This window comes from Podarcis muralis, chromosome 7 (assembly GCF_964188315.1).
Source record: "Podarcis muralis chromosome 7, rPodMur119.hap1.1, whole genome shotgun sequence".
In the NCBI taxonomy this organism is placed as follows: Eukaryota; Metazoa; Chordata; class Lepidosauria; order Squamata; family Lacertidae; genus Podarcis; species Podarcis muralis.
In genome coordinates this window covers 82511243-82652636 of record NC_135661.1, presented here as the reverse complement: position 1 = coordinate 82652636, position 141394 = coordinate 82511243, and the positions used below count along the sequence as shown (strand labels likewise).

Sequence of the window (141394 nt, the reverse complement as noted above, 5' to 3'; positions counted from 1 at the left end):
GATGCAAGCAATTCACTCAATTTATCTGCAATCTCCTTATCCTCCGTTAGCACACCTAAGGCACTATTGCCTTGTCATCCTACAATCGCCTGCCCAGCTGGTCTCCTGTTAGTAATGTATTTAAAGAACCGTTTGTTGTTAACCTTTATGTTTCAGCAACGTGCTCCTGAAATTGTTTTTAAGCATCTCTTAATGTCCACTTACATATCTTTTGCATTCCATTTTGGTCTCATTTGGACAAGGCTTCCATTTTCTAAGGAAGCCTTCTTACCTTGGCTGCCTTGCAGAATATTTTCTGGAGCAGAAAAGGCTAAGGAATAAACCCTACACAGATCCAGAGCGAAGCCCCTAAGATGGTTGGATGGTGCCTTGTACGCCTCCTTCCAGAAACTCCTGCAGCCCAGAGGCCACCAAATGTATTGCTATGCTTACCTTTGGACCACTTCAGTGAGGCCGAGAGAGGGTCTTGTCATGTGGGCAGCCCAGAGCCTCTATACACATTTGTTGTTGTTTAGTCGTTTAGTTGTGTCCGACTCTTCGTGACCCCATGGACCAGAGCACGCCAGGCACCTCTGTCCTCCACTGCCTCCCTCAGTTTGGTCAAGCTCATGCTGGTAGCTTCGAGAACACTATCCAACCATCTCGTCCTCTGTCGTCCCCTTCTCCTTGTGCCCTCCATCTTTCCCAACATCAGGGTCTTTTCCAGGGAGTCTTCTCTTCTCATGAGGTGGCCAAAGTCTTGGAGCCTCAGCTTCATGATCTGTCCTTCCAGTGAGCACTCAGGGCTGATTTCCTTAAGAAAGGATGCGTTTGATCTTCTTGCAGTCCATGGGACTCTCAAGAGTCTCCTCCAGCACCATAATTCAAAGCATCAATTCTTCGGCGATCAGCCTTCTTTATGGTCCAGCTCTCACTTCCATACATCACTACTGGGAAAACCATGGCTTTAACTATACGGACCTTTGTTGGCAAGGTGACGTCTCTACTTCTCAAGATGCTGTCTAGGCCTGTCATTGCCCTTCTCCCAAGAAGCAGGCGTCTTTTAATTTCGTGACTGCTGTCACCATCTGCAGTGATCATGGAGCCCAAGAAAGTAAAATCTCTCACTGCCTCCATTTCTTCCCCTTCTATTTGCCATAACCCAGGATTATGCCCCAGGGAGGTCACTTCAGTGTTGCCAACACAGCAGTTTGACTTCACCTCCGGAAGCACACTCCAGTCTTTCTCTCGAGACAGTTGGATGCCAACAGCAGCAGCTCTCATCATCTCTTGCCTTTGGCCATGTTTGCTAGGGCGGTTGGCAGTTGTAGTTCCTCAAGGTCTGGAGGGCCAAAGGTTTTGTCTTCTAGAAGCACATCTCCACTTTTTTGTTCCCAGGGAATTCTTGCCAAACTCTGCTCTTTTCAAGTTGGGTAATCATGGAGATGCTTAGTAGCAGTGTCTCTTTGTTTAGACTGGCAAGGCGCTGAGCTCAAAGAGCACTGTTTGATCTACTCTGGCCAATGCTTGCTATGGGGCTTTTGGGGGGGTCTTGCTGGCCATTTCCTTCCCTTGGCTGGAGCTGCATGGTGATGACGCACAAGCCGAACCCCTGCCTAACATCCCAAGTTAGGACCGACTGAGCTCAAGTCCAGATGGTCTTTTTCTTCAGTCTAAGCAACATACAGACGCAACTGCAGTTGAGAGTTAAGCGGACCCAACGCAACGCTGGCTCTTTGAAGAATCTGTTTTTTAACTCCTCTGTTGAAATTGGTTTCAGCCATCTGTTGTAGCTGCACCAATACCCCGGTGGCAGCTGGAAGCTGCTTTCTCTTAGCAAACTGAGGCTGGCTAATGGTATTTGGGGGACCGGGCTGGAAGCATATAGATGACAAAGGCAGGCAGCCGGGGAGAGAGCTGCTGAGTATATCCAGCAAGAGGGGAAGGACATACGACAGGTTGATGCCCTGGGACTCCCCATCAGGGAACTGCAGAGAAAGCAGCCAAGGAAGTCTGTTTGTGCCAGGAAGCCAGAGCAGCTCACATAGCACCCCCTGACCTCTTTGCTGCTCTGGCCCCTTTGTGGAGAATTCCACCTTGCCACCCTCACTCCCATCTGGACATTGATGCTGTAAAAGGTAAAGGTACCCCTGCCCGTACGGGCCAGTCGTGACCGACTCTAGGGTTGCGCGCTCATCTCGCTCAAGAGGCCGGGAGCCGGCGCCATCCGAAGACACTTCCAGGTCACGTGGCCAGCGTGACGAAGCTGCAACTGGCGAACCAGCACCAGTGCCGCACACGGAAACACCGTTTACCTTCCCGCTATAAAGCGGTACCTATTTATCTACTTGCACTTAGGGGTGCTTTCGAACTGCTAGGTGGGCAGGAGCTGGGACCGAACGACGGGAGCTCACCCCGTCGCGGGGATTCGAACCGCCGACCTTATGATCAGCAAGTCCTAGGAACTGAGGATTTACCCACAGCGCCACCCGCGTCCCCATTGATGCTATAGCCAGCCGTTATTTGTGTATTCCTGTAACTAAATGGATCCTTCCATCAGATGACACTGAGGACGTCTCCTGTGCCTTACCTACCCCAGTCTGTTCAGAGTACGATTTGTCATGTTTCTTTGCTCTCCTTGGAATTGTGGTCACAGCCTCCCAGAGAATTTCCTTTTCTTCCTCCTCCTCTCTCTCCCTGACCCTGCTTTTCGTGTGTTTCAGATCCTAACAACCTCTTCTGGCGTTTTTCTTTTTCTTTTTCTGTAAACACATTTACCAGCAGGGCCTGCCAAAAATTACCCTGTTCAGACATAAAAGGAAATACTGTGAGGGTTTAAGCCCTCTGGGGAGGGATTTTTTTGGGGGGGCGGAGGCAGAAACCTGCGTTTGCTCTGGACTTCTGTGCAAGCTTTATATTGCTGAGCTGATCTGGGCTGGGTGCCAAGTACAGCCAGCTACAGTAAGCGGATCTGTCCTCTTCCGCCCCCCTCCCCGCCTTGCAGCTCTCCTGCAAAACACCACTTCAATTGGGGGAACAAGCCTGGTCTGTCACAGGACTCCTTCTTTCGCAGAGAGGTGTCCTCAGTTGTTAGCTTTGCCCCGAGCTTAATAAGATCAAAAGATGAGTCGGGCACTTGTGATACTTTCTGGGAATAAATAAGTTGGAGTTGCTGTTTTTGGTTTTGTTTTAAAAAATCCTGCTTGAACGTTTATTAGTTGGCTTTCTAAATTGGTGTTGCATTTGTAGTGGAGATGGTTATACGGCTTTCCTGCAGCATTTTTACTTTTACGTGTTTGCACTTGTAGTGAACCAAGACTGCAAGTTTTAATTTGTCAACTGAAGCTTTATTGCAAATTTTAATAGGTGAGAAACCTAGTATGATTTCGAAGCTATTTTGGTTCTGGTGTGTTACTGTAAAAATGAATGAAAAAGAAGAAAATGAAATTTGCCTCCCCCCCCCCCCCCCAAGTCGTGAGCTTGTGATTATTCTGAGGGTGTGTGCCTAAATCATATAATTCCTCCATTAAAAGCAAAACAATGTATTAAAGTTTTGATGTTGAGGTGCATTTCATTGATCAGTTATAAAGCAGATTATTTAATCAGTGAAGGCTGCAGTTGTGTGTATGCTTACTTGTGAGAAAGCCCCGTTGAATTGAGTGGGACTTCTAAACAATAATGGTTGGATTTATTCAGCTGATGTTTTGAATAGGCAGAGTGGAGTGGGAGACAAAATCCTTTCTCTTCATAAAGGTCAAGGTACCCCTGACCGTTAGGTCCAGTCACAGACGACTCTGGGGTTGCGGCCCTCATCTCGCTCTATAGGCTGAGGGAGCCGCCGTTTGTCCGCAGACAGCTTCTGGGTCATGTGGCCAGCATGACTAAGCTGCTTCTGGCGAACCAGAGCAGCGCACGGTAATGCCATATACCTTCCCGCCGGAGTGGTACCTATTTATCTACTTGCACTTTTGACGTGCTTTCGAACTGCTAGGTGGGCAGGAGCAGGGACCGAGCAACGGGAGCTCACCCCGTCACGGGGATTCGAACCGCCAACCTTCTGATCGGCAAGCCCTAGGCTCTGTGGTTTAGACCACAGCGCCACCCGCTTCCCCTTTCCTCTTCATAACCCCCCCCCCCCTTATTGTTGAGCTTCTTTCTCTCTGGTTCCTTAACTATGCTACCTGTGAACAGGTTTCCCTCCCACATCATCCCTGTGTGAAGCATCTGACAAGGGAAAGAGTGAAAGTGAACTTCTGAGGTTCAAGAGGGAGGAACTCTGCCAAAGTCTCTTTGCTGTTCATGCTTGGGGTGGGTCAAAGAGCTGAGCCAGGAGAAAATGGGTGCTTTGGGATTAGGACCCGCTTGGCCAGCACCTGAGCTTCCGTCCATATCACAGAAGTGATATCAGGTGATGAAGTGGGACTTGCAGGAGCTGGTAGAGACAGCTCTTTGCTTAAACACCTTGCAGTAGTAATTCTGTGCAGTCCAAAGTAAATTATCCAGCTTCTGTAAAAAAAATAGGCAAGTGAGTTTAAGGGTGTGTGTGTGCCCCTAAAAAAAGGGAGAGTTCTGCCAAAGCTTCGTGTAGGCAAAGAGAAGGTTAAACACCCCTTTGCCCTGACACTGCCCATTTAAGGCCACGTGAGTCACTAGTCGGAGACTCTGCTGCTCCACCTTCAGCCCTTGCTCAGTTTTAATCTGTGGCCCATGTTAAAAGTAAAGAAGCCTTACGAGGGTATTGGGGTATGTGCACCTGGTTAGCCAGACCTTCAGAACTAAACATTGGAGTAGACTTTGCTAATGCTGCTCCTGCTTGTTGACAACCTGCGGTTTTGGTTTATGTGTGTATGGTCAGTTTATGAGAAAATAAAAGGCGTAGATGCACGATGTGGGGGGAAAAGGGCCCAGTGGATTAAAAAAAAATGGTGCTACATATTCAGGGTGTGCTTGCTTACAGGGCAGCCTCTTATCCCCCCCCCTTTTTTTTTTTTACATACTCAGTTCTCTGGTTGTAAAATGGGTCCGGGCAGCTTATTTCACAGGGTCGCTGTGCTACTTTGTGAGTAAAGAAGGACACTCAGTGTGCTTTAGATGCCGAAAGGACCTCTTTGGTATTAAAAATACACAGTAAATGCAATCCCATCCTCAACACTAGCCGGAATGATGCAGTTGCCTCCAGGGGGTTGGTTTTGAGAACCTAAAGGGCAGCAGGTTGTAAATTATTTAATTTAGTATTATGATTGCTATACTTGTAGGCAATTGCAGGTTGTTGTTTTTAAAGTGTCTTAATGTTCCATTCTGTAAAATGAGAATACAGTGGTGCCTCGCAAGACGAAATTAATTCGTTCTGCAAGTTTCTTCGTCTTGCGAATTTTTCGTCTTGCGAAGCACGGTTTCCCATAGGAATGCATTGAAAACAAAATTGCAAGACGTTTCCGTCTTGCGAAGCAAGCCCATAGGGAAATTCGTCTTGCGAAGCAACTCAAAAAGCCAAAAACCCTTTCATCTTGCGAGTTTTTCGTCTTGCTAGGCATTCGTCTTGCGAGGTACCACTGTAAATGAGAACCCTGATTTGGGAGATGGAACGTAAAGGAAACAAATGGCTTTAGTAGCATACTTTGTTACGACAACGTATACATCTGTGTGCACTGCTTTCATTTGGGAGTCTGAGCGGTGCATTGTGAGGGAGGGAGAGAGTTGTCACCATTTGGATTTCCCACTTCAGGCACCAAAATATCTTGAGCGAGCACTGAGTGTGAATAATATTTAGTGATTTGCTGGAACAAAGACTGCCTGTCTGTTCATACGCAATTTTTGAGCTTAATTTTTAAAACCGGAAATTTCACAATACATATTTTGCACAGTGTATTACACCCTATGTGCAAATTATTGGCAAGAAAACTCCTTCTCCTTACAGTAAACAAAGGGCTGGGAATGGGGAGACTCCCAGGATTAAAATTTATCTAAGTTTAGACCAAGCAACTCTGCTTTATACAAAATAACCATCACCCATAGACTTTCTTGGCTTAACAGAGCTATAAGAACAACATACATATATAACGTATAAATTGTATCTATGTAAATTATATCCAACAGCATAAAAGTGTCTTTACCACAAGTGTTTACTTTGTATCATTTTAATTTTGTTTTAAATGTATTTTTGTTGTTTTTAACTGTTTTTTATAATCTTAAGTGTACATTGCCTTGTGAAGGCGATTAATACATCAGTAATAATATAGAGCAGCTTTCCTCTGGCACACTGAAAGTCCATGTGGAATTTCTTGGGCAGGACTATTCATAAACAACAAATCATCTTTTGTGCTAAGGAAGTATTAGGAAAATCAGCAACAACCATGCATATTTATTTCATAAATTGAACACACCTGCTCTTATTTTTAGTCCAAAGTTTTAAGTTATTTTTAGTCTACTTTAGATTTATACCCCGCTTTCCTATAAAAACAAGAGCCAAAGCTACATATAACAGTGGAAGAGAACCAGGCTGCAATACTGCAGTTCAAAAGAGAAGCTGTACCTGCTGCAATTCCTTGGTCAACATAATTGTCACCTCCCCTTCTTTGACTCTGGCCATCCTATTTCAACCTCTGCACTAGCTGGAAAGGTCTGCCCAGTGTGTACCCTCTCTTCCATCATTCTGGAAAACCCTGGCTGATACCTGCATTCAGCTGAATGCCATTCAAACCCCAAACTGATAATGTTTTTCTGCTAATGGGCTGCTCTGCCAGTGGCTGAATTTCTCAGGAAAGTCTCTCTTAGCTGGAATGCCTGCCATTTGAGGTCCATTTCTCCTTCAGCAATTAGTAGCTTGACTTTATTAGTAGCTTAAGGGTTTGCTGATTAGGGGTGGGACACAACTTCCAGGGGAAGTGCAGGTAGGTACAGGAGCTTTCAATAAGGTCTGATAGTCCACATTTCTTGGCTCATTGATCCTTATTTTCAGAAGGCAGTAATCACTTTTATTTACCCTCTCTCCACTGATATCCTCAAAGAGCATTGTCATATTCTATAGTTCGTTCACTGCCACCATCAGAACTCAAAGAAATTTTAGACTAAACAAAAAGGCTGGAAAGTGCATTGCACATTAAATTCGCACACGGAATTGAATAATAAACTGCAACCTTAGGTTCTCACTTCGAGAAGCTGGCCAGGGGCTTGCTACAGAACTCCTTTTAGGATCTTTTTTTCAAAGCCCAGAACGAAATGTAATGCCAAATCAAAGACTTCTTTCTCTCCGCATATCTGAACGCCTGGCCCGCACAATAAAGCAATTAAAGTGGAAGTGTGCAGCAGCTGCCGCAGCTTGGAAATTTCTGGTCTTCCCCGATAATTACGTTAGTGGTGGAATTATCCTTTCTCCGAACTGAGCCTGGAGTGGGGGGTGGAGAGATCGCTCTGCTTCAGTAATCCAGACCGGATTACAATGTTGTAATTGGATCCCTGCGCAACGAACTCCGTTTTGTGATGCAAGCCACTTGTTTTGCTGCTCTCGGAGCGTTCCAAGTCGGTCTCTGTCTGTTCTGGTGTGTAAAAAGGACGCTTTGAGGGCAGCTATTAAGGGCTGCCAGAATTTCTTGCCTTAATAACAGGCCTCTTGCTATCTTCCTCCTTTGGAGGGACGATTGGGGCAATGGAGGTGAGGGGGGGGGGACTCCTTCCTAGGGTAGCACAAGCAATTTACCGTATTTTTTGCTCTATAAGACTCACCTTTTCCCTCCTAAAAAGTAAGGGGAAATATGTGTGCATCTTATGGAGCGAATACAGGCTGCGCAGCTATCCCAGAAGCCAGAACAGCAAGAGAGATTGCTGCTTTCACTGCGCAGCGATCCCTCTTGGCTTCTGAGATTCAGAATGTTGTTTTTTTCTTGTTTTCCTCCTCCAAAAACTAGGTGCGTCTTGTGGTCTGGTGTGTCTTATAGAGCAAAAAATACGGTAAATTGACAGTAAATGGGGCAGTGCATGTACATTGTGCTAAAGCAATCCCCCTAAAATTCTGCTGCAAGGTACCCCCAAATCCAGCCATAACAGGGCACAGTTTTTCAAAGCCCTTCCCCTAATTTCTCCTGCTTTGCAATAGCTTCTCCTAGCCAATTGGGAGGGGCAAGGAGCTCTTTGGGAAGGGGGAGCAAAGAAGTCTAGGCCCCCTGCAAGCCCCTCTGAATCAAAGAGACTGGTTCTGGCCCCTGCTATGTGGTTTGTGGATGAAGGCTGGGAGCAAAGTTCCCTCCTTCCAAAGTTGCTGCTACTGTTCCGTCGCACCTGATTTCTACCTTACCCTTATCCCTTGTAAGACCCTCTGTGTCGTCTTTTCCCAGCCCTGCCTTCATTTCCTCGCACTGGCAGGCTTCCTTCTCTCCAGACTTTGCCAGATTAAGTTTTTGCAAGGCATTTTGCGCTGGCGTAGACAAGGTGCTGAAGCTCTGGCATCTGTGGAGCTTAATTCCACAGCTCCTCTGGCTTTGGGAATGTCTGCAAATGTTGCTAATGCGCTTTTGAGCGTGAAACTAATTCTGGCACGACTGCCCTGGCTACCAATTAGTTTCCAGCGCAATTGAACGAGCTGCTTTTGACCTAGAAAGACGTAAGTAGCTCAGGACCTCAAGGCCCACCTCTCCCCACATGAATTAGCCAGACCCTGTGCTCATCACTGGAGGCCCTTCTCTCTGTGCCCACCTCTGAGGGAGGTGCAGACGGTGGAAACTTGAGAACAGGCCTTCTCAGTGGTGGCTCCCTGCGTGTGGAAGGCAGGAGACATGCCTGGTGCATCGTATTTATTTTTAGGCAGCAGGCGAAAACATTTATTTTCAGCTAGGTTCTATGTCCTTTATTTGAAGGGTTTTAGGTGTACTTGTGGCCTCTTAACTTAGTTGGGTGGGTTGTGTTAAAGGTAAAGGGACCCCTGACCATTGGGTCCAGTCGTGGCCTACTCTGGAGTTGCGGCGCTCATCTCGCTTTATTGACTGAGGGAGCCGGCATACAGCTTCCGGGTCATGTGGCCAGCATGACTAAGCTTCTTCTGGCACAGAAACACCATTTACCTTCCCACCGGAGCGGTACCTATTTATCTACTTGCACTTTGACGTGCTTTCGAACTGCTAGGTTGGCAGGAGCAGAGACCGAGCAACGGGAGCTCACCCCGTCTCGGGGATTCGAACCGCCGACTTTCTGATCAGCAAGTCCTAGGCTTTGTGGTTTAACCCACAGCGCCACCCGCATCCCTGGGTTGTGTTAGTTCTGCCTTTTTACATACTATGGTTGGTTTTTAGGGTTTGTTTTCAATTTTATTCTTTGTTTTAGTGTTGGTATTTTTTAAGCCGCTTTGGGTCACTTTTCACGAATAAAGGAACCAGAAATGTATCTGATAACAATAACAATATTTGCAAGAAGAGGCACTAGAAGATTGCTTTTTTAAAACAGAGACCCAAGATTTTCATGAAAGAGTTGTCCGTCTCAAAACACACATTGCACTAGGAAGGCCCCGGTTCAAATGTCACCTCAGCTGCTCTGTGTGACGTGTGTCATCATGGGTGTGCAGTCTTTTTGTTTCAAAGGACAAAATGTGCTAGTAGCCTGCCCTGAAATCATGAGAGAATCACAAAACAGTTCATTAATACAATTTACAGTAATGGAAAAGAATTTCCAGTCATTCTGTTTGGTCTACTATTGCAATAAAGTTTGCAACGCTTTCAGTCTCTCTCAAAACAATTGAGATTACATACCTTTTGTCATTCCCCAGATAGCTCCAGTAAATTGCCCGAGTACTGCTAAATCCTGTGCTGTTATGTGTCACTTTGGGGGGGGGGAGGTTTCAAGTTTTGGGCATGCTGAATCTTGATGGGCCATGGTCAAATCAAATAATAAAATTCCTGTGGAAATTGCTAATAAAAACATCTTGGGATCCTGTGTTAATTTTAACTCTCAGCGTGTCATTAATAGGATCTAGTATACATTTTATAGTTTTAATAACAGAACCACCACCAATGAGCAAAATTATCCTTTCCCTTCCATGTTTCCAGCATACACCTGAGCCCCTCCCATTTGTTTTTGACAATTAAAAATACTTTTCACACAGAGGGAAGCAATACAGTGGTACCTCTGGTTGCGAATGGGATCCGTTCTGGAGGCCCGTTCACAACATGAGCAGAACGCAACCCACAGCGGCACGTCTGCGCACGTGTGGGTTGCTATTTGCCGCTTCTGCGCATTCATGTGACGTCATTTTGTGCTTCTGTGCATGCGTGAGAGCCGAAACCCGGAAGTAACCGTTTCCGGTACTTCCGGGTCGCCGCGGGACCTTAAAGAACGTAACATGAAGCAAACGTAACATGAGGGATGACTGTAGTGAATTTATTCGCCAGTGGTCATAGGTAAGGCTTTAAATTAACTATCCATTTAGCTGAATTATTTTCTTTAATCTGTAATGAAGCCTGGTAGATTTGGGATCAAACTCTCTTGGTGGTTTTTACTTTTATAAAGGCAAGCTTCCCACTGGGCAAGCCCAATCCCGTGTGCACATGTAGGGTGATGCTCTGGATCCTGGCCTTTACCTCCACATGCAATTTGGGGGTGCAAATGCTGGTATCACTTTTCAGAGCTCCCATAAGCTGTTGTTGGCATCTGACTGTCTTGAAACAATGGAGTGCACCTCTAGGGGCAAAGTCTAACTGCTGTGTTAGCAGCACCGAAGTGACTTCTCTGGGCGCAAGCTGTGGAGGGCAGTGGTTGTGGAGGTCCTGAACTGCCCAGAAGACAAGACAACCCCCCACTCTTGGCCTCACTGATGTGGTCCAAAGGAAAGCAGAGCAATACATTCAGTACCAGCTTGGCTGCAGGAGTTGCCGGAAGGAGGCATACAAGGGACCATCCAGTTGTCTTAGGGACGCCACTCCAGATTTGTGTTGGGTTTACTCCTTAGCCTTTTTCTTCTCCCAAAGATATTCTGCAAGGCAGCAGAGGTTGAGGACCAGAGTTTTCCTTCTCCTAGATGGGCTCCCTTCCCAGGTGGACGAGCCCCATCTGCCCCTCACTTCCCTCCACAGCACGTGCAGAATCTGCCTTCTTGACCGTTGGACGCGCTATTGGTCTTGTCTGCTCAGTCTGCTGGATCCTAACTCACTGAGGGTTTGATACCCATTGGCTACTCTCACCTGGTTTAGCCCGCCAGTCAAAGCCATTCCTGAGGTGTGGCTGCTCTTCCATTCTGACAGCTTCTAGGAGCCACAAGTGAGAGCAAAGATCAGGGTGGGGACCAAAGGTGGACAAGCTGCCTCAGAAAGAGCATGATGTGTCTCCCTCCCCTAACACCCCTTACACCTCTTTCGTAAGCAAATGTGTGTAAAGGAGCTCTGAACACCTGAAATGCAGTGGCGATGCTTAAATGTGCTAGCTTTCAGCTTTGAAAGAATCCAGTGTCTGAGCTCAGACATCTGCATTCTGCTGCTTGAATCAATTTGACTATCTGGCACCTGAGGTACCCGATTCCCTGCTCCAGTGAACAAAGCTTTGTGGCTGCTGTCGGGATTCTGGCAAATCATCTCATTATGCAACATCTGCTAACACCAGCAAAAATGCTGGCTGCTTGGACAGGGCTGGAAAAATCCTAGAAACCAAATGCTGGCACCTAGGTTAAAAAAAAATACCCCCAATCTCTTTTCTCAGGTATCGCACACTTGAGAATAAAAGTTTGCATAAGGAGCCAAATCCTTATGACTAGTCCTGAAGCTGGTTTCATTGGCACACACAAAAACATCACTCCAGTTCCCCTCTCTCCCGCCTCAGTTTCCCCTATTACAGTGGTGCCTCGCAAGACGAAAATAATCCGTTCCGCGAGTCTCTTCGTCTAGCGGTTTTTTCGTCTTGCGAAGCAACCCTATTAGCAGATTAGCGGTTTAGCGGCTATTAAAGGCTTAGCGGCTAAAAGGCTATTAGCGGCTTAGCGGCTTAGAAAAAGGGGGGGGAGCGAAAAAAAATCGCAAGACGTTTTCGTCTTGCGAAGCAAGCCCATAGGGAAAATCGTCTTGCGAAGCAACTCAAAAACGGAAAACCCTTTCATCTAGCGGGTTTTTCGTCTTGCGAGGCATTCATCTTGCGGGGCACCTCTTCTGCAACTTTCTAATGCATGAAGAGATGGAGAATTGGTCCCTGTGCATGTTGCGGCTCTTACAAGCAAGAAAGTGTTCTTTATGATTATTTAATATTTATATATCCCACTCTTCTGCTAATAAGAGTGGTATTTGACAGAGCACTATATTATAATCTGGTTGCAAGGTTTTAGCTAGCACTCACCACTAATGACAGGTGACCTGTGAAATTGCAATACGGCTTTTGAAAATTTACTTGATGTGTATTTGTTTATCTGGTTGTTTGACTTTTAAAAATACCCTGTCCCACCCCAAAGGCTCCTTACAGTGTGTAGGCGGCATAAATCAAATGGACTGCTAACCATCAGTATGATCCTTTCTCTCTCTCTCTTTCAGCTCAGAATGTGACTGTGGAAGAAATTATCACCGCCTACAAGCAAGCCTGTCAGAAGTTAAACTGTAAACAGATACCCAAACTACTGAAGCAGATCCAGGTATGTGCCTTTCCTTAAGTGCGCAGCAGAAACGCTTATCAGATTCGTCTGTCAAAGGCAGAGATGGATTTTTATAAACACTGAAGAAAGCTGGCTATCACTGGAACTGAACAGTAATAAAAAAAGTCCTCTCTTGAAGTTGGGTGACATGTATTTCAAAGGCTGCAGCCCAGGCCCATGTAGCGCAGCAAACACTAAACAAGGACGAGGTTTGTGTGTGTCTTTCCATTGCTTCCAAGATGGCTGTACTAACCTAGAGAGGGAACTGGGCCAGAGCGCAGAGAGCTAAGTGAGCCTGCAAGGTTATGAACAACGGAAGGTGCTTCACACAGTAACTGAAACAAAAAAAATTCCTTCCAGTAGCACCTTAAAGACCAACTAAGTTAGTTCTTGGTATGAGCTTTCGTGTGCATGCACACTTCTTCAGATACACTGAAACAGAAGTTGCCAGATCCTTCTATATAGTGAGAAGGTGGGGAGGGGTATTACTCAGAGGAGGGTGGGGATGGGTGATTGGCAGATAGCTGTGATGAGCCTGTTGACGACTATTAACGACTGCAGTAGGTCTTACAGGAAAAAGCAAGGGGTGAGAAGGTGAAAAATGGCTTTGTCATGTATAGTGAGATAAGAATCCAATGTCTTTATTCAGGCCAGGTGTCTCCATGGTTTTAAGTTTGGTAATGATTTGCAATTCAGCAGCTTCTCTTTCCAGTCTACAGTAACTGAAGATGCTGAGCTTTGGGCCCTCCCTAAAAGCATACAGGGATAAATCTATCCATGCAGGCAACAGTGATCTAGAGCCCATTACTGCTCCAACGAGCAGCTTCCTAGCCTCTTTCCCATAGCGGCTGCTGTTTGGGTGGTTTTAGGAAGTGCTGCTCTCTCTGTTGCTGGAAGCAAGCAAAAGGAACAAGATCTTCCAATTCAGCAGCAGAGACCCACTCCAAAGGGCAGGGGTTCCCCAGACGGGGACATTATGACATGGGACATTATGGCCCATGTCATTGCACAATGGGCAACACCCATTGGCAGGACAAGACGAAGGCCCTCTCTTTTGCAGAACGTGAGAGCTGGGCAGGCTGAGGGAGGGAGAGGTCCCCCTTCAAGTATTTGGGTTCCCAGGAACCTTCAAAATGGTGCCATTTACACACCCAGGGTGTGAAAGAGGGAGGACAATTTTGCCCCTCATTTTGATTTGAAACCCTTCCTTCTCTGAAAACAACAGCTTGGGACAGAAAATCATCAACTGAGCTTTCAGCTCATGTTGAGATGATTGAAGAATTACCAGTAGCAACCAAAATGTCAATTATCATGAACCAGGGCAGGAAAATGAATCCACCTCTACTTGTTTTGCACGATTTGCGGTGTAATGCACACACTTGCATTGTATATTTGGGCCGATGAATGAAAACCTCTTTGTTATGAAGTGGCCAGCTATTATCAGTTTCTGGAATGACAGATTTGATTATGTGCATCCCTAGTCATTGTTTACATTGGTGTAATGAACTTTTCGCCCTTCTATTAGCTGGGAAATTTTATTATTAAATCTGTTATTAGAAGTGTGCGTGTAAATGTGTGTACATCTGTCTTGTTCATTTCTTTTTTTAAAAAAAGAAAATTGTGTTGTTGTTTAAAAAAGGCCAGTCTCCAGATTGGACCCAGGAGCAGCCCAAACCAGTCCTGGAGGAAGGAGCTACCCCTTATATATCGGGATATCTCCTCTCATCGGACCTGTTCCTAACTCTGGATCTGAACCAAATTGGGCTGGGCCTGGATCAGATTGGGAAATGAAAGACGCTCATATTACATAGAACTTTTGAAACACTGGGCTGTCCATGCTTCCCTTTAGGTCTTCTTCTTCATTATATCTTACCTTTAAGCCATTCCCTTCCGTGTGTAGTAATTTCTTGTTGCTTTATTGCAGGAATATAAAGACTTGACTCCCAGGATAGAGTGCCTGGATCTGAAAGGTACATATTTCCGTTCCCAAGTCTTCTGTTGACACAGTGCAGATCACGATTACCTTGCCGACTCTGGTTATTTCTCTGTGACTGTGATGCCTCAAACCTTCTATCTGGGAGTCTGTGCTTGGAAATGGTCCCCTTTGGAGATTAGGAGGGGTTGGGGAGAAGGAATGTTCAGTGTTGTAAATGTGGGATCATTTCGCCTAGGCCACAGGTGTTACAACATAATGTCATGTGCAGATATGATAAACTCAGAGGTCTTGTTTTGCTGGCAAACGCATGGAAATCTTGCGTTCTGAAGCCAGCTCACTATTTCAGAGGTTTGCCAGCATGCATCTACACCCTCCTCCAACCCTCCCCCCCCCCCAACAGCACCCCATTTTGTTCACATCCCAAATCCTTTCTCTAGTCCCAGATTTAACATTTGCAATAGCCCGCAAATGTTTGGAAACGAACCAGATTGTGTAACCATGTTTGGCACATGCAAACGGAACACACGGCTGACTCCAAACTAGAGGCGCACGTGGCCCTGATTTGGGGTTACGTGGGGTCATCCCCTCCCTCGCCTCTCCCACTCCCTCACCTGGTTTCATATTTCATAACCAGCGAGTCGCTCCTTCCAAACAAACGAGTGAGCATCCTGTCCGTACTGCGGATACAGGTTGCTGACTCCAGGCCATGTTTACGTACAGAGTTTGCCTGTGAAATTTCTGCTGCCGTTGAGAGGCTAGTCCTAGTGGGCAGGGCGGAGAAGATTGCGAAGGCCCCAAGGCATACAAGGGTGGGGACTTCATTGGAGTGGAAAAGCAAAGCGGTGGCTGAGCAGATGGTATGTGATTGGGCAGGAGGAGGGGAAAGAGCTGCCACTTTGGGCTTGCTGGCTCCTTAGCAGAAACGAAGCCCAGGCCTGCAGTCGTTCTTCATATTTGGAGTACAGCTCCAACAATGCTTCGTGGTGCAAAACATTCAGCTTAATGTCCTGGGTTCTTTTGGAGGAAAGGGTGGCATATATGTTTAAGAAATACTGTATTTTTTGCTCTATAAGACTCGCTTTTCCCCTCCTAAAAAGTAAGGGGAAATGTGTGTGCGTATTATGGAGCGAATGCAAGCTGTGCAGCTACCCCAGAAGCCAGAACAGCAAGAGGGATCGCTGCTTTCACTGCGCAGCGATCCCTCTTGCTGTTCTGGCTCCTGGGATTCAGAATATTTTTTTCTTGTTTTCTTCCTCCAAAAACTAGGTGCGTCTTGTAGTCTGGTGCGTCTTATAGAGCAAAAAATACAATAGCTCTGCCTTTCCTGTAATATTTAGAACGCCAGTTCTTAGCTCTCATGCAGCAGGTGTTTTTAGAATGTTCCTATTTAGATTTGCACCATTGTTTAGGGAATAGATGATGAAGTGTCATTAGAAAGTCTGGTTTAAACCAGCCTCCCCCCCTGGTTTAAATCATTTTTGTACCCCACCAAGTTGCAGCTTAATGCCTGGGTCTCTCTAGCTCGGTTGTTTTCCAGTTTTTAATCCAGTGTTTCTCAAACTTGGGTCCCCAGTTGTTGTTGGACTGCAGCTCCCATCATCCCTGACCAGTGGTCCTGCTAGCTAGGGATGATGGGAGTTGTAGTCCAAGAACAGCTGAGGACCCACATTTGAGAAATACGGATGTAATGCATCCTGTGCTTGACAGTGAACCCTTTTAAATGCTGGAGGCTTGCAGATTTACTTTGTCTCTTGTTTTCCAGGCGAGAAGTTAGACTACAAGGCTTGTGAGGCCCTGGAAGAGATTTTTAAGCGCCTCCAGTTCAAAATAGTGGATTTGGAGCAAACGAACCTAGATGAAGATGTAGGTTTGCATGTAACATATAAAGAACTGCCTTTCTTCTCCTCCGCCCCCCCCCCACCCCTTGTGAACAGTCAGCTGAGCTGAATCCTGCCATTCTTTAACATGGAGGAACTTACAGTTCGGGGCTGAGCGTTTAGATATAAGGAATGTGGCCTAGTGTTGTCTGTTCCCATCACCAACAGCTCTTTGGCATCTTCGGCAAAGCGTTTTCCCAGGCCTGTGGCTGGAGATTGAACCTGGGCCCTTGTGCACACAGAGCTTTGCTACCAGATCACAGGTCCCTCCAAATGGTGTGACTGGCTTGAGTCCTCAGACTGAATATCTTGACAAGCTGCTCTTCAAAAACTGCAGCAAATTGCTTCCTGAAAGTGGATTCCTAACATTGGCTAGTGATGGCTCTGTCTAGGCTTTGGGGGCCCTGTTCATAAGACACATTAGTGAGGCCCCTTAATTTGGAAGAGGCAAGGTGTTCAAATCTAAAATCCTGTTGAGCTGCTGGTGGCCACGTAGGGTGAGAGTGGTGGCAGGTTGAGGTGGCCTTACAAAGGTTCGTTCTCATCACTCCCTGGACCCTGTCTAAGGCCTGATCTGCACATTAAATCATAGAATTGTAGAATTGGAAGGTGTCCGAAGGGTCATCTAGTTCAGTGTTCCCCAACCTTGGGTCTCCAGCTGTTTTTGGACTACAACTCCCATCATCCCTCGCTAACAAGACCAGTGGTCAGGGATGATGGGAATTGCAGTCCGAAAACAGCTGGAGACCCAAGGTTGGGAAACACTGATCTAGTTCAACCCCCTGTAATGTAGGGAAAAGTGAATTGTGCTCCTTCAGAATATAGGTAGGAGGTTGCCATTCTTGAATAACCTCCCTCTTTTAAAAAGCTAGCAAAGCTCCAGGCAAGTGGAGAATTGGCACAGCTGGGAGATGGATGAGGTTAAAAATGTCCTCCCTTTTGTGCTTGTTTTCTTCTTGCATGAGGACTTAAATGTGACCACCCCCCACAATTCCACCTTGGGATTCTGCCATGTCTTCCCACTCCATCTGTGGACAAGGTTTATGGCCCACTTTGTTAAGATGTACATCCAGCATTAAAACAAAAATAAAAATGACCCCTTCATTTATTAGGCACTTGAAAGTGATGGATGACCAGCTCCAAATTCTCCCTCTCCCCCCCTGCCCGCTCCCTGTTAAAAAGTATAAATCTAGGGCTGTAGTCAGCTAACTTTTACTCAGAGTAGACCCGTTGGAATGAATGAGCCTAAGCTAGTCATGGCAAGTAATTCAGTAGGTCTACTCTGAGTGTCTCATCTTAAATTACACAGCCATCAGCGATGTGTTGTGGTTCCCTCTTCATGCAAATTACGGGAGTTGCATTTGAGTACATTGTGCCAGTACAGTCTGCTCCTCTCATAGGCTTGTTGATAAGCAAGTCCCAACGCGAAATAACAAATAGTTTGTGGTTGGAAGCATAGAGCAAGACAGGTCTTGTGTTGTCTCCTTGACTTAGTTTACTGGTTTTTCAGTGCTATGACTAGCCAGTTATTTCCCTGGGGGCAGCCTCCAGTCTCCTTCCCCCTCCCACTAGCCCTGAGCCCCACAGTATACAAATTAGACGAACAATACATTTCATTGCAGAACTTCAGAACCAGAAATGGCATTTGAGAAGTAGCGATGAACAAATAACAGCAGGCGCATTCATAAATCGAGGATCAAATTTGAAGAGTTTTGAATTTGATTCTTTGCAGACCTTTACTGCTTGCGGAGCTTCCATGTTCCTACTGCTCTGAAACTTGTGCAAAAGACCTGCTTGCTGTCTCCGGATAGTCTCGCCCTTCCTTCCTCTCCCATCAGTAATACTCAGTAGCTGAGGAAGGTGCCCTGAGGATCATCTAGTCCCACCTCCTGCAACGCAGGAAGATTCGGCTGCCCCATACGGGGATCGAACCTGCAACCTTGGCATTATCAGCACCACACTCTAACCAGCTGAGTGATGTGCTGTACTGTGTTAGGCTGCAGGACCGGGTCAGTGAGGCCTTGTGGCAAGGTGTGCTGCGATTCTGGAAGTCTGCTCCATTTGCACACAGCGAGACTTTCTTCCAAGTAGTCACATGCAGATTTGGGCTGTGAGCAAGTTGATACTTGGTTTGGATCTACCCCCTTGGAAAAGCGCACCTCGTTTCAAACCACAATGAGAACTTGTACATTGTGTAATGTTGTCTTAAGAGATTATCAGCATTGCTGCATGAACTTTGCCCATTTTGCGCCCTCTCTGGGTCGCACCCAGGACAGGCTGCTGCGGCCACACCCTTGCTAACAGTCCTGGTTTTTTCTCCTTTTGTTTTTGCCAGGGTGCCTCGGCGCTGTTTGATATGATTGAATACTATGAGTCAGCCACACACCTCAACATCTCATTTAACAAACACATCGGCACACGAGGTTGGCAGGCCGCCGCGCACATGATGAGGAAGGTTTGTATTCATGGTTAGAAAGCATTTCCCCTCTTCTTTCCCCGCCCCCGAAATTGCATCGCTTGCAGTAGTGTTGCAAAAAGAGGGCAAGCACTGAGCCCGGGTCCTCATTCATGCCCAAGCCCAGTTTCACCGTCAAGCTGCAGCTCCCATTGCCTGGAAATGCCATAAGTTAACATTTCTGGGGCAGTGTTATTGCTCCCCCCCCCCCCCCCAGCCAAGAAAAAAAGACTTTCCCTCCCTTAGAGTGAGCATTGACAGGTTCTCCACGATTCCATGGGCCCAGCTGTAGATTTCCCTGGTGGAAGAAATTTGTACTGTCTGGTGCCAGTGGCAGACATAGGGACTCCAGTAGGACAGACTATATTAATGTTCCAGCAAAATTACAATTTAAGCAGGCAGCAAATCCTATCATATACACACACCTTGATCTGAAGAGTAAAAGATTCCCTAACTATTTTTAAAAATCCATAGAAATGTGTTGTGACAGTTGTGCCACAGAACTCAGACTAAAAGTAAGGCAGAAATGGAGGGGGAGATATACGTGTCCTTAAGGCAAAGTGGGTTTGTGCTGATTCCTTGAGAGCGCTGGGTAAGCTATTGGAGCTGCGAGAGCTGACTGGGGTTTTTAAAAATCCTGATTTCAGCCCATGCCCTCCATGCGAAAAGGGAGGAGGGCCTTGAGATGAACAATTCCTATAATTTCCAATTTTATTCTTTCCTGCCTGCGCCCCACTCTGTGTGCTTTGCTTTACAAAAGCTTGAAAGAATCTGTTCCCATGTGCAATTGACTAAACCTTGGTGATCCTTTCGTCTGCCTCCCACCTTAGCATTATCTCACTGTTATCTCGATGGCATCCATTCAGGTGTTGAAACAGACTTTGCTGGCGACTTGATCTATACCTGCTGACCTTTGCCAGGCTTGAGGAGCTCAGGATGTTTTCCTGAATGGCTTTCGGAACACACTGTGATAAAGCTGGTTCCAGGGTCAAGCAAGGTTCATAGTGGGGAATCTCGTTTCCTGTTAAGTTATGCCAGTCCATTTACTTACGCCATGATCTGCAGTAATAAACCATAGAATAAGTTCAGATTGACACACACCCCTATTCACACCCGCGCTCTGTTAATTCAGGAACTCAGTGATAATCTCCTGCTTTAACGGGCTTACGGATCTTGCTGTTCCTAGCTGCAAATAGAATAGTTTCCCCAGTGTGGAGTGCTATGCAAAGCCTGCACAGCAGACAGGAATCTTACCACAAGTCTCTTTAAAGTTTTTTCTCTTTAAACAGCGACAGCAGCCTCTGTACCCCTCCACAAGGCACCCCATCCACAGCTTGTGGAGCTGGGCTGCCTGATGCCAAGCGCCGGGCCCGGTGGCAGCGTAAGGCAGCCCCAGGACTTCCTCCTGGGAGGAAGAGCTAACCCACCCACCCTGCGCGATCTGAAGACGGGGGGCTTGATCATCTGAGAAGCCCGCCCCTTCGCTCGTGCAGGGGGTGTGAGCTAACTCTTTGTCTGTTCAGGAGTGCGGGTGTGCGGTTGCTAGCTCCTAAACGGAGAAGTCTACCAGAGCCTCCAGCTTGTGCAAGCAGGCAGCCATGCGCCCCTCAACGCAGAAATAGAAACAAGCCGCCTGCCTGTGTGGGCAGCCGAGGGAGGAACAAGCTCCATTGACCTGGCCGACGTAGCTTGTTCTTCCGTCAGCGGTATGAGGGCCAGTGCGAGATGGCTGCTTCACCCGGCGTTATATCATGAGTGAAACCACAAGCTGCGTCCCTCGCCACGGGCTGCAGCCGGGTGCTGGTGCCATGAGAACTCAGGAGCAGCAGTGGTTTCACTTTCAGTACAGTGGTACCTCGGGTTACAGACGCTTCAGGTTACAGACTCCGCTAACCCAGAAATAGTACCTCGGGTTAAGAACTTTGCTTCAGGATGAGAACAGAAATCGCACGGCAGCGGCAGTGGGAGGCCCTATTAGCTAAAGTGGTGCTTCAAGTTAAGAACAATTTCAGGTTAAGAACAGACCTCCAGAACGAATTAAGTTTGTAACCAGAGGTATCACTGTATACTGATTGTTCTCTCCTGCTGCGCATGTCTGGTCCACTGCATGCTCTTCTGGCTGCTTCCAGCCCTTTGACTTGGCTGCGCGACAACCTGCTTTGAGGTGCTGGCTAAGAGCACCTCTGGCTCACGGGCGTTCTGAGCTGAAACGTTTGTTGATATCCAGGTACAGCACCGTTCATACCTTTCTATGACCTGACTCTCAACCTTTCCTTCCTTCCTCAGACAAACTGCCTCCAGTACTTGGACGCCCGCAACACCCCTCTGCTCGATCACTCGGCACCGTTTGTGGCGCGCGCCTTGCGCATCAGCAACAGCCTGACCGTGCTGCACCTGGAGAACGCCAGCCTGTCGGGGCGGCCCCTTATGTTGCTAGGTGAACAGCTTGAGTTGCCCTCTGTGTATACCCAGCCAAACGCCCTTCTCTCTTACTGACCCTCCGCTTCCATTGTCACTTTTCCTAATTCCCTGCTGAGAGCTCAGCTTCCTGCTAGCAGGCGTCTTTTCTGCGAGGGCTCCTTGCCTGCCAAAGGCATCCCTCTGCAGCACTGCGAATGTGCCAGAATTGATGGTCATAATGAGGGGCAGAGCAGTCCCCACTGATGCAGGCAGAAGCCCCCTTGTTGCCTTCCCTCACCCCTGGGCTCTTCAGTCTGCCTAGATCCTTGAAAGGCGCAGTGTGGAGGCTCGAAGGGCACCCTTGCCTTGCCAAAGCTCCCAGATCCGCATGCAGAGTCCATGATGGGGGGCAGGGGAGGTGTCGAAAAATATAGGGGAGGATTGAATAGGAACCACACATGCTCTGGTTTTGGTTCATCCTGACTCTTCCAAGTATGAAATCCAGGCTTTACCACTAACATTGGACTCCAGTTCCCAAAGGCGTCATTTTTTTAAGATTAGCCCAGGTGAGAGATACCAAGAGAAGCGGTATTAAACTTGGGAGAACGAAACGCCCACACCTGGCTTTTTGCATCCTGCTGAAGGCATTAATAATGAATAGGAGCCAGCCTAAAGAATGCTAGCAATAATGGATGAAGTTTGAAAGACAGTCGCCTTCAGTTACTTGCCGCCTAGTGACAAATGCCCAGCTGCGGCTGACCTTGTGCTTTCAGTTCCAGGTGTCTATAAGTGAAGAGCAGGGAGGGGTTGGTTCTTAAATTCCATTCTCTTCCTCCTCTTGGGTGGCCAGTCTTTACCAGCCAGTTGTGGTCTCTCCGCAGCCCCAGGCAGAAGGCAGGTGGATTGAATGAGAACTCATGGCTTTCAGACAGTTCTCTGTATTGGGCAGGACAGGCAGTTCCCCTCCTGAGATTTCGTAGGCTTCCAAGACACCGCTGCCATTTTCTCATACGTTACCTGCCCTTGAAGCGACCCTACCTTATCTCCTCTTTACTCACTTATTACAGACTTATTAGAACATCTGGTGGATTTTGCCTCTCCTTGCTCCATCCCCACTGGGCAGCCAGTTAGATTTGTCCACCTTGTCTTGTGGGCAGGAACGGGGAGTTCTCTCACTGAGGAAAACAGGAGAAAGACAGCAGACCTCAGTATTTAACTTGTTGGTTTCAAACAGTCGGCCAGTTGGCTGGTGGGCTAATTTGGGCCAAGGTCAGATTAAGGGGCAAGGCCCAACTCTCCTCCTTACTTGCTGCTGGCAGACTCATAACAGGCCGAAGCCCCGGGCTTGCCCTGTGAAGGGATGCATCAGTGGCACAGGGGGTCTGCGGCCTGGACTCAAAGCCGCTGCCAAGCTGGGCAGGCAGAAAGCTCGTTGTCACCTGGGAGACTCAGCAAGGCAGCCGTTGTTGTTTAGTCGTTTAGTCGTGTCCGACTCTTCGTGACCCCCTGGACCAGAGCACGCCAGGCACTCCTGTCTTCCACTGCCTCCCACAGTTTGGTCAGACTCATGCTGGTAGCTTCGAGAACACTGTCCAACAATCTCATCCTCTGTCATCCCCTTCTCCTTGTGCCCTCCATCTTTCCCAACATCAGGGTCTTTTCCAGGGAGTCTTCTCTTCTCATGAGGTGGCCAAAGTCTTGGAGCCTCAGCTTCAGGATCTGTCCTTCCAGTGAGCACTCAGGGCTGATTTCCTTCAGAATGGATAGGTTTGATCTTCTTGCAGTCCATGGGACTCTCAAGAGTCTCCTCCAGCACCATAATTAGAGCCCACTACTTTGAGGAAGTGGGTTTATTGCACTCGAGGAGCAAAGCAACTATAACCGTGTAGCCTCAATTTGCTGGTATATGATTGAATCCCACCTGAAAAGAGTGTCGTTCTGGAAGTGCTTTTGGCCTTTTGCAAGTCATTTCTTTGAAGGTGGGACTTTGAGTATTGGAGTATTGGAGCCTCAGTATTCAGGATCTGTCCTTCCAGTGAGCACTCAGGGCTGGTTTCCTTAGCAAAGCAGCCACTTCTCTTTAATTTTATTCTCCCCTTTGTCTGCTTTCCAGCAACGGCTCTTAAAATGAACATGAATTTGCGGGAGCTTTACCTGGCTGACAACAAGCTGAACAGCCTCCAGGACTCTGCTCAGCTGGGCAACCTCTTGAAGTTCAACTGCTTCATACAGATCCTGGACCTGAGGAACAACCACATCCTGGACTCAGGTGAGGGATCCCTGCTTCAGTCTCCAACCAAATTCTTTGAGAAACCGAGAGGAGGCCTCAGGCTGTGTCTCTGCAGTGTGCTGAAGAAGAAAGACAATAGTTGCGGTCTAGGCCAGGGCGGCTCAAATTCTCTTCCAAGAAATGGTCGGATTCTGTTGTTTGAACACATGCTGTTTGGCATCGTTAGATGTTGGAGAGATAAACTCTTATACAACCTTCCGTAGACACCTGAAGGCAGCCCTGTATCGGGAAGCTTATAATGTCTGGTGTGTTAATTAATATATTTTTATTTTAGCTGTGCCAAACTACTCACCAGCAAGAAGTTCTTCTAATTTGAAAGAACAGAGCCGTCGGCTACTTAAATGAGTTTGGTTGGCTCTGATCATCTGCCTGTCAACTGGTTAAATCCTTGAACACATTTAATTTGAAATAAAACATGACACGTTTAGCAGAACCTCATGTGGGTGTCTTTTGCACATAACGGAAGGCGGCGTTGGATATTTACCTCCAGATAAAAAGTTGCCGTCTTCAGTTTCCCCCTTCTTAAAAATCCCCCTCCTAACTAGAACCAAAAGAACCAATTGAACTTAACACGGGGAATTTGCCCAGCTGTTGCCGTCAGAGGATATAAATCTGATGAGCAAACCGATTTAGCGGTTCCCTGAATCGGACATGCAGAGAAAATGCAAATGTGTTCTTGTGGTGCTCTCTTCTGTCCTTTTAAACACAAATCCAACGAGTGCACAAAATTTTCCCGGCTGCCACCGTGACAGCCGAGTTGGCGGAGCGAGGGGGGAGAGAAAGGGGAGGGGGATTAGTTGAGACAAGGAAAGTGCCGCCTCCGAAAGCCTATGGTGGCTGGGTATTTGTGTCCGACTGAGCTGGTGTCGCGTCTAACGAGGGCTGCGAAAAAGGACTCCCATCCTCCCTCCCTCAACTGCTCGTCATTCGCTTCACAGGCCTGGCCTACATCTGCGAGGGGCTGAAGGAGCAGCGGAAAGGCCTCGTCACCCTGGTGCTGTGGAACAACCAGCTGACTCACACCGGCATGGCTTACATGGGGATGACGCTGGTGAGTCACAGGCAGCCTTGCTGCCCCGGGGCCTCGTTCTCTGGCTCGGGAGCCACAGGCCAGTCGGAGCTCCAGCCTGACCCTTTTCTGTGGGAGCTTTGTTGGGCAACATGCTGGCCCTCTCTGCCCAGCTGATCAGTTATCTGGGGTTTGCGCCCTGGGGCCTCCTGAGTGCAACATGGCAGCTCTGCCACTGAGCTTTATCCTCCCCCTCCCATGTTAGGGGTGGAAACATCTGGCCTGGTGCAGTCTGGGGGGGGGGGCAGGGAGTCACCAAAGCACACTGCGAGCTGGAAAGCCCAGAAGCAGCTGCGCTTGCTGCTTCTCTCTCTCTCCTACCCATCCAGCCCAACTTGAAAACAGAACCTCCTTTTTCTCCTTCCCGGTATTGAAAACAACAGACTGCTACCAAAAACCATTATAAATCTACGGCTGCTGCTGCCGCCATCTTTAGAATACAGGCGGTGACCATTCTAGGGGCGTCCAATTGACACACGGGTCCTTTTGCACCCAGAAAAAGGCAGGGTGAGAACGGGACCCCCTTGCGAAATGTTCGCTGCCTGTACTGCGTTCAGCTGTCCCATCTAGAAAAAAAGGGTAATGGAACGCAGGAAGTTGCCTTAGAATCATAGAATTGTAGAGTTGGAAGGGACCACCAGGGTCATCTAGTCCAGCCCCCTGCAATGCTGGAATCTTTTGCCCAACATGGTGCTCGAACCCACAGCCCTGAGGTTTAGAGTCTGAGCTCTACCGATGGAGCTATCCCAAGGAGGCTATCCCTTAGATTGAGTCAGGCCATGGGTTCTCCCTGCTGCCTGCGCTGACCAGCTGTGCCTCTCCAGGGTTTCAGGCAGGAAGTCCTTTCCAGGCTTACATGGAGATGCCAGGGATTGAATTTGGGACTGTCTGCATGCAAGGCTGGTGCTCTATCACAGAGCTGCAGCCTTCGCAGAATAGGTGCTGAACAGGACAACTAAAATGGCTTGGGGGCTCAAGGATTTTCCTCCAAAGAACAGCTAATGTTTGCTTTTAGCTGCAAGTGTGTGGAGAGAACGTTTTGTCCCTTTCTCAACACCTGGTGAATTGGATTCCCTGAAGTTAAGAGACAGAAAATATTTCATACAACTCTCTTGTATGTTGGACCTGCTTTGGGTTTCAGTGGGGCTGCCTTCTACCCTCCTCACAGCTGTGGATTTGGGAGTAGGGAGGAAGGATGAGGTCCCTGCTGGATAGAGGTTAAACTGCAGCCAGTTGCCAGTTCTCTTACAAAACACGGGGTTTATTTCCCACTTGGGTGGCCAGAATCCTGCACAGAGAGCCTTGCAAAATCTCGGGCCATGTGAGCACCGGCAGACCTGAGGACAGAGTGACTCAAAACCCAGATTGTGGAAAGCCCTTCCCACAGAGGTGTGTTTGGCCCCCAAACTTGTATGTGGGTTTTTAAAACTACTTATTTTGGGCTGTGCCTTCTAGAAATAAGGCCTTCATTGTTAGAACAGACGTTCATCTTAAAAGAGCTCTGTATGTATGCAGCAATTCTGTATGGTGGTTCTCATTTGTTGTCCGTGCTGCTGCCATTATCAATTAAAAAAACTGTTGTGTGAATTGTGTCTTTAGACCATAGGCCCAGTTCACGGGTGAGGCTAAGTGAAACCATGACCTTGTGTGAACAGGTGAGCATGTGGGTTTCTGGACAGGCAGTTGCAGCCTCTTCGGTCCTCTGTTTGATTCTGTTGCTGGGAGCTAAGCCGTTGTTTGTCTTAGCGTGTCTTTCAAAGCTCGACTCATTGTTCGTCTCACTCCAGACAGACCACAAGGTCCTTACCAAGGTGTGTTTCTAGATTTACAGTTCATGGTTTGCCTGAAGGAGACAAAGCATGAGCTCAGGTTCAGACAACATGCTAATCCTCAAACCGTGGCGTAGCTCGCAGTAGTCACAGGACCAGAGGAGGGACAAAGCAACTGCAGTCTCCTCTCCGGGAGCTCGCAGACTCACCGGACTGGGCTGATCCCTGGTTTGGGTCAGTGTTGTCTGCAAATTGAGCTGCCTTGAAGTGGACTAAGCCCCCAGAGGCAGTCAGTAAACAAGCAACAAACCAACATTCCCTGTTTGCATCTCCAGCCTCACACCCAGAGCCTGGAGACCCTGAATCTGGGACACAACCCCATCGGCAATGAAGGTGTCCGCAACTTGAAGAACGGGCTCATCAGCAACCGCTCGGTGCTGAGGTTGGGCTTGGCGTCGACCAAGCTGACGTGTGAGGGTAAGCCAGGCCACACAGCCTCCCCGGGTGCTCAGGCGGCTCTCTTGTCTTTTCCGAGGGCAGAGCAGCCGCCACAGGCTCGGCCCCTGCCTTCGCATGGACTCACTGGCTGTGTCTCTTGGTGCCCAGGCGCTGTGGCAGTGGCGGAATTCATCGCGGAGAGTCCCCGGCTACTTCGGCTGGACCTTCGGGAGAACGAAATCAAGACCGGAGGGTTGATGGCCTTGTCTTTAGCCCTGAAAGTCAATCACTCGCTGCTCAGGCTGGACCTCGACAGGGAGCCCAAAAAGGAATCGGTGAGTCTGTGCTGTGCTTCTGTTGCAGACGGAAGGAAGCGGCTGCGAAAGCCGAAACCCTCTTGAGATGGCCTAGTTTGATTTTCTGCTCATGTTAGGCACGGAGGGAGTGCTTGAACCACCAAGGATGCCCCTGGAGCCTTCAGTCCCCACCTAGCCCATAGAATTGTAGAGTTGGAAGGGATCCCAGGGGTCATCTAGTCCAACCCCTGCAATGTAAGAATCTCAACTGAAGCATCCATGACAGGTGGCCATCCAACCTCTGCTTTAAAACCTCCAAGGAAGGAGTCTTCCGAGGGAGTCCGTTCCACTCTCAAACAGCTTTTACTGTCAAAAAGTTTTTTCCTGATGTTTAGTGGGAATCTCCTTTCTTGTAACTTGAATCAATTGGTTCAAGTCCTCCCCTCTGGAGTGGGAGAAAACAGTCTTGCTCCCTCTTCCATGTGACGGCCCTTGAGATATTTGAAGATGGCTGTCATGTCTCCTCTCAGTCTCCTCTTTCCCACGCTACACATACCCAATTCCCACAACCGCTCCTCATAAGGAACTGTCTGCCCCATGCCACTCTTCCAGACCCTTGATCATCTTGGTTGCCCTCCTCTGCGCACATTCCAGCTTGTCAGCATCCTTCTTAAATGGCCAGAACTCGTCTTTTAGGCGGTTGTGGGTCAAGGCTCTCAGCCTTGCACGAAATGGGATGATTTTGTGTACACCACCCTGAGTCCCACTAAGACAGGTTGGGATAGAAACATCAAAGTAGAAGCAAGAAGGGTCTTTTGAAAAAGTGGGGAAGGGGTTTGGCTGGGAGCAGGAGATGGTATGAAGGTGGACCCAGGGTATTTTATAAAGGGCGGAAGCCACGGACCGTAGCATTTACTCAGCAGTGTACTCTGCATGGAAACAGAATGGCGTAGCCATGTGCTTTCCTGGTCCCTCACGACCAAACACATAAACACTTTTGACGTCTACAGGTGTTTAAATAGCTGCTTGGGAGCTTGTGGCAAATGCCTTTGTGTGGGCAGCTCTCTCCTGTTCCCAGCAATGTATATTTCCAGGCCCCTCAAGCTCAAACTTGGGAGCGGCATCCCTCGCCGACAACACACTGCTGTTGCCGCTGACCTGCCTTTATTTGAAATGCCGCGTTGTAAAAGCTTTCTGTAACACGATTCCGCCCGCCAGGGAGCAAAAGCCTTTGTCCAAGCCACTCGATACCCTCCGTCTCACGTTTCCGTCTCTATAGGTCGGTTCTGCTGGCGTAGCTTTGGCTCCGCACGTGGCGCGTGCCAGCACAGCCAGCCAGGTAACCCTGCTGCCTCCGATAAACCTTCCACTCCGGAAAAATAGAGGCCCAGTGCCTGGCACAGAGACAGGTGTGCTGTAGGCAGGTAGAAAAACTCCAGTTGTGTCAGGCATTTGGCTTCTCTTTGTCCCTTCCCACTTGTGGAAGGCCTTCCCCGTGTGGAAGAGCTGTGGCGCAGTGGCAGAGCGCATGATTTGCACACAGAGGAGTCCAGTTGCAGCCTCCAGCCTCTCCCATGTAGAGATGGGAGAGACTCCGCCTGGAACGCTGGCGAGAGCTGTTGCCAGTCAGTGCGGGCGATACTGATCTAGGTACACCAGTAGCCAGACCAGCTTCCTGTGGCCTGTCATGGTACTGTCAGGCAAGGGCTATCTGGAGTAAGTAATTGGCTCTTTAATGTCAAAAGTACACTTGCAAGTTAGGAAACTGCAGATCTGTCAGTCCGACGTCTCTCAGCTACTCCCAGGTATGCACTCGATGAGGCAGTTGTAGCCATAGAGAGGCCCACGAGAGATGCACCCCCACATTGAAACTTGCTGCAGGGAGAAAAGGGGCACATCAGCAAAATCAGGAAGAATTTTCTGGTAGTAAGCGCTTTCCGACTGTGGAACGGACTCTCCTTCATTGGTGGTTTTCATGCAGAGGTTGGATGGCCATCTGTTGTGGATGTTTTAGTTGAGATTCCTGCGTTGAGGAGGGTTGGACTACAGGACCTTCAGGATCCCTTCCAATTCTACAATGTATGATGTTTGATGAGCGTTTCTCCTCCCCCTGTATTGCCCATGAAGGTCCATACTTTGCAAGGCTTCTGCGTGTATAATTTGTCCGGAGCCACAGTGGTCTTTTGATCCCCTCCAGCATAAAAGCTCTCTGATTCCTTCCAACCCACGCAGCATCTGAGCTCAAGCAGGCAAGGCCGAACTCATCAAAACGCCCACCTTCAGGCTCTGTGCCAGCTTCCCTTACAACGGTGGTTGGGACCCTCAGACTCTTGGGCCCCAAGCCTTTCTGTCTGCCCCATGCCACTCTCCCTCTACCACACACAACCCTCCCAGCCTATCCCCTAGTGCCCCCATTTCCTTTCCTCCTGGGATGTTGTGCCTAAGCTGGAAAATGTCCTTGAGCTCTGACAATACTTGCTTGCATGGAAGATGGAGAGGAGGTGCATGAATATGTGGGGAAACTAACCTGGCATTGAAAGATAAAATTTACATTCCTTGCCTTGCCAACTTTGCCCCCCCCCCCCCAAAAAAAAGTTGTCCAGGAGGCTATGGGGGCCTTTTCAGCTCAGGCTGAAAAATGTTTTGCCTACCCCAGCTTTACAATAAATGGCGCCCCTGTGCCTTTCGGCTGCTGTGCCGCTCACCCACCCGCCTTTCTCCCTTTTGCAGGTGAAGAGCTTTATCGAGACGCAGAAGGCCCTCTTGACGGAGATCCAGAATGGCTGCAAGCGCAACTTTGTCCTTGCCAAAGAGAAGGAGGAGAAGGAGCAGCAGCTCCAGCAGTCCGCCTCCATGCCCGAAATCACCATCACGGAGCCCCTCGAGGAGGGGCCGGTGGAGGACGAGGGGCAGAACGGCGACATGGCGCCCACGCCGGAAGAGGGGGAGGAAATCAGGGAGGCGCCGCCCTCCCAGGAGAATGGGGAGGCCGACAAGAGAGCTGGTGGCGACGACGAGTCCTCAGACTCCGATTCGGACACAGACGAAGAAGAGGATGAGAAGCTGGTGATGAAGGCTCTCCCGCCGTCGCCTCAGAAGCTCAGCAGCCCTGATCACGCGGGCGACTTGCCCAAGCCACCTCCCCCCCCAAAGACCAGCGGTGTCCTTAGCCCCGAAAGCAGGGTGCTGCCCCCCTTGAACACTACGGAAGAAATAAAATGTGAATCTCGATTGGGAGTCACCAGTGCGCCTCCAGCCCAGGCCAGCTCTCCCGGAAACGAGAGGAGGATCGCGGTCTCCAGCCCTGGGCGAGGCCACAAAATATTTGTCGTTACGCGGGTGGAGAGCCTGCCGGAGAAGGCAGCGCCAGGGGGCGCCGATACGCGGCAAGAGGGGAGCCCTCTTCCTCCACAGGCTTCTCCGCCAAAGCCCAGCGACCCTCCAGCCCCGCAGGCTCAGCCGGCAAAGACTGAATGCTCAGACGGACAAGCGACTGAGGCTGTTCCCAAGAGGGCGGCTGGCTCAGAAACCTCTCCCTCCACACCAAGCCCTGTTTTGGGGGCAGAAAAGATGAACTCTGGGCCGTGTGAGAGCGCTGTTCACAGCTCTCTGCTGCCCAACGGACTAAGGATGGAGTTTGTTCATGCACTACCAGATGCTCCCTCAGGGCATGATGGGAAAATGGCCAGTTGCTCTGTAGAACATGGTAAGCACATAGAGAGAGAGAGCGCACACTTTGCATTCTGGGAGAGGCGTTTATATAGGGTATCAGACAGGCTCCACCCCACTCTTATTGTGTCAAGGAATGAAAACCGGGGGGGGGGGGAGCTGGGGGTGGGGCTCAGCCATATGGAGTCTTGCCTCCTAAAAGGCAGGTGACTACGGATTTCACAGGGATTTTGAACGCAGAAGCAAAGGCCAGGTTTAGACACTCCTTGGGAGCAGGGCGAGGACCTGGCTGACTCTCTGCCTTTCCACTCTGCGTTCCAGAGCTAAACTGTTCCAAGAACGAGAAGGAGCTGGAGGAGTTACTTTTGGAAGCAAGCCTAGAGATGGGGCAGGAGCCAATGTGACGCTTTAGGTAAGGGAGTTGCGTGTCAAAATGGGCAGAGGGAATATGCTGTCTGCTAAAAGAGGGGGCTCCAGGAAGGAAAACTGGGGGCGGGCAGGGCAGGAGCTCTTCCTCCCTGCATTGCTGCACCAGCAGAATGTCACCGAGAAAGCATTAATCCTGAACACACTTATGCAGGAATCAGGTCCCGCTGAGTTGAGTGAGATTTTCACTTGCTAAGTAAGTAAGCTTTGGCACAGATTTTCCCAAGGTTGGGTTTTTATGGACTACAACTCCCATCATCCCTAGCTGGCAGGACTAGTGGTCAGGGACGATGGGAATTGTAGTCCAAAAAAAGCTGCAGACCCAAGTTTGGGAAACACTGCTTTAGCAGAATCTGGTGACTGACCTGAGCATTTTGAAAATTCAAGCTTGGTGTGCCTATCTAGTCAAGCTTCTCAATCTCATGGAGTTAGAAACAAATCTGGGTGGTGTTCAGGTAAATATATTTACCTAAGATGTAGATATTATATATATTTACCCAAAACGTATATAATATAGCACAGCAAGAGGAGGAGGGAACTGTTTGTGAGGGCTGAGAATGGGGAGGGCTGGATATTTGAGCTATTGTTAAGAGTAGTGGTATTTCTAGACGGGGATAACCCGAAATACATGCTTATTATTCAATATCTTGCTGGATGGGGAAGCAGAAGCAGTCAGCGCGGTGCTAACATCCCGGGACAAATTGAAGGGAGAAAGTTAAGAATGGAAGGGGGCTGAAGAGAATTGTAATGAAATTTTCTTTAAGGGTTTCAAACCTCCCCCCCCCCCCTCCTTTCAAGGCAGCTACATTGAAAATTTAGCACTGTGCCATTTTCATGAGTTGGTAAGAAGCCGGTGATTTTATAATTAGATATGGGTCTATATCTGCTTGTGTTGCCCTCCCACTCTGGTCTCCCGGACATCTTTCTTGCTTCCCTCCCCACCTTCTCCTTTTCTCTCTCTTTCAGTTCTGGGCCATTCCGCATCCAATGGGGTCTCTTTGGGGAAGCGCCTGCCTAGCTTTACCTCCTCCCTTCACCACGTGATTCCGAAAACAACAGCACCACCGCCCCCCTGACTGCCACACAGAGGCAACGTGACAAGCGCCGCCCGTCCCGTTCCCCCGAACGGCATCCATTTCCAACTGTGACCATTTACCCCGCCGCCACCCTACCTTTTCTCATTCTCGAAGTCTTCCCTCTGATAAAAGATGTTCTGTTTGGAGGGGGGGGGGTCAGGATTCAGGAAACAGAAGAGCCGAGGAGACCTTGACCCAGGAGAAGAGGGCGAACTCTTGACATCTTTTGCTGCTTTGGTGTGTCTCCCTGGAACTCTTGCCGGGGGGGAACTCAACAATGTTTTTTTGTTTCGTTTTTTCCTTTTGCAAGGGGATGCCCCTTGCAAGTGATTTCACAAGACAGAGAGGCTGTTTTGCGGACTCGGATCGTTGGCGCCGCCTCTCTCCAGTCTAACTGGGAAACTTTCAAAGGAAAAGGGCGAACACTACAGATGAACAGGGCCCTGTGTGTTTTCTTTGTGTGTGTCGCGAGCGCCGCAGGTCCCAGTAGGTCCAGTTTTCCACAAATGCTTGGGAGAGGAGCAGGCCTCTCCTGGGTCCCGCTGGCTGAGAGCGCCGTAATGCTGTAGCTCCCTTGCCAAGCAAGACTATTGAGGCTGTTTAACCGGCAGCACAGACTACTATTTATTTTTATTTTCCAGTTTCTCTTTCCCCGCCCACCGCCCTCCCTTACTTGCGTCTCCTTGTTTGTTTGTCTTTTCTTCGGTGTCTGTTGAACAGAATGGGAACAGTTTTCCCTCCCGCCTTTTAACCTCCAACCACCTTAAAAAAAGGAAGAGGGTCTCTGCTTCCTCCCAATTTGCGGAGTGAACCAAATCGGGAAGCCACCAAGAAGCTGCTTTTCCCTGGTGAAGTTGTTTGAAGTAAGCTGAGAGAGAGAGAGAGAGAGAGAGAGAGAGAGAGAGCGCCCCACTGTGTGTGTGTGTGTGTGTGTGTGTGTGTGTGCGATGCCTTTTTGTGCATTGATGGGCAACCTTTGCCCACTGCCCACCAATAAGAGGACTGCCGTGGCTTCGACTGATCTGGGTTCTCCTGTCCTTCAGCAGAGAGAACAAGGCAAACTCCTTGCACCTCTCCTATCAAGATTTGTTCTTCTTCAAGCCATACCATGCCGGACTTTTGGACGATGGGGGTGATACTGTGTATGGCTTGACTGTTGAAGTAGCGAATATTTTAACTGACCGTAAAACTACATAAATGGCACGTTTATGAAGAGGGCAGGGTGGTTCTCTTCTCTCCCCCCCCCCCCCCGTTTTGTTCACCCCATGCGATAAAACTGACGTGAGAAACTTCTTAGGATGCTGCTGATTTTGGGGGTAGTTTTCATCTTTTATTGTTACTTTGTTCTTCAAAAAGTTGTAGGCTTTCCCACAGTTCCTGTGCGTACATCAGCTGTGGACAAGGACCCAGCTGCAGTGATAAGAGTGTTATCTTGCTATCACCAGGGCCTTTCGGGGTCCAAAATCACTACTTTTGCCGAAGGAGGTCGAATCCCTCACAGCAGCACCCCATATCCCACCCCCCGGAACTTCGATTTCCTTGAGAAAAGGGGGTAAACGCACCACCAGCTGAAACGCGAACTGCTCTCCCAAGTTTTGCTCCAGGGTTTGTGGGTCTCCTGGCCGGCCGTTCGGCGCCGAAAGGGGGGAGGAGGTGGGTTGCTGCAGAAAGCGTATTGCTAGAGGGTGGGTGGGGGTTGATTATTTTATTTCTCAGGGAAGGACTTTTTTGCAGCCAAAAAAATACCTGGGATTGCTGGGGGAAGCCGGTGGAGCCAACAGTGCAGTCCCTCCCCCTGCCCCCCTCCTCCGGTGGTGCGTTGAGACCCAGCGGAAGAGATCCCAAAGGCTATTACGGGAAGCTCCGCAAAGACCAGGTTCAAATGGCCTCAGAGATTAGCTCCGATAGGCAAGGTTTCTTCCAAAAGAGAAGCAGCTTGCCTGCCAAGATGGGAAACCAGGACTGATGCTTTCGTATGTCGCCAGTAGGACGAGAGGCGGGGCAACCAGCCGCCTTGCATGGGGAAGTCTGTGTTGTAGGACGACAGGTGTAAAAAACAAGCGGTCTAGGTGCAGCGGGAAGAATAGGCCCCCTCTTTGGGTCCTTAAATTCTTTTCTCACAAAATCCCACTGGGATCACTCGACTCTAACCCCGGTTTCTAGCAGGAAAGGAAGAAAAAGAAACACGCCTCTCTCCCCCTACGCGATGGACTACTTTCCTCCTGTTGACACGAAACGAAATCTCCGCAGGAGATTTGCGGTACTAACCACGAAACGGAAGCGAAAACGAAAAGGAATCTCTTTTTTGTATAGACTTAGCAGAGGAACCGTTTTCTCCGCTGCAACACCCTCTAAAAAATGTGGGGTGGGGGGAGGGTGGCAGCTGTTGGGTAGACATAGAACTTGATGCTTTTTACTTTATTATTATTTTTCTTAAGTGCAATAAAAATCTTATCAGGGAGCTTGAGAGGGCACTTTTGCTGCATGGAAATTCAGGCTGGAGAGGCAGGAGGGAGAAAAACAAAAACTTTGTGTGCCCACCCTCTGCTTGACCATGATTCTTTCTCTCTCTCTCTCTCTCTCTCACACACACACACAACCCGACACACAGACACACATGGAGTTTTTGCTGCGTTAACACTACATTTACAGAAAAGAAGATGGCGCCAGTTTGATTTTGTGTTCCTTTTCCTCCCTCCCCCATTTTTTTTTTTTTTTTTTTGGCTAAAAGTTTGTCCTTCCTTTCTGTTTCGTGTGTGTGTGGAGTTTTATTTTTGTTGAAACTGTCTTCTATTAAATGAAAAGCTGCATTCATCGCGTGGCTTCTCTCAGTCTCTTTGGGGGAAGGGGATCCAAAGCACAACCTGCGTTCTCGCCCCCTTGTCGCAGTCACATTTTGCCAGCCAAACGGACGCCAAATGAGCCGGTGTTGTGAATTGAAAAGTGTGCCGAGGCTGGCTTGGGTCTCTGCACAACATCCTCCTTATTTTGTATTGCCGTTGGGTGACAATGTGCTTTTACAGAGTGACGTAAGCAAAAAAAGAGTGAGGTCTGAACCCTCAAAATCTTCCAGCATAATTTATCAATGGGAGAGGAAGCAGAGGAAGGGAAAGGAATTGGGCATACTGAGATTTTATTTTGGTGTGGAACGAGAGGACTCTGCAGGTTAAACTGTGAGCTTCAGGGGAAACTTTGTTTTTTGTCTCTGGCTTTCCCAAAAGCTTGGAGCATTTTCATCGCCTGGCTGGACAACAGCTTTACCGGTTCTCCTCCCTCCACCCAACTGCGTTACGCATCCACATTCATCCTTGAACTTTTGCTTCCAAGCCTATCGGGCACTGCAGTTGTTTGGGGTTTTTTTTTGCTTGTTAGCGTTTGGTTGCTTCATGGGCAAATAGGTCTGAGAAGAGATTAGGGATTGGAGCAATGGGCCCTGACCCTTTGCAAAGGAATTGGTGCCTCTGAAGCTGGGGGCGCATTGTGCACTTACGCAGTTCCGAGGGAAGGAAGTAAAGGGGGGCAGGTGCTTGCTTGCCGGACGAGAGACGCCAGGAAAGCAGTTTGAGGAAGAGATCAGCAGGCAAGGTGTAGAGCTTTCCTACAGAAACCAACCTTCCCTTTCTAATAAAAGCAATAATCTACCGGACTAGCACCCTCTGGTGTGAGAAAGGTGGAACTGTCAGGAAGCCAAAGGAAAAGACGGCAGAGTGAATTCCTCGTGATTTAGTAATACTCATATGCAAGCTTAAGTTTTTTCTTATTTTAAACCCCTCTGAAACTTCTTCCTGCCATCAGAAAGGTGGGGTCTTGTTCACATGCCTATCTTTGATGCATATTTTAAAAATGCATTCTGAAATAAACAAGCCTGTTTGGTTTTTTGCTTTTTTTTGGTAAACCCTCCCCCCACAAAAAAGGAAAATATTGACACTGCCTGGATAGCTCAGTTGGTTAGAGTGGGGCGATGATAACGCCAGGGTTGCAGGTTCGATCCCCGTATGCCACAGCTGCATATTCCTGCATTGCAGGGGGTTGGACGAGGTGATCCTTGGGGTCCCAGCTCCACAATTATAGGGCCTAGAAAAATAGAGGGTGGTGCTGTGCGTTAAACCACAGAGCCTAGGGCTTGCCGATCAGAAGGTCGGCGGTTCGAATCCTTGCAACGGGGTGAACTCCCATTGCTCGGTCCTTCTGCCAACCTAGCAGTTCGAAAGCACACCAGTGCAAGTAGATAAGTAGGTACCGCTCTGGCGGGAAGGTAAACGGCGTTTCTGTGCGCTGCTTAGAAGCGGCTTAGTCATGCTGGCCACGTGACCCGGAAGCTGTACGCCGTCTCCCTCGGCCAGTAAAGCAAGATGAGTGCCGCAACCCCAGAGTCGGTCACGACTGGACCTAATGGTCAGGGCTCCCTTTACCTTTACTGCAGGAGTAAGGACTTAAAACATTGCTTAGCTGGAGCAGAGCAAGATTCACCAGCTCCAGCTATTCCGTGTCCAGGCAGATGCTCAGGAGCTCGGGGCATACAAGAAGAGTCCTGTATCTGGATCGCACCAAAGGCCCATATGGTCCAACGTCGTGTTCTCACAGTGACCAACCAAATGCCCCAATGGGAAGCAGGACCCGAGTGCCACAGTGCCCCACTCCGCAATTGCGATTCCTCCGCAACTGGCATTCAGAGGTGCACTTCCCTTGGAATACTGTTGGAGGCAGAGCATAGCCATCCTGGCTGGTAGCCATCGATAGCCTTTCCCTCCATGAATATGTCATAATCCTCTTTAAAGCGATCCAAATTGGAGGCCGTCACTACATCTTCCTGGAGCGAATTTCATCGTTTTAACCAAGTGCCGCATGAGAAAGTTCATTTGTTCGCCTGCCCCCAGCCTTCATGGAGCATGGGACAAACTTGTGGTTTGTTTGTTTTTTTTAAAAAAGATCCTATGCTGTCTTCTAGTTGACTTCTCGTGTGGCATCCATACCCTCCCCTGTGTTTTATTTATTCCCTCCAATTCTATGATTCGTCTCAGTGAAGATCCTCTCTTAAAGTCACATTAACTCTTGTCTGTGGGAAGCAACTCCAGCCTCCTGACGTGGCTAGTGTTTTCAGCTCCTGGATTTGGCCTAGACAGAGAGGACGGGGGCTTCAAGGGAGGGCTTGCTCATCGTCCCCCAAATCTGAGAAGGCATCAGAGGGGGGCACGAGGCAGGGGAGCAGCTTGGAAGATAGGAAGGCTATATCAGGTCATGTAGCTCTGTAGTATCCACACAGACTGGCAGCAGCTCTCCAAATTTCAGAGAGGAGTCTCTGCCAGCCGTGCTTAGAGAACCTGGGGATTGAACCTCGAACCTTCTGCATGCAAGGCAGCTGTTCTACCATTGAGCTGAGGCCCTTCCCCTCTCTCTTTTAGGGTTGGAAATTGGAGGCTCCCCCCACCCCCGTTACAACTGGAAACGCCTTTGGCCAAACATACGCTTGCAAGCTACCTTGAATTCCTGAGTGGCGGAGAGGTGGGATATGAAACAAGGTTCGATTCTTGCCAGTGTCCCATTGATGGATTGCTTTCTGGGTATCAAGGATGTCCCAGAGCACCAGTGAATCTTCTCTCTCTCTTTTGTAGATACCAAAACTGTCATTCCTGCACTTTGGTGGGAGGAGAGAATAATTTCTTCCTGTTGATTTTGGGAAAGCTCGCCCTTGGTTCTGAGCTAGTTTTATTTATTAAACAAGAAAAGGAAATCCCAGGGAATCTGTGTTCATGCATTTAACTATTTATACCATGTTCAGTTGAAATAAAGTTTCCCTTCTGACATAGGCTGGGCTTGTGCGTTTCCCTGTTTCTGCTATTATTATTTTCGGGGGGGGGGGGGTTAAGTTTGCACATATCAACAGCCTCGGATGGACAAACCCACTTTCCCAATCCCAGAGGTTTCTCTGGCAGAAAGGTTTCTTGATGTGGATCTTCAAGTAGACGATATTATTATTATTATTTATTTGGCAGAAGCAATCCCAGCACTGTACGCATTGGTAAGGTTTTTCTCCTGTGTTAGTTCTCCAGTGGGAATTCTGATGAAAGCTGGATCATCTTAGTTTGAGAAGTGTCCCACAGAAACACAGAGGCTTTGCTGGTGCAAGGAAGTGAAAGGGGAGACTCGCAAGACATAGTTTTGAACATTTTTTTTTTATTCAGCTTTGAGAAGGAACAGGAAACACAGAACACAATGTCCCTTTGTGTTGAGGACCTTAACATGCACATACTCATATATACTGACGCGCTCGCTCTCTCTCTCTCTCTCTCTCTCTCTCTCTCTCTCTCTCTCACTCACACACACACACAGGTTTCCAGCTTTCTGCCACAAGCTTGTCACTCTCTAGCCCCAGGACCAAAACACAAGGCCAGGGCAAAGCTCTTGGACAGGTGGAGCCATCTCAGCGGCTCCCATTGAATTCTGTGGGATAAATTAAACTAGCTACAATCTGGCTTGTGTGCAAAACTTGCTCTTGAATCCACATAGGTATTGTGTGTGGCAGGAAGAAGCACCATCGGCCCTCAGTAGCCTATGCATTTGCTTTCCTCCATATTACTGAATGGGTATCATTCCCTCTTTATCAACTTGCTGCTTGTTCTGCCTGAAGGGTGATCATTATTATTTACACTTTCACATATCATTATTATTTTTTATTACTTCTAATGAGGGAAAAGCAGGGGGAAGCCACCAGTGCAAACTGAGAATACAGTAACCACCAATACACCCATATTAATCTAAACGTGTCAACCGTAGAATTGTAGAGTTGGGAGCCCCAAGGCTCAATATCCATTGGGAGAAAGGGTTAACCCTCCTTCCCCAGAGCTGTGGCTCTGCTCCAAATCTCACTCCCGATGCTGCGAAGAAAATAAAACGATACGGAGAGCCGATGAGAGATTGCTCACATCCTGTCTAGTGTGGACAGTCGAAGCAGCATGATGAGTAAAATGGTGTGTGTGTATTGCAGGTTACTCCAGGGCAAAGAATCTACCTTGGGTTGATTCTTGGAGGTGCAGGGCTTTTGAGGTGAAAGAAAGCCTAGTTTTGCCCCTGGAGCTGGCTAACTTTGCTCTTGTGTTGAGGGGTAAGCCCAAGCCATGAATCTGAGGCAAGCTGGTGATATACCGTATTTTTTGCTCTATAAGACTCTTCCCCTCCTAAAAAGTAAGGGGAAATGTATGTGCATCTTATGGAGCGAATGCAGGCTGCACAGCTATCGCAGAAGCCAGAACAGCGCGAGGAATTGCTGCTTTCACTACGCAGCGATCCCTCTTGCTGTTCTGGCTTCTGAGATTCAGAATGTTTTTTTTCCGTTTTCCTCCTCCAAAAACTAGGTGCGTCTTGTGGTCTGGTGCATCTTATGGAGCGAAAAATACGGTAATTGGCCCTGTGGAACTGGCCGAGGTGCAAATTGCGGGAGACCCACCCACTTTCCCTCAAGGCAAAGTCGTCATTGACAACCCGAGTGCGGCTGTTTCCATATTTAGGTGCTACCTAAATTAAGTGAAGCTGCTGCACTTTTTTTGGCGCACTCATAACTCATTGGGTTGGGAGACGAGAAAAGCGAGATTTCGGCAGCAGGAAGTTGCCTTTTCCTGAGTCAGACCATTGCTCTGTCTAGCTGCGTATTATCTGTGCTGATGGGCAACTGCTCTGTCCAGGGTTTCAGACAGACAGGCTCTCCTTGCCCTACCGGGAGATGCCATGGATTGAATCGGGGCCCTTCTGCATGCCAAGCAGGTGCTCTGAGCAACTGAGCTGGGGTTCTTCCCCAAGGTTTGCTGAGGCGTTGCTTGGGAGAGCAGGCTGAGCCTTAAATCCATAAGCCTGCCCGACTCCTTCTCTCCTTCATTCTCGACCAGACTTCTCCAACCTAACCCCCTCCAGATGTTGTAGTCTAAAACATCTGTAAGGGAGCCAGGTTAGCAAAGGCTGTTGAAATTCCAACAAATGTAACGGGCAGCAAAATCCTATACATGTCTGCTCAGAAGCCCCATTGACTTCAATGGATTGCAGGCTTGGCTCTCTAACTGGGTATAAGGTGATCATTTTTAAATTTTACACACACAGCGCAGGGCTGTGTGCTTCCCTGCCTTTTAAAAACCGAAACTCTACAGCAAAGCAAAGCAATGCTGGAACCTGAATAAAATAGGGGTTGATATATCACAATGCATGCTGCTGCTGCTGCTTAAGGAATTCAGTCTTTGCAGATTACCTGACCTGATTCTCACTGCTTGGACTAATGTGCAGATTTGAACTAGATTATCCGCTAGTTTTTTTTAAACTTCCTGAATGTTCTGGTGCACTTGTTAGCTCAAAAAAGAAGAAGTATCAAATCAGTAGAAATGTGTGCTTTGAGAGAAAATACATTCAAAACTTCATATTTAAATGCAAATTCTTGCACAGGTTTATTTTTTTATTTAAAGAAGATGAATGCAGAGTCATCACAGAATCAGTACAAAAGTGGCATGGACAAGAAATAAGACTGGTTTGACCCCTTCCCTACCTGCCAGCAGTGTCCAAAGGGACTGATATGGCAGAAGGCAGAAAGCCCAAGAATGAGGGGGTGAGGGGGAGAGAGAGAGAGAATTGGAGCCCTTGCCAGACAGAGCTGCTGTTTTTTCCATTTGTGAGATACACACAGCCCTGCTGTAGATGTCACTCAGCATCCATATTCTCCCCCCTCCACAAACAAAACTTATTTAAACACCTTAAATAATTCAACCAGCTTGTTTCGCAAATCTAAATCCTTCATTGGCTACAGCAGCACTCATTTCCCTTCTCTTCACATTCGTTCCTGTATTCACAGCTTCCATTAAGTTTCGCAAAAAGAACAGAAGGAATTCCAAATGTGGCCCATTTAGCGTCACGTGTGGGAACGCCCAAAGTCTCTCCTAATCCCGTCTCCCGCTGCAGATTGCTGTGCGTTCCTCAGCTGATGGTAAATTGGCTTTCAAACTTCCCAGACATCAAGAAACACTTCCCACCATAAACTTGTCTGCCACAATACCCAGTGCCTTTCCCAGAGGATTCTGGGATGTTTATGCCTCCCCCATCGCCCTGCATTGAAGTCAGCGAATTGCTGGGGTGGGGGCACTGACTGGTTTTTCTGCCGTTTCAGCAGCTGTGGTCCAGTTTTTTTTTCTAATTGCATTTTTATTGCTCCCTTTAATTTCTTACCTACCGTATTTTGTTGTGTCATAGCCGCGTTTCACAGAATTCAAATTGCAGTGCAATAAATCACAAAGGAATAAATAAAAGGTACAGTTGAAAATGTGACGGCTGTGCCAGAAATCCACTGACACACCGTGGAACCACCTGGGTGGAGCTCACAGTTTGGGAAACCCCACCCTGGGAACACCAGCCAACACTCATTCACTGATCCACACCAAAGGGATAAATGGGCAACACAGGCAAAATCGTCTCTCAAATAGCTTGTCCACCATAACTGGTCATACCTTATTACAGAACGTTTGATAACCTTCCAACAGACCCCTGGAAACCCTCCGCCTTACACCATCCTGCCTGAATTGGCTGCTTCTCTGCCCTCCTCCTTTTCCAAGGAAGCTGCTTCTTTCTCCTTATCTTTGTCCTTTTCCAGAGAAGCTAATTCTTTGAGGTAGTCCCTTTCCAGGGAAGCCAGGGACCGCAGCTGCCCCATCCGATACCTTATGGAGTGGTCCAAGTTGACCGTGTACCTCACGTACTTCTCCCCTTCCTTCACGGTGAAAGGGAAATCGTGCCACAAGAAGTTCTCGAAGAGTTCGGGGTCGTTGTCCAACGCCATGATGTTGTTTAGCACCGTATGATGGGAGAAGAGCTCCTTGCAGTTCTCCGCGAAGACGTGCCACATGGTTTCCTCACCGTCCTCGCCCACCGTGTGGCACTGCCGCCTGTCCTCCATGCACTGCAGTATCCAGCTCAAGCGGCAAGGCCATTGGTTGGCCATGACGACCCAGGCCGCCACCGACCGGGGGCAGATGGCATGTCTCAAGACATGCTGCTGGGCCATAAGCCGGATAGTGATGGGGATGGTGTTGACGATTCTCTTCATCTGGACAATACTGTCTGGGATGTACCTGTAAAGGGAATCGAATTCGTCGTGCAAGCAGTGGAAAGCCTCGTGGATGTACTGCACGGCCTGAGCGTCGATCTGTTGCTGGTCCATCTCTGCCGACGCTTCCATGTCTCCCAAGGCCCTATCCTTCCCTTTGGATCTTTTGATCCCCTGCTCCACGTTTCTCGTGATGATGTTGTACATCAAGTCCTCCCGGCTCTGGAAGGCCTCGTGCAGAAACCTTAGCTTTGCCCTCTGGCCAATTTCCGGGATGGAGAAAGGCAGCGTCACCGTGCGGTTGAGGTAGAGGTAGCCGTTGTCCGCCATGCCCTTCATGCAGCTGGCTTCCTCCAAGCAAGAGACGATGACGCAAGGGTCCACCACCAAGATGAAGATGAACGGGGCGTTGGTGTCTGAAAGCAGAGTGTTGATGGCGTTCAGGACCCCGATGACTCGTTCTGGGTAGCACATGTCCAAGTTGGTGATCTCAAAGACAATCCTCAGCCGCCGCCTCTCAAAGATCTCCATGTAATACACGAAGTTGGTGAGGAGTGCAATCTCTCTCTTCACAGCGCTCATGAAGCCCAGGTGGCTGGTGAATTTCTCATTGCTGGTCATGCTCTCGATCTTCTTCTTCTGGCTGATGATCAGGTGCTTAATCACCGGAGCAATGGCCACCAAGGCCCCCGAACCGGTAACGCTGGCCAAGGAGGCAGCAAGGATCTTCAAGACAGTGCCGTCCCTCAGCCCTGGCACAAGGTACGCGGTTGTGGCCAGGCCAATGCCAGCGAGCAAGATGGTCAGGAACCCTCCGGCAGCAAAGGAGGCTTTCTTTTTGAGCCTCCACTCCTGCTGGCTGAACCCAGAGGCAAAGTGGGGCTTGCTCCCCACCACATGGTAGAAGCTCAGAGGCAGAGGCCCGAATTGGTGGCGGATGCGGTCGCACAAGGTGGTGACCAGCCCAGCCCACAGCTTGTCACTGCCGGCGTATTCCCAGGCGCTGAATCTTATGAACATGAAGTCAATGTTCTTCCTCCTGAGATGAACCTCCGTGATGACTGGCTCATAGAACACCAAGTACCATAGGAGGGTCAGGTAGTTCCATCCTTCCGGTATCCGGGGCCTCTCATGTGTCCTCCTGTACTCGTTTTCTTCTCTCCGGATGGTTTCCTTGTGCATGCATTCTGCCAAAGTGGAACAAAAAGGCATTAGCCTTTCAGAAGTGGGATGGGATGTAGGGACCAGCTACTATCCCTCCTCCCTTCAACGTAGAAAGGAGATTCCGACTTTCTGGCTGTGAGAGCTGCTCAACAGTGGAACGGACTCCCTTGGAAGGTGGTGGACTTCACTGAAGGTTTTTTAACGGGCTGGATGGCCATTTTTCAGGGATTCTTTACCTGTGATTCCTGCATTTCAGGGAGTGGGACTAGATGGTTACAGGCTCCCTTCCAACTCTACAACTTTATGATTCTACACCTTCACTCATCATCACTCTTTTGTACATGCCTGAAGGCAGAGAACCTGGTAGCCTTTTTTATCAGAATGCCCCTTAAATTTAGATCCGAGATCCGTTAAATTGAGCCCCTTATTGCCGGGGAGAGCACTGCAGGAAGAATCTGCTTAACTTCCCCCGTCAAGCAAAAGTTCTCTTTGAGTTGGCCGAAGCAGATTACTACGCAGCACTTAGGAGTCTGCAATTTGTAAAATTGGCTTGAGGGAAGTGGAAAACACTTACATGCCACTTTAGATGTTAATATTATGTTAATACATGTAAGCCAGTTGTAATTGTATAATTTTTAATCTGTATTTTAGTGTGGCTTGATGCATTATGCATGTACATATTTTACTTTTATTGTCTTTGCGTGTGAGACAGCCTGATTGGCAAACGAGCAATACAGTGGTACCTCGGGTTAAGTACTTAATTTGTTCCGGAGGTCTGTTCTTAACCTGAAGCACCACTTTAGCTAATGGGGCCTCCTGCTGCTGCTGCGCCGCCAGAGCACAATTTCTGTTCTCATCCTGAAGCAAAGTTCTTAACTCGAGGTACTATTTCTGGGTTAGCGGAGTCTATGATCTGAAGTGTATGTAACCTGAAGTGTATGTAACCCGAGGTACCACTGTACATTTGTGCTTGTCTCTTAAATAACAAAATCCTGATTGAATGGACAGGCTAGAGAAAAAGGCCTGTTTATGGCAAAAATCCATGTTAGGAGACACGGGGGCAGGGTTTCCCTCCCTATTATTACTGAATACCCAAGAAAAACTTGGATTCCTCCCCCACCCCTTCCACCCAGTTGATGCCTGGGACTTACTTCCAATATGATCGAGCAGCGAATGCAGGCGGTTTCCGCAGGGGGAGTAGAAGCCCACTGTGACGGGCGTGGAGGTGTGGCACAGTGTCTTGGAAAGGGAGCAGCAGTAAATGTCATCTTCCGTCAGGATATCTGAGGAGAGGAAAAGAATACAGCATTCGTAAACCGTGGACCAGCATAGATATGACAGCAGGAGATATCTGGGGTGGCTTTCAGATGACCTGGCTGTTGGCGTTCGTCCTGATGGGGTTGCACAAAGTTTGCAGGGAGGTCAGACAATGTTGGCTGTTTATTGAGCAGTCGTTCTGTTCTGTTTTCGGAGAGGTTAGATCAGGTATCGCCAAACCTTTCGGACCCACTTTTAAGCCAGACATGCCTTTGGGGACCCATTTCTTAATTTTTTTTACCATATATTTTGCATGGTGGTTAATGCTCCTGTTGCAACCCACCTTGGATCAGACCAGCTGAAGACCATTAGGTGATGTTGTGTGAAACAGTTGTGACCCTACACTTCCCAGTGCATTTTGTCGGCTCTTTCCTTAGCACAAAAAGTTAGATTTTGGGTGTGGTGAAGAGGGAAGCAGGTTTGTTGCACAAGAGTAGCAAATCAATTTTAACCGTGCATCACGAGTTTGCCAGTATGTAACTGAATCCCCACTGAGAATAGAGACTGCTTGGAAGTGGGCAGAATGTTTTAATGGTAGCTGTGGGAACAGGAAAGCCTGCAGTTCTAGAAAAGGCGGGGATGAAAAGTGCCCCCTTCCAAAGCAGTTTCTGCAGTGTTAGAAACTCAGATATATAAGGTAGGTGCCAAATGTCTCCTTAAACCAAAGTTACCGTCACCAGAACAGAATATCTAGTTGCCATTTGATGGATTGACTATCACTAGTTCAGATGACAACCTTGAGCTCGGTTAAGAACTCTGAGAACTTTAAAGAATAAAAGTCACTTGATCCAGGGATAGTCCACATATATATTGGCCTTTTCTGACCCCCTTTGCTTAAAAGTGACTGTTCCTGCTCAGGCTGCACAGAAAAAGCATTTTGGTTCGAGAAATTCATTCTGATTGTGCAGATGAAATATAATGGATAGAATTCTGCAAATTGGGGTATTAGTGTGTGAAAACAGGCCAGATCAGTAAAGATGTCAGGCACCATCATTCCTGGCACCCAGACATCTTTGCTTGGTTGCAAGTGGTTGAAAGCTAGGTGCAAAATGCTCCTGGCGCCTGGCTAATTTCAAACACTGAGTCCTGCAAGGTTTCGTCTGGCAACTCTTCTCTTGCAAAGCTTATTGCTAATGTCATGGTTAAGGGGATATTGCAGAAAAATGGACAAACACTGCTCCCTAATACTGTTCCTTTAAATTGTAACCTACTTTGCACTTTTACTTTCAGTTTCTTATTTGACTCTCAGTTCAGTAAAATGCCAGTTGCACTCTTATGATTAAGGCTACGTGCATAACAGCTTTTGTGTTCCCCATTTAGCCAGCCCCAGGCCCTCCGACTAAAGGAGGTAGGACCCTAATGGCTAAGTGAGAGCAAGCGCGGTAGTTAGGTTACTGGAATGTTTTATTAAAATACAAAGATGAAAGAGAAGGGTAAATGAAGTTGTATTGGGAATGCTGGATAGCCCCTATTCCATCCACACCTGTTTCCTGGGCCCACAAATCAGCATGGAGGAACCATTTTTACAGGACTCATAAAAAAGAATCCTCATCACTGTCTTGGAAACTTAGATAATTATTCAGTGGAATTAATGGCAACTGTAAGCGCTTTTTATAAGTCTTTTTATTTGCCTATGCAGTGACTGAACAGGAAGCTGAGGTGAGCTTTAAAGTCCCTTAATTGTTAGAGACGCTTAGAGATTTCTTCTCCACCATAATTAGGTTGTGTACCGATGGGTGGAGTTCGGCGAACTCCCGTTGCTCGGTCCCTGCTCCTGCCGACCTAGCACTTCGAAAGCACGTCAAAGTGCAAGTAGATAAATAGGTACCACTCCGGCGGGAAGGTAAACGGCGTTTCCGTGCGCTGCTCTGGTTCGCCAGAAGCGGCTTAGTCATGCTGGCCACATGACCCGGAAGCTGTATGCCGGCTCCCTCAGCCAATAAAGCGAGATGAGCGCCGCAACCCCAGAGTCGTCCGCGACTGGACCTAATGGTCAGGGGTTCCCTTTACCTTTACTGATGGGTGGAGTTTGTGAGGTTTGTGAGCAAGGGATACATGTGGTTAGACAATTCCTGGTTCAAAATTCAGGACCAGGATGAATATTGCCTCCAGACCGTGAGTACTTTGCAGACGGGATTCAAGTGCATATCAGAAATTTAGGTTTGTGCAAGTAAAGTACTCTGTCACCTTACTGCAGCAAATCCACTTCTGCTAAAAGTAAATATTAAAACTTTATATATTTAAAAACTTAGATATACTAAAATACACTAAATATAAATATACTAAAATAGAGTATAGCTTCTTTTGTTTTATTTTTGCTTCTCATTACAATTTTTGGCATTTGCGGCGCATAGCCCCAGTACTTTTTTTCTGGGGGGGGACGCAGGGGTACACATACCCCTAAACATTTTGTGAATCTAACAGGAGAAGAAACTTTAAAAAAATATATATGTTAGTTTCTTCTCTAGCACGGTGAATCGTCAGTTCTGTTGCTACCCCCAATGGTGGCCTCATTTCCCTTAATGGCGTTTCCTGATTCTCAGACAGAAGCGAGCGTTTAATGTGTGAAGCAGTGTGGAATGTGGATGTGTGGTGTTTTACTGATGAAAGTTTGGCCTCCCTGAGGGGCAGTATTTCAAGATGAGTAGGAAAATTACTCTTTTTCACCATCATGAGGTAATGCATGCTCTCTGTACTCTTGTCCATGTACCCCTAAACATTTTTAAAGAACAAAAGCACCCTAATATTATTTTGACTCAGGGATGGCACAGATACGTTCCAATGACAGAAACGTGGCGACAGGCTCCTAAATCTCCCGCGTTTCCGCCTTACAACGGAATTGGCTCTGGAATTTCCGGCTGCTTGGCATCATTTCCAGATATTCCTATGCCACAAGAGGGTGTAGTGCATTGCTCATGTTGCATCTCCCACTTGGCCCTGTTAATCATGAGGACGTTCAGGGACAAGAGAAGGCTCGCAGGGCGTCTGGGAAATCCTGTCCGGCAACACTTCCCATGTCCACCCAGCCACGTAGGCTTTTGACGCTGCACAGGTATTCTCTATTAGAAGAGCACAGGGATGTGCCTTATTACTAGGGAATCCCATTGGCCCATCTGGTTGGCACCTGTCTGTCTTGAGAGTAAATGGAGTGCACCTCTAGGGGTGAAATGCATTAGCAACACAGCAGTGACCCCCTTGGGCTGCAAGCCTGAGTAGTGTACATAGAGGTCCAGGGCTGTCCAAATGACTATATCAGTGCAATACGTTTGCCACTAGCTTGGCTGCATCTAGCTTAGAATTATCTGTGCTGATCAGCAGCCCACTTCCTGAGGTTTCAGGCAGGAATCTTTTCCAGTTCTACCTGGGGGTCATACCTGGGGCTTTCGGTACATAAAGTAACCTGCTGTACCACAGAGCAATAGTAGGGCGGTTCATAAATGTATATATTTTTGAAAATGCCTGCTCCAAAGGTCTTATCTTACTACACTAGGGGTTATATAGCTATATCTGAAATTTCATGCATATCAGTTAATATCTTGACCCTGCTCCACTGAATTGAAATTTCAGCCTTCACGACGTAGGAAAACGGCCAAGTAAACAGCTATTTTCGTGGAGGAGGGTCAAGATATTAACTGATATGCATGAAATTTCAGATATGTCTGGAGTGAAAATAATGATGAACGCTAGAGGACCAGTTAAGTCCAGTATATTGGCCAGCAGTGGCTGTTGCAGCAACAATCCTTTTACAGTCTGACTCCTCGTTTACCAAAAATGAAGCATCCTGCTCATTGCACATTGCTTGCTCAAGCGACATCAAGGTAAAACTCGCTTCATGCAAAATGTTGCAAAAGGAATTGAATTTGTCTGGAGTGAAAATAATGATGAACTCTAGAAGACCTCCCGCAGTTTGGAGGAGGTAATGCGGGAGGTAGTGGAGGACAGAGGTGCCTGGCGTGCTCTGGTCCATGGGGTCACGAAGAGTCGGACACGACTAAACGACTAAACAACAACAACAACTAGAAGACCAGTTAAGTACAGTATGAAATTTCAGATATAGCTATATAATCCCTAGGGTAGTAAGATAAGACCTTTGGAGCAGGCATTTTTTTAAAAAAAGTTTTTTTATGAACCGCCCAAGAGCAATAGTTCACGTGCATCCAAGCCTATTTTTGCATACTTGAGGGTTGGCAGTGGGTAGTAAAGCCTCCGTCAACAGGGAATGCCCTGGCGGGAGTGAAATGCGTCTCTTGTCCACCGAATGCCAAGAAGCACAACAGCATTTCCTCCCCTGGGTGTTCCTGTAACATCCAGGCCTTCCTTCTGCACACGCCACCCGCTGTAATGGTTTAAAACACATAAATTACATTGCTACTATTCAGGTGTGACCTACATTCCAGAATTTCCTTAATGCTCTGCAAACAGGCATGCAAAAAGTAACAGCGACTCCCCTCAGAAAAAGAGCTACCGCTCCAAACAGGTAGAAAACACCAATATATTCTGTCTCACTTTCATGATGAAAATAATAAGATAGCAAGGAAGGCTTTCCATCCAGACCCAAAACTGCTTAACTTCAACAAAGCGGCTGTCCCATGTTCTTTCAGGCCAAGGCATGTATTAAGGTAAAGGTAAAGGTACCCCTGCCCGTACGGGCCAGTCTTGACAGACTCTAGGGTTGTGCGCCCATCTCACTCAAGAGGCCGGGGGCCAGCACTGTCCGGAGACACTTCCGGGTCACGTGGCCAGCGTGACATCACTGCTCTGGCGAGCCAGAGCCGCACACGGAACGCCGTTTACCTTCCCGCTAGTAAGCGGTCCCTATTTATCTACTTGCACCCGGGGGTGCTTTCGAACTGCTAGGTTGGCAGGCGCTGGGACCGAACAACGGGAGCGCACCCCGCCGCGGGGATTCGAACCGCCAACCTTTCGATCGGCAAGCCCTAGGCGCTGAGGCTTTTACCCACAGCGCCACCCGCGTCCCTAAGGCATGTATTAAGACAGACCCTAAATTAACAGAGTGCTGGACTTTGACAGGAGAGATCTTGAGTTCAAATCCTTCCCCTCATCCAGTCACGATTCCCACTGGTGGCCTCAGGCCACGCACCACACCTCAGCCTAACATACCTCACAGGGCTGTTGTCAAAATAAAATGCAATGCTCCACAATCACCAATTTCCTCCTGCGTTTTTTCCAGTTGGAGGCTGTTTTTTCTCAAAAAAATAGGAACTTTAGTGCATAAGAACTGGCTAAAGTCAAGTCTGTGTATGGAGTCTGGACTGTACCATTCTAAACTGCAGGAAAAGATTCACACTGCTGAATGCTCTTCCATAGCAATAATTCCCTCCACACACAAAATTAGAATGTCAGGGGAAGCTTAGGCTAGGTTTTTTGTGCAAGGATGTAGTGAATTTATTTATATGTGCCCCTATCCGTAGTCTGAAGTAGCATAACCCATGACGGTGTCAGAACTGGGCTTCAGTTTCTGGTGTTGTTGTTTAAATCAAGCAGAAATAATGCAAAATTCAAGTACAGGAACATCAACCTTTCTTTCACATTAGGGATTTGAGGTATAGGCTTCAAAGCAGGGGCTAACTGATCAGGAAGTGGCTCACAAATGAATACAGTAATTACAGCTATGAATTCAAATGATGAAGGGCTTCTCTTTTTTTTGAAAAAAAAATTATTACCGAGGATCTTGTGAAAATAAATATAAAAAGAAATAGATCTAAGAACAAGAGTTTTAAGTGCAAGCATGGCATTAAATTTATAAAAATGGGGCTGCTTTATTAATATTCCTTAAAAGATATTACTCCCAAGGGTATCGCATCCATGCTAGATGCAAGGACTTTTTCCTTATGTGATGGGGAATTGTTGAAGGTGTAAAGTAATTAAGATAGAAAAAGTGTTCTTAGGAAATCTGCAAAGAGAATTGTTGAGCTGTTATAACGATGGCAGTTGGATTCAGTAACTTATTCCTGAGTTTGTTTCTGACATAACCTGAAGCGCCACATCAGGAAGCAAAATCTAGCAATTCTGAATGGCAGCCCTAATGCTTGTTGCAAAGTATTTGAAAAAGAAGGAGAAGTTGTTAAGCAACTGAAGGCTTGACGTATTATGCTAATTAATGAAATAACTATTCAAATATGTTTCGGAGGTAAGCACTAATTAACTTCCTACTTACAGGAATTGTTCGCTGCAACAAAACAAAAGTTTTAATTGGCAGTTAACCTTCTGAGAATTATTATTATTTTTTAATTCAGGTGGTGAGTGGGAAGCCTACTGTATAAACAACTTTTTTCAGTTTCTGTTTAAGAAAACTATTGTTGGGGATCCGAAGAAAGTGGTAAAGAGATACGCGTTTTGTTCCAAAACACGAAGAACAGAAGTCCTGTTGATGCTCAGATTTAACAATTGGAAGATGAAATTCAAAAACAATTCCTACCATTCCAATTTTTAGAGTACCATATTTTTTGCTCTATAAGACTCACTTTTTCCCTCCTAAAAAGTAAGGGGAAATGTGTGTGCGTCTTATGGAACGAATGCAGGCTGCGCAGCTATCCCAGAAGCCAGAACAGCAAGAGGAATTGCTGCTTTCACTGCGCAGCGATCCCTCTTGCTGTTCTGGCTTCTGGGATTCAGAATATTTTTTCCCCTTGTTTTCCTCCTCCAAAAACTAGGTGCGTCTTATGGTCTGGTGCGTCTTATACAGCGAAAAATATGGAATATTGTTTCTTTTAACACACGTTTTAATGGGGAGCCAACGGCATTTAAACTTGGGGTATCTAGTTTGAAACCCCTTCTCCGCCACGAAGCTGACTGAGTGGCCTTGGGCCAGTCACCTCCTCTCAGCCGAACCTACCTCACAGGGTCGTTGTGATAATAAACCCGGGCAAGGGAGAACCACGGGCACCTGAGCTCAACACGTTCCTTGGAGGGCAGGCGGGGTACGAACGCAACAATAAATAAACGGAATGACCTGACCCGCTCTCCCATACTAAACCCAAACCCAGCTGCCGTGAGTCAGGAAAGGGCTTACCTTTCCGGCTGTGGCATTCCGCGTTCGAGCAATGCGAGTCCTCGCCAGAGCATGGGCAGCCTCCGTCATGGTGATCTTCGCAGCGATGCAACCTCGTGATCTCGTCGTTGCAGCAGCTCATCGGTGGAGTGGGAGCTGGAGCAAGAGCTAGATCTAGAGCTGGAGCAGGAGCCGGAGGTGAAGCTGGAGCTGGAGCAGGAGCAGGAGGTGGAAGTGGAGGTGGTAGAGCTGCAGGAGGCAAACTCACCAGAGTCCCTAGATAGTTGGGACCCTGAAAGAGAGAAAGAGACCGGTCTCAGTAGTTGCCTTAGGCAGCTAAACTTCTTTTCCAAAACTGTATTTCAGGCAGTTGTGTCAGTGTCCCGCTGCGGCTGGAATTCTCTCCCTCTTCCCCACCAGATTTTGGGGTTTTTTTGGGGGGTGGTGGAATTGTCAAAAAGCCCAAAGGAAGCAATGCGGCGATGTGCCTGTCCGGGCAGGTACAGCCGACGAAACAGAAACGACGGCACGCGTTTCCTCAGTCTACCCAAGGTTAAAAACCGAGCGGAACGAAATATCCAGCAGGCGTGGCAAAAAGTTGGAACGCATCCTGAAATCTGCCTTCGCATACCAACAAAACAAATTAGCAAGACAAGTATCTCAGTCACCTGAGAAAGATAATGGCTCAGCAGCGCATTAAGTGGTTGGTGACTGGTTATTGAAGAGGTGGGAATGTGACGGAGGAGGGCTGAGTCAAGGAAGGCCACACAACCCTGCTCTCCTATCAACTAGAGAGAGCCTTTTTCTTTTTAAACACTATGTTGAAAAAAGGCTGGTGCATTTAGGAGAGACGATGTATTACGGAAAGCAAGCAAAGTATTTGTTGAATGTCATTTGCTGCCTGCTTTCATCTCCTTTTTACTGGAGGGGGGGCGGCGGAGTGCCTTGGGAGTTTCTCTGGTTATATTATGCTCCGCTTGCAAAAATTCAAACCCGTTAAAGGAGAGAATCGGCAACTAGACACCCCGGGGCCCAAATCCAGTCCCCCAAGGACAAGAACCCGCCTGGAGTCGCCAACTCAAAAGGCCGAGCGAGACTAAAGGAAATCTGGCCCAGGATTAGAACTATCAGCCAAACCGCTGGTGAATATCGAGAGACTTTCAACAGAAAAGATGAAGTCTGAGAGGAAGAGAGCTTTTGGCAAATGGCAAATGGCAAATGCAATGTCCTTTTTGAGGGAGACTGCCGTGGGTGGTCGTCCTTTCTTCAAAATAGCTACTCTCAACTCTTCTTTGGATTTCAAAAATACTGGCCCTTTGAGAAGGACTTGGGGACAGAAGGGAGTTGAGTTGGGTGAGGAGCCGAGCCACAATGGCATCTGTGATAGTTTGGTTTGAACCAAGACATTGGAACTTAACAATATTGGAACAATTGGAACTTATACATATAAACTTAACAAGAAGAGCCTGACAGAATCCGACCCAGCCATATAAGCAGCCATCACTCTCCCAGGTACTACCAGACTTTAGGCCACATCCATTCCATTTTAGCCCCATTTAATGAGATATGTTTCAATTAATGGTCTATAATAGATAATAAATAAAGTGCATGTACAGAGAGCCTTTCTCTCACCCTTCAACAACTGCCACTGGTCCCACTCCCAAAAACATGCTTAGAATTAAGGCCTGGAATTTCCCCTTTTAGAAATCAAGTACCACCCACACCTCCCGTAATGACATTTTGAGAACATGGTTTAAAAGCAAACATGGGAAGAAAAGCTTGTCACGATTCTCCTATTGCTTTGCCGTACCCCACCACCCTCAAAAAAAAATTGGTTGAGAAGACGTGATGTACCTGGACTCTGGGCAAACATTTGATAGTGTAAGGCGTGAATTGCATGTGGCAAAGTTAGCCGAAACCTGGCCTAAGTTATGGACAAGTCTGGAAACTTCTGGAATTCTCTTTTCCCCAAATCTTCCTAGGATGGGCTTCGTTCCCAGGCCTTGGAGTCCTGCGGAGCTTTGCAGAGATCTGGGGTTTTTTTGGTGCTCTATTTTGTGACGAAGAGAAGGAACGGATAGGATGCAGAAAGGAGCAAAGGCTCTGAGATCTCTCAAGGCAGCGAGGCCTTTCCAAACGTCTGGAGAAGGATCCCGGGGTCTTAAGTTATAGGAGGGCTGCCTCTGGCTAAGGCAAGGAATACTGGGTGTCATTAAGAGCGGCGCTGGCAGATTGGGGAAAAGGCAGCGCGGGCGGTTAGCAAAGTCACTTAGATAACGCAGGCGGGGTCCAGAGAGAAAAGAAGTCCTGATAACACTTTACTGAGGGAACTGGAAAACAAACAGAAAACACCGGTGTAAAAGGACAGAGAGGTTTTGTTTTCCTTACATTAGACCTTGTACAAAGCAGTGAGACATTCAACAAAGCACGCGGAGCTAAATCTCCCTCAGAACTACACAGCCAATCCGAGCCTGTGCTACTGCAACAAAGATGATGCCACTTTGACTGGTTGCTAAGCAACAGCTCCTCCTGCCCCCCCCGGCTAGTTGAGGGAATTAACCCTTAAATTACATGCAGAATGATCTCTGCTGTCGCGATTCTAACACCGACTTGCGCGTCACAGTCCATTGAGAAGTTCCCGCTGAAATGAATGGGAGCTGTGCAAGAGGGGGGCTGGAGCTGGAAAAGCTGCCTCTCAGTTTTGGCTCATATATATGTTAAAGTGATGTGCAGAAATGCATTATATATGAGGAAGTTGCTTTTATTTAAGTGTATATCTGGTAAAATGTGTATATTAGTAGAAATTCCCACTAAAACGTTGATGAGTTTTCATTAGGGCTTTTATTATTATTATTATTATTATTATTATTATTATTATTATTATTAATATATTTTTTTTAGTGCACCCTGATGGGAAAATGTGTGGAACTGGAGGTTTAAAAAATGAGAAACGGAGAGAAACCAAAACTGTCCTTCATCCACCGCTTACTGTGAGCATCCTTTCAAGGACTGTGTAACTGTAGCTGATCTGACACTCGTATGCACACCACTGGCCCGCCCCCTGCAACCTAAAGCAGAATATTACGCCTCTTCCAGCTCAGGTAGCTGAGAAGGAAGCAGCCCACTGTCTCAGGCAACCGTTTAAGGCCTGTTATCCATCAATTTTGTGTTGAGTGTGCCTAAGGGAGCAGGGAACTTCCTGAGCATAAATACAGGTGGCCTTGTTAAGCTATTTAATTGTATTATTGGCACTTGAGGAGAATCCTGACTACACCATTTGTCTTATGTATTTCCACAAAGGCTGGAGGCTGCTTTTCATTTTCTTCTACGTGGAATTAAACAAGTCAGTTGGGCTGTCATTTCCCTGCTGCTGCTGCTGCGGCGTCCGGCTGGCCACCCACATCTCAGTCCCAAGGGTTAGTTTGTTCCTTCGAGAGGTGAAGGAAGAGATCGCAATGACTCGGCCAGCTAGGCAGATGGGAAACTGCCTGATACGAGGGCAGACATCTATCTCGGCACTGACTTCATTGACTGGCAGCGACTACGAGGCTTAAGAGTGTTCAGAAGCTTGTATTTAATCTGCTGGCGCCCTAAATCAATTAGTTTGCTATACTAGGTATTCAAATGACTTGGCACTCTCTATTGTGCCAAGTGAAAGAAACTCTGTTTTGCACAGTGAGTAACACAGTGGTGAGACCGTCATGTTTTTGTGAATTGCCTGGCAAGGCCCCGTGAGGCACTAAGATCAGATTGTGAAATGCTTTATTTCCTTTTGAGGAACATCAGAGGCTATGAGAAGTCCCTGCTGGATCAGACAAAGATCCACGTAACCCCGCGTCCAGCCCAATTGGTGAAGTGTTCCCCCCCCCCCCCGAGAGCTCATAAACAGAACAGGGTGGGTGACAACTGTCCCCAACTCAGACAGGTACACGGCATCTCACCCTGGAGGTTCCATTGAACAGCTGCATTGGCAATGATCAGTCCATGTGGAACCTCCATGCAGAGAGGCAGTCAACCTGCAAACACCAGGTGCTGAAAGCAAGCAATGGGGATGCCTGTTGCCTTGTAGGCTTTTGAGCAACGGAGGCCCTTCCCCATGTTCCCTCGTCACCAGAGATTAGGCAGGTGATTACAGGAGAGACAGGACCTTTTCTGTGGTAGCTCCCTGGCTTTGGAATTCCCTCCTGAGGGACATTTCCCCTCTGTCAACTACTATTGTCATATAGGCTCCAGCCCCCCCCCCCCAAATAAAATTTTCCTGATCTTTGACATTAACTGTCATGACTTTTACGTCATTTGCTGGTTTTATTCTGTGTTGCTGCTTTATTCTCATTTTAGTCATTTTATTGTCTATTGTGTACTAGCAACACTGTAATAGGCATGGCTTGGGAATTCTAAGAAACCAACGTATCAGTGCAGTTTTGAAACCAGTGGCTAAAGGTTCAGTCCTCCATCTTGAATCAAAATGGCATCCTGTTGTATCTGAACACAGACAAAAACCTGGCCCTTGATCTCAGGAACTATTGTGCAAAAATGGGTTACAATATCTTAAGAGGTGTCCAAAAGGAAACAGAGAAACAACTTTCCCAAAAAATATAGTAGATTTTTAATTTCTTGTATGCTACCTTGAGGATCTTTAAAAAGCAAATAGAAGACCAGTTGTTGTTTTTTTAAACCCACTTAAATAATAAGCCACACAATTAAGTACAGTGGTACCTTGGTTTACGAACTTAATCCGTTCTGAAAGTCCGTTCTTAAACCGAAACCGTTCTTAAACCGAGGCACGCCTCCCGCCTCCGGATTCAGTTCTTAGATTGAGGTAAAGTTTGCAAACTGGGACACTACTTCCGGTTTTGCAGAGTTCATAAACCGAATTGTTCGTAAACCGAATTGTTCGTAAACAGGACTGTTCTTAAACTGAGGTACCACTGTATCTGCACATGTGAGAGAATGTTCCTTAAATCTTATACATTGCATACCCATTCAACTATCTTATATTGCTTGCAATACATCACCAAATAGTTGGAGAGGCTGTGGGGATAAAGGGACTTTTTTCCATCTCTGTTGGGAATGCCCAAAGGGTGCCTTATTCTGTAATGAAATCTATCAGGAGACATCAAAGATGATTAAAACACACGTTCAATTGCTCCTCAGTTACCCCTAATAAATATGTGGACAGATACTATGTGGACATTTCACCAAAATGAACTTCTGACATGGATGCCCGCAGCTGCCAGGATCTCTGTGGCACAACAATGGAAAAATCTGATTATATCATTACGGTATAAAAAATCTATAGAATTTAGGTATTGCTGATAAAATAGCGCATAGGTTACAGGTCTCGAAGGGACAGGTAGACTCTGCTCATTTCTATTCGACATTGTGGGACTTTATGACATATCGTTTTAGTTTCAGGTTTTCAAGTATGTCATGATCCTAAATTAGGTGTTACTACTTAATACACTTAGGTTATGTGTGCCCTGTTGTTAGTTGGATATATTATGGGGGTTTTTTTGTTTTGTTTTAATTGCTCGTCTCTGTGGTTCTATAATAATTTGAAAACCAATAAAAAATAAACTAGCGAAAAGAGAGAGAGAGCAATCCAGCTGACCACTGTTGGAAGCAGGAAACAGGGACTGATGGGGACGTCGGTCTAATGAAGTACGGCTCTTATGCTCCTGTTAGGAGCATAAGGGCAAAGGCAAAGGAAGTTTTAAGTGCTCAGAGTGGGCAGGCCTCATCAGAGCTGGGTGATGTAAAAGGATGCAAAGGCGTAATTAACTGCACCAGCTGGAAATGCTACAGACTGACAGAAAAACACTCAGAAAATCAGGTGTGGCAGCCACACTCCTCAGCTGCTGTCTCTCCTTTCCAGCTGGGAAGAATGGAGCATGACTAAGGCTGCGGAGGAGGCGTCCCAGTTTTCAGGGCCATTATGGGACGCCAGGATTTTAATTACCAGTGACGAGAGCTTATCGATTAAGAGAGAATTTCCTGCTGTCTCATCCTCCTCTGCTGCCCTCTACTGCTAGCGTGGTTGAAAAGCGGCAAGGAAACATTCAGAATACACAAATAACAAATATCATTACATTTGCATACCTGACTCTACAAGCTCAGACTTAGCCGTTATTCAGGCTGACCTGTGCTTTTAAACAGCTGTGGGACAGGCAGAAATACAGCAGGTGAAGGTCCCCCCCCCCCCCCCACGTTACTGGCTGGGGAAACTTCATTTCATTTAGCTCAATTGGTAGAGCATGAGGCTCTTAATCCCGGGGTTGTGAGTACGAGCCCCACTTTGGGCGAAAGATTGCAGGGGGTGGACTAGATGACCACGGTGGTCCCTTCCAACTCTGCGATCCTATGACCTTGCTCACAAGTTAATGGGAGCTGCGGCTGGCTGAGGTGCGAAGGACACCTGGAGAGAAAAAGCCATTTTGCCAGCAGCAGCAGCAGCAGCAGCAGCAGCAGCAGCCTAACCTGCAAGCCAAGGTCACAGCTGGGTGCAAAGAGATGACCATTTACACCCAGTACATTACATTTTGGTGACAGTCCTCCTGCCCGAGTGGTGTATCCACTTCCAGTGGTAAAGTATAAGTAAAGGTAAAGGGACCCCTGACCATTAGGTCCAGTCATGGCCGACTCGGGTTGCGGCGCTCATCTCGCTTTACTGTCCGAGGGAGCCGGCGTACAGCTTCCGGGTCATGTGGCCAGAATGACTAAGCTGCTTCTGGCGAACCAGAGCAGCACACGGAAACGCCGTTTAGCTTCCCGCCGGAGCGGTACCTATTTATCCACTTGCACTTTGATTTACTTTCGAACTGCTAGGTTGGCAGGAGCTGGGACCGAGCAACAGGAGCTCACCCCGTCACGGGGATTTGAACCGCCGACCTTCTGATTGGCAAGTCCTAGGCTCTGTGGTTTAACCCACAGCGCCACCCGCATCCCTAGGTAAAATATAGGACGCCCTTAATAACCAATTGTTCACGCCTTTCTGGACAGCACCACAAACTGTGCCTGAGGGTGGGCACGTCACTCTGCCGAATTGGATGACCAGCCCTTTCGCCCTCCGAGGGTGACACCTCGCTTAAATGGCCGGCTGCCTTCACTCGCCCAAAGGGCATATGTGGCAAGGTGTATCTGAGGTCCTACCAAATTTCCCACCTGACAGCCGCAAACCCAGAAGCATCTCCAGACTTACCCTAGATCATATCAAGGGCCTTTGGGTGTCAGCAGAGCCAAACTTTCTCAGGGTCTAAAAATCCTCATGTGGCCTCGGCACTCGGAAGTGCCGAGAAGGCTGCTCCAGATGCTCTCGCCGCAGCTCTGAGAGGGAATCGTGCTTTATTCCCTTCAGGATCCTTCCTGGTACTTAAAGAAGAGGCAGTCAGGCAGTTGGGGAACATTCCTTCCTCGCAGCCTCCACCCCTCTTCTGCGGGCTGAGGATTGCAGGAGCTCCCTCAAACCTCCCCTGACCTGTTTTCGTGGGCCGGGTTGCAACAGGCGGGGGGAATGTGGGGGCGGACTTGGCCTCGCCGGTAAGGGACACGGGGTTCACGCGAGTGCCGTGGTGCCTGAGGGCAGGAAAGCAGCCTCTGCCAAATTCTGTGATTATTTCAGTCTCCTGTGTTAACACACGTCTTTCTAAAGAAGAAGCTTTCATTTTCATTAAAGGTAAAGGTAAAGGGACCCCTGACCATTAGGTCCAGTCGTGGATGACTCTGGGGTTGCGGCGCTCATCTCGCTTTATTGGCCGAGGGAGCCGGCGTCCAGCTTCCGGGTCATGTGGCCAGCATGACTAAGCCGCTTCTGGCAAACCAGAGCAGCGCACGGAAACGCCGTTTACCTTCCCGCCGGAGTGGTACCTACTGCTTTTGAACTGCTTTTGAACTGCTAGGTTGGCAGGAGCTGGGACCGAGCAACGGGAGCTCACCCCGTTGCGGGGATTCGAACCGCTGACCTTCTGATCGGCAAGGCCTAGGCTCTGTGGTTTAACCCACAGCGCCACCCGCGTTTTTTTCATTAGGCCTCCCTATAATTTGTCGCGTGGAGCCAGGCGCCCCAACAGGTGTCCCAAAGAGAAATCAGTCTATTTGGCACTTGCAAATCGTATGCAAATGATACATAATTGATTGTGCTTATCCCCCTTCCCCAAACGCATTGGGTTTCCTTTGCGCCGAAACGAACGGGGTGGAATAACAAAATGTCAATGTAATTTACATGAACTTTCGTAAGTTAGTAACTTTGCCACAGCAGACCGTAAGACTTGGGACACATTGAATTTTTCAACTTTCAAATTCCCGGAATGAGGGGAAATGGAAACAGGAACGCAAATTGCACACCATTGACGGAGGTCAGTATTGGAAATTGCCCGATCAAATATGTATGGTATTGAGTGTTGCTGTTGTTGTTTTAGTCTGCAAACGCTATGCAAATAATTACATTATTTACTGCATTGGTTTTCATATTTCTCCTCCGCTGAAGTGCTTAATTACACAAATAACGCTAGTTCCTGCCGACAAAGGTCCGTATGGTTAAAGCTATGGTTTCCCCAGTAGTGATGTATGGAAGTGAGAGCTGGACCATAAAGAAGGCTGATCGCCGAAGAATGGATGCTTTGGAATTAATGGTGCTGGAGGAGACTCTTGAGAGTCCCATGGACTGCAAGAAGATCAAACCTCTCCATTCTGAAGGAAATCAGCCCTGAGTGCTCACTGGAAGGACAGATCCTGAAGCTGAGGCTCCAATACTTTGGCCACCTCATGAGAAGAGAAGACTCCCTGGAAAAGACCCTGATGTTGGGAAAGATGGAGGGCACAAGGAGAAGGGGACGACAGAGGACGAGATGGTTGGACAGTGTTCTCGAAGCTACCAGCATGAGTTTGACCAAACTGTGGGAGGCAGTGGAAGACAGGAGTGCCTGGCATGCTCTGGTCCATGGGGTCACGAAGAGTCGGACATGACTAAACGAGTAAACAACAACAACGCTTGTTTCAGACACAGTGGATAGCGAGACGAATAATTTAGGTTTTAGCAGAAGCTGACCTGTAGCAAAAATGATTGTGACAAATGCATTACTGGATGGAAATGGCTGCCTCGTTCCACCGCTGATCTGAGGAGCAGCTCATATGGCGCCTTCATTTTTCAAGGCTCCTCGCAGCAGCTGCATCCGGACAATCATAACTTGGCTTTATAAGCCGAGATAGGAACATAGGAAGCTGCCTTCCACTGAGTCAGACCACTGGTCCATCTTGCTCGGTAATGTCCACACTGGCTGACAGCAGCTCTCCAGCTTTCCAAAGAGGGAAAACTTCCATCCCCTTGCCTGGAGGTGCCTGGGATCAAAGAGAGTGCTTTGAAAGGGGCTTCACAAGACCCTGATCATCAGCAGGACAAAAAGGTCACCGGATGTCTTTGTAAGAGCAGGTGACTGATAGGTGGCCATAGCCACCCACACCTATCAAAGCTCATAATCCAGTCCCCACCCCTGCCTTAATCTACGGAAGTCTTCCTTGTTACTTTGCCATCTGACACAAAAGGAAGAATCGAAGGGGCTGTGTCCTCGGCCGAAACACTGAATGGGCTGAGATCTTTTTTTAAGCTTTATGGTTTTATTTTGAATACCAGGGTTGTGAGTAAGTTCATCAAGCCATCAGAAATACATTGATGAATACAGGCCCCCGCCCCCTGCACTTACACACGTCGGCTTATGCTCACGGCACTGGGAAAGAAATGAAATAATTCGACCCAAGCCTGGAAACGGCGGGAGAGAGCTGGAGAGTCCTTGTGGCTCGCGAGGAGACCCTCCTTGGAGCCTGAAGAAGACGTCAGTGAGGGCAGAGGAAGCCCTGAAGAGACCAGAGGTGCAGCAGGGCTTTGTTTGCACTGCTCAGCCTCCCTGCCTAACAGCTGATGTGCGGGGTAGCGCAGCTACCACAGCCACTTTCCCACACATCCTCCCACCTCCTGCCAGCCCCAGAGCTTCAATTCTAGTTGTGGATAATTTTGGATACAGTATTTTTGGTATAGATTGAAGAGAGCAACAGAGAGGGTGTTTAGAGGGTGCTCCCCACTTGGCGTGATTTCACTTATGCGTGTGGGGGTTGCGTAAGTGAGGGGACACTTGTACGATAAGTAAAGCTGCCCTGGGCTCCTTCGCAAGGAACCGCAGGATATAAATTCAATCTGTAATAATTTAATAGCATTAATATCATATGTATTAGCAAACTTAAAAGACGGGAGGGAAAGGTTAATCATATATGGTGATAAAGCAAGCGTCCCTTTGTAAAACATCATTTTTGGGGGTCATTTATGTAAAAAAGAAGGGAGATCCTGTAGCTAGATAAGAAAAAAGGCCCGCCTAGACCCTACATCCCATTTCCCATAGTGACCAACCAGATTCCCCTAGGAATCCCCAAGCAGTGTATGAGCACAACGGTGCCCCCTGCTGCTGACCTCCAGTTATCGACATTCAGAGGCATCCTGTTTATACTGTTTGCATTATGATATTTATATATATTTGTTTTAAGTCTCCCCAAACACCTTTGGAGAAAGGGTGGTTTTTATAAATATTTCAAACGTTTCAACTTCTAAACGCCTGCTGGGAACTTTTCTATTCCTCCAGGCCTATGAAGGCAATTAAGAACACGTATTTCTACCATGATTCATGTCTGCTTTTAACTTTTAAAAATGGTTTTTACTGTACAGTCGTACAACTACCTCTGATTCAGGAGGCTTACATGATTAGTTGCCACTGAAAGTTTTTCCTCCAGGAATTTTGACTCATCCCCTTTGAAAGCTGCCCAACTTTGAGGCCACTGTCTGTAGTCCAGTGCCACCTAGTGACGTAACAATATATTGTAGGGATGTGGAACCGGTGGCCCAGCTGCCATCAACTCCTTCCAGCCCCAGACAGAACAATTCAGTGGTCAGGGGTGGTTGGAGCTGGGAGTCCAGCAACATCTGAGGAGCCACAGTACTATTTTCACAGGTGGGTATCAGAACACAAGGGGTTTGATCCACTGCTTCAGCTCTGCTTCATATGTTCATGCAACAGACCGTCTTCTTCAACTCCCCTTCCCTCCATCCCCTCAAAATCTACTCCAGGGGATTGGAGGACACCCACCCACCCACAAAGAGCAGATTTGGGTAGCACACAATGGGATGGGAAGAAACGGTAGGCCTGTTGTAAGAGCAAAACTCAGCTCGTGCAGGGTTGTATACAACCCAGAGTCTTCGCCTGATAAATAAGGACAATTTGTACTGATATATTGGGGCTATGTTAATCTGAAGAAAGTGCATGGGAGCATTTCATTCAATGATGAAGTCTCAAGTGTCATTCAAAAGCCCATCAGTTTTAATAGAGCTAGGAGGAATATTTCACCTGTAAGCATCTGGTAGAATAAGAAATTCTTTCTTTAAATACACTGGATATTAAACCCTAAACAGCCTGAAACTGTTCAGTATCAGATTTCTGGGTTTTTAAAATCTGTTTTATTTATTGCATGTACATCATCGTACTCTACACATATTTGCTAAGGGTTAGGTAAAGGTAAAGGACCCTGACAGTTAAGTCCAGTCGCAAACGACTCTGGGGTTGCGGCGCTCATCTCTCTTTACTGGCCGAGGGAGCCGACTTTTGTCTGCAGACAGTTTTTCCGGGTCATGTGGCCAGCATGACTAAGCCGCTTCTGGCAAAACCAGAGCAGCGCATGGAAACGCCGTTTACCTTCCTGCCAGAGCAGTACCTATTTATCTACTTGCACTTCATGCTTTCGAACTGCTAGGTTGTCAGGAGCTGGGACCGAGCAACGGGAGCTCACCCCGTCGTGGGGATTCAAACCACCGACCATCTGATCGGCAAGCCCAAGAGGCTCAGTGGTGTAGACCACAGCACCACCCGCGTCCCTTTGCTAAGGGTTAGCAGCCTGCAAATTTCCCCCTATTGACTAAATAAAGTTTAAAGGTTATCATAAGCTGAGATGTGCCTTTCATTCATCACCTGGCAACGGACAGCCTACTTTTCAGCAATGGCTCCCAGTGCAGGATATATCTCAGATAGGAGATATGATTGCTTGAAACATAGCTGCTTGGAACAGAATGTGAAAAATGCAGCCTTTGCCAAACATCTGGGGTCTTCCAGATGTTTTGGACCACAACTCTCATCAGCCCCAGCCAGTCCAAAACACCTGGAAGGCTCCAGATCGGCCAAGGCTGTTCCAAGGTCTTTTGTGATAAAGTCGCGGATGTTCCTACCTTTGTGATCGCCTCTGCCTGGGTTTTCCTCCCCTCCGAATTCATTTAAACCTCTTTATCCTTGCTCTCACTGTCCTTCTCCTGTTCTCATGGAAGATCCCTCTTCCCCAGCTCTTCTTGTGTCCTCCTGCTTTGCTGGCTCACACACACACACGTGCAGACATCCATTTGGCTTCTTTATTTAATCCCTCACATGCCTTTGGTGGCTACCATGAGTTTGCAGGGGGTGGAATGCTGTGAGTAACACCCTGAGCCGCGTTAAAAGTGGAACATTCTCCAATCAAAATAATAATTACTTGGTGTCAAGTAGAAATTCAAGCTCGGCGAGGCAGCTGAGTTAGACGCTTGCAGAAGAGGGAGGAGGAGGAGGAGGTGGTGGTGGTGGTGGTTGTGGTGGGGAAGAAACCATCTTCCTTCCTTTGAATGTGAGTCAGGAAGAGGACATTTATTTCACTGATTCAGAGTTAGGAGACTCCCATATTTTTTCCCTTGTCATACCAGCAAAGAATTAAATTATTGTTTTGTTTATTAAATTTGTATGATACTGCCCTTCATCCGGAGATCTCGAGGCACTTCACAACATAAGGGATACTTCTTTTCTCTCAATGTCCAGGAGTAGATGCAAGAAACACTGGAATGACCACGAGCGACTCATTCAAAACCGTAAGCAGGATGTGTGGACAATGGGCTGAGCTGAATCTAGGAATGTGCAGAGCTGTCCACGTTTGTTTCTCATTTCCCATTCTCCATATTTTTGCATCACTTTGCACGAGAAGACAAATCTAGACAGCATCTTAAAAAGCAGAGACATCACCTTGCCAACAAAGGTCCGTATAGTTAAAGCTATGGTTTTCCCATTAGTTATGTATGGAAGTGAGAGCTGGACCATAAAAAAGGCTGATTGCCAAAGAATTGATGCTTTTGAATTCTGGTGCTGGAGGAGACTCTTGAGAGTCCCATGGACTGCAAGAAGATCAAACCTCTCCATTCTGAAGGAAATCAGCCCTGAGTGCTCACTGGAAGGACAGATCCTGAAGCTGAGGCTCCAATACTTTGGCCACATCATGAGAAGAGAAGACTCCCTAGAAAAGACCCTGATGTTGGGAAAGATGGAGGGCACAAGGAGAAGGGGATGGTAGAGGATGAGATGGTTGGATGGTGTTCTCGAAGCTACCAGCATGAGTTTGACCAAACTGCGGGAAGCAGTGGAAGACAGGAGGGCCTGGCGTGCTCTGGTCCATGGGGTCACGAAGAGTCAGACACGACTAAACGACTTGCACGAGAAAAACAGAACGCCTGAAAATTCATCAGCTCATTAGAGTGAATTTCTCCAAATACTGTATGCACATGTTTCTATGTAATTTCTCCTAATTTACATATTTTGCAAAGCAATTTCCCCTAATGTACTGGACATTTTGACTCTATTTCCACTGTATGTGCATTTGTATGGGAGAATGTGATGCTGATGACCAATACCAAGGCCCATGCGGCTTGAGCACAGATTTATGGAAGCAAATTCGAATTGAATATCCTTTATTAGGCATAGCAAACCACACATTATCAAACAGACACAGTATACAAATTGTGGAACATACGAGTTCAACATAACAAGGTTTGTCCCAGTCAGATCTTTAACTCCAGAGAAAATCAATTTGCATAAATAATAATACAACACAACACTACCACATCACCGATCAGTTAAGAACCACTAAATCTCTTTATAATGGCCCAGTCTTTCTACATGGACAGCACTCAAAAATTCAGCCACTATTAAAGTAATTTGATCATTCCTGTCCGAGAGCAGGTCCAGAACCATCGGTAGCATAGAATTGAGCCTGTTGAGTTGTAAGGCCTCTAATAATTGTCTTCTGGCATAAATGCCAAAATCACAAGAAAAGAAAATACGCTCCAAAGTATCAGGTTCCTGTTTACTACATTTGCAGAGACGCTCTGATTCTGGGAGAGCTAAATATCCATGGAAGCGAATTGTGGGCAGCTTCTACCGAACAGAAGCGACATCTCCAAGTCTTCCATATGCACTGTGTCGGGAAGAATTGGGGCATCATATGGCAAGACAAAGAAAGATGCCCACATTCCTTGCGTGTGCGCACTCCTGCCTCAGCGACCCCTATGCTGGCTTAGTCATGTCCACAGAATTGAAGATGGGATCCTCAAAGATGTGCTCTATGTCTGCAAATGTGACATGGAGGTTGGCAGCATTAACCGCAGCACTTGGAGACAAGACAGTTCATGCACCCATAGCAGTGACCAGGGGAGAAATGACCTCTGGGAGGAGGGCAGAGAGAAGAAATGCTATGGTGCATCTGTAGCAGCAAAACCCGACACCTTCCTGTGCCCCAGCTGCAACAAAACATGTCTCTCCCATATTGGCCTTTACAGTCCCATCAGGCACTGTGAATCTCCAGTGGTTAGACTTTGCCCCCGATGGCACACTCTTCCATTGTCTCTTGAGACAGACAGATGGTGACAAGAATCTAGCTAAGGTGCTACTGGACAATTTTTTTATTTTTATATATATTTCGACTGCGTCAGACCAACACGGCTACCTACCTGAATCTACAGTGAGGGGGGAAAGTATTTGATCCCCTGCTAAATTTGCCCGTTTGCCCTCTGACGAAGTCATCTTTTGCAAAGGGATCAAATACTTATTTCACTCATTATAACACACGTCAATCTCTGACTTTTGTCTTCCGAATTCCTGGGGTTTTTCCTGTTGTTATTCCATCTCTCACAGCTACAATAAACCTACCATTAAAATTATGGACTGGTCGTTTCTTCGTCAGAGGGCAAATGGGCAAATTTAGCAGGGGATCAAATACTCCCCCCGCCCTCACTGTAGCTAAGGTGCTACTGGACAATTTTTTATTTTTATATATATTTCGACTGCGTCAGACCAACACGGCTACCTACCTGAATGTAAAAAGATGGTAACAAGGTCACACTCCAGCATGCGAAGAACTGCATTGCAAAATTACCGTGTTTCAGTTGGTGTGTTATTGTGGAAAGTGTGAATTAGGCAAGTTCATCTTTAAATGTGCCCCACCCCACCCCTTAGCTGCAAGACACCTATGGCTGCCAGACTTTTTTTTTTTTTAACTACAACTCTCTCCCATACCCTTTAGCAACAGCCTGGCTTGCAGAAATGCAACAGGCAAGACTTTTCCTGTCCCGTTATCTTTATGCTAGGAAAAACTACACCTGCTACATTTCTGCATGCCAGGCTGCTTCTAACGGCATAGGAGCAGGCCAGGGGAAAAAGCTGGCAATTTTAATGTTGCACAAACATGGAATCTGCCATGGAGTTCCTGACCACGACTAGTGTCCACAGGTATATTCCCTGAGCATAAAAAATGTCCCTTTTCTGAATCAAAGTTTCCCTCAAACTGTGCTGTCATGAGTTGGAGCATTCTTGATTTTAAAAACATGTGTTTGGTTGCTTTCAGGATGGCTATGCCCAGGGGCGCCGACTTATAAAAAATATTGGGGGGGCCCATACCGACTTATAAAAAATATTGGGGGGGGCCCAAGACCTCCAAACCGCTGCTGCTGGGGGAACGAAAGGGGCGAGCCCCAGGCTGCCCCGACCTTAAGTGAACCTGTGAGGGCCCGCCCTTTGCGGCAGCCGATTGGCTGCCGCCATGGGCGGTGAATATTAATGAGCTAGGGGGGAATCCCCGCTTCTCGCGGGCTAACGCCAGCCCCGCGAGATTGTTGATGGGTCGAGAGCCCGCAACCCCACCCCCTCTCTAGATCGGGAGTGGCTTTGTTTTAACTCATTACTGAATGTATTTTAAAAGGTAACTATCGCCAAACAAGGAAAATAAAAAATACCAACATAATTTTGTGATTTTACAAAGCATAATATAACTAATAATTTTCTTAAATTATTGGGGGGGCGGAGCCCCCCCAAACGAATTTTTGAGGGGGCTCGGGCCCCCTCAGGCCCCATGGAGTCGGCGCCTATGGCTATGCCCTGCCTCCATGGTCAGAGGCAAGAATGCTTCTGAATATGCTGGAAACCAAACACGTCTCTCTCTGTGTGTGTTTTCGCAGACATCTGCTGGGGGTTTCCTATATGCATTTGGTTTCCTCTGTGAGAACAGGATGCTGGACTATGCGGGCCATTGACATGATAATAATAATATTAAATTCTATTTATACCCCGCCCTCCCCGGCCAGAGCCGGGCTCACAGCAGCTAGCACCAATAAAATCACAGTAAAAACATAATAGGAGAAAAAGAGGGGGGGACGACCCAATTTAAAATATAGGTTAAAATGCAATTTAAAATGCAGCCTCATTTTAAAGTAGCTGATAAATCATAAGGGGAGGGAAACATGGGTCAGACAGAGTCCAAACCAAAGGCCAGGCGGAACAGCTCTGTCTTGCAGGCCCTGCGGAAAAATCTCAAGTCCCGCAGGGCCCTGGTCTCTTGTGACAGAGCGTTCCACCAAGTTGGGGCCAGTGCTGAAAAGGCCCTGGCCCTAGTTGAAACCAATCTAACCTCGAAGAAGAAGAAGAAGAAGAAGAAGAAGAAGAAGAAGAAGAAGAAGAAGAAGAAAAGAAGTTTGGATATGATATACTGCAATATCACTACCCAAAGGAGTCTCAAAGCGGCTAACATTCTCCTTTCCCTTCCTCCCCCACAACAAACACTCTGTGAGGTGAGTGGGACTAAGAGACTTCAGAGAAGTGTGACTGGCCCAAGATCACCCAGCAGCTGCAGGTGGAGGAGCGGGGAAGCGAACCCAGTTCACCAGATTATGAGTCTACCGCTCTTAACCACTACACCACACTGGCTCTCCAGATCCCAGACCTTGAGGCTTGGGACCTCCAAAGTGTTGTTATTTGTGGACCTTAAGGTCCTCTGCGGGGTATACCAGGAGAGGCGGTCCCGTAGGTACGAGGGTCCTAGGCCGCATAGGGCTTTAAAGATCCAGCAGGCTTGTGGTTGGTTCTCAGGGTCTCCCAGGCATCCTGCTCATTGGGCATTCACACTAATTTGTGCAAAGTTTGCATGCAGATTATACAACAGGTGTTGGGAACCCTTTGCCCTCCAGACATTGCTGAACTACAACTCCCATCAGCACCAGCAAGCATGACCAATGGCCAGTTCTGCAACGTCCGGAGGGCAAAGGGTTCCCAACACCTGTTATACAACATTGCTTATTGAGCATCCATTCTGATTTGTTTGCAAGGAGGTTACCCTACTTTTCATCAGCCAACAGTTATCCTGCACTTTCTAGCATGTTTCCTCCCTCACTTCCCTTATTGTGTGTTGTTGTTGTTTAGTCGTTTAGTTGTGTCCGACTCTTCATGACCCCATGGACCAGAGCACGCCAGGCACTCCTGTCTTCCACTGCCTCCTGCAGTTTGGTCAAACTCATGCTGGTAGCTTCGAGAACACTATCCAACCATCTCGTCCTCTGTCCTCCGCTTCTCCTTGTGCCCTCCATCTTGCCCAACATCAGGGTCTTTTCCAGGGAGTCTTCTCTTCTCATGAGGTGGCCAAAGTATTGGAGTCTCAGCTTCAGGATCTGTCCTTCCAGTGAGCACTCAGGGCTGATTTCCTTCAGAATGGATCGGTTTGATCTTCTTGCAGTCCATGGGACTCTCAAGAGTCTCCTCCAGCACCATAATTAGAGCTCAATATTTTGAGGAAGTGGGTTTATTGCACTCGAGTAGCAAAGCAACTATAACCATGTAGCCTCAATTTTCTAAGTAGGTGATTGAATCCCACCTGAAAAGAGTGTCATTCTGGAAGTGCTTTTGGCCTTTTGCAAGTACCGTATTTTTTGCTCTATAAGACTCACTTTTTCCCTCCTAAAAAGTAAGGGGAAATGTTTGTGCGTCTTATGGAGCGAATGCCGGCTGCGAAGCTATCCCAGAAGCCAGAACAGGAAGAGGGATTGCTGCTTTCGCTGCACAGTGATCCCTCTTGCTGTTCTGGCTTCTGAGATACAGAATATTTTTTTTCTTGTTTTCCTCCTCCAAAAGCTAGGTGCGTCTTATGGTCTGGTGCATCTTATAGAGCGAAAAATACGGTAATTTCTTGGAAGGTGGGACTTTGATCTTGAGCCTTACCCTTAAGCAACAACAGATCGTTCAGAATCATTTAACGGGTGAGTTGTTACGCTTTCACTGTTAAAGAGCTCCTGAGTTATGCACTCTTGGTTTGCGAATGTAAAGCATGTTGGCGGAGTAAGGAGATTGCATTAAAGAACCAAAGTTATGTTACACAACTCTACAGCCTCTCCACCACTCATTTTCCAGCAGCAACACTTGACGGCTGAGGTGCCTCTGCTAACTGCCCTGTCTTGCTGACTTACAGGATTGGCAAAAGAAGGGGGAAGTTGCAGATTTGACTCATGGAATCACCTGGAATGTGCCCATATGTAGGAGGCGGATGTGGTAAAAGCACATGGACTTGTGTGGGAATAACAATTAGCTTTCTGTTGTGTCTGACTGGTGCGTATTATTATTACTGACGGGACTCAAGATTGCTTACAGATAAAAACAAGAATCTCTAAAAGCATCGAAAAGGAACTCAAGGAGGAATGCAGGGTTCTCTCCCCCCCCCCTTTTGATTATGTTCTCACAACAGCCCTGTGAGGTAGGTTAGGCTGAGAGGCAGCAATTGGCTACCCAGTGAGCTTCATGGCTGAGTGGGGATTTCAGCCTTAGTCTCCCAGGTCCTAGTCCAGCACTCTAACTGCTAGACCACACTGACTAGCGGCTAAGGATGCATTTATCAACCCACTAGGAGAAAGCCACATTAGGACTGAGTAGACAAGGTTAAGACTTCACTGTCAATGTGTTGACCGAGATGTAAATCCTCTTGGTTTCAGTGGTAGTTGATTCCAAGTAAATATGTTTGGGTTGACAACCATGGGGTATTTTTAACCACTAGGCTTCTATATATTCTTGAAAGGTATTTCATGTGATCAATTAATACAGAAATAATGTGAATGTCTTGAATCTAGGGTAGCAAGGAGATACTCACCTATTCACCTGTAACCATGAAGGATCTTCTCCAGATGACTAAACTTGGAGTATTTGGCAAAAGTCTTCTTTCACAAAAGAAAACACGCTTTCTCCATCTTCCAAGTGGCATTAGCTAGCCCTCCCCATTTAGTGTCATCTGCAAATCTGATGAGCATCCCCTCAATTCCTTCATCCAAGTCATTTATAAAAATGTTGAACAACAACGGGCCTAGGACAGAACTCTGCGGCACACCACTTGTTACTTTTTTTCTAGGATGACGAAGAACTATAGTGAGCACTCTTTGGAGAGCCAGTGTGGTGTAGTGGTTAAGAGCGGTAGTCTCATAATCTGGGGAACCGGGTTCGCGTCTCCACTCCTCCACATGCAGCTGCTGGGTGACCTTGGGCTAGTCACACTTCTTTGAAGTCTCTCAGTCCTACTCACCTCACAGAGTGTTTGTTGTGGGGGAAGAAGGGAAAGGAGATGGTTAGCCGCTTTGAGACTCCTTCGGGTAGTGATAAAGCGGGATATCAAATCTAAACTCCTCTTCTTCTTCTTCTCTTCTTCTTTGGGTTCGGTCAGTCAACCAGCTGCAAATCCACCTAACGGTTGCCCCGTCCAGCTTTACCAGTTTCTCCACAAGAATATACTGGGGGACTTTGTCAAAAGCCTTGCTGAAATCAAGAGACCACAGCTGTCAAGGGTGCTCCTCAGCCAACAGAATGCACACAGCAGATAGTTAGCTCTTTATTGTCAAAGATAACACAGTCATTTCTACATCTCCAGATACCTATCCATGCTAGTCAAGCCTCTAAGCAGTTATTCCCCAGTCCACACTCTATGGAGCAGTTGCAGCAACAGGGGACCATTCCGTCTCAACCAGTTTATGTACCTTCCCCTGATGAACTGCATGCACACAGCCAGAGACTACACCTGCGAGGCAACGTCCTCTGCTCATCGCTTCTCAAACCCCTCCTGGTTCTGGGAGACGATGGTGCAGGAGAAAGTGGAGACACACCTGGCCTGTCACCTGTCTGATCTGAAGCTGCCCCTGCTCCTGACCTTTGCCTCCTGGCCGGTACAGTTCCCCACAAATCACGGATCCCCTCTCCCAAGTCAGATTCCAACCTCGCTTCCCCCATTGCGCACACAGCAGCACCCTGCCAGTCCCTGGCACCAGCACTCCCCTGATCCACCAAACTTGTAAAAAAATATATAATGAGATTCGTCCAGCATGACTTGTTTTTGAGAAACCCAAGCTGGGTCCCAGTAATCACAGCATCTTTTCCTAAGTGCTCACACACCGACCTTTTAATTATCTGTTCCAGGACCTTTCCTGGTATCAACATCAAGCTGACCGGTCGCTAGTCACCTGGTATGAAGCATAGCTTGCTTGCTTGTTTGTTTGCTTTATTTGAAGTATCCCTAATCCACCTTTCACCCAAAGGTTCCAGGGTGGAGACATACACAATATAACCAACATTAATCAATAACATTAAAACAACATAAAACAAAATGGAGAGTTCAATTTGCAAACAAAACCAGCAGTGGCGACATAAATCCAAACTTTCACCCCTCTTCAAAAGCCTGCTTAGAGAGATGCTTTGATGCCAAACCACACATTACCCAGATTTCTGTGTCATTTTTCCTTTGATTTTTAAAATGAAAGCAGCTCTTGGAGGCTACAATCAGGAGTGGAGGAAAGGTGAGTAGGGAAGAGGCTGTAAAGGTATTTTTTCACCCGAAACATGCCCCATCTAGCTGCTTTTTCCTCCCATACACACAAAAAATCTGGGCAAAAGTAGCTCAGTCATGTTTATAAATTTTCCAGTTAACCATTTCTTCATCCCATCACACGTGTTGAAGTAAGATTCAGCTGCGAGTCCAGTCAGCATCTGTATGTGGAATGGGTTATGTTTGTGCGCCATCTTGCCCTTTGCCTCAGGCGGCAAAATGTCTGGAGCCAGTCCTGCGTCCTAGCAGTGAGCTACAGCCCCTTCCCCAAGTTGCCATTTCCTGACTGGGAACCCATTCTGGTCTGCAAAGGTGATGTCGCCAAATCTCGACTATGAAACCATCAAGAATCACTTTCACACAGAAACCTGCAAACATCCTGAAATGGTGCTGAGCAATGATCCGTGTGGATTGATTTGGGAGGTACATGTGGGAAGTGAAGGAAAGTTTTTTGGAGGGGGCAACACACTGGGCTTGCATCCCCCCCGCCACCCATAACAAATTGTTGCCAACGAGGTCTTTAGTAAAGGTAAAGGTACCCCTGACCGTTAGATCCAGTCACGGATGATTCGGGGGTTGCAGCGCTCATCTCGCTCTATAGGCTGAGGGAGCCAGTGTTTGCCAGCAGACAACCTCCGGGTCGTGTGGCCAGCATGACTAAGCTGCTTCTGACAAACCAGAGCAGCGCAGGGAAACGCCGTTTGCCTTCCCGCCGGAGTGGCACCTATTTATCTACTTGCACTTTAACGTGCTTTCGAACTGCTAGGTTGGCAGGAGCTGGGACCGAGCAACGGGAGCTCACCCCGTCGCGGGGATTTGAACCGCCGACCTTCCGATCGGCAAGCCCTGCGCCACCCGTGTCCCGAGGTCTTTAATAGTTATGTAAACTAGCTCTTGTGCATTTTGGCAGCCAGGAACCTGGATGAGAGGAATTTGTCTATTGATGGCCGGTGACAATGGATCCCAGCTACATGTTACACCCCACCAGCCCAGATGTGTGTGTGAGTGTTTGTGTGAGGAGGAGGGGATTGAAAGGAACAGTTTTCACAGCCTTGATTGGGGCAGCCTTTGTTTGTTGGGAGCTGACTGAGGAAAACTGCTAAGCAGCTGGCAGAAGGCACCTCTTGCCCCTGTGCTCTGTGAGGTTTCTATGGCCGGGGTGGGTGGGTGGGGGGGAAGGAGTTGTGGTAGCCAGTGATGCCACAATGTCACAGGAGGCCAGTCTCAAGATATGCAGAGGGTCTGCATTGTTGAACATTAAAGCAGTGCTCTCAGCCTCAGTGTAACTTGATGCTTGAAGCTTAACCAAAGGTGATGAGGCTCAAAGGTGACCATAGTACCTGAGAGACACTCATGGAATGGACAGCTGAGAGCAAATCATAGAATTGCAGGGTTGGAAGAGACCCCTAGGGTAATCCAGTCCAGGGCTTTTAATTTTTTTGCATTAAAAACAACAAAGGGTGCTTCCAGACTATTCCCCCCCCCCCCCCCGGTAGGATTCATTCACACACTGGAAAATTCAGGCTGAACAACTGAAGTTGATTTGGAGCTCTTGTGCAATAGACCTCCTTCCTCAAAAGATCAGACTTTTTGCAATAGAGAAAGTGATGGGGAAATGCGCTGGGACTTGTGGGATAACCTGTTTTGACGTCACCTAACCTCGCCACAAACAAATGAGGATGAATGCTCATTAAACAGCCAATGTCATCTAACCTCTCCCAAACAAATCCAGACTAATTCTCGATAAACTACCGGTAGTTGTCCTCTGAAAAAGACCAGAGTCTTGCGGCAGCTTAAAGGCCAACAATTTTTTGTGGCAAAGGTTCTCATGGATTACAGTTTACTTCGCCAGATGCATGAAATATCGTCCTGAATTACAGGTGTGTGTATATGTATCCCTGTAACTCCGGGTGAGATTTTATGATTGTTGCTGATTTTATTCTGTGATGTGTGGTGTGTGTGTGTGTGTGTGTGTATTGATTTTATATTCTGTTCATGTTAGTCACCCTGGGAACTTTGTTGAAAAACCACCTAGAAATGCAAGCAAGCAAGCAAGCAAGCAAGCAAACAAACAAAAACAAACAAACAAACAAACAAACAAACAAACAGATAAATACTTTTTAGTTATGGCACAAGAAATCTCCAGAACAATCTTTTCAAACAGAAACTGGAATCAGAGTGAAATGTCATGAACCGGTTCTGAATGTGAAAAATGACAATTGGGGTCAGGTAACCCATTATTTGGGATGTGGGTGGCGCTGTGGTGTAAACTGTTGAGCCTAGGACTTGCTGATCAGAAGGTCAGCAGTTCGAATCCTGTGACGGGGTGCGCTCCCATTGCTCGGTCCCTGCTCCTGCCCACCTAGCAGTTCAAAAGCACACCAAAGTGCAAGTAGATAAATAGGTACCGCTCTGGCGGGAAGGTAAACGGTGTTTCCGTGCGCTGCTCTGGTTCGCCAGAAGCGTCTTAGTCATGCTGGCCACATGACCCGGAAGCTGTATGCCTGCTCCCTCGGCCAATAAAGCAAGATGAGCGCCGCAACCCCAGAATCATCCACGACTGGACCTAATGGTCAGGGGTCCATTTACCTTTAATCCATTATTTACCGTATTTTTCGCTCTATAACACGCACCTGACCATAACACGCACATCGTTTTTAGAGGAGGAAAACAAGGGAAAAAACATTCTGAATGAAACAGTGGATGTATCATTTTTGTGCTTCATGCTGTGGCCACAGACATGTGATCTGATGGTGAATTTGGGGTGACCCAATGCAAAGATCCTGAGAATCCCTGTGGATCCATGCTTTGTAATCACATTTTTGCACCATTGCAGCCCCAGGCAACAGTGGGTGCGTGCTTTTTTTGGTGCAGGCTGTAGCCATGGACATGCTATGTTATCTGATGGTGAATTTGGGGTGACCCAATGCAAAGATCCTGAGGATCCATGTGGATCCATGCTTTTTAACCATGTTTTTGCACCATTGAAGCCCCAGGCAACAGTGGGTGCGTGATTTTTTTGGTGCAGGCTGTAGCCATGGACATGCTATGTGATCTGATGGTGAATTTGGGGTGACCCAATGCAAAGATCCTGAGAATCCCTGTGGATCCATGCTTTGTAACCACATTTTTGCACCATTGCAGCCCCAGGCAACAGTGGGTGCGTGCTTTTTTTGGTGCAGGCTGTAGCCATGGACATGCTATGTGATCTGATGGTGAATTTGGGGTGACCCAATGCAAAGATCCTGAGGATCCATGTGGATCCATGCTTTTTAACCACGTTTTTGCACCATTGCAGCCCCAGGCAACAGTGGGTGCGTGATTTTTTTGGTGCAGGCTGTAGCCATGGACATGCTATGTGATCTGATGGTGAATTTGGGGTGACCCAATGCAAAGATCCTGAGGATCCATGTTGATCTATGCTTTGTAACCACATTTTAAGTGGGGAGCGAAGGAAAAACAAAAAAGGGACATGAGAGGGCAGAGAAGCAGCTGGCTAAGAATGCTGGAGAGGGATTTAACCAGTGGGAGGAAAGAAAGGCAAAAGTTCCCCCCCAAGCCAGCCATCTCTCTCTCTCTCTCTCTCTCTCTCTCTCTCTCTCTCTCTCTCTCTCTCTCCCTCCCCCCTCTTTCTCCCTCTCCCTCCCCCACTCTCCCTCTCCCTCCCCCACTCTCTCTCCCTCTCCCCCAGCAGCACCAGAGCACAGAGAGGAATTAGAAAGAGCGACACTCTGCTTGCCTGGAGGGGAGGGGCTTTCCCTGCTCTTTGTTCCGTTTCAGCAATCACAGCAACGAAACATAGGAGGGTGGGCAGTAAGACCCTGAGGCAGAATGCAGGAAAGCTGCCACTTCCTCTTTTCAGGTTTCCCTTCTCCATGACTCGCGGTTTGACTTTTGCTTGATTTTTTGGCTCCAGGGACCACACATTCGCTCTATAACACGCACAGATATTTCCCCTTCCTTTTTAGGAGAAAAAATCTGCGTGTTATAGAGCGAAAAATACGGTAACTGATTTTTAGTACAGTGGTACCTTGGTTTATGAACTTAATCCGTTCCGGAAGTCCATTCTTAAACTGAAACTGTTCTTAAACCGAGGTGCGCTTTCTCTAATGAGGCCTCTCACCGCCGGTGCCCTGCCACCATTCAGATTCCATTCTTAGACCAAGGTAAAGTTCTCAAACCGGCACACTATTTTCGGTTTTGCGGAGTTTGTAAACCGAATCGTTCTTAAACAGGGCTGTTCTTAAACCGTTTGGCATCCATTCCTTGCCTTGTCGCTTTAACACCTCTTCATGTAACAAATAAGTTTTTTTAATGTGTCTTAATGATTAAGCCATAGAGGGAAGTGGGTACACAAACTTACTGCCTTGGGTGGAGATACACAACAGTCAAAGTGGGTGGAAGAGTTCAGCCAGAGCTTGCAGGGTTGTTGCTTTGTCACATTCAGAGATTGCAAAACCCACTTACAGTTTGTCTAGTCATGGATGGGGAACTTGTCACTTCCCAGCTCCTGTCAGCCCCAGCCAGCAGTGCCAGTAGTCGGAGATGAGTTCTAGTCCAACGGCATCTGGAAAAACGACAGCTTCCTCACTCCTGAAGGTGTTATCATTTGGAAAATTCCAAAATCTGCTTTAGGGGGGAACTTTTATTAGCCCAAACAAAACGTTATGAAATAGTGTGCAGAACTCTCATAGACACAGCTAGAAATCTGCAAAGCACCGAACAGAGACTGTGACAAAATGCTGGCTCTGTGTGTCTTGGAGACAAATGGTGGGATATGAATAAGCAAATAAATAAAATGGCTCCAACAATAATCAACGTTTTTTCTTACTCCTTCCTGCCCCTGTTTTGCTTATTATGTGGCCTGGTTAAGAGTTCTGGATAACTTTGACAGTTAACACTTACTATGAATTTAAACACCTGTTAAGATATCGTAACTAAATTTTGCACTCGACTAAGGAGCTAGTTTTCATCTGTGTTTGGACACAATTTATCAATATAGCAAACTGAATCTCTCAAAACTGCATTGATCTTAAATATTGCATGATGGTTCCTGAGATCAAGGAGCAGGTTTCCTCCATATGTTTGCAAACAACTGGACAGCATTTCAAACCTCTGTCTGGTTCCCTGTAACCTCACTTCTCGCAATGAGGGAACCGCCAGAAGGCCCTCGGAGCTGGATCTCAGTGTCCGGGCTGAACGATGGGGGTGGAGACGTTCCTTCAGGTATACTGGGCCGAGGCCGTTTAGGGCTTTAAAGGTCAGCACCAACACTTTGAACTGTGCTCGGAAACATACTGGGAGCCAATGCATATCTCTCAGGACCGGTGTTCTACTGTATGGTCCCGGCGGCCACTCCCAGTCACCAGTCTAGCTGCTGCATTCTGGATTAATTGCAGTTTCCGGGTCACCTTCAAAGGTAGCCCCACGTAGAGCGCATTGCAGTACTAGAGCATGCACCACTCTGGCGAGACAGTCCTTGGGCAGGTAGGATCACAGCCTGCATACCAGATGGAGCTGGTAGACAGCCGCCCTGGACACAGAATTAACCTGCGCCTCCATGGACAGCTGTGAGTCCAAAATGGCTCATAGGCTGTGCACCTGGTCCTTCAGGGGGCACAGTTGCCCCATTCAGAACCAGGGAGTCCCCCACTCACCCCCTGTCCCCCCCAAACAGTACTTCTGTCTTGTCAGGATTCAACCTCAATCTGTTAGCCGCCAGGCACTCACACAGGACATTCACGGCCTTCACTGGTTCTGCTGTGTGTGTAGAGAAAGCCTGATCCCCCCATTTTATACAGGGAACTATTACAGAATGTCTTGACCAAGGCCACATAGATTTTGAGCCAGTGGCAGCGCTGAGACAGAAACTGCATCCAAATACATCTTTCTGTTTGCTGGACTACTCTAGCTGAAATGCCCAGATTTTAAAATGTTGTACACCGCCCTGGGATTGTAGGATAAAGGGCGGTATATAAATAGAAAAAGAAGAAGAAAGAAGGAGGAGGAGGAGGAGGAGAAGATATGTTGCATACAGCCACATTACAAGTGAGCATTTGGCATCTACTAAATAAGCACGGGGCCACTTTGTCTTTTTAGGCCTTGCATCTGACTAGCTTAATTTCCTTTAAAATCAAAATGTGCCAGTCCTCTGGGCAATGAAGCAGTTAACATTGCAGCGAGGATGATAGGATGCTCCTAAAAGGATGCTCAGGCATCATTCAGGAATTAATCTCTTAAAATTACTTTATTTTCCTGATGCTAATGTGTGGAATGCTATTATGTGTAATTACTGTGCCCATAATCTCTCTTTGTCACCTTCTCCCTTCCTCTTGCATACTCTTCCTACCTGCCCATTTCTTAGACACCAGGATAACGTTGGCTTGGGGAGTCACTGGGTGGTTGAGAAAGAGCCTTGGGTTCATGCACCGGAATGGGTGTGCTTTCAGGCTGAAGCAAGGAAGAACACCAGCGGCTAGCTGGGAGGGACTTGTGTGGTGTGTGACTTAGGGTTCCCAGAAAAACGATTTCCTTGCTGGGTTAGTTGGGGAATAACCTGTGCCGAGCCACACAACATCCTTGCCTCTGTTTGCTGCAGTCTGTGGGCTCAAGAGACAATTAGAGGGGAGTGAGACACAACAGCAATAGCACTCCCCTATTTGTTTTTTTTTATTTTTAAAATTATGTTTATTGAGATTTTCAGTTAAACAGAAAACAAACCAAAACAAACAGTCAGAAACTAAAACAAACACTTTTAACAATCATTCTTTGGTACCATCATCTTATTTACATTGCGTTAGATCACGCCTCGACTTCCTTCCTATCCCGTTGCGGTTTTCTTGGTATACTTCTACTCTTACAGTTTCTGTTCCAATTATGTACACATCACAAGGTTTATGTTAAACCTACTGTAGTTTTTAAATTTCTACAATTACTTTCAATATATGTCACAAATTTACTCCATTCTTCAATAAACTTTGTACCTTCTTGGTGTCTAATTTTATGTGTCATTCTTGCTAATTCTGCGTATTCAAATAATTTTACTTGCCAATCCATAAGCGTAGGGATCTCTGCTGATTTCCATTTTTGAGCTATCAATACCCTGGCCGCCACCGTTGCATATTGAAACAATCTCTGATCTTCCTTTTTAATTTCGTCACCTATTATTCCTAACAAAAATGCTTCCGGTTTTTTTGAAAAAGTATATCTGAAAATTTTCTTTAATTCGTTATATATAAGCTCCCAATTTTTTTTCATTTCCTCACAAACCCACCACATATGGTAAAGGTCCCCACCCTTCTGCTTACATTTCCAGCATGCTTTGTTTCCAGTTTTATACATTTTCCCCAATTTTACCAGTGTGATGTACCATAGCACTCCCCTATTTGTGAGCTTCAGCTACCAGTATTCAGACTCATGCTGCCTCTGATTCTGGATGTAGTATTACAGAGCTTCCAGGCCTTTGTACTCTTGAGATTTGGCTGCCTCTTAACTCAGGGATGGGGAAACCTGTGGCCTTCCAGATATTGGGGGACAGCCACTCCCACCTTCCCTGGCTGTTGGCCATGCTGTTTGGGATTGGTGGGAGTTGGGTCCAAAAGTATCTGATGTTCACAGGCATACCCTCCAACACTTTGAAGCCAAAATCCAGGACGCCAGATTCAACTTTTTTATCGCAACAGTTTGGGGTACTGTGATCTCATGCAATTTCACTTTTTTTCCCGGGCGGAAATTGAGCGAGGTCACAGCAAGCAAAACGGCCACCATTCTCTCATGATTAAAAATAAATAGGATGTCTCTTTCTTCTGGGACACTTGTGGGGTATACACAGGTCCCTCATCACTGCCTCAGTTAATATGAATTAGGGTGTAATCCTAAGGATATATACCTGGATATAAGCTCCATTGAACTCAATGGTGCTTGCTTCTGAGTACACACATGGAAGACTGTACTGTAAATCCAATTAAGTAAAACACAGCTCATTAGATTGTTTCCTTTAGGGCAAGTCTGCAATTCATCTTTTAAAATTGACTTAGGAGTTCAAGCATCAGACACACCCACTTGATGGATCCTTCAATGGAAACATAAATCATGCTAATAAAATCCCAAACAGTTCTTATAATCTTAGAATCGTCCATTGTCTTTAAGCAAATTACCTTTCCTGAGGCTTGTCACTGCATCGCAATTGCTTGCAGATTTGGCCCAGTCGGATTTGAATACTGTTACATGCTCTCCCCACTTTCCTGAGATGTGAGATCTTGTGAGAAAACACTACTTGGGTTTGGCTTCCTATGGAGGAGAGACAAGTGGAGATGGATGCTGTTTTTGTAATATTTGATTCATTTAGAAATCTATGGTAGCGACTACTACAATGAACGAGAGAGCCTCGTCTGGCTGGAGAAGTAGGGGAGAGCTTAAGGAGGTTTTGAATAGGGTGGCCAGGAGACAAAGAGGGCATGTTCACTAGTCATGTAGAAGAGAGAGTTCCAGCAGGTATATAGTGCATGACGAACTGCACTGGATAAAATTATATCTTCTATGTGACAATTAAAGGTGAAGGAGCCCCATCCATATCACTATTAAAGGTGCAGGAACCCTGTTCATTTTTTGGCATCTGTCGACTCTAGCTTTGACTGTTTGGCCAGCAAAGGAGAATGCTTTACAGGTGACTGGGAGAACTGATCCTGATGGATACTAGCATGGCTTGCTTACTTGCAAATTAACAATCCAGTACAGTGGTAAAGGTACCCCTGCCCGTACGGGCCAGTCGTGACCGACTCTAGGGTTGCGCACTCATCTCGCTCTAGAGGCCGGGAGCCGGCGCTGTCCGGAGACACTTCCGGGTCACATGGCCAGCGTGACGAAGCTGCACTGGCGAGCCAGCACCAGCGCCGCACACAGAAACGCCGTTTACCTTCCCGCTAGGTAAGCGGTCCCTATTTATCTACTTGCACTTAGGGGTGCTTTCGAACTGCTAGGTGGGCAGGAGTACAGTGGTACCTCGGGTTAAGTACTTAATTCGTTCCGGAGGTCCATTCTTAATGGGGCCTCCTGCTGCTGCTGCGCCGCCAGAGCACGATTTCTGTTCTCACCCTGAAGAAAAGTTCTTAACCCGAGGTACTATTTCTGGGTTAGCGGAGTCTGTAACCTGAAGCGTATGTAACCTGAAGTGTATGTAACCCGAGGTACCACTGTACAACCGCATTTAACTTGTGCATTTTCAAATTACCTAGTTGGAGGCTGGTGGGCTGAAATCAAACAATTTAAATGCTGGAAGGTGGAGAGCTTAAAAGCTCTTTTGGCAAAGGGTTTTCCCAGTGCGGAAGGAGCTTTTAAGCTCTTTGCCTTGCTTGCCAGACTCTGGGATGCTCTTGCAGGAACTTGCATGACCCTGCAAGATCTCGTGGGAGCATCCCAGAACCTGAAAAGCAAAGCAGAAACCTTAAAAAACTCTTTTTCTTGTTTGCGGGGTGGGGGTGGGGGTACAAGGCCCTCTTAGCACACCAACTCTGGAAAAATAAGGCTGCTTGCTTGGGAGGGGGGCTGTCATTACACCAATCAGGACATTGTTCTGTCTAGCATAGTATTGTGTGTTCTGATTGGCATGACTGTCCCAGGTAGACTTTCCAACCCGCATTGCAGAGATCTATCAGGTGGAGTTGTCAGGAATTGAAATGTCTGAGTATGAAACATAGGTTTTACAACAGTGCTGGGGAACATCCAGTCCCCCCAAGGCAAATTAAGTCCGGCAGGTATCCTAATTAGGCTCACAAGGCAGTTCTCCCCAAACCGTGCCAGCCTGCCCACATACCTGCCATTACCAGGTATGTGTGACACCAGGTGTGGGGCAGGTGAAGACACAACTGCAAAGGAGGTGGCTCTGCTGGAATCATCTGGTTCTGAAGCATGGGCAAGAGAAATGTAAAGGGAAACACTTCTTTTGCTCTTGAAGTTTGAAAACAAACCATGAGGTTTGCAGCACCTGCCGCATATCAGCTGCACATGTTGATTTCAAACACCAAGGGCAAAGGAAGGGTTTTTCAAGCCGGTCTGCAAAGGAAAACACTTCACCTGACACCAGGGCAACATCCAGTGACTGACAGGTAGGGAGCCCCGCCTCCTGCCAAATTGACCCACAGCTGTTGGGCGATATGTCGCTGGACCCAGTTCCTTATCTCTGCTTTATGAATAAGCTGTGTGTGCTCCACTCAGGAGATTAGAGTGTGTTGCAAGTGCAGTGACTGAGGTGTGCCCAGTCAGAGATGAGGATGTGTGTGGAGTGTATTATATGCAGGTGATTCAGTCTGTTTCACCTGCATATATTATATAATCAGGGCCACCTGCTGTTCATAGGATTTCACAATAAGGAAGTGCATACCCTCAAGGATTTTTCCGATGAAAATAGGAATGTCCTAAGGAAAAGCTGTGGGTTAAACCACAGAGCCTAGGACTTGCCAATCAGAAGGTCGGTAGTTCGAATCCCCGCGACGGGGTGAGCCCCGTTGCTTGGTCCCTGCTCCTGCCAACCTAGCAGTTCAAAAGCATGTCAAAGTGCAAGTAGATAAATAGGTACCGCTCTGGCGGGAAGGTAAACGGCCTTTCCGTGCGCTGCTCTGGTTCGCCAGAAGCGGCTTAGTCATGCTGGCCAAATGACCCGGAAGCTGTACCTCGGCCAATAAAGCGAGTTGAGCACCGCAACCCCAGAGTTGTCCACGACTGGACCTAATGGTCCCTTTACCTTTACCTTTACCTTTAAGGAAAAGCAGGGCATTCCAGCATCAAACCAGAAACCAGGACAAGCTTCTCTAAATCAGGGAAATCCCTGGAAAATAGGGACACTTGAGAGGGTCAGGAAGTGCTGATGTTCACTTTGTGTTTGCTTGATGTAATTTATAGGAAAGCTTCCCTGATCAAAGCACCCAGAAATATTTCCCCCTACTAGACTAGACATTACATAGGAGATGTATTCATCAAACTCCAGTCTTGTTTGCTTTTTTTTTTAAAAAAATAACTGAATAACAACCTTGGCGTTTGCAGCATAGGTTGGAGGGACTGCTTAGCAATTTTCCTTTCTGGCATTTTTTTCACTCAGAACCTGCTGCCTCACATTTTAAAGATACAGAATAAACCTTATCTCACCACCACTCTCCAGCTGCTGAGAGAAAAGTAGTGTAGGAAAGAATCATTGTGCATGAACAAATGGTGGAAATGGTTAAGCAGCCCCTCACCTTTCATTTTCACTGCTCCTGAATGCAGCCTCCGAGGTTGCTATTCATAAAATGAATTTTCAGAACAGATTCATGTGTCTCCAAGTGTAATGGCTAGTTGATTCACTCAGGGAGCTTCCAGAGCGTCACTATGTTTTGGTGGTATTCAATCACATCCTGGTGAACTCAGGCTACACAATTAAAGCTGATAATTGGGGCTGTTCCAACAGATTGGACTTTTTCTGATAAGAAAAGTGATTGGAAAATGGCACTGGAAAGTGTGAGACAATGCTTGGTGCGACATCATCTAACCTCCCCGCATAAATGCTTGTGAAATAGCTGGCGTCATCTAATCTCTCCACAAAGAGTAAACAGGAGTGTGATGGGATGATGAGCTGCTTGTGCGTAAAATCCTGGTCCCTCAGAGTTTGGCTAAGCCCGCAAAACTCTGCCGGTAACGGAGCCCCTTGGGCATGGCTCCGTCAGTCGCTAGCAGAATCCGACAGTGGACGCTTACGGAATCTCTTCCAGCATAAAAGTTCCTTAACGGAAACACGTCTTCTGGACTCTCGGCGCGACAGTTTCCGGCGAGGAGTGGGTGTCCCTATAGGAGGTCCTGAAACCTCCCCACTGTTTTCGCTGGAAGTGTCCCTGAGCCATCCCTCCGACTCACTTTCCCTTGGAGCTCCTTCTCTCCCCCTGCTGGTTCCCTCTTCAGCTGCTAAGTCTCTCTCAACCTCTGTGAGCCCTTCCACCTCCTGTCCTTCCGGTGGCAGTTCCCTGACAAGGAGTGTGTACACAGGACACCAGAGAGGACTGGACACTGTAGTGTGCCCTTGAGTGGCACAATCTCATGCTTTGTGCTTGACTTGTTGTGGCACACTTGCCACAGACTTTGGCCACCACTGGGCATATGGCTTGTTCAACGGCAGATTTCCTGATGGATTCTCATGTGACCTGCTCTGGCCTGTGAAATTAAAAATGGTTTTTTGCTGTGTGTTTAATTGTCTTGTAGTACATCCCTGACTTGGCTGGTGCTCAGTAGTGGCGCTAGTGGACAGGCTAAATCACTGCTTGACCTTCTCATGACCCTGTCAGTTCAAATCCCACTTTGAGCTCCAGTCCTGATAATTGACAAAAACGGCAGATGAGGGACTAGTGTAGCCGACGATTCATGAATGGAATAAAATACTTAAATAAAACTCACTTAATTAGAAATATTTGTCGACTTCTTAATCGCAAAGCTCTCTGAGCAGCGTACATGATGGAATTGTTCGCAGAACACGGCTAAAATCCATGGCTGTTAAAAGAAACAAACCCAAATAAACACAAACTATTAATAAAACGCAGATAAAATGAGTAGAACTTCTAATAAAACAAAACAAATATAGATACCGTAACTGAATTTTATGTGTGGGTAGGCTTGCTGAAAAAAACAAAACGGTTTTCTGCAGTCGTCTAAAGTTATAGAGTAAAGGCACCTGCCTAAGGCAAGGAGTTCCAAAAGGCTAACAGATGCAACAAACTCTGATACAGAATGATGAAATGCAGACCTTGACTAAACTAATGAAAACACGTGACAAAGGGAAAGGGGAAGTGTTTCCAGGGAGAAAAGGCATTGCAAGGATTGCAGATAATGCTAGTCATGGAAATGTTTTGTCAGTTCTTGGCTCCGAGTAGGAGTGTGACAAATATCTTATTAATGCTAATCATGCATAGTCCCGACAATGCTTTGTTTATTTAGCAAAAATGATATCCTGCCTTTCAGAGAGAGAGAGAAATCCTCTTAAGACAACAAACAAATATATATAAACTAAGGATGCGTCCAGACTATCACTATTTTGCAGGAGAGAATCAAGCACATATTGGAAATTTAGGTTTGCAAAATTAAAAAGGATTGAAGTGCTCTGTCAATCTAGTGCAATGGAAGAACTTTATGTTATTATTTATTAAATTTGTATACAGTGGTACCTTGGTTTACAAACTTAATCTGTTCTGGAAGTCCGTTCTTAAACCAAAGTGTTCTTAAACCAAGGCGTGGTTTCCCATAGCAGTGGGGGACTTAATTTACAAATGGAACACACTCAACAGGAAGCGAAACATGTTCTTATTCCAAGGCAAAGTTCACAAACCAAAACACCTACTTCCGGGTTTCCAGTGTTCTTAATTCAAGTTGTTCATAAACTAAGCTGTTCTTAAACCAAGGTACCACTGTACTGCCCTTCACCTGAAGATCACAGGGCGGTTCAAAACGTAAAAATAGAAAATAATAACACAAAACGCACAATAGAACAGAAACAAACCAATAATGCCCCCCATCCCACAAACAGATTTCAAAAAACCATAGAACGTTAATAAGCCAAACGCCTGGTTGAAGAGAAACGTTTTTGCCAGCACCTAAAGATGCATAATGAAGGTGCCAGGCAAACATCCCTTGGTAAAGCATTCCACAGACGAGGAGCCACCACCGAAAAGGCCCATTCTTGTGCTGCCACCCTCTGCACCTCTCAGAAGGGGCTCAGATGATGATCTCATGGTCCAGGAAGGATCATATGGAGAGAGGTGGTCCTTAAGGAATTGCAGCCCTGAGCCATTTAAGGCTTTATAGGTCACAACGAGCACTTTGAATTGGGCCCGGAAACTAATTGGCAGCCAGTGCTGTCAGGCCAGGATCGGTGTCATCTGCTCAAACTATCTTGTCCTGGTAAACCACCTGGCCAACTCCTTCAGAGGGAGTGTAACCCCCTCAAGAGCTCGCAACCTCTCATGCATCCGGTCTAGGGAACCACCCACTAAGAGTGCCTCAGTTTTATCTGGATTGAGCTTCAGTTTGTTGGCTCTCATCCAGTCCATTACTCAGGCAAGACATCAACCCAGTACTGCCCCACCTGTAGATGTAAAGGAGAAGTAGAGCTGTGTGTTATCACCGTATTGCTGACCACATACTCTGGATAATCCCACTCAGCAATTTCATATAGATGTTGAACAGTATAGGAGATAAAACTGAACGCTGAGGAACCCCACACTGAAGGATCTACAAGGCCGAAGAGCACTTCTGAAGCATCACCCTCTTGGAATGGCCATCCAAAGAGGACCAGAACCACCACAAAGCTCACCCCCAACTCAGACAGCTGCTCCAGAGGATACCATGGTCGATGAGATCAAAAGCTGCTGAGATGTTGAAGAAATGGAATGGAAGAAATGGAAGAAATGGTGGAATGCTTTGTCCCATGAGACCAGGGCCCTGCAGGATTTAACTTCCTTCTGCAGGGCCTGTAAGACAGAGCTATTCCGCCTGGCTTTCAATTTGAACTTAGCCTGATCTTTTATTCCCCTTCCTTCCTTCCCTCCCCCTCCCCTTTTTATGAAGGGGATCCCGCTCTGGGATCCCACAGCTAATTCCCCCCGGTCTCCTCGCTGGCCCAAATAGGACTAATTTAGCCAGCTAGCCCTGGTGATCATCTAATGTTTATTGGATGGATTTCCCCCCTAAATTGATTTTTGAATTCTGAATTTATTGTTATTCACGTTTTATACTGTATTTTATGCTGTTTTTATGTTGCATCAATTAAGTGTTTTAAATTTGTTGTTAGCCGCCCTGAGCCCAGTTTTCTGAACTGGGAAGGGCAGGGTATAAATAAAAATTATATATATAAAAAATAACAGCGGCACATTTCCCCGTCTCTCTCCCAAAAGAGCTCATCATACAGGCTGACCAAAGCAGTTTCTGTGCCGAAACCCGGCGCAAACCCCAACTGAAATGGATCTAGAAAATCTGTTTCCTCCAAGAGTGCCTAGACTTGGTCCATGACTACCTGCTCAAGAACCTTGCCCAGGAAGGGGAGATTGGCTGGTAGTTACTTAAGTTTCCAAATCCAGGGAGAGTTTCTTGAGGAGTGGTTTTGCCACGGGCTCCTTCAAGCGGACAGGGACCACCCCCTCTTGCAAGGCAATATTCATCACCTCCCTGGCCCAGCCAGCTGTCCCCTCCCTGCTAGTTTGTATCAGCCAAGAGGGGCAAGGGTCCAGAATACAAGTAGTTGCCCTGACAGCTTGTCCACATCCTTGAGCTTTACTAGCTAAAACTCAACCAACACAACAGGAATGGACACCCCTTGAGATTCATCTACCGTTAATAGCGGAGTCAAGATCCCGGTCACAAGCTTCATTCAGCTGGTCCACAGCATACCTGTAAAAAAAATGCAATTAATAATCATGCACCATCTAGTACAACAGTTGCTACAATAGGCCGAGAAGTCACTTAGTGATCTGCTAAGATGCTTAGCGGATGCGGGTAGCGCTGTGGGTTAAACCACAGAGCCTAGGACTTGCTGATCAGAAGGTCGGCAGTTCGAATCCCTGCGACCAGGTGAGCTCCAGTTGCTCCGTCCTTGCTCCTGCCAACCTAGCAGTTCAAAAGCACGTCAAAGTGCAAGTAGATAAATAGGTACCGCTCTGGCGGGAAGGTAAACAGTGTTTCCGTGCGCTGCCCTGGTTCGCCAGAAGTGGCTTAGTCATGCTGGCCACATGACCCAGAAGCTGTATGCTGGCTCCTTTGGCCAATAAAGCAAGATGAGCACTGCAACCCCCAGAGTTGGTCACGACTGGACCCAATGGTCAGCGGTCCCCCTTTAAGATGCTTAGCAACTTTAAAGTGGTTTATGAGGGGGGAAAGTTTGGGAATCAATGTGTTTAAAAAAGATAAAGGAATCACCACATCAGAGCAAAATAGATAGACAGCAACAGTTTTATTTTTTTAAAAAAAGTCACAACACTATTGTGCATGCTTCTTTCATGTGGCGAAGGCTTATTAACTGATTGCCTATCTCACTAGACTGGAATATGTACATTGTTAATTAATATGGGTGGTATGAGTTGGAAATTTAAGCCGCTCCAGCCTACCACAACTGCTTTGTATTTCTTCCCAAGAGATGATGGCCCAGGAAAAGTGATTGCTTTAACCCACATGGTGACACTCTGCATATCATTGTGATGATGCTCTCACAGGCCCGCCAGTTCAGAATAAAAACAAACCTATCTGCTTGGAATTCAAAGGAAGTCAAAGCAGCAGCGGAATCCTTAAGGGGGTGGAGAACTGGAGAGGAACTGCATCCCTAAGATGTAAACAACAAACAGCCTTACGGTGTTGCAAAGACTAACCTGGATGGATTGTGGCATAGTAAGGAGATCCTCTCACCGTTTCATCCTACTCGTGCTGTAAGATGTGCAGAGAAAGCTCTCCTTTGCATTCCACTGTGTGTGGGGTAGTCTCATTAGGTGATGAAGCAAGAAAGAGCCCTCTCTGTAGTGGTGCTTTGCTGACACTTTCCATCATTTTGGTGCCAAGTTTTATTTATTCATTTATCTATTGCATGTACAGTGGTACCTCGGGTTACACACGCTTCAGGTTACATACGCTTCAGGTTACAGACTCCGCTAACCCAGAAATAGTACCTCGGGTTAAGAACTTTGCCTCAGGATGAGAACAGAAAATGTGCTCCGGCGGCACGGCAGCAGCAGGAGGCCCCGTTAGCTAAAGTGGTGCTTCGGGTTAAGAACCGTTTCAGGTTAAGAACGGACCTCCAAAACGAATTAAGTACTTAACCCAAGGTACCACTGTCTATCCCACCTTTTTTCTCTAAGGAACTCAAGGTGGCGAACACTGGTTCTCCCCCTCCTCGTTTAATCCCCAGAACAACCCTGTGAGGTAGGTTAGGCTGAGAGGCAGTGACTGGCCCAAAGGTCATCCAGTGACCTTCATGACCAAGGCAGGGGGGGGGTATTCAAACCCTGGTCTCCAACCACTACTCCACACTGGCTCTTATAAGTAAGAGATTTACTTATTTGCAAAGGCATTTTCATGGTATTGTGTGTGTGTGTGTGTTCTTATTGTTTAAACTGGTTTTCAGTGGTTTGTATTTTTATTTTATGTGACTGCGTTCTGTATTTTGCACCCCATCCTGGCATCCGCTAAAGGACGGGCTATAAATATTCCTCATAAGTAAATAATTCATTGAATAAAACTGTTAGTCACTGAGGTGCCACAAGGACCCTTGACGAATGGAGTTGCCTCTCTGGAATTCATCCCAAAAGTAGTTTGTGACAGAGATTTAGTCGCTCATCTATGAACATAAGCCACTTACACTTCTAGCAGTCAGCCCAAGTCATCGTGAGCACTTCTAATGCTGCAACGAGTACTTTTTCCTAGGCAACCAGAATATGATAAATATTTATGACAAACACTTGTTTTAGTGCCATGACTGTTCAAGCGCTACTGTATTAGTGTTTTACATTTATAGTGTGGATGTGATCAAAGCCAGCTTCTGGGTACAGGCAGCAGATGGTTTGGATGAGGAAAGATCTCGGACTGCCCAGATAACCAGCAGAAAAGGAGGAGCCTGGTCCCTAATGAGTATTTCCTGTGCACAGAGTAAGATCTGCTCAGTCACCCACTGCCAAATAATTATTGCCAGGTAGGCTGTCATTAACTATAGCATAGTCAGGCTGCGGACACACTAACCTGTTTGGAGCAGAAAAATATAGTTCATCTCAATCTGGATCTATTCATGCTCATCTTCAACATGCTGCTTTCAATCAAAATTGATTCTAGATCCTGCCATGCACAAGAGTGGGGTGTGATTAGCTGAAACACATTATAAACCCCTCCCCTTGTAATAGGATTATCCACTCCTCTTCCTCCCTGCACATGGCCCAGGTGAATGATGGAGGAAGCGGTGACTGCAATCTTGGTTATTAGTCCACCCACAACGGAATTAGGCAGGTGTGGTTACACCCCCCCTCCACAATTGCTGGAACCATCTACAAACGGACACAATTTCCTACTTTACAATTGTATGGTTATATGGCACTGCACGGTACTGCAGAACCAACCTGCTTTATTCTCAGATTGAAACCATTCTCAATAAGTGGTTTTTAGCAGGCAAGGAGAAATGCAACGCATCTAGATTGTGTGTGGACTATGTAGAAAAAGCAACTAATTACAGCAGAACAGAATGTTTGCAAAACTAACTTATTTGTCATGCTACTAAGAAAGTAGACATTTGGCCACCATAGTGAAGCCCATTGCCCTGCTGGACACCAGCAAAAAAAGCTCTATAGCACAGGCTTCCATCCAGTAACTATGGCATTTCAGAACATTCCCATCTTGGTCAGCAAACAGTCGTTGCAGTTTGGATCGGGGAATGAAGTGGACCGGACCAAGAGAGAAAAAGATTTAGAGGACCCCCAGTGTGCCAGTGAGAAAGCAAATTGGATTGTGGAGTTTTGTCTTGAAGCAGCTGCAGAGACTGATCCACAACTGGGGTGGCTCCAAAATGATTAAACCTGTGATTTTTCCTGAAGTAGCTGCTTAATCTGCAGGAAAGGAGAACTCTGTGAAAATCCCAAAATGAAAATAACATAGGCCGCTGCCTAATGTGTGTGTGTAGGGGGGGGGAGGGTTGTGTTTGTATTTTTTGGTGGGGAGGCTGTTTACTTTTGCTACAGGGATTTTTCCTGCAAGTTTTAGCAATGGTTTAAAAATGCTGTTGATCTGTGCTTTTTGCAGGTTGTTAAGTGGTGAGAACTGTTTAATGGTTTTAAGAACATGGTGTGTGTGTGTGTTTGTGTTTGAAAGGAACCTTGTGCTGCAGTCGCCCAAGGGGAAAAAGAAATGATTGTGATGATTGTTTGGGTAACTGTGTGTTTGTTTGAAACCCATGAGTGTGCTACAAGGGCACTGTTAAGGAAAAAATCTAGGTGCGAGGCTGCTCAGTCACCCAGCTCGTTGGGCAGAGCCCACGGGTCCCTGCGGAATAAAGGAAGGATTCCAGCCACCAACCGGAGCAAATAGCTGTAGACCAAAGTTTATTGCGCAATAGGTTCAAAGAGCAAATTTGAACCCCGAGGATGGGGTGACAAAGACTTTTAAAACTTTCCCACCATTTCCCAGAATACAGTTCGTACAGCATCATTGCTACATCACTGACATGTCACAAAAGGGGAGGGGTTGACCTTGGCAAACATGTCCAGACAAGTCCTTGGTACAAGATTAGCATAAGCAGACAAAGCAGGGCAAGACTCAGGTATAAGATTAGCATAGACAAATATGTCTTAAGTACCCACCACCCAAAAGTACAATAGAAGTTCCTTTGCATGTCTGGAGCCTGAGGCGAGTCAGGTGATGAGATTTGGCTTCCTTTGGCTAACAATGAGCCCAGCAATTGTCACCTCTGGGAACTTCCTGGAGTCCTTTTTCAAGGGGAAAATGGGAAAGGAGATGATTTTATATTATTTTTTTCAGCTAGGTAACTTCCCTGAGCTGTCAAGTTGAAAGGATACATTCAGGCATAATATTTGTAATATTTAACTTTAAAGATGTGCCCCCCCCCCCAGTAATTTCCGTAACAGGCACAAAAACGGGAAAGAATGAACAAAGGCCTTTGGGCGATACAGCTCTGCCACTGAGGCTTACATCTTGACTTAAACGTGTCGGAAACCCATTATCTTGGGCAGAAGTGACTGGGAGTGTGCACCATGGGGAACAGGGTGGCTTGAAGAGTTCACAAGGGACTGGATATTGCTAAACAGGAATAAGCTGTTGCTGTGTTAAAAAGGTAAAGGTAAAGGTACCCCTGCCCGTACGGGCCGGTCTTGACAGACTCTGGGGTTGTGCGCCCATCTCACTCAAGGGCCGGGGGCCAGCGCTGTCCGCAGACACTTCGGCAAGCCCTAGGCGCTGAGGCTTTTACCCACAGCGCCACCCGTTGCTGTGTTAGGTTGGGATAAAAGTGATGTTGTGTTACGATATGTTTTTGATGATGTGTGTTCTAAATGCCTTTTGTAACTTTTCTGTTACTTTTCCATAGGGGAGCTGTGTGTGGTGCATCTCAGACAGATGTTTGGTTCCTGGGTGGGTGATGTTATGAGTTTGTGGGTAACAGGCACCCATAATTTCTGGGTTTGGTAGATGTTATGATTTAATCGATGCTTGGAGTATTGAAATAGGTTGCCAGGTGCTGGATTTAGCAAAGTGCCAAAATACAGGCCAAACCAGTTTTTCTGTTTGTGCAGGAAATCGCCTGGTGAAGGAACCCTCAAGGAGAACAAAGGAAGGGAATAGGCAGAGTCATTAAGCCAACAAAGACAGGAAGGGAAGCTACCAGCAAAGCTAAAACTGTGTGCCAGCCAGCAGATGGGTTGAGTCTTGCACTGTGCTCTGGGTAGTTAGCAAAAGACTTAGGACAGATGTTTTTTTTGGGGGGGGGGCGAGTTTCAGGATTGGAGTTGGCCTGCTGTAAATGGGAGGAAAAATACTGGTAGCTGCATTTTGTAAATGTTTTGCGAGCTGGAGAAAGCGGGGTCAGAGCACAATGCGGGCTAGCAGTTTGAATCCAACATTGCATCCATGGGAGAAACAGGACCTGCTTGAGGTGTCAAGCTCTGAATTCCTCCACCGTAGGTTCAGGTTGTAAGGTAAAGGTAAAGGTACCCCTGCCCGTACGGGCCAGTCTTGACAGACTCTAGGGTTGTGTGCCCATCTCACTCAAGAGGCCGGGGGCCAGCGCTGTCCGGAGACACTTCTGGGTCACATGGCCAGCGTGACAAAGCTGCATCTGGCGAGCCAGCGCAGGACACGGAAACGCCGTTTACCTTCCCACCAGTAAGCGGTCCCTATTTATCTACTTGCACCTGGGGGTGCTTTCGAACTGCTAGGTTGGCAGGCGCTGGGACCGAGCAGCGGGAGCGCACCCCGCCGTGGGGATTCGAACCGCCGACCTTTCGATCGGCAAGCCCTAGGCGCTGAGGCTTTTACCCACAGCGCCACCCACGTCCCTAGGCTCAGGTTGTATATATGTGTAAATAAACCATATGTCATAAAGACACCATAACAGTTGACTCTGTGCCTCATTTCTGAAGGAAACACAGACCTCGGATAAGCGCCTGGACCCCTGGAATCCCACTATGCTTGGAGGCTGGGGTGGCGTGTAACAGTATGTTTTAACATTTTGATTCTTATGATTGTAAAGCGCTTCCTCTGCCCCAGCCGCAACAAAACATGACTCTCCTGCATCCCTCTCTACAGCCAGACCAGGCACTGTAACCTTCCAATGCTTTGACTTCACCCCCAAAGGCGCACTCCTCCATGGTCTCAAAAGACAGATGGATGCCAGCCAACGTGCTTTGAGGTGCTTTATAGTAAGCATTCTAGAAACTGATGACTATATAGTGCAAAATAAAATATACAGCTGTTGTTAGTCCTCCCCCCCCCCGCCCAGCTGCATTGGCTGCTTATCTGCTTCCAAGTACAGGTCAATGAACCTGCCTTGACCCATAAAGCCTGAAATTGGTTGGGGGGCCAGGTAACCTGGAGGACTCTGGTGGAATCTAAGGTAAAGGGACCCCTGACCATTAGGTCCAGTCGTGGCTGACTCTGGGGTTGCGCTCTCATCTCGCTTTACTGGCGGAGGGAGCCAGCGTACAGCTTCCGGGTCATATGGCCAGCATGACTAAGCCGCTTCTGGCGAGCCAGAGCAGCGCACAGAAACGCCGTTTACCTTCCTGCCAGAGCGGTACCTATTTATCTACTTGCACTTTGACGTGCTTTCGAACTGCTAGGTGGGCAGGAGCAGGGACCGAGCAACGGGAGCTCACCCCGTCGCAGGGATTCGAACCGCCGACCTTCTGATCGGCAAGTCCTAGGCTCTGTGGTTTAACCCACAGCGCCACCTGCGTCCCTCTGGTGGAATCTACACACACATATAAAAAAGGTTGTGAAAATGCTTTTTAAAAAAAATGTTATGAAAAATACATTGAATTTGCCATAGCTCAATGTCGCCATCTAGTTTCACATCTGTATATTGCACTTTACAACACACTTTAAAACAGGCATCCCCAAACTCGGCCCTCCAGCTTTTTGGGGACTACAACTCCCATCATCCCTAGCTAACAGGACCAGTGGTCAGGGATGATGGGAATTGTAGTCCCAAAAACATAGGAGGGCTGAGTTTGAGGATGCATGCTTTAAAAGTTTTATTTGCAGCTGTATAACTAAGTCTTCTGTCCCTCCATATAATCCTTCCCGAGAATCAAGATCTTCGACAGAGGCCTTCCTTGCCTTCCTTCCAGGTATCCAAAAGATGGCAATGTTTAATATGCTATTTTCTATGCCCCCCTCAGTCCTTTGATGGCCACCAACTTGAATGACTTTAAAAGAGAATTAGGCAAATTCATTGAGATAACGCTGTCAGTGGCCACCAACTCTGATGGTTATGTTCTACCCGTAAGGTGATCATTCACTGTTTGCCCTTAGGAGGTTGGCTTAATTTTTTTCTTTTTAATCAGGTCTTTTGGCCCTCATACTTATTTGGGCTGCTGTGAGTTCTGTTGTTTTCTATCACTTGCTTACATTGTTATACTGGATTGAGTGTATACCACTCTGATCTCCTTAGGGAGGTAGAACACGATAAGGATTATTTTATATAAATAAAGATCTAGGGATTTGTAGGCTGAAGAACTGGACTTTACAGATTCTTAATGTTTGCCTGACAAATTGCTGTCCACACACCTCGAGCTGAAAACAGTCATCCATTAGAAGAGGCAGATTTTACCATGCTGTTATAATCAGCTGTGAGCATGTGGTAACTTTTGCGTGTTCAGACCCAGAAACCTCCTCCCTAAATAAATTCACACTTGACTCAAAATTTTGGTTTGGTTTTTGGCAGAATTTAGGCCACAACTTTATTGATTACAGAAAGTGCCTGGTGGCATAGGCTCTGGTTCGAATAGCTCCCTGCCATGCAGGTAGCGCTGACCCTGGGTACCAGCATAGGTCAGCCAAGGATGAACACCTGGATAAGCGGAAAGCCGGCCACAGGCTAACTCCGCCACCCAAATGTCCCCCTGGACTCCGGCACGGGCACAACCCCCTCTCAGGGGTTGACCAAACCCTCGAGTCCCTGGATTCCTTTAACTGAATACTCTTTACATAGGGATGGCGAGAGTGTTCGCCCATCCCTATCACCTGAACCAGAGCCTATCCGCAACCTAACAAGTTGTGACGATTTGCTATGCGGCAGGCGAAACCTAAATGGCAACAGTCAATCAGCCAAGTGGGGAAAATTCCTGCTGTCCCCCTGTCCCAACAACAGATGACACACGATGGCACAGCAAGGTCAAGCACAACAAGCCCCCAAAGTAGAGGAGAGGTGGGCGGATGTTCCGAATACACGCGCTGAAAGAGGAAGCTATGGGTCACGTGCATGTGCATAAATAGGTCCCTCAAACTGTTTAGACTGCGTCCCATTGGCCAGATTGTACCCAGCTTTGAGGGACCTACCAATCGGGTGTTGTGGCTAACCAACTGTACCCACCCACAACAGGTTGTCCAGGTCTCACCACAATATGTGCCCTCTTTAAGGGAGGACCCAATTTGTCTCACACAGGCGTTTGGATGGGCAAATCTGTCAATTTTGATTTCTCTCAGTTTCTCACATTTCCAGTCAGACATTTCCACATCAGTTTGTGACTTTAAAAAAAAGTCCTCATGAATATCCGTCCACATCTTAGTGCTTAGTCCGAATACACACCTTTTTTTCTATGCAAAATATACATATTTTTACAAACCAGTTTCCCCTAATAGAATGCATTTTGTATGTTATTGTCCCTATGATGAGCATTTTATGTGCACCTTTACATCAGTACCTGCATTTTTTAGCACATTACTTGGTTGGAGAACTGCATTGCAAAATTCAGAGAAGTCCAAATTTCAAAGGATGGCTGTGTTTCAGATCATGTATTGACTCAAAAAGTACGAAGTTCACCTTCAGATACAAACTAAACAGAATTCTACACACACCCAGTCCCTAAACAGAACTTTCTCATATGAGCTAACAGACAGTAAACCTTTGCCTGCTTCTGTATTTCAGTTTAATGGCTGCAGAAGAGGAAAAAATTCAACAGATAACCCTTCTCTCCTCCCCTTGCTGCACCTTCATGTTGTAAAAAAATGTATTGTGCCAGAAAAATATGCGGTAACCGGTGTTGTTGGAGCAGGTTGATTGCTATCTTTTGGGTCCCTGATAATAGCTTTATTCCCATTTGATAAAAGAACGAACAGCGGCCAGTTTTGTACTCCGCCTACTTTTCTGAGGAAACGAAACTTAATTCTGCTTTGGCAAGCTTTTCCTTTTCCTTCAGAAGGGCATAGAAAGAGAAAGACCAGGTGCTGAGATCCAGGAAGCTCCAAGATGGCTTTGCAGCCTATTTTAAACCCGGTGAGTGTGGAGAGTGTGTGTAAGAGGGGAAAGCTTGAGAAGGTGGTGGTCAGGAAGGCTGCATAGACATTTTCTAAGAGGTTGTGTCTCTCCTAAGGATGAACTAGCCGGGAGATCTGACTAGCCCTTCCCTGTCTCCTTGCAGCAAGCTTTCTATGTGCATCCTTACAGCTAGGATTGAGCTGCTGCAAGGATAATTGAGTTACAGAAAAACCCCAGAGAAAATGCAGAAGCTGATAAGGCTTTTCTTGGCAGGGAGATAAGTAACGGGGAAAGCTCAGCTCCTCAATTTCTCTGGATTCCTCTGGACTGACACTGTTTTGTGGGAGAGATTCAAGTGCCTACCTGAACTTTAGGTTTGCACAGTTAAAGTGGACTGAAGGGCTCCGTTCCCCTAGTGCAATAAATCTGCTTAACAAAGAAGAGCCCTTTTTGTGGTTTGGAAATGCATTGAAAGGTATGCGGTGAACGAAGTAGCAGCGAGAAGACATGTAAGCTTCCCACAAGCAAATTGAGATGGGTGCTCATTGTAGTATAAACAAATTGGAACAAATGCTCAGTAAAAACCAGACATCGCCTAAGCTTCGTGTTAGCTCTGTGGAAGCGTATCGGGATAAATCTCAATAACCTTAGCTATGTTACCTCAACCCAAAGGCATGGGAAGAAAAAAGCAAGGCAAAATTTAAAGTGGTTGTGACTCTTTGCTGCCTTCCAGTCAATGCAATCCAAGTTGCCCCTGAGGTCTTTCACTCCTTGCGCACTACCAAATTTGAGTCAAATCTTTGCCCAGAATGTCCCCACCACCAAGTTTGGGGCCTTAAGCTAAAAATGTGTGTTTAAAAAACAGGACTTTTAAGACTATTTCCATTGTTTATCACACCAATGATATTCAGATATATATAACGCCTGGGGAGATTATACTTGAGTTTGGGGAATAGGGACCCAGCAGATGACCACCTTTTTCTTTTCTTTTTTCTGCCCCACAGAGCGTTCCCTTTACTGGCCCCATTTTTGGGGGTCTGGCTGAGGGGAAGATGATTGTAATCCAAGGGCAAGTCCGGGTTTCTGTGAAAAGGTTTGTCCTGCTTCCACTTGTGCCCTTTTGATAATTATCCCGCCTCATCAATACCTTCCCCTCACATTTGATTCTCTGTTTTTACAGTCTTTCCGTCTCCTTCCTCTTCACTGACTTTCCCCTGCTCTCCCAAATTCCAGAAAGTGCCTCACATTTTGCATTTAACATGACGTTGTTCTGTCAGGAACAGCCCTAGCATTGGGCAGAGTAATTTGGTTGCCTCAGGCGGCTGAAATTTTGGGTGTCGTCAAGACCAGGCATTAAAATCACCTCTTATTTACTTTTATATTTATTGAGATTTTTACTCTCGGGGAGATGTGAGATTTCCTGCCTCAGGTGCCATAATAACTTGCCCAGCCCTAGGTAGCTTTCATGTTGACATTAGAGGAGGTGTCATTTGCATTGTGCCTCAGGGGACAAAATATATTTGTGTGAACAAGGAACCAGGAGAAACAACAACATGGGCAGTGTTTTCCTTTTGGAATAGTTTCCAGAACGATTAAAGCCACAACTCCCATCCAGCCTTTACTATCGTTATTTTTAGCTGCTCACCACAAGTGAATAAGCTGCTTCTGCAGTGGACTTCACCGCCCATACTGATGTGGTCTACCCCCAAACTTGGAGGGTTTTACATCAAGCCCTACCCTCTTACCAGTATTCTTGATTTTAAGAATATCAGTAGAAATATTACAATTTACCAGTATTTAGCCACAAACCGGGTTGGTTCCAGGTACTAATGTGCAGGCAAAAACATGTAGTTTTCCCCACAAGGGACCCACATTTTTCTCCCCCTGAAAGTGTGGTGCAGTTTTTAATCTACCCCTCTCCTTTAGCTAGGGTGGTCACTTAGATGTCACCCCAGGGGACAGATTTGCCCGAAATGTGCAGAAATCTTGGGTTGTACCTAATGCTAGTCCTCCTCATTAAAGCTAATGGACAAGGCTAACGTAGGTTCACTATTTTAAGTGGGTCTCCTCTGAGTATAACTAAGTTAGAGAAATCTGTGTACCATAATTTTATTTTTAAAAGTTCAATACATCTGCTCTCATTATAGTGGTGAGGACTGTGAGCAGGTGAGCTGTGTGCCTACCTGTTCCCAGGTGCTCATTGCTGATGGGCCCCTGCAAGGTCTCCTTAGTGGCTGTTTTTTATCATTGATTAATTAATTAAACTTATTAGTAACACACACACACGTAACCCAGACAGCTTACAAAAATAAATAGATAACACATACATCAAAACCAGCATAAAGCAAAACAGAAAAAGCTAAAACTCATTAGTATTTTAAAAAGGCACGACTAAATCATTCTTCTAATCTAATGTTTTAGGCCACGGGTAATTCAAAGCCACAGGTCTGGTGATAAGAAATGTTTTTTTGCCTGGTGCCTAAAAGTAAGCAATGATGGCACCAGGTGAGCTTCCCTGAGGAGAGCATTCCACAAATGGGGAGCCATCACCGAAAAGGCCTTTAAACAGGGTTTAGACCAGAATTCCCTTCAAACAGAGGACTGTCTTCTGTAAAGGAGGGCATTGTACCTGCTGGAAGAGCAGCAGGATTAAGGATTTAGGGCTCATTCCAGTGAACACTTCAAAATACCCATAGGCCATCTTGTTTGGTGCCGGCACTGTATATAGCATAGCTCATGATACTTGACGCTAATTTCTGTGGAGAAATTATATCCCTTTGATAGTAAAGGATTTCATTTTTAAAAGAAGCAACAATTTACCAGTTGCTTGAAAACCAGCCCCTAGTAATGGGGTGCTGTTCTTATACAGACACGTGAGGTAAATTCTGCAAAACCGCCTGAAGAACATTTCATGGCTGCCAATATGGCAGCTCCCCCACCTACACCTTTGCCCATTACTGGTGGTAAATGGGAGTAGGGATGCTGGCATAAGCAACCATAGAATGGTCTTCAAGTGTTTTGTGGTAATTTACCTCACACAACTGGCTTTCAAGCAACTGGTAAATTTTTATTTTATTTTAAAGGAGAATCATTCAAAAAAGCCTTTCTTGTGTGAGGGAGATACCGATGTGAGGGTGCTGTTGAGAGGCTTGCTTTGTAGCATTATATAATGAAACTGTTGTTGGGTTTTTGTTTGTTTTTTAAACAAAGTTTTATGACTTTAATCTAAAGAAGCAGGAAACTAGTTCCTGGTACCAAAGAGGACTTTGTTTCTTGAATAGCACCCTGCCACACAACGAGCCGCTTTTGAAACTGTAGGAAGTCTCAGAAATGGTTTATGTCATGAGGCAGCTTGGGGGAGAAGATCTATTAAAAAGGCAGAAACCACATTAAGCTTCCCCATCCCTTCAAGTGCGTCAAAAGTAGCTATTTGGGGATCCCAGCCTAAATGGCTATTTTAAAATTTATTCTTATTTTATTAATATTGTGAGCCATGTTGAGGGTCCTCACTAGGCCGAAAGGAACTTCACACAAACAAACAAAATAGGGTGGACAGGAGCAAAAGTGGTCAGGGTCCCTGTACCTTCAATTGGTATATAGAATATGGAACTTTTCTCACCCAAGCATGACAAATCGCACAACATATGCACAGTTATTAAAACAAAGCCTTGTAATTTATTTTGCATGTGGCTATATATATTGTTATTCACTCAGAATGGTAGGGGTGGCTTGAAGTGGCATACTTTTGGGTTTTTTTGGCAAATATTTTTATTGACTGGCTTTCTGAACATACAATTAACAAACATTATCCTAAAACAGAAGCATGGTGCTTCTGTGTGAAGTCCAGTAGGTTAACTTAGAGAGTCTCTCCATGGGTTGATGGAGGAATTATCGTGTGACTAAGCTCTGTTAACATATGAAATGAAACGAAACTATGTCAGTCATTTTTTAAAAAACCATAGCCTTCAATCTTCCCGTTAACTTTTCAACTAAATCGATTTGCCATATGTTTGCATACCACCTGGATAACGTTAATCCTAGAGTAGTTTTACCAGTACTTATCAGCCGTCGAGCTGCCACCATTAAAAATGTAAGGAACACCAGGATTTTGATTATCAAATATGGACAATGACGCTAGTTGAGGAATATAACTTTTTTGCCAGTCTCTTCAGGTGTGTGGGTTTTTTTTGGGTTTTTTTTGGGTCCACCATACGTTTAAAGTGTTATGTACTGAAGTTCTCACCCTGAGCCAGCAGGGGGATACTGTAGATAGCTATGCAAATGAAGGATCGAAAGTGACGTTCAGTGATTGGATAGTTTTTATGCAAATGAAGGATCGAAAGTGACATTCAGTGATTGGATAGTTTTAGAAAGTTGCTACAGTAACGTTGTACTGGAGCTCTATATAAGCAGGCTGACTGAGCCCTTCAGTTCAGTTCTGTTGTGGCCTCTGAATAAAGAAGAGCTGTTTGAAGAATCGCTGTGTCGTCTGATATGTTCACTCACAACTTAACATAAAGTGCCCTCAAAGAACCTCCTGGGAACTGTAGTTTGTTATGGGTGCTGGAAATTCTAGGTCATTGAGGGGTAAACTACAGTTCCCAATGTTCTTGGGGGAGAGGACTGTGCTTTAAAGAGAAGGTGTGTACGCAGCCTAAAGCTCATTAAACAACACAATCTTTTATGCACCTCCATGGCTCCTCCTCTTTCCGAATCATCCCTTTCCCCTACTCTCCCCTCCATTTCATCTCTTCAGTTCTTTCCCTGCAGGTGTGGTCATGGTCAACCAGCCCACCTGCCCATCTCTTCCCGCTGAACTTCAGCCCCACCATCCCCTCACATTTCAGATTCTCGGTCAATCTAGTGTGCGGCAACGGCAACATCGCCTTCCACTTCAACCCCCGTTTCGACGAAGGCCGAGTCGTCGTGTGCAATACTCAGCAACACGGCCGCTGGGGAGCTGAGGAGCGGGCCTACAACATGCCTTTCCAGCCAAATATTTATTTTGAGATGATCATCAACGTCAAGAGCCACTGCTATCAGGTGAGGAGGCTGGAGAAGCTGCTCCGGCTCGCTGTCTACCATGCAGCCCCTTCGTGTCTCGCAGGGGAAGGACTTGATAATTTGCAAGTGCAAGATTTATCTCCAGCATGGACTCCGACTTGGCTTTATGTTTAGGCCGGCAGAAGCTTGGCCCCATAGTGGTGCAGCAATAGAGCTGCTAGCACATTTGCAAAGCTAAGCAGGGTCGGGTATGGTTTCATATTGGATGGGGAGCCTCGTGTTGCAATTCTTGCTTTGCAGGGGGTTGGAGTAGATGACCCTCGGGGTCCCTTCCAGCTCTACAGTTCTATGATTCTGTAAGAGATATGCTTCTCCATTCCTTCCCCTCCCGCCGCATTCCCGTTAGAGCTGCAGCTCGGCTGACGAGAACAATTTGGCAGGGGATGATGATAGTGAAGAAGAAATATATAAGGCTGTATAAGAGCTGTGCAGGCTGGCCCGGTGCTGCAATGAGTTCTCATGAGGACTTAAAACAGAAATGAGCAGACCGATATGCAAATTGTGGAGAAATGAATTTAGGACTGGAAGAATTAGAAACCTGCAGAAACTTGAATGGATTTATCTGCCCATCCCTAACCACAGTAAGCGTGTCTGGGAAGTGAAGTGTTTAGGGGGTTCTGTGCATACTTTCATGCTGAGGGGTGTGACGCTTGTACAAGTGTGGGCACAGCCTTCTGTTTCAGGAGGGCCAGGCTTCTGAAAATACAGAAGAAATGCTTCACCTGTGAGTTCTGCTGAATGGGTTGCCTCACAAGTCCCCTTTGTTTGATAGCTGCTACCACCTAGTGGTGAAGGGACGCGGGTGGCGCTGTGGGTAAAAGCCTCAGCGCCTAGGTCTTGCCGATCGAAAGGTCGGCGGTTCGAATCCCCGCGGCGGGGTGCGCTCCCGTTGCTCGGTCCCAGCGCCTGCCAACCTAGCAGTTCGAAAGCACCCCCGGGTGCAAGTAGATAAATAGGGACCGCTTTCTAGCGGGAAGGTAAACGGCTCGCCAGAGCAGCGATGTCACGCTGGCCACGTGACCCGGAAGTGTCTCCGGACAGCGCTGGCCCCCGGCCTATAGAGTGAGATGGGCGCACAACCCCAGAGTCTGGCAAGACTGGCCCGTACGGGCAGGGGTACCTTTACCTTTACCTTTACCACCTAGTGGGTGAAGTAGAACAAGGGTGGAATTCTATTCCAAGAAGAAGGTGTTGTTGTTGTTTAGTCGTGTCCGACTCTTCGTGACCCCATGGACCAGAGCACGCCAGGCACCTCTGTCCTCCACTACCTCCCGCAGTTTGGTCAAACTCATGCTGGTAACCTCGAAAACACTATCCAACCATCTCGTCCTCTGTTGCCCCCTTCTCCTTGTGCCCTCCATCTTTCCCAACATCAGTGTCTTCTCCAGGGAGTCTTCTCTTCTCATGAGGTGGCCAAAGTACTGGAGCCTCAGCTTCAGGATCTGTCCTTCCAGTGAGCACTCAGGGCTGATTTCCTTAAGAATGGAGAGGTTTGATCTTCTTGCAGTCCATGGGACTCTCAAGAGTCTCCTCCAGCACCATAATTCAAAAGCATCAATTCTTCGGCGATCAGCCTTCTTTATGGTCCAGCTCTCACTTCCATACATCACTACTGGGAAAACCATGGCGTCACAGATCATATGAGGCGTCCAGTACAATTCACCAAACTGTCTCCCTGTGGGCTGTCATTCAGTTTTAAGCAGCTAGGCCAAGAGAGAAGCCAAACAAACATAGGACATCAGTCAATCAAAGCCATTAAAGAGATTGTTGTAGTCTGTATAATCATGTATTTATGCTTATAATATTTTTATTCAAACAACCTTTAAGAAATAAACTTGACAGTGGATTTTCTAAATGTTTCTATTTATTAAATCTTGAAACCATAAGAGGAGGGGGGCCATGTGGGCACCACCAAAAAAGGAGACACAGATTTGCATAACGTTTGCACCTGCCATTTTTCTATCGATTTGAATGGAAATATAATCCATCTCGTCATAGTGGGGAGGGCAGGGGCAGTGTGTCGCGTTGTGTCACCCGAGGTGAAGTGGGAATGTGCTGCGCTGCCATGCTACACCTCTTCCTCCTCCTTTACCTGGGTTGCCCATGAAGTGGCAGCAGCATCGGTGGGTTCCGGCGAGGCAAAATGTCACAAAATCTTGCCTCGTCTCAAAGGGACTCGCCTAACCAGTTCCTCAACTTCCTCCAGACTCATAACAATAAAGTTAAATGCTAAGAGTTACTTATATCCAATTGTAGTTCTACACAGAGTAGACAACTGAAATTAATGGACATGAGAGTCAGTTTAGTTCCATTAATTTCGATGAGTCTACTCTGATTATAATCTAGTTCAACTCACTGACTCCAACACCTTAACTAGGTTGTCCCTCCAAGTTCCACCCCTGGATTAGGAGCACAAATTCTGCCTCTTGTTTCCCAAGAACTAATCTCACCTCCTCCTTCCATTATTCTAGGTATCCGTCAATGGCAACCACTTCCTGGAGTACAGACACCGCCTTCCTTTCCATGAGGTCCAGACATTGCAGATCAATGGAGATGTCTCTTTGAACTGCATCAGCTTTGCAGGCACTAATGTGAGTTGTAGTTTCACCTCTTACACCTCCTCCAATTTCAGCTTACCATGGTGGATCATGTACCTTGTAATGTGGGTAGCAGCCATTTGCAAATCAAAGGAGAACACTTAGAAATGTGTCACTCAATTTTTAAAATGAGGTGCTGGCAACTGGTGACATATGGAGTCGGAAGAGACAAAACATTTGTGGTTGCGGTTCTCATGCGAGCTTGAACACTAGAAACAAGATGCAGTGAATTTGTATGAACAACTTACCCTTCTTGGGGCGCAATCCTGGGGAGGGATGCTGCAGACCTCCCTCTGTGCCAGAGAGGGTGGTTTGCAGACGGACTCTTCTTCCTCGTGGTGGCAGAAAACGTAAGTGCCATCGGTGTTGTGCTCTGCCATTGCTACACCAGCGGTGGCAAGACCAACGATGAACTGTGTTGTGGCATGCCAAGCCTCTATCAGAGGAGGCTGTGGGTGTACAGGATCCCAAGCCTCCTTGTGACCCCAGATAAACCTTCAACTGTATTGCCTGGCATAAGCTTTTGGGACTTGGCAGAATTTGACAGAATTCCACGCACACACACCCTGTGTCCCATTAGGATTGTTCTGTAAGTTATTTTTTTAAAACGTACTTGCTGTGCGTCTTTGCCAGTTCTTGAAACTGATTTTACAGTACCCACAAATATTTGAAACAGAAGATTTTGCTTTATATCACAAGGTGATCAGCAGGGTTAAGATTCTTCTTGATTAGCCTTTGCCTGATACGTGAAGTATAAGAAAGTAGGCAGCAGGCAGACCTCTCAGAGAAGGCATTCCATAAATAAGCTACCGCCACCAATAATGCTAAGTTTCAAATTTTCAAATATCAGGTAAGAGAACTGTGAGAGGCATCTCTGAGGATTCTACCAGAAGTCTCATGGCCCTGTTACCCAAGGTGCTGCCAGCTGGAGTAAGCAGAATGGGCCAAGCTGGATAAGTGATCTGACTTATTACAAAGTGGCTTTGTGTGCTCATACTTAATCTTAAGAGGGCATAAGAAATGCAAACTTGCTTCAGAAGCAAACAAATAAAAAAGGAATTTTTTTTGCTTTGGAAGCCAATAATGTTATTTACTCATTCATATATTTACTAAGGGATGTATCACTTTAAGGTGGCAGTTGATGGCTTTTGGATCAAATTGGGAAAAGAGACAGTGCCAGAAGGGCAAGTTGTTGTTGTTGTTGTTGTTGTTTTAAAAAAATAGTTCTTATTTCCAAACGTATTTTTATTGTGTTTCAGCCTCCACCTCCATACACCCCTCCTGCTTACAATGTTGTGACAGCCACCACAGTAAGTAGAAACCCTTAGTTTGATTGCATCTCTTTGCTTTCCAAATCTAGTGGGGGGCTGGGGCTGGTGGGGATTGATTAGTACTGGTTATTTATGTAGCACTTTCAATGCACAAAGTGCTTTACAGTGGTACCTCTAGATATGAATTTAATTTGTTCTGGAAGTCTGTTTTTAACCTGAAACTGTTCTTAACTAGAAGTGTGCTTTCGCTAATGGGGCCTCTTGCTGCCACTGCACTGCTGGCACATGATTTCCGTTCTCATCCTGGGGCAAAGTTCTCAACTCGAGGTAACTCTTCCAGGTTAGCGGAGTTTGTAACCTGAACCGTTTGTAACCTGAGGAGTTTGTAACGTGAGGTATCACTGTACTACATTCACCTTCATAACTCCTTGCAAAGTAGGCCACTAGTTTTCCCATTTTCCGGGTTGGAACGGAGAAATAAGTGACTTATTCAAGGTCACCCTCTGAAGACCTAGTCACATGGCTGTTTAGCACATGGTGCACTGGGGGAAAATAGCTGAGAATCCTGTTTGTGTTCACAATGAACCTTTACCTCCCTAATTCTTGGAAGCCAATCACAGATTCACTGTTAAAGGAGCCTTGTAGACTAGGAGGAGGGAACCTCTGCCTCCCTGATATTGCTGAACTACAACTCCCAAGCAAATGTGGCCAGAAATTATGGAAGTTATAGTTCAGCAACATCTGGAGGACCAAAGGGTCCCCACACCTGTTGTGCAGATCATCTGGGCCAGCCTTCTCCACTGTTCAGCACTAAGCATTCCTAGAACAAGGCTGCCTAACGTCAACTTGTAGACCTCCAGTAAGTGCAAGCCCCATGACCCCATATACGTAACCAGTGGTCTCATACCCTGCGTTGCTCGGAAATCATTCTTGAAAGGCTCAAAATGACATCTAGCTATATCCAAACAGACAAAACCCTGTGCCTTGATCTCAAGAAACATCATGCAAAATTTTGCTACGATATCTTAAGAGGTGTCCAAATGCACAGTGAACAGGCAGACCACTTTGTCAAACCACTCTGACCATTAAAAAATTTATCCTAACGTTCAACTGAAGTCTACCCTTCTGTAACTTAAGATCTCGTTCATTCCCAGGAGCAAATGAGTCTTTCCCCTCTTCTTTGTGACAGCTTTCCAGATATTTGACCAGGGTTGTCATATCCCCTCCTCAGTCCTCAAACATACCAACAGAGTGCGCCTCTGGGGTTGAAGTCAAATGACTGTGTTAGCAGCACTAAAGTGACCTCTGCCTGAAGCAATAATAATAATAATAATAATAATAATAATAATAATAATAATGCTGAAACTGCATCCCAGAGCTAAGAGAATCAAAACGCTAAATATCCTTCTATCAGTGCAAAAGTTAATGCTCCCTTAATGATACATCTCTTTCTTTTCAGGTTGGTGGTATGTTTGCTCAGCCGAACTTTGTGCAGCCATCATTTTCTGTGAGTAGCTTCGTGGAAACTTCTCAGATCCTATAAACTACTGGGCTAAAGGATGGGAGGCCTAAGGCACAACCTGGCACCCTAATCCACTCACCAATGGTGACTTGTTGTGGTTGCCGCAAAACAGCAGAATCCTGTTGGCACATGGGAAGGCCCAGAGCTCAGTGGAAGTAGGGCATAGCTTCCACTGAAAGATACATGCTTTCCAGGCAGAAGGTTCCACAGGTTGCACTCCTATACTCAGTTACCTGGCTGGGAATAAATCCTGTTGAAATCTGTGGGACTTTCTTCTTCTTCTTCCATTTTTTTAAATCAATGTATATACAACATGAAAAACAGTTGTAGGGAAATATTAGAAAAAGAACAGAAAAACAAACCAAGCACATGGTAAAGGTAAAGGGACCCCTGACTGTTAGGTCCAGTCGCGGACGACTCTGGGGTTGTGGCACTCATCTTGCTTTACTGGCCGAGGGAGCCAGCGTACAGCTTCCGGGTCATGTGGCCAGCATGACTAAGCCGCTTCTGGCGAACCAGAGCAGCGCATGGAAACGCCGTTTGATCCACGTGCTTAATCCACTTTGATTGTGCAAACCTAAATTTTCTGGTATGCGTTTTCAATCCTACCTGCAAAATAATGAGACTGTGGAAGAGTTTTGTTCCCTCCCACTGAGCTACGTATAGATCCGCCCTCTGGCAAGTCAGGATTGCAGAGAGGAAGTGAGGATTAGGAGAAGAATTGGGTTAAGAATTATGGTGAGATGTTACATGAGAAGAAGCTGGAGTATTCATAGATTCCAGAGTGATGATTTTTCATCTCTTTCTTAGTATACATTCTGATGGGGATGCGGGTGGCACTGTGGGTAAAATCTCAGTGCCTAAGACTTGCTGATCGCATGGTCGGCGGTTCGAATCCCCGCGGCGGGGTGAGCTCCCATCTTTCGGTCCCAGCTCCTGCCCACCTAGCAGTTCGAAAGCACCCTTAAGTGCAAGTAGATAAATAGGTACCGCTTTATAGCGGGAAGGTAAACGGCGTTTCCGTGTGCTGCGCTGGTGCTGGCTCGCACAACCCTAGAGTCGGACACGACTGGCCCGTACGGGCAGGGGTACCTTTACCTGTAGATTCTGATATTTCATGCAGGGCCCTTGCAAAGAAAACATTTAAAATTATATTTAGGGGGGGGGGTTTACTTAAACTGACTAATCAAAAAGCAAGACTCGGGGCTTTTTTTCTGGGGGGACACAGCGGTACACATACCCCTAAACATTTTGTGAATCTAAGTTTGGTCTCACTAAGGGGCAGTATTTCAGCATGAGTAGGAAAATGAGAATACTCCCAAACATTTTTAAAGGAAAAAAGCACTGGCAAGACTAGTCAGTGAAACATTCTCTCTAGTTAGTGGACAACTCTGGAGACATTTGATTGCTCCACCTATTCACTGGGTTCAACAAGTGTTCCCTGAAACAAAACAAAAAATTAATACAAACAATAGTTCTATGTAAGTTAAATGATTGCTTTTCTTTTCATTCTTTGCAGACAAGGAAGAAGAAGACGGCCCAGGTGTGTGGGTTAAAATCTGGGGCAATATTGTAGTCTACCTAGTTTAGATAAGGCAGGACTGCAGGGGTTCGGTCTAGACTGAATTTTGATGCTTTTCGGTTCTGCTATACAGTATTATTATTGCAAGGCCTTTCACTTTTTCTGTTTCTTCATCTTTTCTCAGGGTAACAGTGGAATAACTTTGTCCAATCCTGTGAGTATATTGGTGTTCTGTTTTCTATGCTTCTTGGTCCTCCATCATAGATAAATTTAGAAATTTCTGCTCATTTTTGACATAGATTAAAGATGGTAAATTGGCAGCCTGTAGGCCCCAAATATAATTTACAACACACCCACACAACAGATGCATCTCCTTTTGGCTATATGAAGTGTTCTTGTGGCATTTTTTCCCCTGAAGCTCCTGAATCTGTCCACTCTTGGGAGACAGGACGCTTAGTCAAGACGGATTGGTCTGATCTTGTACAGGCATCAGGCCAAGTCTAGACATAGGTTGCATAGTTAGATTAGGGAAAGCTGAGTGTTAAGAGGCAGCAGAGCAGACAGCAGCCAAAGAGGGTCTGGGCAGGGCACAATGAAAGAAAAGGCTAAGTAAGCAAGTTCAAGAGGCAACCAGGCTGCAAATATAATCAAGAGATTTGCTCTGCCTGCCAGCAGCATCTCCCCTTAAGACATAAGCTATGACAAGTTAAAGAGATCCCATAACACTACCAAGAAGATGTGTATATTCTTTCAGAAAAGACAAGGAAAATAGAAATAATGACGTTTGATATTTGCATATATATTGGCACAAAGGCAAGGATGCAACTAAAAACTAAGAAACTAGTCCATTTTTTGGGTGTTTAGAGGCGCCTCATAATCAGAGGCATTAAACTGCACCTTGCTTCTCCCTGCTTCAATAGGGGCTGGAGGGTAGAGATACAGTGTGGGAAGGTTCTAGCAGTTCATGGTGTACTTGCATTTTAGGGCTAAGGAAGAGTGATCACAGCTGACTTGTAAATTGTGTCCTTTGGTTGCAACCAGCCTACCGAATTTCAGCCTCTGATAGATCAAGATCCACCTGTGCTGACTTCTGAATGGAGGAACATTCTTCAGCTTCCTGGGTGGCTTCAGCTTCTGCTTTGTCTTCTTGCTTCTCTTGATGAAGGACTGAATCCGTGTTCTTATTTTTTCCAGGCTGTCCCATTCCACATTGCCATCCCGGGGAATTTCACTCAGTTCCGCAAGATTACAATTGTGGGGAATGTGCCTTTTCACGCAAACAGGTGCGTTAGCAGAGGGGGCAATATTATGCACCAACTTCCTACATTCAATTATCAAATGAAGTTGAAGCCAATCAGAAAGTACCGTATATACTTGTGTATAAGCCGACTTTTTCAGCACATTTTTTATGCTGAAAAGCCCCCCCCCCCTTAGATTATACTTGAGTGAGGGTCCTTTCGGGCTGCTCCTCCTTCCTCCTCCTCTGCCGCTGTTGGCAGCGGCGGAGGAATGAGCAGCCCGAAAGCAGCCCTTTTGGGCTGCTTGTTCTTACTCCGCTGCTGCCGCCAGCAGCCTCTGCATCTCGGCAGCACCCTAGCTAGGCAGGGGGGTGGGAGGGGCTGGGGGGGAGAGAGAAGCCCCCTCTGCCGTGTGCGCATGTGCACGCACTCCGGCCCACCAGGAGGTTTGTGGTGTGGTGAACCGGCTTATACTCAAGTCAGTAAGTTTCCCCAGTTTTTTGTGGTAAAATTAGGCGCCTCGGCTTATATTTGCGTCGGCTTATACTCGAGTATATATGGTATCTGTCAAATTATGTCTGCAGGTTCCAGAGATACAACCAATCTAATTCGCTTCCCTATCACATTTGAATCTTATTTTGCTGCCTTCTTATTAAGTTTACCTTTGCTGTGTGTGGTTTTTCCAGAATATTTCTTTCTTTCAGAGTAATTTTCTTTCTCGATTGGCAGTGACGTTGTTTGGGAACGACATGCAAGTGTCATGAAGGGTGGCTGATTTCATAATATTCACACATGCAGCAGAAGCTGAGCTTCTAGGTCAACCTGCGGCTCCTAGGTGCAGGTTTGCTTTCCTGCAAATGAGGACAATAACGAGAGCCAGTGTGGTGAGCACTTTGGTTCGGCCGGAGAGTTCAAATCCTTGTTCAGCCATGAAGCTCACTGGATGATGTTGAGCCAGAGACTCATAGGGCAAGGCAAAGTAATCTTCAAAGATGCCACCCTGAGTACAGTGGTACCTCCGGTTACGAACTTAATTCGTTCCAGAGGTCCATTCTTAAGCCGAAACTGTTCTTATCATGAGACGCGCTTTTGCTAATGGGGCCTCCCACTGCCGCCACACCGTGGGCGCGCGACTTCCGCTTGCATCCCAGGGCAACGTTTGCAACTAGGGGCATCTACTTCCGGGTTAGCGGAGCTCGTTACCCGAAGCATTCGTAAAGAGGACGGTACGTAACCCGAGGTTCCACTGTATATTGGAGGAAAGGGATGGTACCAGTGTGGTAATACAAATCTGATCTAGGGAAGACTCAGGTCTAAAAAGATTATCCAGACTTTCTGTTACATTGCCCTTTTCAGGCACAGATCTGGGATTTAAAGCTGTGTGTCAGAGTGATGTTGGTTTTTATATATATATATCCCAGTGCTTCCCCAGGGAAAATCCGCATTTTACTGCTGAATCAGAGCAAATAAAAATCTGCAGAAAACCTGATTGCCGTAATCAGCAGTAAAGCGCAGGTTTCCCTAGGGAAACCACCGGGACAAAAAAGAAAACCTGCTTGGACACAAAGCTTTAAATTCCAGACCTTTTGGCTAGAAATGCCCTCAAAGGTCTGTGCAAAGGCTCCTGGATCGCTAGCCATTTTCCTGCTCTTTTCATGTCATTTTTGCAGTTTTTCTGCTCTTCTTAGGCTCTTTTTGCCCTTTAAATTGATTTATCTTTATCCCGGCAATGCGCATATATGCAGTCGTGCATAAGTGGGGAAACTTCTGTATTGCTTCCACTCAATAGCTACATTAAATTTGCAAAGGATTAGGAAGACTTGGTTCTCTAAGATCTATGCTGGGTTAAAAGTCGTGTTGTATCATTTTGGAGACCCCAGGAATATGCATTGTCGCCTCCTTCCTCCCAGATTCCATGTGAACCTGAAAAACACAATGAGCGGTAACATCGCCCTGCACATCAACCCCCGACTGAAGGAGGGAGCAATAGTCCGGAACACCTTCATCCATGGCAGTTGGGGCTCTGAGGAGAGGCACTTGCCTGCCATGCCTTTCTCCCCTGGCCAGGCCTTCCATGTAAGAAATACCTTTGGGGAATGAGCATTTGCACTGGTTTAAATTTCAGATCTTTGTCAGAAGGCACACCTCATCAGCAATACCAACTTAGGTTGAAACGGTTACACAGAAGCTTCTGACATTCTGTGGCAGCTATTAGTTTCAACAGCTGATCTTGGAAAGACCCTTCCAACACTCTCCTTGCTCCCTGCCCTTTTAGCAGAGAGGAACTGGCCACTTCCTCCTGCTCTTCATGTGCAGGTGAAAACACATGAAGAAGGACCTTTGGCCTGATCAAGGAAAGCAGTGTTTATATTCCTACAGCCACTTTACTGGCTTATACTTGCCTTTCCACATCAGACCATCAATTCCAGCATTCTGTCTCAAACAATGCCTTTTAAGCAGCTAAGAAGGGAGAGATTGCCCCCTCCCCAGATTAGCCTAATTAGTCCAGTAGGGGGCTGGATTTTCTTGGGACCAGAGCGCTATACTTTTATATAGTAGTGCTATACATCTGACAGGATTTTTGGCACTCTGAACAAACTGCTTCATTTTAGGAAATCATTAAACTGGTATAAAATTAGGGTTGCCATACGTCCATAATTTCCCAGACGTAGCCAGGATTTGGCAGTCGGAAACAGTGTCCGGACAGAAATCACAGCGATGTCTGTGAAAATCCAGATGTATAGCAACCCATGTCGGAAGTGACTCTGCAAAAAACCAAAACCCCTCAACAACAGTATGGCAACCCTAATAAAATTGATATAATGGATAAAACCTGCTCCATGCCTCTTGTTGTGTGTGGATTAGTATGGTTTGAAAACTCAGAATAAAACTTTTCTTACTTTCTACCACTAGATGGAGATCACCAACCTAAAGAATAACTATCAGGTGACTGTGAATGGAATTGCGATATTCAATTATACACATCGAATCCCTTCAGGACAGGTGGACCACCTGGAAATAGCTGGGGATGTGACCCTCTCCTGTGTGCAGTACTGACAAGTCTCTGTTCTTCTTATACAACATTTTAAATAAGTTATCTTGAAAGAGAAAAGCAAATACGTTTCTGTAGTGCCTTTCCCCCCTGTGGATCAGCGCTGCTTCAAACCACGTCAGGCATACCTGACCTGCAAGGCTAATGTTTACTATTATGGCTTCCCTACAAGGAACCCTGGGAATTATAGTCTGAAAGGTTCTCTTGCAGAAAAAAATGTGGTAACCTTGTGGGATACCTGTGGGTAGGGAAGCCATGCTTGCGAAATCTGTTAAAACCCTTTTTTCTGGTACTGAGGCAAATATACAGGTGTTGAATAAAGATGTTGAATGGAGATTTTACTAACTGGACAGCAGATAGAATTTTTTTGTCTCAAATTCAGATAATCATTTACTTCTTCCCTTGTACCCTTAATCATACTTTACGGTTATGTAAATTATGCTCATATGCCTCCTTGATGAAAAATAAATGCCAATGAAGACAAAGATGGAATGATACTTGAAACTGCAGCATTCAATGATACTCTATATAGTTGTGCTATTTTTGTCTGAGCAGACTCCATAACCACCTGCAAAAGTATGAAGTAACGAAACAAGCTCACACAAGGTGTAACACAACTCTCTCATTGAATTCCACAAATACTCAGCCTTCTGTATTCAGAGGATTGTGTTTTATAAAGACACAACTAATTTCAAACCAGTCCTGTTCCACCACCATCATGATGGATCACAAGCTTGTACAGGGCAAAATCTTTTAAAAGAGGCCCCGTGGAACATGTGTACTCTGTATTCGCGGGGCCTCTTTTAAAGGACTCACCCTGTACTTGCTTAATCATCTACATTAAATATGTCTGTAGGTGGGCAGGCTTTCCCGCTCTTTCTCAAGACTATTCACATGTCACAAATGAACAGAGGTATGTGTGGACAGACAGACTAGGTTTTTTCTTTACATGAAATGGAAGCTTTTAAGATGCTGGTGCAAGTATAAATATGGTAAGCATTAGCTTTAAAAATTCAATATACATTGAAGCACAACAAAAGATTTATCAAGAGCAGTTTAATTTTCTTTGACTCTACCATGCTGGACTATTTAGGCAAGATTATTACAGGATATACAAGTGTGACTGAAACACTAGGCATCAAAAGTTTTGAGTCAAACTTCTATTCCAGTTTCTTATTGCACCTTATGGCCAGGGATGGAGCAGTCTCTCTCTCTCAACACCTTTAACTGCCTGCAAAAAGCAGTTAAATGGCTAGCTATTGTTCTAGAACCAGCTAGGTGTTTACTGGAGGTAGCTCTATCTGGATATCAGGCAGCAGGTTGCAGCTGGTGATGATGTCTATCTTTTCTGCAACAGCACGCAAGTCCTCCAGGACAAGCCGGATGTTGTGTGATGCGCTGATGATGCCGTTTTGGGAGTTACTGAACTGTCCAGTTATGGCCCCAATCTCCTTGATAGCAGTCTGGTACACTTGTTTGACGGTGCTGCTGACATCGTAGTACAAGCGGGCATTACTCTCAATCAGCTTCTGCTGTAGCAAAGTGCTGTAGCGGCCGCGATGTCTGATACGAAGGGCAGGCTTCTCTTCAACTGCTGTGGGGGACCCCAGATCCTCATTCCTGAAAACAATCAGTGGAGGCAAGTCCGTGCCGATCAATTTAGGCTCTGCTTTCGGCCTACAGGGGCTTGCATCTTCCTCCTCATCTGTTTCAGAGGCCTCCCCAGCAATTTTTACGCCAGAAAGGTTGGGACATGAAGCCTGGGGTACAGAGGACAGATAAACCTCTTCCTCTGAATCAGTCTCTGAGGCTTCTCCCTGAACAACAGTTTTGTACCTCCGCGTGGTCATTTTTGCATTACCTAAAGAAACAAAAGCAACTTCAATTTTTAGAATTTGTGATGGAGATAAACCTACCAGGATAACCCCAATTGATTATATCCCATTATGGAGCAGTAATTAAGAATAGGATGTACAGACAGTGCTGTTGATGTGGGAGGTTGATGGAGGGGGGCGGCGGCGGCTATATAAAAAATGAGGGAACTGCTCCACAAATCCTCCATGTCCAGAGCTAGTTCCATCTATGTACTGTCAGATGAGAGAACATAAGAGGGGTGGCTCCCTCCATATCCCCTCTTTGTCATCTTTTCAGGGACAGCTATCTAATCACTGCTGGAGACAGAGGTGAGAAACCTCAGACCTGGGAGGCAAATGTGCCCCTCCAAGCCTCTCACATCATAGCTTCGCATCTTCCTTTTGTCCAGCTGGAAGGTGTCCTCAAACTCTGTTTATGCCTCTCACTTTCACTCTGCCCACCGTGGAAATGTGGCTCCTGGAAGTTCGCCCAGAAACTTCCTCCACACTCACAATGCCAGCAGCCCGATAGCATACCATTACCCAATCCTCTCACACGGGTTACCCCAGGGTTGTTACTTTTAACACACCACCACAAACAAGATTTGTGTAGCATTTGCTAATTTATATCTATTAAACTGTTTGCTTGTAAAAGCCTACTGTAACTTAAATGGAAATGCATCTCACCGCAGCGGTGAGATACCATACGTCTCACTTAAATAGTTTTAAGTTGCTCTGGGTTGCCTTGGGCACGATAAAGCAACTGTCAAAATAATAATAATAATGATGATGTTGATGATAGCGAGAAAGACTGTGGCCAGGCTACCTGTGTGGCTGCTCAGTGTGTACTTCAGGTGCTAAATGCAGATAGGAAACGTCAACACCCCCCGCCCCACTTCATAGAATCAGAGAACTGTGCAGTTGAAAAGGAACCCAAGTTTCATCTAGTCCAGCCCCATAAAATGCAGGAGTCTTTAAAATGCATGCATTGCCACCCCAGCTCAAGCAAAGGTGCGACCCCCTTGCAGAACCAGCCGCAATACCCCCCATCCTCTTCTCCCCTGCCCTCCCCTCCCTTTTCTCTCTCACAGCCTAACCCATCGGATGCCTACTCGGAAGTAAGCGCCACTAGCTCCAAGGGAGCTTTATCCTGAAGTAAATGCACACAAAACTGCAGCTACACACTCTCTCTCTCTCTCTCTATATATATATAGTATATGCAGCTGCTGCTATTATTAATACTGCTCCTCCTGCCTTACGTACGGCATACCCCCCTTCCAAAAAAAATCCAAACTCAACCTTTCGATCAGGAAGAAGCGTCTCCACCTTTGAGCTGGTCACGTGACACCGACGGATCACGTGCCGCAGCAGCGCTTCGATTTATGTTTGGAGGTTAAAAAAACAAAAAAGCAGCACGTAGCGCATGCGCGCTGGCGGCTGAAGGCTGGCGCGAGCCGTCCTCTTCTCTCAGCCAATCCCCTCTCGCCTCCGCCTCGCCGTCTTCGCCTTCCCTCCCTTCGCGAGCCCAACCGTCGAAAAGTTTTGAGCTGAGGAGAGGCTATAAAAGGGGCCGCTCGGCTGGTGCAGAGCGCGTTTCCCTCAGCGCTAGCGAAGTTTGTGGAGCTCTGAAGGGTGGGGCGGAGAAAGGGAAGGGAGAGCTCAACGGTTGGGCCAAAAGACGCAGTTACTTAATTTCTTTTTTATTATTATGTTTTTATTTTCAGTGCAGAGTTACAACAAAAATTACAAACATTGAATCCAAAATAATACTGTACAAACAAGAAAGAGAAACAGAACACACAAAAAAGAAAACAAAAAGCACACATCTACAAATAAAACCATATCCTCAGTCTAATCTAGTCATTACATACATATACACATATTGACTTCCTTTGTTCTAAGACCTCAAAAAAATTACTCTTTTTAAATTGTGTCTAATGTAGATTACTTCTATCTTTATACTTTTTAAAGCCATTTTTCTTTTTCTTTAATCCTGTAAAGCACCATTCATTACATACTTAATTTCATAGAATTTATACACCGCTTCATCGTAAACACACAGTCACCCTTAAAGCAAATTACAAAGAAACCAAAAATCTACAACCGTACTTTAAAACAGTTAACTTGCTAACACGGATTAAAATGACCTCGTCGACTTACTTTCTGACATTAAGAGCTGTTTGACAGTGGCATGGTCTTGGGAAATTGTGGACTCTCCTTGGAGGTTTTTAAGCAGAGGTTGCATGGGTGCTTTAACTGAGATTCCTGCATTGCAGGGGTTTGGGCGAGATTACCTTTGGGGTGCCTTCCAGCTCTTAAAAGTCTATGACTTGATGCCTTCCTAAGGATCTGGGTAAAGGTAAAGGGACCCCTGACCATTAGGTCCAGTTGTGGCCGACTCTGGGGTTGCGGCGCTCATCTCGCTTTATTGGCTGAGGGAGCCGGCATACAGCTTCTGGGTCATGTGGCCAGCATGACTAAGCCGCTTCTGGCGAACCAGAGCAGCGCACGGAAACGCCATTTACCTTCCCGCCGGAGCGGTACCTATTTATCTACTTGCACTTTGACGTGCTTTCGAACTGCTAGGTTGGCAGGAGCTGGGACCAAGCAACGGGAGCTCACCCCGTTGCGGGGATTCAAACCGCCGACCTTCTGATCGGCAAGTTCTAGGCTCTGTTGTTTAACCCACAGCGCCACCCACGTCCCTAAGCATCTGGGTAGCATTGCCTAAACAGGAATGCTTTTAGCAGGCACCAAAAGCAGTGCGGTGAAGGCGCTTTCTGGATATCAGTAGGCAGGGAGTTCCAAAGGGCAGGGGTCGCCACGCTAAGCGATCAGAGTTCTTGCAAATGTGGAATGGAGACTCCAATACTTTGGCCACCTCATGAGAAGAGAAGACTCCCTGGAAAAGACCCTGATGTTGGGAAAGATGGAGGGCACAAGGAGAAGGGGACGACAGAGGACGGAGGACGAGATGGTGGGACAGTGTTCTCGAAGCTACGAACATGAGTTTGACCAAACTGCGGGAGGCAGTGGAAGACAGGAGTGCCTGCCGTGCTCTGGTCCAGGGAGTCACGAAGAGTCGGACACGACTAAACAACAACAAAGCACCACAGTTTCAGGAAGCCGCTGCAGGGGAAGAGGGCTCTTGTGCGTGCTGGTTTCCCATGCAGGCAACTCTTCAGCCGCAGTGAAAACAGGATGCTGGGCTAGATGCAGGGCCAGATTTAGGATGAGGCTCTAAGCTACTAGTAACGGGGCCCTTTATATGTCCAGCTGTCCTTTGTCAACAACAAATTGTCGCTGTTTTTTGTGTTGAATATACAGTGGTACCTCTGGTACCACTGGTACGCAACCTGTGTCTGCACATGCGTGGGTTGCAATTTGTTGCTTCTGCGCATGCGCGTGACGTCATTTTGAGCATCTGCGCTTGCGCAAGTGGCAAACCCAGAAGGAACCCTTTCTGGTACTTCCGGGTCGCCGCGGGATGCAACCTGAAAAGACGTAACCTGAACCGAACGTAACAAGAGGTATGACTGTATGCTATATGGTAGTTTATGAACCTAATACCTAGTACCTCAGGTTACAGACGCTTCAGGTTACAGACTCCGCTAACCCAGAAATAGTACCTCGGGTTAAGAACTTTGCTTCAGGATGAGAACAGAAATCGTGCAGCGGTGGCAGCGGGAAGCCCCATTAGCTAAAGTGGTACCTCAGGTTAAGAACAGTTTCAGGTTAAGAACGGACCTCCAGAATGAATTAAGTTCATAACCCGAGGTACCACTGTACATAAATCCAGCACTGGCTAGATGGACCATTGGTTCTCTTTTAGGTCTGCTGAAATTATATTAGAAGTTATTCCAAATGCAGTTCCATTGTTTCCTGGTTATTCTTTGATCCCAAATCTTGCGCCTGTTTTCTCTATCTGATTCCGATCCAAGTTTAACCAGTCTTAAAATTGAAATTCAGTCTTGAAGTTACATCTTTATCCAACTAAGAGACAGTAGAGTTTCACAATTGTTCTCTTTCCTGACTTCCCCATGTTTTTGTATTAGAGAGGAGATCACACTTCTAATTTGAAATACTGGAAGAGTGGAGGTCTCCTTCCTTTCATAGTACCCACAACCTCCTCAATTGTCAGAATGACGACCCTGCAACATCTTTATGCTTTCTAAACCAGTATTTTTCCATTGCTTGAAATATTTAACTACCATTTATTCTGGATTTAGAAATTCATTGTAAAATGGGGAAGTTAAAGAAGACAGACCCATAGATATTCTGTCTTTAATTTCATACTAGGTTCTTTTACTAAGGAAGAATTTCAAATTTAAGTTCCCAATAGTTTTCTTTAAACCATAGCAGATATTTAAACTTTTTCGTTATGATTAATTATTCTGGTTCCAGTATTGGATCTTCTTTAAACCATTTTAAAACAATTTTGTTGCCTAACAACAACTCTTTCTGCTAGGTGCTCCCATAATCCACTGCTTGGGTTTTTAGATACAGTTTCGGCAGCTGCCCTATGTGGTTTTTGTTCCATATAAAATGCTGTATCTGTCTCTGCCACTTTGTATTTCAGATGAGACAACTAATGGAATATTTAGGAGTATAAATAAATTTATGGGAATTCCCCTGAGCAGATATAGTTGTCAAATGCTGATAGATTTGCAGACTTGCAAGAGTGGCCCCGAATCTCTGGCTGTATTTTATACCTGCACCGTTGGAAACTGCTGGTTGAGAGGAAAGGTCACTCCCTTGCAGAACACCTTCTTGCATTAAGGGTCCTACAGCAGTGGCCAGAGGACTGGAGAAGATCAGTCTACATCCCAATCCCAAAGAAGGGAAGTGCCAAAGAATGCTCCAACTACCGCACAATTGCACTCATTTCACACGCTAGCAAGGTTATGCTTAAAATTCTACAAGGCAGGCTTAAGCAGTATGTGGACCGAGAACTCCCAGAAGTGCAAGCTGGATTTAGAAGAGGCAGAGGAACCAGAGACCAAATTGCAAACATGCGCTGGATTATGGAGAAAGCTAGAGAGTTCCAGAAAGACATCTACTTCTGCTTCATTGACTATGCAAAAGCCTTTGACTGTGTCGACCACAGCAAACTATGGCAAGTTCTTAAAGAAATGGGAGTGCCTGATCACCTCATCTGTCTCCTGAGAAATCTCTATGTGGGACAAGAAGCTACAGTTAGAACTGGATATGGAACAACTGATTGGTTCAAAATTGGGAAAGGAGTACGACAAGGCTGTATATTGTCCCCCTGCTTATTTAACTTATATGCAGAATTCATCATGCGAAAGGCTGGGCTGGATGAATCCCAAGCCGGAATTAAGATCGCCGGAAGAAATATCAACAACCTCAGATATGCAGATGACACAACCTTGATGGCAGAAAGTGAGGAGGAATTAAAGAACCTTTTAATGAGGGTCAAAGAGGAGAGCGCAAAATATGGTCTGAAGCTCAACATCAAAAAAACGAAGATCATGGCCACTGGTCCCATCACCTCCTGGCAAATAGAAGGGGAAGAAATGGAGGCAGTGAGAGACTTTATTTTCTTGGGCTCCATGATCACTGCAGATGGTGACAGCAGTCACGAAATTAAAAGACGCCTGCTCCTTGGGAGAAAGGCGATGGCAAATCTAGACAACATCTTAAAAAGTAGAGACATCACCTTACCAACAAAGGTCCGTATAGTTAAAGCCATGGTTTTCCAGTAGTGATGTATGGAAGTGAGAGCTGGACCATAAAGAAGGCTGATCGCCGAAGAATTGATGCTTTTGAATTATGGTGCTGGAGGAGACTGTTGAGAGTCCCATGGACTGCAAGAAGATCAAACGCATCCATTCTTAAGGAAATCAGACCTGAGTGCTCACTGGAAGGACAGATCGTGAAGTTGAGGCTCCAATACTTTGGCCACCTCATGAGAAGAGAAGACTCCCTGGAAAAGACCCTGATGTTGGGAAAGATGGAGGGCAGTAGGAGAAGGGGACGACAGAGGATGAGATGGTTGGATAGTGTTCTCGAAGCTACAAACATGAGCCTGACCAAACTGCGGGAGGCAGTGGAAGACAGGAGTGCCTGGCGTGCTCTGGTCCATGGGGTCACGAAGAGTCGGACACGACTAAACGACTAAACAACAACACTGAGGGACTCCACCACATGCCCCTGTTTTTTGCCCATGGATGGTGCATCCTGTTTAAGGATTTTATGGACCCAGGTCACTCAGGACAGATGTCTGCTGACCACATGAAACTGCCAGGGATCTGGCAGGATTGTTGCAAGTGATCATCACAGACTGTCCATTGTGTTTGTGTGCATGAAACTCCACTTTGGCTAGGGAATTAGCCCAACTACGTCTGGATTTAGGGAGATAGGGCTGCAGAAATAACCCAATACGAGCCATGGATAGTTACCGTAATTCATTGTTTTCCTTGCAAGAGTTGCACTTTCACATGACCTGGAGAGGAAGTTCAAGAGTTCCTTGTTGTTTCCTTTTGCTAGCATCTCCTTCCAACATGTCCTTACATAGCAAGATTTTAACTTTCTCGCGAACAAGAGTGGACTGTACTGAATTTTTTTTTGGTCATGCAATAACAAAAGGAAAAGAAACCTTTAGAACTTTTGGTTCTCCAGGTCATTGTAAAGTTCAGACTTAAAGCTGGGGGTCATTAGCAGCTTAAACCAAAGCGAGCTCATTCCTCCTACCTACTGCATTACAAGTCGCTTTTGCACATGGCAGTACACCCTAGAGAGGGGGCAGGGATGTCTTCACCTGAGGAGCATTATCTGTTTGGTTTTCCTGGGCCTGCAATCCTTCCAAATCCCATTTATAAAGTTGTCATCTGTGCATGTACAATGGCTGTCTCAAATGTCTCAGCTTAACCGTGGCTTACATCCTGAAACTGGATGGAAGCTGGGATGAGGGAGGACATATCAAACAGCAGCATTTATCAAGAAACTACATGATAGATATGGATTGTGGCTGATAATATGTAGCAGAGGAATCTTTATTTGCATCAGCGGCTAGCCATAGCAATAAAATAAAATGTAACAATGGAAAATACATTTTGGGGGTTTACATCAACAATCCAATCATAGATCTTATTCTAATTGCCCCCGCTAAAAACCTTGCAGTTTTTGCTGATATCATGTGTACATGGCTTCAGATGCCAGCTAAGGGATTGCCAGAGTAAATGGCAATGTGTACACAGCCATGTTCAAAGAAAATGCTTGCCAGCCAAAAACAAAAAGGGGGAAATGCTTAGTTTTTGTTTTATTATGAAAATTTCATCTTTATTTTCACTGTTTAGAAAATACAGGAACTTCACAGAAAGCAATTGGCAAAATAGAAAATGGAAGCTTTTTGGTTGTTGTTCTTTAGTCGTGTCCGACTCTTCGTGACCCCATGGACCAGAGCATGCCAGGCACTTCTGTCTTCCACTGCCTCCCGCAGTTTGGCCAAACTCATGCTGGTAGCTTCGAGAACACTGTCCAACCATCTCGTCCTCTGTCGTCCCCTTCTCCTTGTGCCCTCCATCTTTCCCAGCATCAGGGTCTTTTCCAGGGAGGCTTCTCTTCTCATGAGGTGGCCAAAGTATTGGAGCCTCAGCTTCACGATCTGTCCTTCCAAGTGAGCACTCAGGGCTGATTTCCTTCAGAATGGATAGGTTTGATCTTCTTGTAGTCCATGGGACTCTCAAGAGTCTCCTCCAGCACCATAATTCAAAAGCATCAATTCTTCGGCGATCAGCCTTCTTTATGGTCCAGCTCTCACTTCCATACATCACTACTGGGAAAACCATAGCTTTTACTATACGGACCTTTGTTGGCAAGGTGATGTCTATACTTTTTAAGATGCTGTCTAGGTTTGTCCTTGCTTTTCTCCCAAGAAGCAGGCGTCTTTTAATTTTGTGGCTGCTGTCACCATCTGCAGTGATCATGGAGCCCAAGAAAGTAAAATCTCTCACTGCCTCCATTTCTTCCCCTTCTATTTGCCAGGAGGTGATGGGACCAGTTGCCATGATCTTCGTTTTTTTTTTTAATTTTTAAATCTAAGCGTAATTATTGTTGCATGGTGGGACAGGGTTGAGAATGGGAGGCAGTAGGCCAGATTCAAAGGCATTGTGGACCAGATGACCATCCCTGATATAGATGGGAAAATAAATGGGAGAAGCATGAATTTAACCACTCATTCAGTGCATGCTATCATTGGAAATATCAGTGACTGCTGTCCTCTGATTTTTCAAAGAAACCACTCTTACTCTTCCTCATCCTCCCTGCACTCCTGTTTGTTTGCATTAGACATTTAGGTCAAATCATAGCTTTTTCTATAAGGCTTTGATGCTTGTCAGTCATAGAATCATAGAGTTGGAAGTGACCACGAGGATCATCTAGTCCACCCTCCTGCAGTGCAAGAATCACAGCTGTAAGATGTCTAATATATTGTAGATTTAAAAGTGTTTATTTAATTTTACTCTCTTTTTGTAAAGTTTTTTATTATTTCATTTTATAATGTATATAAAAGAAAGAGAACAATTATAACAGACAAAAATAAAAAAGATTATAAACATTCTAGTTTTGTAAGCAAAATTATTTGAGATGATTTCCAAGTGCCTGGTATTTCTTCACCATTCCAATTTTTAAAAATAAAATAATTAAAAAAGGAAGGATCAAATCTTTAAACTTCTTGTAGAAATTTGAAGAAACACCATCTGGGCCTAGTGTTCGTTTGGTTTTCAGTTTTTTTCATAGCTGATTGGATGACTGAACCCAAAGAGTGCTCATTAATGCTTCCTCATCATCCTGGAAAAAAGTGACAAGTGGGGTGTCGCAAGGTTCTGTCCTAGGCCTGTTGTTGCTCAATGTCTTGGATGAAGGAATTGAGGGGATGCTCATCAAATTTGCAGATGACACCAAACTAGGAGGGGTAGCTAACGTCGCAGAAGACAGAATATGGATTTTAAATGACCTTAACAGATTGGAGACCTGGACACAAGCTAACAAAATGAATTTCAACAGGGACAAATGCTAGGTTCTGCACTTAGGCAGGAAGAACCAGTGGCACCAATATAAGATGGGGGACACCTGGCTTACTAGCAGTACATATGAAAAGGACTGAGAGGTCTTAGTGGATCACAAGCTGAACACGAGTCAACAGTGTGATGCAGCAGCAAAAAAACAACAACCCCTAACACTATTCTAGGTTTTATTCAAGGGAGGCAATAGTACCACTCCTGCCTTGGTCAGACCACACCTGGAGTACTATGTCCGTATCTGGGCACCACAATTTCAAAAGGATATTGACAAGCTGGAACATGTGCAGCAGAGAGCAACATTACAAGTTGTTTAGATTGATATCTGCCCTCATCCACCTTTAAACAAATGTTCCCCACAAAAATACTTAGGCTAGAATAAATCACAGAGACTTGGCCCTGAGATGTGCCCCAGAGGAAAAAAAGATGATGGTTGGACTAGATGTCCCTTGGTGTTCTTACCAGCTCTACAATTGTATGATTCTACGATGGATATTCTCCACCTCCACAGTGAGGCAATATTACTTTTGAATACCAGCTGTTGGAAGCCACAGGAGGGGAGAATGTTCTTTTGCTCGGGTCCCGCTTGCTGGTTTCTCACAGGTATCTGGGTGGCCACTGTGACCACAGGATGCTGGACTAGATGGGCCATTGGATTGTTCCAGTAGGCTCCTCTTATGTTCTTGTGTACGGTGTGAAGGTAGAATTAAGATTGGTTGCTATGTTCGCTGTTGCCTCTGGCCCTGACCATCACTGGCTTGTGCTCAACCCACAGATGATTGCTCAGAGGGGGATGTTCCCTGTCCCTGGGTTAACTACGCATTTTGGTGTTCAGCTGAGGATAAAAACCAAACTACTAAGAAGGCAGCAAACTCCACTGATGTAACACAAATGATACAGAAGGTGGAATCTTCCCAGAAGACGTTATATTGATTCACAGAATGCAGTACGTTACATTTCTTTCTTCAATATATACATAGATTTATCATGAACATATGTACAAACTATCTTAACACATAACCATACAAAGAGTAACAGAACCATACATCTTCAGTATTTGTAAGGGACACCCTTTCAATAATGACTGCTCATGCAAGTTGTTATTTTAAAAAGAAAACTAAAGTTTATTCTATATCTCCTCCCTGCCCAATGTTCCCTTAATACTTGTGCAAACTTTCTAACCCAGAAAGAATCCCATTTCTCTCACATTTATTATTATAAACAACAAAGCAAAGCATCAGTACCCATAAACATTTCTTCAAATTTAAATTTTAAAAACGGCTTCATAATGAATGAAAACACTTTGTTTCCCCAATAAATAATCACAAATAAAGGAAAAATCATAACAATTCAAGTAAGTGCTCTGGGCTTCCAAAGAGCATAGAGGTATGTCATCAAACAATACTATTTTTTAAAAAAGTAAAAGCCACAGTTCTATCAGCGTTCTGAAATTGCTGACACCAGTCACAGGGCAATGCAGTGCAGGTGGGGAAAAATGCTTGTGCAGCAAAACAGATTTCCAAGAACCGTCTCATTTAAAGGTAAAACAGTCCTGGTGGTTTTGCTTTCACACGTTTTGCTTCCTGAGGAAGTGAAACTTAATTCTATATAAGCATCTCCTTTCGTTGCATTTTTGGAGGGCAGAAAAAGGTGGAGAATCATTCGGTCAGTTCCAGCAAGTGTTATAAGATGGCTTTCTCCTCACCTATTTTGCATCCAGTGAGTATAAAAATGTTTAATAGATGAAAGCTTTTGGGATTGCAATGGGAAGAAGGGTGGCGTGGGCATCTTCTCAATAGATTACCGTATTTTTCGCTCTATAAGACGCACTTTCCCCCTTCAAAAATTAAGGGGAAATGTGTGTGCATCTTATGGAGCGAATGCAGGGTCCTTGGCTTCAGCGATAGCAACGCGAAGTCGCCTGAAGCCCCCGGAGCACAGGGAACTCCCGTTACACTCCAGGAGCTTCAGGCACCTATCCGCAAGCCTTCGGAGCGCAGCAGGAGTTCCCGCTGCGCTCCGAAGGCTTGCGGATAGCCGCCTGAAGCCTGGAGAGTGAGAGGGGTCGGTGCACACCGATCCCTCTCGCTCTCCAGGCTTCGCTTCGCTGGAGAGGCGCCGCACAGTTTTCCCTCTCTGCGCAGCGCCCCTTCAGCAAAGCGGGAGGAGAAATGGAAGGGGCTCCGTTTCTCCTGCCGCTTTGCTGAAGGGGCGCTGAGCAGAGAGGGGGAGAATTTTTTTCCCTGTTCTCCCCCTCCTATGGTCCGGTGCGTCCTATAGAGCGAAAAATACGGTATGTTTGTGCAACATGCAGCACAAAGCTGGAGCTTTCTAAATAACAGCATGCATCTCATACGGTCAGGCAGATCTCTAAAGCAGATCTCTAAAGAAGTGTCCAAGCAGATTTACAGTCCCTTTCCTGCCTCCTTCGCAGCAGAGTTTTTGCAGGCAACCTGACCAAGCTTGCAGGTGGAATGGCGACCTGCAGCTAGGATCAGATATTGATTCAAACTTATAGGAAATGCAGAAACTAAGTAGGCAGAGCTTTGGCATGGAATTGAAGTTGTCATCCATCTGCCTGGCGGGACAATGGAGGAAAGTGCCATCGGGGGAACAGTTAAACAGTTGAAGAGTTACAGTGCCTGTTTTTTTTGTTTTATTGGTCATTCCTGCTGTAATCACTGCTGTGGACTGTCTGTCTCCAGGCACTGCGGTCATCTGCAAAGGACCCCAGCAGGGTTTATGGCATGGAATTGGGTGATGGGAAAAGCTTGCCTCCTTAAATATTTTGTCTGCCAGGCTGCTGTTCAAGGCACAGTAAAGGGGGCAGGGAAGGGAAAGCTAAGATAATAGAATAACAGAATGGTTCAGCTGGAAGGGACCCTGAGGGTCATCTAGTCCAACCCCCGCAATGCAGAAATCTCAACTGAAGCACCCAGGACAGATGGCCAGGCAACCTCTGCTTAAAAACTGCCAAGGAATGAGAGTCCACCACCTTCTGAGCGCGTCCGTTCCACTATCGAAAAGTTCTTACCACCAGAAAGTTCTTCCTGATGGCAAATCCTAACCGCTGATTTCCAGTTAACCTCAGCAGTGATGTGGCTCACATTCCTTCCTCCTCTCCAAATCAGAGGAGGAGGTTAAATCATAGCTGTCAACTTTTCCCTTTTCTTGCGAGGAATCCTATTCGGAATAAGGGAATTTCCCTTTTAAAAAGGGAAACGTTGACTGCTATGTGTTAAATGCATTTTTGCATTTAACATGCTGGGCTCCCTCCAACCCCAAAGCCAATAGAATAGCATTAGCTGGGAGGCCTGATAATTTTTGGGACTGTGGTGGGCATGGAGGAGGAATTAACCCTTGCTCCCCCAGCTGAGGTTCCCTAGGGGCTTTAAGTTTATTCCCAAGTTAAGGTCTCTGCCTAGGGTGTCCCCAACTCTAGGACCAAGTGTGCATATTTGAGAAGCAGACTCCTGATTTTTAAAACTTAACTACTTCCAATAGGGGACACGGGTAGCGCTGTGGGTTAAACCACAGAGCCTAGGTCTTGCTGATCAGAAGGTCGGCGGTTCGAATCCCTGCGACGGGGTGAGCTCCCGTTGCTCGGTCCCTGCTCCTGCCAACCTAGCAGTTCGAAAGCACATCAAGCGCAAGTAGATAAATAGGTACCGCTCCGGCGGGAAGGTAAACGGCGTTTCCGTGTGCTGCTCTGGTTCGCCAGAAGTGGCTTAGTCATACTGGCCACGTGACCTGCAAGTTGTACGCCGGCTCCTTCGGCAAATAAAGCAAGATGAGCGCTGCAACCCAAGAGTCGTCCGCGACTGGACCTAGTGGTCAGGGGTCCCTTTACATTTACCTTTACTTCCAGTAGAGATTTATAATAGATGATGATGATAAATGTATAGTTCATTTTGGAGAATAGGAACAAGGATGTGATGATTTTTGCTTTTCTGCTCCACAGAGTGTTCCCTTTCTGCAATACTTTCACGCGCCCTTGCGTGGGGGGATGTCGATTTGCATCATAGGCCAGGTCCTGCATTCCGCAAAAGGGTTTGTGTGTCTCCTCTTTGTCTCCCATGCCCTCCCTCCCTCAAGAAATGCCCTTACCCCTCCTACACCAATCTTTCTTCTATTACTAAAGAATTTGCCAGGCTGAAGTCAGAAAGTTATCTTAGGGAGCCCAAACCCTCTACCACATCGAGATTAACTCTTCAGACTATATTTTGACTTTTTGTCACATAGAAAAGATACTATGAGCAGCACTGAGGGCTCATTCACACTCACCTTTGCTTTCATGCTTTCGACGCAACTGCCCAAGCTTTCCAGCTCTGTGTTCGAGTGTTTGTTTGTTGTGTCCTCAGGTTTCCCCGGGGAAAACCCATGTTTTACCTGGGAAAACCCAAGTGAATTGGAGCAAATGGCAATCCCCCAAAAACCCTATTTCCAGTTGCTCCGATTCAGTGGTGAAATTTGGGTCTTCCTGAGGAAAGTGCTGGGACTAAAAAGCCTGTACCTGTCACAACTTCCTTTCAATAATGACCGCTATCACAAGTTGTTATTTTTAAAAGAAAGCTAGAGTTTATTCTATAGCTGCTCCCTGCCCAATGTTCCCTTGCAGGGTGTCAATACTTGTCACAACTTTTTCCACCCCTTCAGGACAAATCACACTTACCAGAATTCTTCTGTGCAGCTGTTAAAAGGTCACTTTTTTTTTTGCACTGGCTACACACCACACCACCACTCTATGACAATATAGTATGGGGGACTCAGACCTGGGGTCCGGATGCGGCCCTCCAGGCCTCTGCATTTGTCCCTTGGAGCTCCCCACAGGCCACACTGTTCACTGGCCCTGCTTCAGATCCAGAGTGTTTTTGCCTGGCTGGAATTGGCCCTCAAACTCTGATCATGCATTTTCTGCTTCCCTGGGTGAAGGATGGGGATGGATGGGTGAGCGGATGCAGGACCGCCTTCAACAACCCGGTGCTGTCCCACAGTATCTGGAGGACGCCAGGCTGGTGAAGGCTGGTGGAGAAACTAATCTGCTGCGCAACAGGTAAAACTACCGTATTTTTCGCACTATAGGACGCACTTTTTCCCCTCCAAAAATGAAGGGGAAATGTGTGTGCGTCCTATGGTGCGAATGCAGGCTTTTGCTGAAGCCTGGAGAGCGAGAGGGGTCCGTGCGCACCGACCCCTCTCGCTCTCCAGGCTTCAGGAAGCTATCCCAAGTCTTGCAAGCCCGGCGGGATGTCCCGCGGGCTCGCAAGGCTTGCGGGCAGCAGCCTGCACCCAAAAGCTGGGGACAGCGGGGAGGCGCAGAGCCGCCACCCCGCTATTCCCCGACCTGATCTGGAGGCTGGCGGGGGGAGAAGCAAGCCTGCTTCTCCCCCCCCAGCCCCACAAGCTCGGGGGATAGGGGGATGGCGAAGCGCCGCCATCCCGCTATTCCCCGACCTGATCTGGAGGCTGGGGGTGGGAGGAGCAAGCCTGCTTCTCCCCCCCCCCAGCCCCACAACTTCCAGATCAGGTCGGGGAATAGCGGGATGGCGGCTCTCCGCCATCCCGCTATTCCCCGACCTGATCTGGAGGCTGGGGGTGGGAGAAGCAAGCCTGCTTCTCCCCCCCCCCCAGCCCCACAACCTCCAGATCAGGTCGGGGAATAGCGGGATGGCGGCGCGCCCTTCCCGCTGTCCCCCGACTTGGCTAGAAGGCTGGCGGGGGGAGAAGCCTGCTCCTCCCCGTTGCCAGCCCCGCAAACTCGGGGGACAGCGGGAGAGGCGCAGCGCGCCCTTCCCGCTGTCCCCCGACTTGGTTAGAAGGTTGGCCCAGCCCCGCAAACTCGGGGGACAGCGGGAGAGGCGCAGTGCGCCATCCCGCTGTCTCCCGACATGGTTTGGAGGCTGGCGGAAGGCTTCCTCCTCCCCCAGCCCCGCAAGCTCCCAGAGCGATGCCAAAGCTGCGCGCAGCTTCGGCATGGCTCTGGGTCCCGTTCTGGGGGAGGGGGAAGCTCGGGCTTCCCCGCCCCAGCCCCGCGCCTGGCGGGGGGGGGGGAATAAATTTTTTTGCCTTTATTTTCCCCCCCCAAATCTAGGTGCGTCCTATGGACCGGTGCGTCCAATAGTCCGAAAAATACGGTATATTACTAAATAAGTACAACTCCTTCCTCCATTTTGCCTCTGGGCCTGCCCACCACTGGGGGGTGGCACTCGGAAGGTTGCCCAGAAAGCAAATGTGGCCCTCGGGGTGAGGAAACCTCCCCACCTGTTATGCACTGAGTTGAATGGGATCCAAAATGCAGCAGTCTGATTGGCCCTAGAACAACAGGATTCAGAATGCAGCAGTCTGATTGGTCCTAGAACAATGCAGCAGTATGATTGGTCCGCAGGAGCCACCCAATCCAGCTCCAGGTGGAAGTGAATCCACAACCTGATTGGCCTACAGCAGAATCCCGGAATTAGCCAATCACGTGCAGCCCATTGTGTAAATAATGTATATAAAGCAGATATTGTGGGGGAAATTCCATTCCTCCTCACCACTATGAAGGGAATAAAGAGCATGAAATCCACTCTCGACTCCGAGTATATTTCACCACCCTTTTTTTTAAAGCAGATACTTGTGTGCATTGAAATGCTACACATTTTAAGGAGGTGAAAACTGCAGCCATCTTTGCGTTAAGTAGTTTCCCTAGCACTATACACCAGTATGTATTTAATAAGCTTTAATAGCCCATCCTATCCCAAAGTCTGGGTAGCTGAGCTGGTTAGAGCATGGCGCTGATAATGCCAAGGCTGCTGATTTGATCCCCATATGGGACATTTGCATATTCCTGCATTTCAAGGGGTTGGACTAGATAATCCTCAGGGTCCCTTCCAACTTCGATTCTATCGTTCTAAGGTGAGTTTCAGGACATCCTTTCTTAATTCAGCCTCAAACTACCCCTTTCTCCCACTACCCCTCCGCCATTAACCCCCCTCACCCCACCTTTCCCTTCAGTACCATCTCCTCCTGCGCAGCATCAGTGTCAATATCACATTTCAGGTTTGCGTTCACTGTTAATCTGTTGGGCGAGAATGGTGACATCGTCTTCCACTTCAACCCGCGGATGAATGAAAACGAGGTGGTTTGCAATACGAAGCAAAACGGAGGTTGGGGAAAAGAGGAACGCTCGCCCATTCCTTTCGAGGCAGGGGCCACTTTTATGATGATCATCGATGTCATGAGCGACTGCTACAGGGTGAGGCTGCCGGCGGGGCATATCTATTCTTCATCAAACAGTCTTCTCATGGCCTGTGGGCTTTTAATTCTCGTGGCTCAAGATGGCTTTACTTTTTCTGTAACGGGCAAGATGGCTTTATGTTTAGTAAAGTAAAGTGGTAAAGTGGCTCCTGACCATTAGGTCCAGTCGTGACTGACTCTGGGGTGGCGGCGCTTATCTCGCTTTATTGGCCGAGGCAGCCGGCGTACAGCTTCCGGGTCATGTGGCCAGCATGACTAAACCGCTTCTGGCGAACCAGAGCTGCGCATGGAAACACTGTTTACCTTCCCGCCGGAGCGGTACCTATTTATCTACGTGCACTTTGAAGTGCTTTCAAGGAGCTGGGACCAAGCAACGGGAGCTCACCCCGTCACGGGGATTCGAACTGCCGACCTTCTGATCGGCAAGTCCTAGGCTTTGTGGTTTAACCCACAGCGCCACCCGTGCTTTATGTTTAGGCAGTGCTATTTTTCTAGAAAAAGAGGTGCCAGAACTCACCATGAACGCCCCCTCATTCTCTTAGAATGGCAATGGCGCCCTCTTGAGAGATGCTGGAACTGAGTTCTGGTGAGTTCCGATTGAAAAAAAAGCCCTGCATTTAGACATTCTCCTTGTGCCCTCCATCTTTCCCAACATCAGGGTCTTTTCCAGGGAGTCTTCTCTTCTCATGAGGTGGCCAAAGTATTGGAGCCTCAGCTTCACGATCTGTCCTTCCAGTGAGCACTCAGGGCTGATTTCCTTCAGATTGGATAGGTTTGATCTTCTTGCAGTCCATGGGACTCTCAAGAGCATAGATGAGCATAAAGCTTCCGAGTTTGCTTCTCCCTCTATTCTTTCCCATCCCCAAATACTCTCAAGGATGAGCAAATGCAAACATGCTCTGAGCTACCTTTACTCCTTGTTTTCGGAAAACACACAGCCCCTGATTTTAATATATTAGATAAGGCATGTTTCCCTCTCCTATCTAAAGTACAGTATGTTTCAAAGTATGAATTCACCTTCCTAGTGAACTCATCTTTGTCACTGGAGGTGCAAATAGCCTCTGAGGCACGAAGCATTTCTGAGACTGGCTTCCTAACTATGATTTCTCTTGGAAAGAGAGAATCTGGCCATGTGTGGCCTTTGAAGACAGTTCAGAGGCAGCAGCTAGCTGAAAAAATCGTGGCAAGGCTGCTAATGGGAGCTAGGCGATGAGACCTCTCGCTCCTGTATCAAAACAACTTTACTGACTCCTAGTGGTAGTCATTATTATGATAGTTATTATTATTTCTACTAATTAGTAGCTTTTTCGCAGGATTAACACATCTCACCCACTAAAAAGAGACAAATGTCTGAAACCCTCCAAATTTACATGCAAAAGCCTGGGCAAAAAAAAAAAATGTTGTTGCATAAAGATATACAGTGGTACCTCAGTTTACGAACTTAATCTGTTCCGGAGGTCCATTCTTCAACCAAAGCTGTTCTTAAACTGAAGCGCGCTTTCCCTAATGAGACCTCCTGCCGCTGGTGCCCTTCCACTGTTTGGCTTCCATTCTTAGACAGAGGTAAAGTTTGCTAACCGGGACACTACTTCCGGTTTTGCGGAGTTCGTATACCGAATAGTTTGTAAACAGGGCTGTTCTTAAACCGAGGTACCACTGTATAATGATGCTGTCAGGCAGGCCTCCCTAGGGAGAGCATTCCACAAGCAGGGAGCCATCACCGAAAAGGCCCATTCTCATGTCACCACCCTCCACACGTCCCTCAGAGAGGGCACATGTCTTAGATGACAATTGCTTGGCACCCTATGTGGAGGTACCGGTCGTGCTGCCCTAAATCTGCATGTGCTGTCACTTTCATGTTCTATTCTTTCCCTAGGTAACTGTCAATAGTAAAGACTTCCTGAAATACGTCCACCGCATTCCCTTTTTTAGCGCCCGGGCTCTGGAGATCAAAGGGGATGTCAACTTGCAGAGGGTCTCTTAGGGTGAGTGGCAGGTTTTTACAGCCTCTTATCCTTCCCCGTTTAAAACTTGTCAACGTGGTTTCTCTTGCTTACGGTAAGGAAAACAGCCGTTTGTCAGTTAAAGAGAAGTCCTTTGAAATGAGGCAATCTAATCTTAAAGGAGCTTTTGTTGGGCAAGTTTATTTATTTATTACATTGATATCTCCCACCCTTCCTCCCAAAGGAGACAGATTTGCAGAGCAACAAGTGATAAAGCAATAAAAACACGTTGAACATAATTCCAATACAGATTCAAACTGGGAGCGAACTCAGTTTAAAAGGTTTGTTGGAAGAGGAAAGTCTGCAGTTGTCAGTCAGACCTCTCTTAAAGGAACACCTTAGTCCTACTGATACTACTGACCAGTGTCAAATCATTTGACCCTGGCCAAATCTGATGTATCAGGACAACGTGACTTCCACGTACGCTTGGATGAAGGCAGGTTATTTGGATCTGTTCCGTTGTGATGTCTATCCTAGTTTTGAAATCTTAAACTGTTCTGCTTGCTGTATGTAGGGCAGGGGTAGCCAATGTAATGCCTTCCAGATGTTTTGGATTACAACTCCCATAATTGCGTGGCAATTCCCGCCCCCCACCAGTTGGAATAAAATAAAGACACCGGACACCAGAATTTAAGGTTAATGGGCAACAAATGGTCACAACTTTATTGGTTACAGGTATTGGCTTTAGGAAAGGGACGCGGGTGGCGCTGTGGGTAAAAGCCTCAGCGCCTAGGGCTTGCCGATCGAAAGGTCGGTGGTTCGAATCCCCGCGGCAGGGTGCGCTCCCGTCGTTCGGTCCCAGCGCCTGCCAACCTAGCAGTTCGAAAGCACCCCCGGGTGCAAGTAGATAAATAGGGACCGCTTACTAGCGGGAAGGTAAACGGCGTTTCCGTGTGCGGCTCTGGCTCGCCAGAGCAGCGATGTCACGCTGGCCATGTGACCTGGAAGTGTCTCCGGACAGCGCTGGCCCCCGGCCTCTTGAGTGAGATGGGCGCACAACCCTAGAGTCTGTCAAGACTGGCCCGTACGGGCAGAGGTACCTTTACCTTTACCTATTGGCTTTAGGCATTGGTCCTATCAGACTATCCGGGATAAAACCGGAAGGGGTTGAACACCAACAGGGACAGCCCCTGAGATGTACATCCCTATGCACTCCCTGAGGGGTCATAGGTTTCGGACGAGGCAACGCCCCCCGGAATCCTTTATCGGACTACCCCTATATATTTGGGGGAGGTGATGGCGCTCCTCCCCCCGACTCATCATCATAATAATACCCCTACCAATGCCTAACCGCCAAAACCAAGGAGTTGTGCTACGAGGTAGGCGAAAAAACCAAATGGCTTTAAAAACAGGGCCAATTAGCCAAGTGGAAAAACTCCTACCAGGCCCCTTGCGGTGACCAACTGAGGTCCATAGCAAAGTCAGAGGGAAACCTAAAGGTGGAAAACCACAGCTGAAATGAAGAGGAAAAGGGGTGTTCTTGGGCCGTGCTGTCCTTAAATGACCAAGCTAGCTCCGCCCCTGCAGCCAGCCGATTGGCTGGCCCAGGGTATGATGCGGCCCGAGGAAGCCCCTGATCGTGCAGGGCTGCAGCGGATGTTAGTGGGTGAGAGCCCGCAACGCCCCCCTCCAGATGTTGGGAGTGGCTTTCCCTACATTGGCCAGGCTTGCTGGGGCTGTTGGGAGTTGTAGTTCAAAACGTGTAGCGGGTACAACAATTAGGGTTGCCATATTTCAAAAAGTGGAAATCTGGACACACTACAACATGGCTGCCATATGGCCAGATTTTCCTGGACATTTAAGCGATTTACGCCCAGACGCTGTTTATGAGGGCTGAATACTGAGTATGTCCAGGAAATTCTGGAGGTATGGCAACCTACACAACATAGGTTCTCCTTGCTCCAGTGGATGATCTTCCCTGGAAGACAAGGGAGGCTGAGACCCTGATGAATCTCCTGGATCTCTTGGTGGTGGTTGATGCAATCAGTCAGAGTATCATTCTGGACCACTTTGTTGGGCTGTGATGAATGGGGAATACCTGTGGTGCCGGCAACTCATTTGCATTTTTAAAAATTGTGTGTGGTTGTGTTGTTTTTTTACAGGAACAAAACAAAAAGAGGGGAAAAGAGAAGACAATGCTCAGAAAGACGACACAGAACAGAAAACAAATTTATTTTTAAAAACGATTATAAATGGCTATACCTTGTCTACTTACAATAAAATAAAAGAGAATGCAACTTAATGTTTGTGGAAGAAATATTTTTGGCTAGTATATAAAAACGAGTCTGAGCTTTCATGGCCTCTTGCATATGAATTCTGAAGAGTCTGTGAACATTAGGAAGAGAGAAACCATTATTGCTCCAAGAAAATACCTTTTGCAACAGATCAGTCCTCTCCTTAAAAAAATAAAATCAACAAATACTTGCAGGCATGCCCATAATGGATCTGAGGTTTCTAGAAGTTATGGTGGATGGAAAAGTGCTGATTTAGGGGAGAGGACAGCAACAGACAATGCAAATATATTTCACCAAGCACACCGCCCACTAGTGGGAATGGGAAACATTGAGATTTTGGAGGCATAAAATTTAAAGTACCCATGTATGAATGAGGGAACACAAATGTGCACACGGAAACAGCAATCCACAGAGAAATCTGAACCCATTGTTATTATTAGCTACCCATCCTTCACCCTAAGGTTCTGGGGCGCATTACAACATTAAAACACAATGTTTAAAACTGTTTCAAAAAAACTTGCAGTCACAGAAATAAGGTGTGGTCCAAAAAATAAACACCTCAGGTCTCAAAAGCCAGGGCAAAGTGTTGTGTGTCCAGCACTTGCCAGGGGCAAGGTGTCAGATGCAGCTCTGTGGGGAGGGAGCTCCACACCTCCTCATCCCTTCCCAGCCTTTCTCCGCCGCTGCCAAGGCCCAGCCCCACATGAGGCACTGGCTCTGAGGGGCAGGCAGAGGGCAGGGCTGCCCTGGGTGGGAAGAAAGGGGGAGCGAAGAACAAAGAAGTCTTGAATGTTTTTATTTTAAAATGCTTTGTATGTCAACCTCTAATCTTCCCCCTTTCTAAAATTTATTTACTGGAGTGTCTTTTTCTTCTTGTCAATCTACCACAGAATAAAATCAAATCAGTGAGAGAGATATAGCCGCACCGGCAGCATTATCTCTTCTTTCTCGTATCCAAAAATGCAAGAAGGGCTTTTACACACACCAGAAGCTCGGCTCTGCCCTCGCCGGTCCTGGAAGGATCCTTTAAAAAAGTCCCATATGCTCAGAGACTTTGCGCCTGTTCATTGGGGGAGATAGGAAGCCCAGAGCACTTGTTCTTTAGATGTCCCTTTTATGAAGAGGCACGTAGTGAGACCATTGATCCCCTGCTGGTGAGGCTCGCTGACCTCCTGGAAAAGCAAAAATCTGACCTATTCCTGTTAGGCAAAGATCATAAGACGCCCCAGATGGCCACCAGATTCTGTGTACAGATCTGTAGATGGAGACCATCCCCCGACCCAAACTGGTTTGCTAAGAAAATCCCCAAACTCGGTTCCATGGGTGACTCTGGGTCATCTCTTTGTGGTAGCTTATCTTAAAGTTTTAAGTGTCTATATGCTTATCACATTTATAAATTTTAAACTTATTGTTGTACATTGTTTTAAATGTTTGTTTTCCTTCTGGGATTGTACCCCCAAGTGTGTTTTATAAGTTGGTCTCTGACCGTAATAATTATCTATCTATCTATCTAAAATCAAATCAGGATTGATGGGTTTTCTGCGGGCGGTGGAGGGTGGGGCTGTGCTGGTGAAGTGGGAGGTGGCACTCACCCTTCATCTGATAGGAAATTCTCTGTGGGGGAGGGGGCACGGCAATGGGGGTTCGAGGAGGGTCAGTTGCGGTGAGGAGTGAGCAATATCCCTATTTTCATATGAGGAATGTTGGAGGGTATGCAATCAATGGCTTATAGCCATGACATGGCTATGTTCCACCTCCACAGTTGGAGGCAGTGATACTTTTGAATTGCTGGAAGTCACAGGAGCAGGGGCGAACGAAGGCGTCGTGACACTCGGGGCGGCAACCCGCTATGTACGGTGCATGTGCAGTGTCGCATGCATGCGCTGTACTTAGCGGTGCCACACATGTGCTGTGCATAGCGGTTTGCCGCCGGCACCACTCCAGCGCTGTACGAATGGTGCCGGGATCTTCTGCTCGCAGCTTGAGCGGTGCCGCTGGCAGCAAACCGTTATGTACAGCACATGTGCGCCGTTGTTATGTACAGCGCATGTGCGGCATCGCAGTTTCCTGCCGGCACCAGGATTCTCTGCTCACGGCTGCAGCCGCAAACGGAGGATCCTCCACATGCGGTGGTGGCAGCATGATGGCTGCTCGTGCCACTGCAAGACCCCACGGGGTGCCTTCTTGTCACCCCCCCAGACATGGCACCTGGGGCGCACCGCCCCCCACCTCCCCCATTGCGACGACATTTCACAGGAAGGGAGAATGCCCTTATGCTTGAGTCCTGACTCCTGTGTGTCGGTTTTGTGGGAATGTTCAGGGAGGCAGGAGAGGATATATTGTTTAATGATATCCTTCCTAACTTGCGTTAGCAAGTTCTATGGCTTAGCAGAGTTTAAACATTCCCCTTTAAAGCTTGTTACAGGCTCGTCTGAGCCTCTCAATATAAGATTCCTGGTAAGATCCCTTCTTGCCCTCTTAAAAAGAATAGACACAGCAATCTTATTAAAGTCAATATAAAACTAGTTTACTCACAATCATTCAGTTCACAGTTGGATCACTGAAGGCAGACTTAGGTTACAAAAGTATATGTACATGTGGAACTATCCCATAAGGGAGATAGTTCCAAGTGACTGATGACAGGCAGTCACTTCTGCTAACATGTAGAGAAACAAAATGGAGGAGAGGAGCTAAAGAAGATGGTGTACTCCTCTTCCCCAGATTAGGCCTCACACACACAGGCCTCTAGTCACATGCAGAGAAAGTTTGTCCCAGCTCAGGAGGAAACAGGAAGTCGGACTTATTAAATAGTGGGTGGACATAGCAAACGACACAGAGATTTCTCCAAGTAGTTCTTTATTTGTAAGCTGGAACTGAACTGAACATCAAACAACTCAGCCAGCCTGCTTTTATAGGCAGCTGGCTGTCAACATTGTAACAACAACAACCCAGGGTTTCCCGCCTAAATTAACTGATGTGGACCTGAGTGAAAACTATATACACGATACCCCTGGTGGCCGGGGTGAGAACTTCAATACATAACACACCTCCCCACTGAGATAAGGCATTAGTTACAATCATAGTAGTTCCATTACATACAGCAATACCCTTATTGGTTTCAGTAAGGCACATAAGCATATCGATTCCAATTTTACAAGTTCGCAGGCATAACTGTTTCGCTATCAACTATATTGCCTGTAAGACTCACCATCACATATTAGTTAACCCTATTCACCATACCGCTTTACAAGTGCAGTTTGTCCAGTGAACATAGTCTTTTAAATAAGCTGGCCGCTTGGAAACCCTGCCGGACCGCCAAGGGCCAGTATCAGAGTCCAGGTGGCCGCCCGATTCTGGCTGCGACTGTAATGTGACCAAATGTGGCGTTGAGCCCGAGTTCCCTGGCTCCACTGCTGTTGAAGGAACCGCCGCGAGCGGACTCAGCGGACGGTCAGGCACGGCGGTGGTCCGAGTCTCTGGAGAGCCAGGCAGACCACCGAAATGACTTGGCTCGGCTCCATGTCCGCAATTTTGAGGAAGATGTAGGTGGAGCCTCACCTTCCATTAACAACTGCTCCGGAGCTGGGGCCACAGTAGGGTAGTGTCCAAATCCCCAACCCTGCGCCTTAGCTGGTCTATGTGCCGGCGCCACAAGCGTCCATTCTCTTTTTTAAAAAAATAAATCATTTTTATTGATTTTCCAATAAAAAACATCCAATTAAATATCCAATCATGATACTTCAATTAAAAAATAAAAAACTAAAATAAAAAAGATCAAATTATAGTCCAAATCGTATTTATTAATTTCTTGGGGCTCCCCACGGTCTGGATCTCTGGAGCATATCTCCGCATCTTAGTCCTGCTTCTCCTTGTTGTTTCCATATTTTCCACATCTCGATAGTAATGCTTGGTAATTTTTTGTCCCTGGGTCCAGGATTCTCATTCATGTCAAACACCATATACTTTCATCCGCCGAATACAGCTTTGTTAATATAAAATTTTTCCAAATGTCTTTTTATCAGCTCAGCTACGTCTGATTCTGTTCCAATTCTGGGATGTTGTCCAAATCTGTTATCTTTTATGGCGCAGCAACTCATTAATTGTCCAACAAGCATCCATTCTCGAGTGTCACCTGGTACGAACGGGGCCCTGTGACCCTCACTACTGTGGCTGACACCCAAGGAATGTCCCCCACAAAGTTCCGGGCAAAAACCTGATTCCCTGGAATAAAAGACCGTGGTGTGTTAATATATAACAAGACTCATGGCTGGCACAGAGCATCCACTAGCATGTCCATTCTAGGAATGTTGTACTTGATTGCTATGTGCTTTACATCCCTCAGGTTTCTCCCAGGAACCTGGTTGGCCAATGTGAAGACAGGATGCTGCACTAGATAGCCTGATTCAGCAGTTTTACCTTATGTTCTTGTGTGCTATGTGAAGGTAAAATTCACATTTGCTGCTCTGTGCAATTTTGCCTCTGGTGACGACCATCACTGGCATGTGCTCACCCCCAGAAAATTGCCCAGAAGGGACTCTCACCCCCAGACTGAAAAAGATTCCCTGCACCTGGGCTAATTCCTCCTTTTGGTGGTCAATTGATCATTGCTTGATAATTTGTATTCACAATCCCAATGTTTAAGATGCAGGTTGCAGATGATCTGTCACTTTCTCCTTCCCTTGCCTCCTCCCCTCAAGGGTTCAAGACTAGAGGAGAGGAGGTGGAGCGGTCCATATTCCTCCTTGTCCTCCTGCGCCGGCTTTTGGCCCCTTCGTTAGGGATTGTGGAGAAATTTGATTCAGTTTGCATTTAAAGACATTCACACTTCCCAAAACAATATGAGAACCGAAACGCAGCCCTCCTTTGGAACCTACTTCTCTGAATTTTGCAATGTAGCAAAATAATATGCACAAGAATACTGGGGTAATGCGGAAATAAAAACACACATATGAAAATAATATACAGAAATGTGCTGTATCAGAGAAACCAATTTGCAAAAATATGTGTACAGTCCTACCTTGGATTCTGAACGCCTTGCAAATCAAACGTTTTGGCTCGCGAACGCCGCAAACCCGGAAGTGAGTGTTCCGGTTCGGAAACGTTCTTTGGAACCCAAATGTCCAACTCGGCTTCCGTTTTAGTGCAGGAAGCTCCTGCAGCCAATTGGAAGCCACATCTTGGTTGTCGAACGTTTTCGGAAGTCAAACGGAGGTACAACTGTAAGGTACAAACCAAGGTACAACTGTATTAGGCACGACTGCATACAAATGTGTTATAAGGTATATTACAAGAAATTTGCACCAAAATGCTGATTAGTTTTCATAGGGGTTCACAGGAAAGAAACAGCAACTGATGTGGAAATGTGGAGAGCTATACTTAAGATTAGAGGGACGCAGGTGGCGCTGTGGGTTAAACCACAGAGCCTAGGACTTGCCAATCAGAAGGTCAGCGGTTCGAATCCCCGCAGCAGGGT

The 141394-nt window shown here is 46.7% G+C and overlaps 5 protein-coding genes and 1 long non-coding RNA gene across 8 annotated transcripts in view; 3 read left to right on the top strand and 3 right to left on the bottom strand.

Annotated features, from left to right (window-relative positions):
• PPP1R37 (protein phosphatase 1 regulatory subunit 37) overlaps window positions 1-35084 on the top strand; it is a 52105-nt gene extending 17021 nt beyond the window's left edge. The window contains exons 2-13 of one of the 2 annotated variants that reach the window (XM_028742199.2): window positions 12471-12568; window positions 14493-14538; window positions 16267-16367; window positions 18717-18836; window positions 21123-21273; window positions 23350-23505; window positions 24465-24577; window positions 26700-26841; window positions 26971-27137; window positions 29829-30804; window positions 31089-31179; window positions 32160-35084. In XM_028742199.2, coding sequence (XP_028598032.2) covers window positions 12471-12568; window positions 14493-14538; window positions 16267-16367; window positions 18717-18836; window positions 21123-21273; window positions 23350-23505; window positions 24465-24577; window positions 26700-26841; window positions 26971-27137; window positions 29829-30804; window positions 31089-31171 — 2153 coding nt within the window. In that variant the 3' untranslated portion in view covers window positions 31172-31179; window positions 32160-35084. The remainder of the gene's footprint in view (window positions 1-12470; window positions 12569-14492; window positions 14539-16266; window positions 16368-18716; window positions 18837-21122; window positions 21274-23349; window positions 23506-24464; window positions 24578-26699; window positions 26842-26970; window positions 27138-29828; window positions 30805-31088; window positions 31180-32159) is intronic. The other variant, XM_077932255.1, reaches the window with a different exon arrangement.
• A 5667-nt stretch (window positions 35085-40751) lies between these two features.
• NKPD1 (NTPase KAP family P-loop domain containing 1) lies at window positions 40752-52448 on the bottom strand. Its single transcript, XM_028742395.2, has 3 exons — window positions 51856-52448; window positions 44657-44788; window positions 40752-43528 (listed from the first exon to the last, which is right to left on the bottom strand). The coding sequence occupies exons 1-3, from the start codon at window positions 51974-51976 to the stop codon at window positions 41799-41801; spliced, it is 1983 nt and encodes a 660-aa protein (XP_028598228.2). The 5' UTR covers window positions 51977-52448; the 3' UTR covers window positions 40752-41798.
• Window positions 52449-80987: 28539 nt separating this feature from the next.
• Window positions 80988-88225, bottom strand: LOC114602831 (uncharacterized). Its single transcript, XR_003707998.2, has 3 exons — window positions 88163-88225; window positions 85240-85332; window positions 80988-81114 (listed from the first exon to the last, which is right to left on the bottom strand). It is a non-coding gene; the product is annotated as an uncharacterized LOC114602831 (long non-coding RNA).
• Window positions 88226-96969: 8744 nt separating this feature from the next.
• LOC114602131 (galectin-4-like) lies at window positions 96970-114046 on the top strand. 2 transcript variants are annotated; one of them, XM_077932246.1, is made up of 11 exons: window positions 96970-97306; window positions 98293-98381; window positions 102136-102331; window positions 104824-104943; window positions 106209-106259; window positions 107680-107727; window positions 109262-109285; window positions 109449-109478; window positions 110459-110547; window positions 112413-112578; window positions 113416-114046. In XM_077932246.1, the coding sequence occupies exons 1-11, from the start codon at window positions 97280-97282 to the stop codon at window positions 113557-113559; spliced, it is 984 nt and encodes a 327-aa protein (XP_077788372.1). In that variant the 5' UTR covers window positions 96970-97279; the 3' UTR covers window positions 113560-114046. The 2 variants fall into 2 exon arrangements, with proteins under 2 accessions (XP_077788372.1, XP_077788373.1); XM_077932247.1 differs by lacking the exon at window positions 109262-109285.
• A 549-nt stretch (window positions 114047-114595) lies between these two features.
• Window positions 114596-116827, bottom strand: BLOC1S3 (biogenesis of lysosomal organelles complex 1 subunit 3). Its single transcript, XM_028742203.2, has 2 exons — window positions 116707-116827; window positions 114596-115415 (listed from the first exon to the last, which is right to left on the bottom strand). The coding sequence occupies exon 2, from the start codon at window positions 115402-115404 to the stop codon at window positions 114829-114831; it is 576 nt and encodes a 191-aa protein (XP_028598036.2). The 5' UTR covers window positions 115405-115415; window positions 116707-116827; the 3' UTR covers window positions 114596-114828.
• Window positions 116828-126013: 9186 nt separating this feature from the next.
• On the top strand, window positions 126014-135929 carry LOC144328503 (galectin-9-like). The gene is made up of 5 exons (XM_077932254.1): window positions 126014-126167; window positions 128410-128498; window positions 131487-131682; window positions 133561-133669; window positions 135790-135929. Exons 1-4 carry the CDS (start codon window positions 126138-126140, stop codon window positions 133666-133668), a joined length of 423 nt encoding a protein of 140 aa, XP_077788380.1. The 5' UTR covers window positions 126014-126137; the 3' UTR covers window position 133669; window positions 135790-135929.
• Window positions 135930-141394: the final 5465 nt, after the last annotated feature.

Bases quoted from the DNA above. Each gene is read 5' to 3' on its own strand.
- NKPD1 (XM_028742395.2), bottom strand. From the start codon at position 51,976: ATGAGCTGCTGCAACGACGAGATCACGAGGTTGCATCGCTGCGAAGAT. The intron at 44,789-51,855 runs GTAAGCCCTTTC...TCCTCTCCTCAG, and splicing joins GGAATGCCACAGCCGGAAAG to ATATCCTGACGGAAGATGAC. The intron at 43,529-44,656 runs GTAAGTCCCAGG...CCACTTTGGCAG, and splicing joins GCTGCTCGATCATATTGGAA to AATGCATGCACAAGGAAACC.
- LOC114602131 (XM_077932246.1), top strand. From the start codon at position 97,280: ATGGCTTTGCAGCCTATTTTAAACCCG. The intron at 98,382-102,135 runs GTTTGTCCTGCT...CTCACATTTCAG, and splicing joins GTCCGGGTTTCTGTGAAAAG to ATTCTCGGTCAATCTAGTGT. The intron at 102,332-104,823 runs GTGAGGAGGCTG...CCATTATTCTAG, and splicing joins TCAAGAGCCACTGCTATCAG to GTATCCGTCAATGGCAACCA.
- BLOC1S3 (XM_028742203.2), bottom strand. From the start codon at position 115,404: ATGACCACGCGGAGGTACAAAACTGTTGTTCAGGGAGAAGCCTCAGAG.
- LOC144328503 (XM_077932254.1), top strand. From the start codon at position 126,138: ATGGCTTTCTCCTCACCTATTTTGCATCCA. The intron at 126,168-128,409 runs GTGAGTATAAAA...TCTGCTCCACAG, and splicing joins CCTCACCTATTTTGCATCCA to AGTGTTCCCTTTCTGCAATA. The intron at 131,683-133,560 runs GTGAGGCTGCCG...TTCTTTCCCTAG, and splicing joins TCATGAGCGACTGCTACAGG to GTAACTGTCAATAGTAAAGA.